This window comes from Bos taurus, chromosome 5 (genome assembly GCF_002263795.3).
Source record: "Bos taurus isolate L1 Dominette 01449 registration number 42190680 breed Hereford chromosome 5, ARS-UCD2.0, whole genome shotgun sequence".
In the NCBI taxonomy this organism is placed as follows: domain Eukaryota; kingdom Metazoa; phylum Chordata; class Mammalia; order Artiodactyla; family Bovidae; genus Bos; species Bos taurus.
This window is the reverse complement of record NC_037332.1, coordinates 54,790,173-54,934,351: the sequence shown is the minus strand read 5'-3', so window position 1 is coordinate 54,934,351 and position 144,179 is coordinate 54,790,173. Positions and strand designations below refer to the sequence as shown.

The following is a 144,179-nucleotide window of genomic DNA, read 5'->3' as shown; positions in this document are numbered from 1 at the left end:
CCCTACCTTCCAGCCATGATCCAGGCAAATGATCATGTACCGAAGACTCAGTGCTGATTCCAGAAAGGAGGCAGGGCCACTTTGCCCTTTAAGTGAGAGTCAGGGGATATTTGGCTTTGTAGGGCCTGCAACAAATACAATTCTGAGTGTCCCCTCTTTTTTAAGAGAAAGAAGACAACAGTATAAACCAAATAAGTAGATAAATGATAGAACAGGCAAAGAATTCACAGCTAACTATCAGAACCTTGGAGCTCCAGCATGTTAAAAGATCTTTTAAGGCAATTTACCAGAAATGCTTAGGATCAAAATGCTTCCTGGTTGCAGCCTGGCTTTTTCTAACCACCTAAAACCCTGCATCTCTGAGCAGCTCTCAGCACTCATGGGGACCTGAAGTTGAAGCTTCCTTAGCTTCAGGGTGAAGTGGTCCAATCCGATCCTCATCTTTTCTTCTGCCAGAGCTGAAAAGCTGATTTGCATTGGTATATTTATGAGACAGGGCTCCTTGCTGAAGCAAGCATTATTAGCTTTTGTTAGAGACAAACACAGTTACCTTCCATATAAAAGACTTGCTCCTTTTAACAGAACTCTAATCTTACCACTGCTTAATTCTTGTTCTGGTATAATGGTGTTCCTTCCTGCTTCTGGCTTAGATCGCAGAACCTTGTATTCACTCTAAGTGACTTCCATTGCCACACAGATGGGAAACATCAACTCTTGGCTCCAAACTTTCTCCCTAAAAGGATGTTTCAGTTTTTCCTGCCACATGTGTGACCCTGCCTGAAGGACAAGCGTGTGTGAAAAGAGACTGTGGCCACAGAGATACTCTGTGTGGTCAGTGTACCCTAAATACATGCTGGTAAGAAGCACCAGCAAGCATGTTCCATAGTTGCCATCCAAGTGGTCAGCATCAAGAATCTTGGTGATGGATTCCAGGATTCAAGAACAGCCCCAAACCGCTATATATTCAGTGTGTGCGTGCATGAGTGTGTGCTCAGTCGTTCTGACACTTTGCGACCCCACGGACTATAGTCTGCCAGACTCCTCTGTCCATGGGATTCTCCAGGCAAGAATACTGGAGTGGGTTGCCACTTCCTACTCCAGGAGATATTTCTGACCCAGGGATCGAAACTGCATCTCCTCAGTCTCCTGCATTGGCAGGCGGCTTCTTTATCACTGAGCCTCCTGGTATTGCATGTGGAAAGCATTTATCCTGGCCAAGTGAAGCCTGGATACACTTAATGGTTGGAAAGACACTCATGAAAATTTTTTAAAACTAGAATCACTGCTGCATCATGATAAACCTGGAGTCGGTCCTATTTAAATGAGGCAAAAGCATACCATCCAGGGTTCATTCCATGCCAAACTTCTCTGGAGCAAGAGTGATGGTGAAAAAGCCTCTTTAGGTTAACAAGAACATCAAATGGTTAGAATAATTCCATATTTCTCTCTCTCACTGTAGGTTCTGTCTGCTTAAGTCGAATAATTACTTGGTGCTGCTCTGAATTGCATCTGAACATGTGTTGTTATGTTAGCTTTGTCCTGTCTCTTTAAGCTTTCACTAGCTTCTCTGGATTATTGGAGGGAAAAGGAGAAAATAGGGTCCTACTCCCAGTCTCTAGAAGCAATAAGAAAAGAATGAGAGGGGGATGGGGGGGGAGGGTAAATGGAATTCCAAGGAAGGCCCAGGGCAAACAAACTTAAAAGAGCTGTTGAGTCCCAGAGCAGGTGCTTCTGGCCTCCAGCCAGCATCTGCAAACAAATCCTGTCTCTGTCCCAAACTTTGACCTCCGCCTGCTTTCCCACCACGAGTGTCAAATAATTGGGACAGTTCCTTGTCTTTTGTAGAAAAGCCAGCTGCTTAATATATGTAGACCAACTGACCAATACAATATCTTGGTCAATTTTGGGGAAACAGTGAAAAGTATTTAAGGTGCATCAAGAAAGCTTGCTTTAAAGAGAAGCATGCAGAAATAAAAATGAAAAACAATTCAGTTTGGGCTCCTGATAAAATAATCATTGCTGTGGACAAGGCTATGAGAAGTAGAGGAAGGCATGGTTGAATTTTAAGTTTGTGCTCAGTATGTGCCATGGAGAGTCCTGCCTATTGTCACACAGCTGTCTCCAGTGTGAGCTACTATTATTCCAGTTCCACACATTATATTGGGTTGAATAATACCTTGTGCCCCCAAATTTATATCTGCTGGTGTCTCAGAATGTGACTTTATTTGGTAATGAATCTTTGTGGACAAAATCAAGTGAAAATGAGATCACACTAAATTAGGCTGGATCCCAATCCAGTGACTGGTGTCCTTCTAAGAAGAGAGATATTTGGACAGAGAAGACACCATGTGAAGACAGAGACACAGGGGGAAGTCCACGTGAAGATGGAGGCAGAGATTAGAATGCTGCATTTCCAAGCCGGGGAACAATAAGCACGCTAGCAGCATCAGAAGCTAGAAGAGTCAAATAAGAGCCTGGTGGCTCAGATGGTAAAAAATCTGCCTGCAATGCAGAAGACCCGGGTTAGATCCCCGGATCAGAAAGATCCCCTGGAGAAAGAAATTGCAACCCACTCCAATATTCTTGGCTGGAGAATTCCATGGACAGAAGAGCCTGGTGAGCTACAGTGCATGGGATCTCAGAGAGTCAGACACAACTATGTGACTAACCTTTTCACTTCTTCTAGAGGCTTCAGAGAGAGCATGGCCCTGGGGATATCTTGATTTGAGACGTCTGTCCTCCAGAACTAGGAGAGAATACTTTTCTGTTACTATGGGGCAGCTGGTTTGGGGTCATTTGTTTTGGCAGTCCCAGGAAAGTAATTCACAGATGAAAGACTCCTGGTTCCTAAAGTCCTGCTAGAGTTTCTTGCACAGTTTTGCTTGGGTAAGGGATGCTGCGCATTGAACCACACAGGGTCAGTGCTGGGAAGTGACTGGCTTCATAATTGACATGCTTGGTTTTGTCCACTTGAACAGATCCATTCAATTTCAGAGAGAGATGTAAAGTCTGAGGACCGTCATAAATTGCAGCCACAAAATTCATATACCTATTTATTTTTCTTCTCATTGTATCCTAGAAAAGATTCAGAGTGTCTTTCAAAGAGGCTAACAATAGAGCAAGATAAAGTCAATTAAAAAAATAAGAAAGATGACACAGAGGGAAGAAGAACAGTGATAGGAAACAGCAGCTATAAACCCACATGACACACTGGCCTTCTTCTCCTTCCTCACCCCTGTCAGGCTGATAAGGTGGACCCTCTTGGTAGGAGTGAGAAACTTCAAAGTGAGATAATACCAACTTTGATTTTTTTTTCCCTCTAATTTGCCTAAATTCAATGAAAATTTCAGGCTGTTGCTTCAAATAGAAATGAGCTCTAATTATCCTTCTGCTTTTCATATCATTTTCAATAAGTCAGCATTACTGTTCCAGTTATCCACCAGAAAGCAGTGAAAAACCTCACATTTTCTGGGGCCTCTGCATCCTTTTAAACGTGCACTTCTGAAATGTTTAAAAACAAGTCTGCCTTTGGAGCATTTGTGTGGAGAAAAAAAGGAGAGAGTCTGGAATGGTTTAACATGCTGTTGTTTGTGGTTTATCAAATCAGGCACGCACACTTCTATTAAAGCACAGACAAAGCAGCCTGGCAGTTATCGTTTCATCTGATACTGAGCCTTTTCTGGGTTTTTTTGGTCATCTTCAGCTACGTATGAAAAATTTATCCTGCTCTGTCTAAGGGAGCAACCGTATAAATAAAGAAGGACATACCTTTGTAGGAGGCTCAACTCTAGAACAATTCTATATTGTTCTCTGTGGGGCTTCCCCTGCTGAACAGACCCCAAACCATCATCTGGGGACCCAGGCTTCATAGACTGCCTTGGGTTAAGTTGAACTGCACAGATAGGAACCTCTAATCATGTTTTAAATACCTAATATACAAATGTGCTTTTTTTTTTTTTAAGGGCATCCTATTTACATGACTCTGGATGTAAATGAACTCTATTTGGAGAATATTTTAAAAGGAAGGTCAAGGAAAATGGTCTACTCCTGGCTCAGTGCTTGTTGATTGTACAGTCATACTTTGACAGCGAAGAACAACAGTACAGTAGATGCATTACTGATTTATTCATTTTTCAAAAGGAAGTGTTTTAGATTTAAAAACAGCTCCCCTGCAACAAGGCAAAGTACCCCTGAAGGTTATTTAGTCTGTTGATTGCTGGTGTTAAGTCAATGACGATCTGGGCTTTTCACAGAGTGATTACTCTTAATGAAAAATGAAGTGTAGTCTTCTAGTAAAGACAGCACACAAAAGCAGACACACCGGGTGGTATGACCTGACCCCAGATGTGGTGCTCGGCTGAGACAGTTCCTGTAGATGGCAGTGTAGCACTTCAGCAGTGGATCTTACTGGGTGTTCCTGGGATGTGGATGAGATGCAAAGGATAAAAGCTGCTGCGAGAGCAGGCTTTGCCCTCCAGCCAGCAATTTAACTAAGTTGCTGGTTTGCTACTCGATTTCATAGTTGCCCTCTAAATGAATCTTTTCTGAACTCAGCAAAAGTACAAATTGTTCCTTCATACACCCCAAATTGTCCTTTTGGTGAAGTGGGTTTTTATTTTTTTATGCCTTCTATTTTTTGAATTTCAGTTATTTTGAAAGGGTTATAGGACTTCAACATTCCTTTTCTTGAATTGTAAATGCAATTAGCTTAGCTGCGGAGCACTCTTTGAGAATGAAACTCTCCTCCATTGAGATGATTATAAACTGCATTTCATACAATCCACCAGAGCACAATCCAAAATGCAGATCTTTCTATATTAACCCTATGGCCAGATTTCCAGGATGATTTTTCTTTTGTTCTGATTATTTTCCTTCCTTCACTTTTTCTAAAGCCTTTTTAAAAAATTGTCCTCCCCTCTGCTCAGAGAACATGGATGACTGGGAATTGAAAAACAATCTAGAAATTACAGACTTAGGTAATTTATAATAAAATAAAAGTATGATGTCAATTATTTTCTTAATTGTTTTAACCTTTAAAGCCAGATCAGGGTCATATTCTACTGTGGAGTAAGTGAGTGATGGCAGTCATGAAAGAATTTGTGGAGTTGTGCTAGTCATTCCAGGTTAAGTTTTCCTCTCCCGCCTCCCCAAACATTCCTCATTGCTTCAGCAAGCAGCTGTGCAGCAGCAGCGTTAATAGCACACATTCATGATGTATTTGCTCCTCTAATGGAGCTATGTTCCCATGAACTGGAATATCTGTTGTAACCGAGAAGAGTTTTCATCCTCTAACTTTTGCCATTTAGCCACAAAATGTATGTATATTAAGAAGTGGCAAGTTTAGATATGAATGATGCATTGGAATCTGTTGTTGATATAATTGGCATGGAAATTTTATAGGCAGGATCTGGTATGTAACAGGCAATCAATGCCTTCTGTTGAATAAATGAATTCTTAAATGGAAGTAAAAATGATGAGTATACTAAGGAATGAAGAGACATTGACTAGCTATCTAAAAGCCCAGAAAAACATCAGAAAGGCTTAAGAGCAATGGGAATTCAGAGATGAGGAAGCCAAAGTAGGGGGGAAAGGAGGTAACCAATGGTGCTGGGCTTATGCCCTTAGATATAGGAAGAGGGCTACAGCGGAGATCAAAGAATCTGGAAGGATGAAGGAAAGGCATGTCAAGATGCATCAGAGGAGATTAACAAAAAACTGATGATACAACATTGAGTGGTCAAAGAAAGATTAAGGAATCTGGAAATTTGGAAACACCATCAATGGGAGGCAATTGCGCAGGTGACAAATGGGGCCGAGAGGAGAGAAAGGCCGAAGGATGTTAGGAAACAGTATGTAACTCAGTTAGGTGCAGAAGCAGTGTTAGTATCACAACTAAGTGTTAGCAGGCCTTCCATGGCAAAGTTGATGTTTTCTTTTCAAGACTGGACATGAGGGGATATTTGTGTGGAATGCTCCCATGAGGGAGCTTTCTTTCTTCCAGGATAAAGGAAAAAGAAAAACAGACAAATAATCCTCCATTTTTCTGATATGCTAAAGTAAGAAATTACTATGAAGAGGTGGCAAGAATACACAGAAGAACTATACAAAACAGATCTTCATGACCCAGATAACCACGATGGTGTGATCACTCACATACAGCCAGACATCCTGGAATGTGAGCCTTAGGAAGCATCCCTATGAACAAAACTAGTGGAGGTGATGGAATTCCAGTTGAGCTATTTAAAATCCTAAAAGATGATGCTGTGAAAGTGCTGCACTCAATATGCCAGCAAATTTAGAAAACTCAGCAGTGGCCACAGGACTGGAAAAGGTCAGTTTTCATTCCAATCCCAAAGAAAGGCAATGCTAAAGAATACTCAAACTACCACACAATTGCACTCATCTCACATGGTAGCAAAGTAATGCTCAAGATTCTCCAAGCCAGGCTTCAACAGTACGTGAACTGTGAACTTCCAGATGTTCAAGCTGGTTTTAGAAAAGGCAGAGGAACCAGAGATCAAATTGCCAACATCTGTTGGATCATTGAAAAAGCAAGAGGGTTCCAGAAAAACATCTACTTCTACTTTATTGACTACACCAAAACCTTTGACTGTATGGACCACAACAAATTGTGGAAAATTCTTAAAGAGATGGGAATACTAGATCACCTGACCTGCTTCCTGAGAAATCTGTGTGCAGTATAGAGAAAACTGAGCACTGAAGAATTGATGCTTTTGAACTGTGGTGTTGGAGAAGACTCTTGAGAGTCCCTTGGACTGCAAGGAGATCCAACCAGTCCATCCTAAAGGAAATCAGTCCTGAATATTCACTGAAGGACTGATGCTGAAGCTGAAACTTCAATGCTTTGGCCACCTGATGCAAAGAACTGACTCACTGGGAAAGACCCTGATTCTGGGAAAGATTGAAGACAGAAGAAGAGGATGACAGAGGATGAGTTGGTTGGATGACATCACTGAATCAATGGACATGAGTTTGAACAAGCTTTGGGAGTTGGTGATGGGCAGGGAAGCCTGGTGTGCTGCAGTCCATGGGGTTGCAAAATGTTGGACGTGTCTGAGTGACTGAACTGAACTGTACTGATTATGCAGGGTTCTGGGCTATGCCATGGAGACATGAAGACAAACCAGATTATCCCTTCTATAAGTTTCGAGTCTAATTGGGAGGAGGTGGATTATTAGAGAATAAGCAAATAAATGCTTTCATTCATTCATATGTGGACTAGAGTCGACTTTGATGGGCTGCTTCATAATAACTTTCATGTTGGGGGGCCATTCTCCATGGACCACTCTGCATGTCTCATTAGTAGAGGCACTGACAGTCTTTTTGTTCTGGATTCTTTTCAGAGATGTTTGTATAGAAAATGGCCTGGAAACATTAGAATTATGTTTGTGTGGAACAGAGAGTATATTTATTTACCTGTCTGTACAGTTCAGTCACTTAGTCGTGTCCAACACTTTGAAACCCATGGACTGCAGCACGCCAGGCTTCCCTGTCCATCACCAGCTTGCTCAAACTCATGTCCATCAAGTCAGTGATGCCATCCAATCATCTCATCATCTGTCATCCCCTTCTCCTCCTGCCTTCAATCTTTCCCAGTATCAGGGTCTTTCCAATGAGTTAGTTATTTGCATCAGGTGGCCAAATCATTCAGCCAATTCATTCATCTAATGAATATTCAGGACTGATTTCCTTTAGGATGGATTGGTTTGATCTCCTTACAGTCCAAGGAACTCTCAAGAGTCTTGTCCAACACCACAGTTCAAAAGCATCAATTCTTCACCTCTCAGCTTTCTTTATATTCCAACTCTCACATCCATACATGACTGTTGTATGTACTTTTCTGTATAGTAAAGATAATTTGCTCTTCTGAGGCAAAGGTTGAGGTAGGTTTGCTCATAGCACTTTATAGAAGACTTGGGATCCCTAAGTCTGGTAGTCCTCAGCTCTGATGTAAACCCACTGCATGCTCAGCACCCACCATGGCTGTTTCACATTGTTTCAACATTTATCTATTTACTTGGCTACACCAGGAATCAGTTGCAGCACACAGGATCTTCGATCTTCATGGCAGCGTGGGAGATCTTTAAGTAGCAGCATGCAAACTCTTAGTTGCAGCATGTGAAATCTAGTTCCCTGACCAGAGATGGACCCTGGGTCACCTGCATTGGGAGCTCAGAGTCTTAACCACTGGACCACCAGGAAGTCTCCCACATTGTCTCTAGGTGATGTGGGCTTGGGAAGGAGAGGGCACTGCGTGAACACAAAGCTCATGCTGCTTGTCATGATATGAGTTCTTTGTCTCTGACCCAGGAGAAGATGTCTTCTGCCGGCAAGTACCAAAATGTGATTGGGTAACTTGTTATGTTGCGAACAGGGGAAAAAAATCTCAGACTTTTCACAGTTCTGGACAGTTCAATCCCTGACTTTGTAATACATTTGAATACTGTAATATTTGAAAAAAAGAACCTGTTAGGGGGAACATACCTTCCAATCTTCCATTTATATTTCATTTTTGGTCTTGAGTGACTGTATCTTCATCTTTGTTGATATAAAATGAAAGTCTGGGCTGCTGAACTTATCCAAATGGCCTCTGTGCCCTTTTCCTGAAGAGTTGGGCTGTAAAACAAACATTTGGAAAGGAAAATTGCATCTCATTATAATGAAATAACTGCAATGTTCTCATTTGCTAATGCTCCCATTCATTTGTAATTCAGCCCACAGTACCATGAGAGATATTCTACTTGGAGGTGTATGATGACAAATTAAATAAATACAATATGTGTTTGTTAAAATAAACAAGCAAACAAAACAACGAAATGTTACTTTCATTCTTTACTATCAATGTATAATTCAGGAAAGTAAAATTGACTTCTTAAAAGCAAAGATTACAGTCTAGTGCCAGATTCTAGAAATCAGGGGTCAATGACCTCTAAGCTTTAATTCTTAATTTACAATTCCCAAGGAATAGTGGTCCTTGTATGCATTTGTGTGTGCTTTCCTGTTTTTTGTTTGTTTTCTTTTAATCATTACTAAATGATGTGTGCAGTTTCAGATACGTTGGTATAGAACATAGGGGAAGATATAGAGAATATTTCATTTTAATGAAAATTGCAGAGTTTCTAGGTATTTAGGTAAAAATTGGAGCTCAAACTATTGCTTAGAAAAGGTAGTCTGACCAGGACAGGCAGATAAGGGCAGTCATAACATTTATTTGATGTAGCAATCAAAGCAAAATGATGCATGAGGCTTAGTAAATCATGTGACTCTATATGAGAAAGGAGAGGAGATAAGGAAGTAAGGGTGAGAGCAGAGGGCACCAGCATTAATTGCTAATTGTTGTATATTCCATAGTAAGAAATAGAAATGGCCAGTATAAAGAAAGCTGAGCACCGAAGAATTGATGCTTTTGAACTGTGGTGCTGGAGAAGACTCTTGAGAGTCCCTTGGACTGCAAGGAGATCCAACCAGTCCATCCTAAAGGAGATCAGTCCTGAATATTCATTGGCAGGACTGATGTTGAAGCTGAAACTTCAATATTTTGGCCACCTGATGTGAAGAGCTGACTCACTGGAAAAGACCCTGATGCTGGGAAAGATTGAGGGCAGGAGGAGAAAGGGATGACAGAGGATGAGATGACTGGATGGTATCATTGACTCGATGGACATGGGTTCGGGTGGACTTCGGGAGTTGGTGATGGACAGGGAGGCCTGGCACGCTGTGGTTCATGGGGTCGCAAAGAGTCGGACATGACTGAGCAAATGAACTGAAGAGTCAAATCTCTATATCTTCAGCACTGCTGATATTGCAGTTTTTCAGAAGATCTATCATCATTTGAGCTGGGGATTTCCCCTCATTTCTTCTGTAGTTCCTATCATGGAGCTCTTGTTTCTAAACACAGTGGGCTGGAATAGAGAAAATGAGAGCCTCCGTGGTCCCATTTGTGCATCTGTTCCAAGACCCTTTGCCAAGAGCAGGCCAATGGGCATTCTTGGCTCCTTTCCTCACGGCCACACCTTTTCTTAACTGGAGTTTTATCATCTTTTGGGTGACAAAAAGATGGATCCAAGAGAAAGAAGGTTCTCATTTCAGCAGAGTAGACTTAGGTCACCCATTCTGTTTCTTTTACTCCCTTCCCTTTTATTAAGGGCTTCCTAGATAGCTCAGATGGTAAAAAATCTGCCTGCAGTGTGGTGTTTTGATCCCAGAGTTGGAAAGATCTCTTAGAGTAGGAAATGGCAACCTGCTCCATTATTCTTGCCTGGAAAATTCCACAGACAGAAGAGCCTGGCAGGCTATATGGTCCATGGGATTGCAAAGAGTCAGACACAACTGACCACAGAAACATACACCTTTGAGAAATTATTGCTCCAATCAATCATCAGTTTTACCATTTAGGCCAAGGAAGTGTGCAGTTTCTATTCCCCAAAACTTCATAAATATATTTTGCTTATTTTCTCCAGAAACCGCCCTAAAGCGTCAAGATATCATTTAATTAAGTTTACACTGGAACAAGATGTCACATTTCTTATATAACCTCTCAAAGTCCCCAGTTCCCCATGCTCTACTCTTAAGTTCATCTTTTATTGTCATGAAGAAATGGAAGTCTTTCTTCCCACCAAATGAGTCTCTTCTTCCTGTTACCCCAAATAAATTAGTCACTCAAGGTATATAAGAAACAGTTTCCTCTTTCATTTTTCTTTTTTCTTCCTAATGTCAGCCAAAGGGACTTCTTCCTGCAGCCTGTTAGAATCTAACTCACCTTTGGCAGCTTCTGCTCAGGGCCTCTGTGGGAGCTTATGTAGTTCTTTCTAAAACTCCAAAACAGATTAATTTTCCTCTTTAATATGCTCCACTTCTCCACAGTTCCACAGGGTTAACAGGATACATAGGAATGAATCAATGTAAGACTCATACCCACAACATATAAGAAACTTAAGTATATTTCTTTAAAACATGTGACCAGGAAGCAGTTTATAACATAAACATTAATTCCCATAAACCATAGCATTTCCCAAGCAAAGTTAGTTTTTCTAAGTTCCATTACAAATTGCATTCTAGACTCTGGCCACACATTAAAATTACTCAAGGAGAGTCTTAAAATCTCCTTATTTTCCAGATCCTACTCCAAGCCAACTAAATATCTAGGGGTGGGACCCAGGTATTGATCATTTTTTTTGAAAAGGTTTAAGAAATCACTGATGGAAATCCAAATTAAAAATTTTTTTCCAGCTGTAAATGATAACACAGATTAAATTGTCTAGAGGAAGAGGATAGAATGACAAATCCAGGTTCGATGCACGATACTGGATGATTGGGGCTGATGCACTGGGACGACCCAGAGGGATTGTACGGGGAGGGAGGAGGAAGGAGGGTTCAGGATGGGGAACACATGTATACCTGTGGCAGATTCATTTCGATATTTGGCAAAACTAATACAATTTTGTAAAGTTTAAAAATAAAATAAAATTAAAAAAAGAGAGAGAGAGAAGCAGATAGAGGACTCATGATTTCTACACTTTTAGGGTCTCATAAGGGCTTCTTTTGGAGAAGGCAATGACACCCCACTCCAGTACTCTTGCCTGGAAAATCCCATGGATGGAGGAGCCTATTAGGCTGCAGTCCATGGGGTCGCTAAGAGTCAGACACGACTGAGTGGCTTCACTTTCACTTTTCATTTTCATGCATTGGAGAAGGAACTGGCAACCCACTCCAGTGTTCTTGCCTGGAGAATCCCAGGGACGGGGGAGCCTGATGGGCTGCCATCTATGGGGTCGTACAGAATCGGACACGACTGAAGTGACTTAGCAGCAAGGGCTTCTCTGGTGGCTCAGATGGTAAAGAATCCTGCAATGTAAATCCTGCAGGTAAAGATATCCTGCAATGAGGGAGACCTTGGTTTGATCCCTGGGTTGGGAACATCCCCTGAAGGAAGTCATGGCAACCCACTCCAGTGTTCTTGCTTGGAGAATCCCCATGGACAGAGGAGCCTGGTGGGCTGTAGTCCATGGGGTAGCAAAAGGTCAGACACTGCTGAGCGACTAAGCACAGCACAGGGTCTCATAAACACCTTGCATTACCCAGAATTTACCACCTGATACCTTAGAAATGAAAACTCACTTGGGATAACTTTCCTAAGAAGAAGTTCTTTGTGCATTAAGCTTTTCATATTCCAGAAAGGAAACAAACCTTTAAGAGCCCCGTGTACCTAATTAACTACAGCGAAGGCCAAGTCTGCCTAAGCATTCAGATCTCTCCTTTTCTCTCCTCACCTGATTCTCTTTCAGAGAAGGGGGAAATCAATGAAAAAGTAAACCCAAATGAGGTAGGATTCAATAGTAAATGAAATGTGTTAATGAGGGGTATTTTTTTAGAGGAACAAAATTATTACAGTTCTTCCTTATTTAAAAGCTTGCATTTAAGTTGAAATAGTGTCCATGCTTAATGAAAACTGTCTTAGTGTCCTGCATGTCACAGTGAATATATACAAACATACAAAGATATTCACCTTGGAACCTTATGTGTTTTCTAAGAGTAGTGACATTATCAATTCTTTTATGTAGGTTCAGAAACAGGGCCTTGTGCTTTTTCTTACCCACAAAGGAATATGCTGATGCGGTTCATTTTCCTGATGTGCTAGGAGGAAAAAACAGATGAAGCCTCTCTTAGGCTGTCTCAGGTCTTCTGTGCCAGGGCCATGTCCTTCACAACGTTTACACATGGATTCCATGTATCTTATTGTGAATTGTCAACATAACCTTTCCATCAGTTGGAAACTCCTTATGCTTACAGAAAAGGTGAGGTATAACAATCATTTCTCACCCTTTCCTTTCAAAAGAAATAGCCCCACAGCTGCAAAATTCATTCCTGCACAACTATAAGCCCATAATATTCTTGATTGGTTTGGTAGATTGATCTGCTGACAGACCATAATAGAGGGAAACATTGATTAATTGATCTGTTACTGGCTTGTAAGGCTCTATATGGCAATAAGAATATGTGGTATGCAGATTAGCTTTTAATTATTTTTATTTAGGGGCCCATCAGATGAAATAGGTGACGAGGCAGTATCATCATTGATTTGTGGCACAGAAAGAAACAATTGACATTACATGCTGCAGACTTAGAATAGTTTACAATGTGTATTCGAGAAGTCTAGAATGCCTCTTTGGCCTGGAAGGCTGTGACCTGTGTACAATGCAAATTATGATAACTCGCATTTGTGCAAAGCATTGCAGTTTACAAATAATTTTTTCGTGCATTATCCCATTTGACCCTCACAACAAATCTGACTGATATGCTGGACAGATGTTATAATTCCCCTATTAGAAGCAAAGCAATTAAGGCCAAGAGATTCCACCCCCTGCCAAGTAATTTACCCTAGTTTGGTCTCCAGAGTACAGACAGCAAAGGAGAGTTGGAAATTATTTAGTGGATTCTGGTTGGTCCAACATATTTAAGGCATTAATCACCACACCAAGCAATATCATACTATCAACACTATTTCTTAGTATGAAATGTGCTGAAATAGAACCTGCCATTGTAATGTGAAGTATATTACATGGATTTGAGTGTGCTAAAAGGAGAGTGATCCTTCAATTTGATTACTAAGTACAGAAAAAGCTCAAGATAAAATCCATTAACCAGCATTATTAAAGATTTTGCCACTATATTTACAAAACCCATGAAAAAAAGACATTACTGTAACATAGAATCAGGACAAAATTAGAGCGGATTTTTGACACTCAGGGAAACAGAGATTGAGTATGTAATATTAACATTGGACAACAACTTGTGAGCTATATGATCAAACGAGATTTACTGAGTCTTCCCAGGTGGCACTAGTGGTAAAGAATCTGCTTGCCAGTGCAGGAGGCATAAGAGATACGAGTTCAATAGCTGGGTCAGGAAGATTCCTGGAGGAGGGTGCGGCAATCCACTTCAGTATTCTGGCCTGGAAAATCTCCACAGATAGGGGAGCCTGGCAGGCTACAGTCCATAGGGTCGCAAAGAGTGAGACACAACTAAAGAGACTTAGCAATATAATACAGTCTCATGTGTCCAGAAGTAAGCCAAGTGCTGTGGGAGTTTGAAAAAAGCTCCCTGCCCACAGAATTCACAATCTAGTTTGGCATCAATTAATTTATGTATATCCCATTCCTTAGTAAGTAGTGACAAGTTGGGAGCATATGGAATGATAGCTGCTCTAATAATATTAAAGGTGATAACAAGCAGAAGTAGAGACAGTTTTTCCTGCTCCACTTTTTTGGGCTAATTTGTCAGAGCATCATAGCTTGAACAAAAGACATGTCATTAGGAGGCTGTACTAAGAAAGCAATATTCTCATCCTTCTTAAAAAGCAATATTTTCATCCTTTTTAATGTCAGTCTGCAAGCCAAAGTGACAACTGATAACTGTTCAATGAAAGGTCAGAAAACAAGCATACCACTGGATTTGTTTAGGACTTACCTTATCTTTCTCCGATAAACCTTAAGTCTCATAACCTGAGGCTCTTCACGTTTTACTCAACTGCAGTTGAAGATGATTATAATGATTTTTTTCCTTCATGCCTTTCCCACTGAAATGGCTACATGGTTTTCAAAGACAAGGACAATTTCCAAAGGTGGATGAATTTCCTTTTCACTAGAAAATACGTAGTTTTTCTTTTTATAGGAACTGAAAAAGATTAATAATAGGGGTGGTTCAGAAATAAGAATGCCTTTGAAAGTGAAAGAGACAAAAGAAGCCATGGCAGGGAAGGGAGATTTGACAGGACTGTGATATCCAGGCTGTCCAGGGAATCAAGTGTAGCTGGAAGTGTAATTATAGTTTTGCTTCCCCAGGGGAATAATTAAGGGATTAGTGGTCCCAGGGAGGACAAAGACAGTCTCAATAGAGTAATAAAACTCTTTCTTCAATACCAACAGACATTGATAAATAGCTCCCACAAAAGATAAGACTTTGTTCTAAATCCTAGTATCCCTGGCCCCAGTACCTCCTCTCTATACCTCCGCTCACCTTTAGATGTGGCTGAGGTTCCTGCTCTCCTTTCCCTCCACCCCAGGGCTCTTCCATCTTTCCTCTGGTTGTGTCCAGATGATTCTTCCTGGTTTTGCTTGTGTCCCCATTTGTCCTGAAGGAAGTTTGGAACTATGACTCACAGAGGGACTAGATGGCCAGCTAGGAGCACAGCAATGCCGTGATGAGATTGTTTGAGAGTGGAGAGACCTGGTCAGAGCCACTGAGGAAACGAAAAGCTTCAGGGACAACAGAGCATGGTTTCTAGCTCACCCATTTGGTAGGAATCTTTGGGTAGGGCTGATGGGTTAGGTTAGTCACTCAGTCTTGTCCGACTCTTTTCGATCCCATGTATTGTGGCTCACCAGGCTCCTCTGTCTGTGGAATTCTCCAGGCAAGAATACTGGAGTGGGTTGCCATTTCCTTCTCCAGGGGACATTTCTGACCCAGGGATCAAACCCGGGCCTCCTGCATTGCAGGCAGATTCTTTACCATCTGAGCTACCAGGGATCCTTACCAGGGCTGATGGGAGCTATCAGCAAAGGCCTGAAATTCAGTATAGAAAACCAGTGGAAAGGTTATGTCTCCCAGTAATGGCCAAATAGCATGTATTAATCTAATTCTTCTTTTGACCACTGTAATAGACTTTCTCTATATATTTATATATATCTCCAAAAACTAGCAAGAACTGCAGGGGATTTAATCCTTGAAAGAAGGAAACTGCTGCACCAGGTGGAATCCACATACATAAGGCTCTTCTCCAGAAGTCACTCTTCTGGTCCTCATGAGGCCTATGGGAGACGCACAGAGGTATTGACCTGAAAAATTAGAAGGCCAAGTTTGGGATGCTGAGGTGGATGGAAATTGAGGCAAAATATCTCTGAAAGGAAGGAAACTAACAGTCTTGAAAATTTACCTAATTAGATTTCAGAAATTTCTATAAAGCCTACAACTTTCAAAACATGGCAGAATTACCAAGAGAAAACAAGAGGAAAAGAATGGAACAGAATAGAATCTAGAAATAGAACCAGTGAGCTTCCCTGGTAACTCAACGGTAAAGAATCCACCTGCCATGCAGGAGGAGTTGAAGGAGATGTGGGTTCGATCCCTTGGTTGGAAAGATCCCCTGGAGGAGGAAATGGCAACCCACTCCAATATTCTTGCCTGGGAAATCCCATGGACAGAAGAACCTGGCAGGCTACAGTCCATTGGGTCATAAAGAGTTGAATACAACTTAACAACTAAACAGCAACAAATATATGGTCAATAGATTTTTTTTTTTTTTTTTAACCAAGGAACAAATTAGGTTAAGATAGAGATTTTTCTTTTTCAGTGAGAGTACTGGAACAACTGGGTAAACATATGAAAAAAAAATTAACCTTGATCTCTACTTCATATTCTACACAAAAATGAATCAGAGATAAACTGCAGGTCTAAATATAACTTCTAAAACTATAAGGCTTCTAGAAGAAATCATATGAAAATATCTTTGTGACCTAGGAAGAGGCAAAGATAGATAATTTATTTATCAATATAGACTTGTGGATTTTTATCTTACTCAATTATTTATAATTTATTAAACCAATATTTAATTTGATGCTCAGTTGTCAGATTTGACCAGAGGGAGCCCCTCACACTGAATCCTATGTCCTTTTGATAGGTCATCATTATTTTTGAGCACATCTGACACAGAACAATGTCTATCTAGGCTTATTTTGTTCTTTCCTCCCCAAGCTCTAGAATCAGCTATTTCTCCAAGGAGATTTTATTCTTTTTTATTGGGAATGCTATAGATCTAGGCCGTTACTTTGCCCACATGAACAGATGTACTTGATTTTGTAGTCAGTGGGACAATGGATATCAATATCCATTGGAAGATAGACATGAAGGATGCTTACCATCCTCCAAGTTCACTTGGAATGTGAATCTCTCCCTGGAAGGAGTTCTTAGTTTCACTTGAGACAAGGCAAGCCTATCTAAAATAAGAGAGAACTCTAAGAGGAATATGTTTTCATGCTCGATGTGTAACCATGGGATTCCAGAAGACAGGCATTGTAGGGCTTGCCAAAGAGTATCAACTTTGGGATTGGAGAGCATGGTATGATCAAAGGCTATAGAGAATATAGTGCCCTCTGGAGGCAGCCAGGAGATTAGACTGGTGGATAAATAATGGAGAAGGTTGAACAAAGTGCAGGGAATAATTTTAACAGAGAGATGTGAGAATTTTGTTAGAGAGCCAACTGGACTTAACCCCATCCAGCTTCCCTCCACCCAAGTATAAGTCTTGATCAGAGAGGAGATAATGGGTTATTCTAGCAAAATCAATTGTTTAGCTAGAGATCTGAGGCACACAAAGAAGAAAATAGAGAAACTCCCTACTTGCTATCCTTCCAAAGACAGCTCTTTCCAGGTTAGGAGCTGAATGCTTAATACTGGACATAGCAATTATTAGGCATAAATATGCTAAAGGGGAAACTGAGGGTAGAGAATCAGTCTTCTTCAACTACTTAAATCTTACTTCTTATTTTTTTCTAACCTAGGAGAGAAATCAACAGGTTAGGCAAGGCATTGTCTATATTCAGTGAAGCAAAAATCAGGAGTTAGCTTATATGTGGCCCATTGATCTCAGCTTTATGATTAACATCTGAGGAAAAGAGAGATGCACAGACAGAAAAGGGGGCAAATAATCTGCTTACACCTGGACCTGTATATCTGACCTACTGGAACACACCACACCACCTGGTGGTTATTTTGTTTGTTTTTGTTGTCATTTTTTAAAAATTGCAGTATAATTGCTTCACAATGTTGTGTTAGTTTGTGCTGTACAGCTATGTGAATCAGTTATAAGTATACATATATTCCCTCCCTCTCGTGTCTCCCTCCGTCCCCCTTGCCCACTCCATCCCTCTAAGACATCACAGAGCACTGCTGCCTGTGGCCTAGGGAACTCAGCTTGGTGGTTGTTATTTGAAGGTGCATGCTGCATCCTGGAGAACACTCACTAGTCTCACAGCATCATCTCCAAGGTGGTGCCCCAGCAGCACTTTCAAAAGGTCATTCCATTGCTCTATCAGGCCTGCAGCCACTGTCAGGTGGGTCCCTTGTTATGAAATGACGTTATGGAGAATAAACGCTGTGTAAGCCCTGGATGGTGGTGCTTGGGAAAGTCCTTTGGGCAGGAAAGGCAAATCATTCTCTGAAATTGGGCACTCTCTCTAGGAGCATAAAGGGAATTTTACTCACTCAGTGAAGGCAGTGCAAGTTGTGATTTGAGAAAGGCTGAGCCCCAACAACCCCAGTAATAAATTTTGAGGGTGGATGTAGCAGGAGCAGGAGCATGCCAGGGACTGCATCAGTCAGATCACTGGATGGCAGACAGCAAGACCCCTGCAGCAAGTGCCGGTGAGGGCTCCACAGAGAACGGGTGATACGGAGCAGGAATTTCCCTGCCGGAGGAAGAAAGACCCACCATTCTCCTGTGGTCAAAGGCAAGGCTATTCTTAGTATTGTTATTGTTTTTCTTTGTCATGTGCTTTGATTGTTCTCTTCTGTAAGGTTTTTTTGGGGGGATGAATTAGAAACATGGGCTTCCCTGGTAGTTCAGATGGTAAAGAATCCACCTGCAATGAGGGAGACCTGAGTTTGATCTCTGGTTTGGGAAGATGCCTTGGAGAAGGGAATGGCTACCCATGCCAGAATTCTTGCCTGGAGAATTCCATGGACAGAGGAGCCTAGTGGGCTATGGTCCATGGGATGGCAAAGAGTCAGACACAATTGAATGACTTTCACTCACCCACTCAGAAACGTGGGTGACACAAGGGGCTCTTACATTCAAGTTCAGCTTTGGTGGTGTTGGTGGTTGGGGTATGGGTGATGTTGGTGTGGCTTCAGGGGTGGTGTGTAGATTCAGAGACAGCTGGCCCATCTTACTTGTACTTTAGTTTCCAGAGTTTGCAAAATCACATGGAAATTGAACAGATGTTATTTGGTGATGTTGAAAGGTCTGATTATAACACAAATATTTTCAGAAGGAACATGGGAAATGTCAAAAATTGTCAGTTCAGTGAATATCTCCTGGTGATAATGTTTTCCAGCAGTAAATTTCCACTGGTTCTCTCTCTCATTGTCAGTTGAACAAAGCACTTGCATGCTTTGCTGGTTTCTAACTAATGAGTTGGTTTTGCTCCTTTAAAACAGTCATATATAATAGAGAGTATCTATTGAGTCAATAAACCTTTAATCAGAACTGTCCTAATAACAAACTGCACAGCATCACATGAAATAAGGTTAAAGGTTCCAAACTTGAATCATATTTCTGGCTTTGAATTTTTCCACAGGCAAATAAGAATGATAAAAGGGATTATGTCATATTTATTGTGCCCAAGGAAGTACAAAGATATTTGTTCACAGTTCCTTCTTCTTAGAATTTGAAAGTAAAATAGTCCCCAAATAATTTTTTCAGTTCAGTTCAGTTCAGCCACTCAGTCGTGTCTGACTCTTTGCGACCCCATGAATCGCAGCACGCCAGGTGTCCATCACCAACTCCCGGAGTTCACTCAGACTCACGTCCATCGAGTCAGTGATGCCATCCAGCCATCTCATCCTCTGTTGTCCCCTTCTCCTCCTGCCCCCAATCCCTCCCAGCATCAGAGTCTTTTCCAATGAGTCAACTCTTTGCATGAGGTGGCCAAAGTACTGGAGTTTCAGCTTTATCATCATTCCTTCCAAAGAAATCCCAGGGCTGATTTTTAATGATATTTAAATGTGGAATTTTCAGTACTGGGAATGGTAGGGTCCAAGTCCTACTCTTTTTCAAATTCTGGTCAGTAAATTAATTCCTCATGACTTCTATGGTTTCTGATTATTATAGTAATATTTTTATAATGAGCACACTGGTATCTTGTTAAAGAATTTTCTTTAGGAAATGAATATTTTTCTATTTTCTCAAGCATTGGTATTTGTTAAGCAAAGTTGTCTGCCTTCTGCAGTCTGTCTTTATGACATGAAGGATTTGAAAAGTTTGTTGGCTCTGATGGTATTCTACTCTTACAAGCTACCTAGAGATTTTCTATTTCACATGTTGCTTTGTTTAAGCATCAGTATCAAAGTTTGTGTTATCATCTTCCTGCTACTGGCACTCCACTCAGTCTCTTTTAGACAGATGTTCTTTTTTATTTTTATTTTTTAGCTTTGTTGGGTCTTAGCTGTGGCATGTGGGATATAGTTCTCTGACCAGGAATCGAACCCAGGCCCCTGCCTTGGAAGCATGAGGTCTTCACCAGCGGACCATCAGGGGAAGTCCCGGGCAGATGTTCTTCTAATAGTCCTTATGTGTTTAAACCAGCTCAATGACACAGTCGTTGACAAGAGGGAAAGTGGGTCAGGTCAGAATAGCCCTAACAGAGGTCCCGTGGCTGTTTCCTCCTCTCTGGTCCTCCCCTAGCTCCCAAATTTCTTCCAGTCTTGAAATGACCTACTGTACATAATCATTCTCCTCTCTAGTCTCTTTCCTCTCCTTTATTCCCTGTACTTGCTACAAGAACTAGCTTTTCCAAGTCCAATTCTAACCAGAAATCTCTAATGCCTCTGAGAAATGTATCTTAATATTTCTGTATTTTCAAATGTATTTTGATATTGTCTGAATGATGCTTTCCTGGGAGAAGGCTGACTGGAAGAGCAAAAATGAGCCAAGGGTGTTACCTGAACATTCCTTAGCTTGGCGCATTGGTCTTTCTGTTCTTTGAATGAGATGGAATTCCAGAAATTCAAGGCCATGTTTAACAGTACATAAGCTCTTAAAAGATGATGGAAGCCCACCTCTGATAAGCTAGTTAGAGAAGATCCACATAGGAGGCACCACAAAAAAACCAAGTCCAAGTGCTGTCCTAGAGCTACACGTGAAAAAGTTGAACCTCTTTGAAGGGTGGAACCAGTTGTAGAATCTCTGTGTGAATGCACTTCAAATAAATTTCACGAATAAAAAGAAATGGTTTAAGAGCTGGAGGTCAGCTTTCCTGGGCTAAGATCAGAGAAATCTCTAGTAGTGGTAAAGGAGAAAACCGTAGGGTAAGTAGAGGGGTAATCTGGTGGCAAAGAACTGCCTGTCTTTGGAGCCAGAATAGAAGTGCCTCACCCACAGGAGCAGAGGTACGAGGACTGAGTGGCCGGGGTCATTTCAGAGCTGAAGTATAGCTTTGAACCTGGGTCTTAGAGTAAAGCCTGAAAGAAGTTGAGCTGAGTTCTGGCAGGGGAAACAGGGGAAACAGTGGCTGATTTTATTTTTCTGGGCTCCAAAATCACTGCAGATGGTGATTGCAGCCATGAAATTAAAAGATGCTTACTCCTTGGAAGGAAAGTTATGACCAACCTAGACAGCATATTAAAAAGCAGAGACATTACTTTGCCAACAAAGGTCCATCTACTCAAGGCTATGGTTTTCCAGTAGTCATGTATGGATGTGAGAGTTAGACTATGAAGAAAGCTGAGCACTGAAGAATTGATGCTTTTGAACTGTGGTGTTGGAGAAGACTCTTGAGAGTCCCTTGGACTGCAAGGAGATCCAGTCCATCCTAAAGGAGATCAGTCCTGGGTGTTCATTGGAAGGACTGATGTTGAAGGTAAAATTCCAATACTTTGGCCACCTGATGAGAAGAGCTGACTCATTTGAAAAGACCCTGATGCTGGGAAAGATTGAGGGCAGGAGGAGAAGGGGACAACAGAGGATGAGATGGTTGGATGGTATCACCAACTCAATGGACATGGGTTTGGGTGGACTCCGGGAGTTGGTGATAGACAGGGAGGCCTGGCGTGCTGTGGTTCATGGGGTCACAAAGAGTCAGACACGACTGAGTGACTGAACTGAACTGAACTGGGATCTAGAAATATGACCTTATTTACAAGTAGGGTCTTTGCAGATGTGACTAATTTTTTAAAGTCTTTATTGAATTTGTTACAATATTGTTTGTATTTCATGTTTTGGTTTTTTTGGCTGCGAGGCATATGGGATCTTAGCTCTCCAAACAAGGATTGAACTGGCATCCCCTGAATTGGAAGGAGAAGTCCTTTTTAAAAACAAATTATGTATTTATTTGGCTGCCTTGGGTCTTAGTTGTGGCGTGCGGGATCTCTGTTGCCTCATGAGGGATCTTTCGTTGTGGAACTCTGTAGCTGTGGTGCTCTGCCCCCAGAGCTCGAGGGCTCAGGATTGCGGGGTGCAGGCTCTTGCTGTGAGGCATGTGGGATCTTAGTTCCCCAACCACGGATAAACCTCGCATCTCCTGTATTGCAAGACAGATTCCCAATCACTGGACCACCAGGGAGGTCCCACAGATGCAATTAATTAAGATGAGGTCATACTAGATTGGGCTTCCCAGGTGGTGCTCATAGTAACGAACCTGCCTGCCAATGCAGGAGACGTAAGAGACGCCGGTTTAATCCCTGGATCTGGAATATCCCCTGGAAGAGGGCATGGCAACTCACTTAAGTATTCTTGCCTGGAGAATCTCGTGGAACGAGCAGGCTACCATCCTAGGGTCGCAAAGGGTCAGACACGACTGAAGCAACTTAGCACGCATACTAGATTAGGGTGGGCCCTGAGTTCCAATGACTGGTGTTTTTATAGAAGGCCATGTGAACACACAGGGACATAGATACATAGAGAAGAAAGTCACACGATGACAGAAACAGAGATTAAAGTGATGTGTCAGTAAGTCAAGAAATGCCAAAGAGAGTCAGAAACTGGCAGAAGTTAGGAGGAAGCAAGGAGGCTCAAGCTTCTCTAGAACTTTCAGAGAGAGCAGGGCCCTGCTGACCCCTTGACTCTGCACTTGTGGCCTCTTGAATCGTGAATGAATAAACCTCTTTTCTCAAAAATATTTTGAAAAAATTGTGGTAAAACACATGAGATCCACCCTCTTAACAAATTTTTAAGTGTATAATGTATATCAGATCTGTGGAGCTTTTTCATTTTGCATGACTGAAACTCTATATGATTTGAATAGAAACTTTCTGTTTTCCCTTCCTTCCAGTCCCTGGTAGCTATAATTCTACTTTGTGTTTCTATGAATTTAAATATTTTAGATACCTCATGTTTGTGGAATCAAGGCAGTATTTGTTCTTCTGTAGCTGGTTTTTATTACACTTAACACAATGTCCTCAAGATTCATGTTTTACTCTGGAACAGGGTTTCCTTCTTTTTTTATGGCTGGATATTATTCTGTTTTATGTATGCACCAATCTCTCTTTATCTATTCATCCATAGATGGATATTTAAATTATTTCTACCTCTTGGCTATTGTGAACAATGATGCCGTGAGCATAAAAGTGCAAATAACATCTTTGAGATTTTTATTTCAATTATTTTGAATATATACCCAGAGGTGGGATTGCTGGATGATTTGTTCGTTCTATTTTTAACTTCTTGAGAAAGCTCCATATTGTTTTCCATAGTGGTTGCACCATTTTACATTCCCACTGAGAGTGCACAAAGGTTCCAACTTTTCCACATCTTCAGGCCAACACTTCTATCTCTTGTCATGTTGGTACCTGCCATTTTAATAGCTGTGAGGTAATATCTCATTGGGATTTTGATTTGCATTTCCCTAATGGATAGTGATGATGAGCATTTCTTCATCAGCCATTTTATGTCTTTGGAGAAATGTCTATTCAGATCTTCTGCCCATTTGTTAAATTGGATTATTTGTGTTTTGCTGAGTTGTAAGAATTCTTTATGCGTTTTGGATATTAACCCCTTATCAGATATATGGTTTGCAAATACTTTCTCCCAGTCTGTAAGCTGCTTATCTCTGTTATTTTAAGCCCTCTAGTTTGTAGCCATTTGTAACAGCACATTGTAATTTTCAACCCTGGGAAACTAATACAGTATGGAAAATAATTTCAATTATGTAAAATGACTCTATGTTCTATAGGAAAAAAATACATAAGGGAAATAGATCAAACTGTTCTTAGTTCTTATTCCTGAATGTGGAAATAAAGGTGATTTCCATTTTCTCCTTTGCAACCTTTTGTATCTTCCAAGTTATTTGAAATGAGAATCCATTGCTTTCTTTTAGAAAATAAACAATATCTGTTTTAACCTAAACTTCATAAAAATCTTCAAAGATATTTTGAAAGTCCGTCATATAGTAAATACTTACTGAATATCTATGATTTTCTTGGCATTGTTCCAAATGCTGGATTGAGACAGAGTTCCTATCCTCAAACTGTCTACATTCACGTATGAGGAAATAGACCAAATGTAGTATAAATCAATAAAATAATTGTAGAATAGACCAAATGTAGACTAAATCAATAAAATAATTTTTGGACATGTGAGAACTAAGTAGAAGATAAAATGAGAGAACGTAATAGAGAGGGTCTAGAGTGGTAAAGGAACTGAAACTGATTATTTTATTGAGATCTCAGTGAAGTGAGGGCAGGAGCTATGGTGAGGTTCTGGAAGCAGAAGAAATAGTGAGTACAAAGGCCCTGAGATGGGAAGGAGCTGGTATGTCTAAGGAACAGAAAGAATCCATTGCAGCTGGAGTGGAGTGATTGAGGAGGGAGGGGGGAGGGAGACATGTAGGGCAGGTCTCATGGGCATGTAGGCTGCAGCAGAGGTCTCCACGGTCAAGGTGTGGCCCAGTCCTGGTGAGGAGTCTGGGCTGTAGTGTGGTGGCAATGGGAAGTCCATTGGAGGCTTTTGATCAGGGAAGTGTAATGTATTGATAATTGCATAGAGATTCACTCTGGCCATTGTGTGGAGGACGTACTTTGTGTGTGTCTCTGTGTGAGGGTGTTCAAAAAGTAAAGGTCAGTCTAGGCAGTTTAAACAGAAAGGAATGAATCAAAGAAGCCTCTGGAGCTCACAGAAACTCTGAGAGGGCCAGAGAATTTAATTTGGAGACTGCACAAGCATACCATTCTTCAGTGACATGCTGGCTACTCCAGTGGGGACCCTACTGGGCCTCAGGGACACAGGCTCTACAGCTTGCATTTGAATTCTAGACCCAGGATTTAGGAAAAGACATCCAGCTTTTCCTAAGCTAACGTGGATTCTAATCTGAAGCAAACCACTGATCCAGTTTAGGATTTCTTTAGCTAAGAAACTCAGGAATCCAGTTATTTTTTTCTCCTTCTTTGAAAAGGATTGCTTTAATGAAAAATTTCCAGTTGCTTCCAGTTTTCCTAAACCATTTTAGATTCTTTCATTTATATCAATTTTATTTTTGAAATATTTGGTCTTTTTCAGACTGCCTGCTTTTTACTGAGTAACATTTAGGGAGAAACGTATATGTTTTTTCCTTCTGAATTTGTTCTCTTTAATAAAAGTTTCATACAAAACTTAGAGGTTAAGAAACCTCTAAGAATAATCTGACATAATCTACTGATGGTTAGATAAGCTGATCCAGCTTTCCAAAGTGGGTCAAGTGCTATATTTCTAAAAATTCAGAGCTGAGATCAACTCATACAATTACATACTCCAGAAACAAGAGTAAGAAAGTGGAGGGTTTCTACAGCCTATATAGAAGCCTGTTTCTTTCTCTCTTACACACACACACACACACATACATGCATATATCTCACCTAGAATTCTTTGCTTGGTGTAGTGGAAAGACTGTAGGACTTAGAGGCTAGTTCCAACTTTCTTCTACCTACAAACCTTTAGAATGGCCTTGAGTAGGTCATTTCTCTTTTGTTCCTTTTTATTCTCAACCACAATGGATTGTTGAAAGCTACCTTAACCCTAAAGGAGATTAGTCCTGTGTGTTCAATGGAAGGACTGATGTTGAAACTGAAACTCCAATACTTTGGCCACCTGGTGCAAAGAGCTGACTCATTTGAAAAGACCCTGATGCTGGGAAAGGTTGAAGGCAGGAGAAGGGGACGACAGAGGATGAGATGGTTGGATGGCATCACTGACTCAATGGACATGGGTTTGGGTGGACTCCGGGAGTTGGTGACTCAGGGAGGCCTGGTGTGCTGCAGTTCATGGGGTCGCAAATAGTTGGACACGACTGAGTGAGTGAACTGAACTGACTGAAGAGAGATCATGGATTTTGAAGAGCTTGTTAGCTCTAATTTCTCTTCCTATTAAGCTATGGGTTCTTGGTAGGCATATTCTCAGCATTTCTAGCATCTACATACAAGGGTAGGAGTCATGTTCAAGCCAAATCAACTGTAGTGCTGTTGCCTGTCTGCATGGAGTTACCTTTCCTGTGGGTCCTGGAACCGACTGTTGGAGACGCCTTAATGTGCAATGAAGCTCTTTCGTCATGTCAATGTACCCATGTTACATCTGTTTCGTGGACTCTGTTGATCATAAAACTGGTTTTTCTTATTTGGGATGATAACTGGTAACTGACTCTTCACTCCCTTTCCCCTGTTTCTCTAATCTGATGGGCTGGTGAGACATCATTTATTTGCAAGTTTCCATTAGAAGCAGTCTAGGAGGCCAGACTTGTGAATCACAACAGAGTGGAAGGTGCCCAGGGACTTCTGATGGGAAACTGAAAAGAACAAATTTGAAAGCCATAGTGTTTTTTGCTCTTCACTCTGAAGTTATCCAAATTAGCTGAGTGGGTGAATATTTAATGTTACCACAGCACATATGTAATTTGTCCTGTCTGCTTTTAATCTTTATACCAATTTTATAATCTTAATAACATTTTAATTAAAAATAAATGAGCTGAATACTCCAATGGAACATTTTAAATGGAGACTATCAGGTTGGAAGCCCAAGCTCAGCTGGAGAGACAAACAAAATGAAAATATTTAAAAAATATATGTAGCTGAGATATCTCTCCCCATCTGCTCACAGATCATAGTATTTCAATGACCAAGGCATCCTAAAAGTATTAAAGGCAGGTCCAAACTCACAAAGAGAGGGAGATCCAGACCACCTTTCATTTTGGAGACTGTTCCTTGAATGTACATATTCCCTTCTCCCTTTGGTCATTAATCTCCCAGGGCTTATTGGCTTAGAGAACTTTCATTTTTCAAAAAAACATTTATTTTGGGGAGCATTTGGGTCTTTAGTTGTGGTGTGTGTTCTCTCAAGTTGTGGCACACAGGCTCTAGACCGTGCAGGGTCAGTAGTTACGGCTCAAGGGCTTAGTTGCCCCATGGCATGCGGGATCTTTTTTCCTTGATCAGGGATTGAACCCACGTCCCCTGCTTTGGAAGGTGGATTCTTAACCACTGGACCACCAGGGAAGTCCTTAAGACGCTTTCTGTCCTAGGCAGAAATTTGAGGTGGCTCACTCAGACTCAGACCTTTCCCTGTTATCTAGTAAGTACGAAAGTCATATGCCTTTCACCAAATTCATAATATATATATATATATATATATATATATGACTGTATATAAATGAATAATGCCCTGTACTTTCTAGAGAAGTTTACTTTCAAAAAAATGCCATTGGTTTCAACACATGTCTAAAGAAATTTCAAATAGTCTCAGAAAAAAAGTACACAATGGAAGGAGTGTGAGTGGAGATGCTTTTGAACTCAAGACCTCAGTGTCCTAGAATTTCTGGGGCAGTTCTGGTTTCAAATAGGTCATGTCATTGTCCATAGAATGTTTTAATATTTGTTTGAAATACATGACCAATCAGCCACAATGTATGTGCCTCAGTCCCTAATCACTGCATTTTAAAATTACACCATTATAGGGAATCTCTGGTGGTCCAGTGGTTAGGACTCTGCATTTTCACTCTCAGGACCCTTAGATTCTATATGCTCTGCATCACACCCCTCCCCTCCCTGCTGCCAAAAAAAAAGCTCAGTTATTAAAAAAATTACACTATTGTTAAAGTTTTGGACTATAGTTTTGCAGAAAACAATATTTATACTTTTAGAATCTCATTGACAGTGGGGTTGGGTTTTTATTCATAGTCTACTTCTTCATTATATCTTAGGATTCTACTAGAATTGTTAAGCACAAAGGAAAAATGACCATCAAATTAAGAACTGAAACAAAGCTGAATTATTGATTGCTTGGCAAAATCCCATCAGTCAGCTACGAGGACAGTGAGTCTCTCCAAGTGGAAACTAACAGGGCACCAAAGGAGGAATCACATTGAATATGTCAGGCAGGATTCTGAGTTCAGGGCTCTCACTGCCTCCCATGCAGAGACACCATTTCTTTATAAATGATTACTTTCAGGTTTCAGGGGACTTGATGCTGTTGCTGTTCAGTCAGGTCTGACTCTATGTGACCTCATGGACTGCAAAACACCAGACTTCCTTGTCATTCACTATCTCCCGGAGTTCGCTCAAACTCATATCCTTTGAGTTAGTGATGCCATCCAACCATATTCCGGGAGATCAGATTTCCAGCCAGTTTGAGGTGAGTTCTGTAAGATATCAGTTGTCTAAAGTCGTGCATCAGACATGCTTGTTGTGTTGCCCATGTCTGAGGCTTAGGACGGTTGCTTTTGGTTTCTCTTCTTGATGAAATAGGTGTTGAAACAAGAAGTCATTATGACAGTGGACATTAAAAAAAGTTTTAAGGCTTTGAATTAAACAGTAATAGGGACTGTTTATTTGCACTCATTTATTTACTTATTCATTCTTTTTCATAAGTATTTGTCAAGTTCCTACCACATGCCTGCTATTGCTGAATGATAAAAAGTGAAGTTGCTTAGTCGTGTCTGACTCTTTGCGACCCCATGGACTGTAACCTATGAGGCTCCTCCAACCATGGGATTTTCCAGGCAAGAATGCTGGAGTGGGTTGCCTTTTCCTTCTTCAGGGGATCTTCCCGACCCAGGGATTGAACCTGGGTCTCCTGCATGGCAGGCAGACGCTTTACCGTCTGAGCCACCAGGGAAGCTAGTGATAGGGATGAAGGATAGGGATGACAGATATAAGCCAGATGTCACATGAGACCAATTTTCTATCCTAAGGACTCTGAGAAATCTAATGTCTTCTGCAGGGTTTGTATTTACTGGTTACTCAGAACTGAAACCTGCAGCTTACTGTCAACCTGAGCATGACTTTACTACTCAACACTCTTCATTAATCAGACTTTATTTTTTCTGGGAAATTCTTATCCAGGAAGATGTCTGTCTCATGGACTTTCTGAAATCCATTTATTTCAATAATGAACTACCCAAGTAGCCTTCATCAAGGTAAACAGCTTCCTCACTAGAACAATGGATTTATTCAACTGGGTTTATCAAAGGACTGTTTATTCTTCAAGATTTCCTTTAAAACCTTGTTCTCTCTGTGTCTGCCGATTCTAAACTATTACATCACAAATTTCACTCAATTCTCCATTTACATTAAAGGACTCATCTTAAATCAGACGCTTATCTTTCCTTTGTACTCTCTTTAAAGATGTTGTTAAGAGTCTGTCAAGGTAATGACCTCCTTTATTGGGAGGAGCAATAAACTTGGCTTTGCTTAATCTATAAAATTTTTGTGGGCTTTTTGGGTAGTTGGAAATCAGAAGCTCAGCTGTTAAAGAATCTATCTGCAATGCAGGAGATCCTGGTTCAATTCCTGGGTTGGGAAATTCCCCTGGAGAAGGGATAGGCTACCCACTCTAGCATTCTTGGGCTTTCCTGGTGGCTCAGACCATAAAGAATCTGCCTGCTATGTGGGAGATCTGGGTTCAGTCCCTGGGTTGGGAAGATCCCCTGGAGGAGGGCATGGCAACCCACGCCAGTATTATTGCCTGGAGAATCCCAATGGACAGAGGAGCCTGGCTGGCTACAGTCCATAGGGTCACAAAGAGTCAGACACAACTGAGCGACTAAGCAGACACACACACAAGGATTATATCCTCAAGGTGGATCTGGGTTTAGTTTTTAATCTCATTGAAATTTTATGTATCACCATCTATTCTCATCTCTCATCTGCTCTATGCTGACAAGACATAAAATTGTCTCCCTTTCTCACTTTCCAAAATCCCTCAATCCCCAAGTTTGACCAACACAAAATCCATTTGTGCAAAGCATTTACTATTCTGGTGACATAAATGGCACATGAAAAGTGAAAGTGAAGTGAAAGTGTTAGTTGCTCAGTCATAGTTGACTCTCTGTGACGCCATGGACCGTAGTCCACCAGGCTCCTCTGTCTATGGAATTCTGCAGGCAAGAATACTGGAGTGGATAGCCATTTCCTTCTCCAGGGGATCTCCTTGATCCAGGGATTGGACTTGCATCTCCTGCATTGCTGGCAGATTCTTTGCCATCTGAGCCACCAGGGAAGCCCTAAAGGGGTACATATATATCAGCAATGACAACTTAAAATTGAACATTAGACAATATTGTCTTTGAGAGTCCTTCAACCTCCTCACCTTCTAGACCAATGCTACTCAAAGTGGTGGACTCATCAATTCACCATGAGGTAAATCTTGGAATTGAGAGTCAGCATTTACAACAATTGAGCAGGGATGATGGAAAACTATCTTCCTCCAAAAAATACCACACTCCAACAAGAAAAAACTTAAAAAAAAAACCCAAACCCTGTCCCTCACCACAGAGAGTTTGAGAAATATCCTCCAGAATCTCCAGCTTTTGATTTAGTGGGATAACCCCACCACCCTTATGCAATCCTGGGAAACTCAGTTCTCCTTACTGTGTTATGTAGAGTGATTTACAGTATTTCCTGTTCCTCTGCTTTGGATTTACTTCTGAATATGTGGAGATGCATCTAAGGCATTCTACTAAACAATGGTTGTGTACTCTAGTTCCCACCATGAAAGAGCACAAAAGAATTGGATGCAGTCTTGGAATTTTAGTCTTGTCTTTTCTCTCTCTACAAGAATCTCTGAGAAAGAGAATTCTATTTATTTCTCCAAGGGATCTTCCTGACCCAAAGATCAAACCCAAGTTTCCTGCTTGGCAGGTGAATTTTTTACCACTGAGCCACCAGGGAAGCCTGAGAAAAAGAATAGAGCACATCATAAGTCCTTTCTATCTAATAGAACTATGGCATTTTTCCTAATGGATACAAGTTGGTATAGTCAGCTTTGGTTTAAATGTTTTTTGTCCCATTATGTCATAGTAAATTAAATGAAGGTGAAAGAGGAGAGTGAAAAAGTTGGCTTAAAACTCAACATTCAGAAAACTAAGATCATGGCATCTGGTCCCATCACTTCATGGGAAATAGATGGGGAAACAGTGGAAACAGTGTCAGGCTTTATTTTTGGGGGGTCCAAAATCATTGTAGATGGTGACTGCAGCCATGAAATTAAAAGATGCTTACTCCTTGGAAGAAAAGTTATGACCAACCTAGATAGCATATTGAAAAGCAGAGACATTACTTTGCCAACAAAGGTTTGTCTAGTCAAGGCTATGGCTTTTCCAGTGGTCATATATGGATGTAAGAGTTGGACTGTGAAGAAAGCTGAGCGCCAAAGAATTGATGCTTTTGAACTGTGGTGTTGGAGAAGACTCTTGAGAGTCCCTTGGACTGCAAGGAGATCCAACCAGGCCATTCTGAAGGAGATCAGCTCTGGGATTTCTTTGGAAGGAATGATGCTAAAGCTGAAACTCCAGTACTTTGGCCACCTCATGCGAAGAGTTGACTCATTGGGAAAGACTCTGATGTTGGGAGGGATTGGGGGCAGGAGGAGAAGGGGATGACAGAGGATGAGATGGCTGGATGGCATCACTGACTCGATGGACGTGAGTCTGAGTGAACTCTGGGAGTTGGTGATGGACAGGGAGGCCTGGTGTGCTGCGATTCATGGGGTCGCAAAGAGCCGGACACGACTGAGCAACTGAACTGAACTGAACTGAAATTAGATATTGTCTCTGACTTTAAATCACAATGGTATGCTCACTCACCTAGAGCCAGAAATCCTGGAATGTGAAGTCAAGTGGGCCTTAGAAAGCATCACTATGAACAAAGCTAGTGGAGTTGATGGAATTCCAGTTGAGCTATTTCAAATCCTGAAAGATGATGCTGTGAAAGTGCTGCACTCAATATGCCAGCAAATCTGGAAAACTCAGCAGTGGCCACAGGACTGGAAAAGGTCAGTTTTCATTCCAATCCCAAAGAAAGGCAATGCTAAAGAATGCTCAAACTACTGCACAATTACACTCATCTCACACGCTAGTAAAGTGATGCTTAAAATTCTCCAATCCAGGCTTCAGCAATACGTGAACCGTGAACTTCTTGATGTTCAAGCTGGTTTTAGAAAAGGCAGAGGGACCAGAGATCAAATTGCCAACATCTGCTGGATCATTGAAAAAGCAAGAGAGTTCCAGAAAAACATCTATTTCTGCTTTGTTGACTATGCCAAAGCCTTTGTGTGGATCACAATAAACTATGGAAAATTCTGAAAGAGATGGGATTACCAGACCATCTGACCTGCCTCTTGAGAAATTTGTATGCAGGTCAGGAAGCAACAGTTAGAACTGGACATGGAACAACAGACTGCTTCCAAATAGGAAAAGGAGTAAATCAAGGCTGTATATTGTCACCCTGCTTATTTAACTTATATGCAGAGTACATCACGAGAAGTGCTGGGCTGGATGAAGCACAAGCTGGAATCAAGATTGCTGGGAGAAATATCAATAACCTCAGATATGCAGATGACATCACCTGTATGGCAGAAAGTGAAGAAGAACTAAAGAGCCTCTTGATGAAAGTGAAAGAGGAGAGTGAAAAAGTTGGCTTAAAGCTCAACATTCAGAAAACTAAGATCATGGCATCCTGTCCCATCACTTCATGGCAAATAGATGGGAACCAGTGGTTGACTTTATTTTTCTGGGCTCCAAAATCACTGCAGATGGTGACTGCAGCCATGAAATTAAAAGACACTTACTCCTTGGAAGGAAAGTTATGACCAACCTAGACAGCATATTAAAAAGCAGAGACATTATTTTGTCAACAAAGTTCCATCTAGTCAAGGCTATGGTTTTTCCAGTGGTCATGTATGGATGTCAGAATTGGACTATAAAGACAGCTGAGCACTGAAGAATTGATGCTTTTGAACTGTGGTGTTGGAGAAGACTCTTGAGAGTCCATTGGACTGCAAGGAGATACATCCAGTCCATTCTGAAGGAGATCAGTCCTGGGTGTTCATTGGCAGGACTGATGTTGAAGCTGAAACTCCAATACTTTGGACACCTGATGGGAAGAGCTGACTCATTTGAAAAGATCCTGATGCTGGGAAAGATTGAGGTCAGGAGGAGAAGGGGATGAGAGAGGATGAAATGTTTGGATGGCTTTACCGACTCAATGGACATGCGTTTGGGTGGACTCCAGGAGTTGGTGATGAACAGGGAGGCCTGGCGTGCTGTGGTTCATGTGGTTGCAAAGAGTCGGACATGACTGAGCAACTGAACTGAACTGAACTCACTTTAAAGAACTCATCATTTTGTGAAGAAGTAGGCAGGTAAGCACATCATGGTAGCATTGCAAGGAAAGTACAGAGAGAGCTCCCAAGTGTCAGAGGGATCCTGAGGGTGGAGGCCCAAGTGTGCCTAGAGATTCAGGGGACACACTGCTTTATATCACTGATAAGATGAATGAATGAAACATGGTGGATGAAATGTTGCTATGCCATGGATATAAAATAGGATTCACGCTATTTCCCTTCTCCAGATGACTGTAGTTTACCCTCTAGTGGCACCAATATGCAGTCGAGATAATACTGAGAGTGGAGGGATGGCAGGAGTTTCATGGTTACAGAAACTAAAAGGCATTTAATTGAATTTCCAACAGATGGGGAATAATGAAATCATTTATTATCATTTCACAATGAGTTAATTCATAGGTAAACCTCCAATGATCAAATGGTTTTATCCAGCCTCCTGCTAAAGATTTAATATTTTCGTCTGATTCAACTCTGTTATTTCCTGGCTCAATTTAGTGATTAACGTGGCATAAAAGTAACAATTTCTTGATTATTAAAATCCTATTTGCTGTACATTATAAATAGAATCTATTTTAAAGCCATTACTAAATAAATAGTCTGTAATAATAAACGAACATGGAACAATCATCTTCTAAAACCTTAATGACAAGTTTATCAGAGAATTTTAATTCAAAACAGTATCACAAAAATAAACTCAGCTGCTAATTTTTTCACAACTTTTTGATGTTGAATAATACATCAAATAGCTCACTTTGCCAATAGCAGTCTATGGCATTTCCTCCTAAATTTCATGAGCAAAACAGGGCACTTGCACATAGAATGATTAGGAGTTCTAACTATGGTGATCCTGAAGTGGTTTAGCCAGGAGCTCAGTTAAAACCATCAATAGCTTCCCAATGTCCAAATTCAGGGCTAACTCTTACCTTGTATTTCTGACCTTGTGAAATGCTCATTTATGAGAGTAAGTATGAAACATTTGATCATGAATCAGCATCCTCAAACTAGTCCCATGGAACTGGCCTTTCCCCTGGAAGAAACATATGGGGGTGTTATCCAATGGCACACATTTTCACAGGTTCACATTATTTATTTCTAAAATTATCTATTTCATTTGAGACAAAGAACACATAGAGTTAAAAAATGTTAATCATATCACCATTCAGAGGTGGTCACAGTCAACAGTTTGATGTACATTCTTTTTGATCTATGTCTGTTTATCACATACTGTATATCTAAATGTCAAGGAAGAAATGCAAATATTTAGATATACTTTTCTGAATGTGCTCCTTTGTCTTTTACTTTTATTAACTTATTTTGGGTGACTTCAAGTGTTCTATATTCCTGGTGGGATTAGATCAGAAAACATAGCTTGATCCTATGATAATCAAAGTTTCCTACCTAATTTTCTTTTCCAGAAATACTTGCACACAAGGTACAGACCACATATCACATAGAGCAGACAAAAAAACTTATCATGAACTTGTCATTTAATCAGTATGCTTCAGTATCACAATTTTATGTCCTTACACACTATTTCATTTGGGGTCATTTTAGGGAGAACCATCTTGGTTTCAAGAAATACCCTTGCTCAAGGCTCCTCAATGAAAAAGTGCTTCATTGCAGTGATACATGTGGGCTGGTGCCGGACCCTTAAATGGCTGTGGCCATTTAAGGCAGCCCTAGGACAGTTGCTTCTCTCTGCACATCTGTTGCATTCTCTTCTTTTTACTACCAGCGTCCTTCCTAATAACTTTTGTCTCTGTTATGTGATGACCGTCTCTGCCTAGATTAATGCACTGTGGGAACGCTTAACCCATCGTTTTGGTTCTGTCTCTGTAACCAACAGCTCTAGTCTCTTGATTTGCTGTTGTCTGTGCTCATCACTTTATGCCTGACCATTCAGTCTGTTCACCTCTGGCAGGGTGAGGTCAGGTTCACATGGTGTAAAAGTTGGCCTCACTGCTCAGCAAGAACTATAGGTGAGGCAGATACTTTAGAAGGGCATATGGTCAAGCATGCAGTAATCAACAATTCTAATGCAAATATCTCTGCAGTTGGCTAATAAATTCCCAAAAGTCAAATCCTTGACCCAGACTATACACATTTAAAGAGCTTTTGGTGTATATTGCCAAATCCCTCTCTAAAAATGTATTCATTTATGTTCTTACGTGCAGAATTACTTACCTTCCCCTGCCCCTGCTTCAGTGTCGTGTATTGTACTATCACTATTTCATTTTGATATTTTTCATTTTTGAATCTTTAAGAGAGAAATTTAGTAGATAAATAATTATGAGACATAAATTTTGTTTTACCAATATCATTGTTGAGTACAGGCTCAAAGTGTCCAACCCTTTGCGACCCCATGGACTGTGGCCCACCAGGCTCCTCTGTCCATGGGATTATCCAGGCAAGAATACTGGAGTAGGTTTCCATTTCCTCCTCCAGGGAATCTTCCTGACCCAGGGATCGAACCTGTGTCTCTTGTATCTCCTACACTGGCAGGCAGATTCTTTACCACTAGCACCATCTGGGAAGCCTGTGTATAAGTAGGGGACAATTAAATCAACCCCACTAGCTAGAGTTGTGATGTGGATTCCATGCACCGCAACACATAAAACCAACATCATCAACCCACTTTAAAATGACAAAGAAGTGTCCTGGGTTCCTTAAGAAATGCATTCCCTTATTTACTAATGAACTGGAAACCCATAAAAAGCATATAAGCATTTTATATGCTTATGGGCCTTTTTTTTCCTTTTGTGATATATATGTTTATATTTTTCCTAATAAGTTTTTTATCTTTTTTCTCATTGATTCATAATTCTTCATCTACTATTTTACTCCTAAGTATATTTTCCAGAGAAATTCTTGTATTTGTGCAACTGTTCATATAAATGTATATGGTGGTTTTAGTCCCTAAGTAGTGTCCAACTCTTGTGACCCCATGGGCTATAGGCTGCCAGGCTCCTCTGTCCATGGGATTGCCTAGCCAAGAATACTGGAGTAGGTTGCAATTTCCTTCTCCAGGGGATCTTCTCAACCCAGGAATCGAACCCAGGTCTCCTGCATTGCAGGCAGATTCTTTATCAACTGAACTATGAGGGAACCCCATAAATGTATATAGATGTTCATAAGTGGCATTTTCTTAACAGTGATAAACTGAGAACCAATACATGGAAGCAACCTAAATGTCCATCCACAGATGAATGGATAAAGAAAAAGTGGTATATATACACAATGGAATATTTCTCAGCCATGAAAGAGGGTAATAATGCTATTTGCAGCAACATAGATGTACCTAGAGATTATCCTAATAAGTGAAGTAAGTCAGAAAGAGACATCATATGATATCACTCACATGTGGAACCTAAAATATGACACCAATGAACTTATCTACAAAAAAGACACAGATTCACAGACATAGAGAACAGACTTGCAGTTGCCAAGGGGGAGGGATGTATTGTGAGTTTGGGATTCGTAGATGCAAACTAATACATATATAATGGAGAAACAACAATGTCCTGCTGTATAGCACAGGGAACTATAGTCAGTATCCTGTAATAAACCATAGTGAAAAAATATGAAAAAATATATACATATATATATGTAACTGAATCACTTTGCTGTATACCAGACTAACATAATATTGTAAACCAAGTACACTTCAATAAAATAAGGAAAAAAGAGAAATGAATTTTTTTAAATTGTGAAGTTATTCAACTAGACAGCCGTAAAAATAAATGAATTGCAGTTATGTTTTAGTTATCTACAGTTGTACAACAAACTACCTTGATACTTAGTGGCTGAGAGCAACAGAACCTTTTTATACTAGAATTATTACTTTTTATAATTCTTTGTGTTGACTTGTTTATTGCTAGTTTTTGCCTGGGCTCATTCATGAGGCCACATGTAGCTGGCAGGTCAGTGCGGACTGGACTCAGCAGCCACAGCTGGGACAATATGACCTCTCTTTCCACATGCCTGGATTTCTTTGCAGCATGGTGGTCTCAGAGCAGTGTAAAGAGAATGAAAGCAGGAGATGCAATCCCTGGAAGTTGTATAGCATCAGTTCTGCAGTGTTCTGTTGGTCAAAAGAGTTACTAGATAATCCCAGGTTTAAGGAGTGAGGAAATGGGCTCCACCATTGGATGGAAGGCATAGTAAAATGACATAACAAATGAGACTGAACAAAAGGAGGAATGACTCATGGAGGCCATTATTTTAACACTCTACTATAATAATGTTTGCATGTTTTGTGATCATACTGTTCTTACTCTCTCAATTCTGTCCAGTTTTCTATAACTCTCCTGAAATTCAAGGGATTGTTTATTTTTTAATATGGACTTTCTGAGTTTTAGGAGGGTGCCTCCCAATAATTTCCTGGATCCTGACATGCTGGAAAGAAAAATCACTAATATCTGCATTTCATATCTGCCTGGCTATATTTTTTAAGATCTCAGTAGTCCCTGTAATGGTTTGTTTTAATGTGTCAGCTTGTCTAGGCTACAGTACCTAAATGTATGGTCAAACATATCTGGATGTTGCTGTGCAGGTGTTTTTTAGATGAGATTAATATTTAAATTGCTTCCCTGGTGGCTCAGTGGTAAGGAATCCACATGCTAACAGAAGACATGGGTTTGATCCCTGGACTGGGACGATCCCTGGGAAGGAAATGGCAACTCACTCCCATATTCTTGCCTGGGAAATTCCACAGACAGAGGAGCCTAGTGGGTTATAATCCATGGGGTCACAAAAGGGTCAGGCATAACTTAGCAACTAAACAATAACATTTAAATCGGTGGGCATACAGTAAAGCAGGTTATCCTCCATAGTGTGGTGGGCCTAATCCCATTAGTAGAAGACCTTAACAGAGTGAAGTAAGCCAGAAAGAAAAACACCAATACAGTATACTAACACATATATATGGAATTTAGAAAGATGGTAACGATAACCCTGTATGTGAGACAGCAAAAGAGACACAGATGTATAGAACAGTCTTTTGGACTCTGTGGGAGAGGGAGAGGGTGGGATGATTTGGGAGAATGGCATTGAAACATGCATAATACCATATGAAAAATGAATCACCAGTCCAGGTTCAATGCAGGATACAGGATGCTTGGGGCTGGTGCACTGGGATGACCCAGAGAGATGGTACAGGGAGGGAGGTGGGAGGGGGGTTCAGGATGGGGAGCACGTGTACACCTGTGGCAGATTCATGCTGATGTATGGCAAAACCAATACAATATTGTAAAGTAAAAAAAAAAAAAATAATAAAGTTGGTAGAGTGTCTGACCCTTTCAATTTAAGGTCACTCTGCTGATTTTTCTGATGTGGAAGAAAAAAAAAGAAAGAAGACCTTAAGAAAAAAATCTGACATCCCTTGAGGAGGAATTCTACCAGCTGCTGATCTTTGAACTCGAGTTATAGCATCAACTCTTTCTTGGATTACAACTGGTTCTGTTTCTCTGAAGAACCCTGACTAACATATTCTCCTCAAAGAAACTGCTTTTCTCCTCTAGTTTAATCTCCTTATCTTTATGTTATTTTATTCTTTCCCTGCTCCTGCTCTGATCGTGTGAGTAATGAAGCCCTCCAGTTCCACCTTATTTCTGTGAGTGAATTTGGTTCCAGGCACATATCCATTTAATTTCCTTTTAATGTTAATTTTCCTTTTAATTTCCCTTTTAACCTTTGGGTATGCAATGTAAATGTGAATTATGAGTGTGATATGAATAAAGGATCTCTTTCTTTTTGTTTATTAATAAATTGACCTTTTTTTCCTGTGGTGGAATTTATAATTTGTATCTTGAATTCTAAATATATCTGGAAAGAGCTTCTTTTCCTGAAGTATCTGACAAAACTTCAGAAATATGTCTGCCTGGAATGTAGATGCAATGCCAGAGGTGATGCAGCCATTGTACGATCATGAAGAAGAAAACCAAACTCTGAGTTTGGAATGGCAAGAAGATAGAGTTAACATGGTCCCTAATAGAAATATTGAGCCTTAGACTACCTACTCCCATATTTTTTGTTATTTGGCAAAAATAAGTATTTTCCAGTTAAATCAGTTTAGTTTGGCTTTTCTCTGGAAAGCAGACTAATAGAATCTTAGCTGACATAAAAGATGTTTCAGAATCTAGAAAACAAATAAATGAACAATACAAACATTGAAGCCAAGAATTTCAGTGCTATTCTTAGCATTCATATTTTTGAAATTTTTAATTATTCACAAGGATTAATGTTTATTGTCTCTTTTCATCTTCATTGTAGTCCTGGAGAGAAAAACAATTTTTATTATCCCCAGAATACAGACAAGGAATACGAGGCTCAGAAAAATCATGATGTGTGATTCTTTTTAAAACCAGGCATGTTATTATGCAGAGATCAGACTCTGGCTTCTCAGTGATTTATTTGTCTATAATTCCTGGCACATGGTAGGTACTCATTAAATGAATGAATGAATGGTATACAAAAAAAAATTAGTTCAGAACCTGGCATATACTGTGTGTTAAATAAATAGATGTTAATAACAATAGTAATAACATTATGTTAACTTCTTGCCTCTTAACTTACAGAAGCCCATGAATTTTTCTTTTTATTCCTTTAATTTTTGAATGCATTGGGTCTTAGTTGCAGCACAAGGGATCTTTTGTTGTGGTACGTGGTCTTCTATCTAGCTGTAGCTCATGGACTCAGTAGTTGCCAGCTCAGGCTTAGTTGGCTGTGGCATGTGGGGTCTTAATTCCCCAACGGGGGATCGAATTATATCCCTTTGCAAGGCAAGGTGGATTCTTAACCTCTGGACCACCAGGGAAATCCTAGGCCTATGAATTTTATCTCTTTTAAGTACAGACTGCAAGCTTGCCTCTTGTGCATAAACAGCGCCAACAAAGGCTTCCTTTGCCAAGTGATAAGAGAAATTAATTTATTCATTCTCCAAAGAAAGCTGTAACAAACACACAAAGCTTAGATAAGAAATTTCAAAGTTAGGTCCCTTTGGATTAAGAATTGCTGTTGTTTAGTTACTAAGTCATGTTGGATTCTTTGTCGATCCCCTGGACTATAGCCCACCAGGCTTCTCTGTTCATGGGATTTCCCAGGCAGGAATACTGGAGTGGGTTGTCATTTCCTTCTCTGGGGGATCTTTCCAACCCAAGGATTGAACCTATCTCCTGCATTAGGCCACCAGGGAAGCCCTTGATTTAAGAATATTTCTTAGTAAAAGTGTTTATTTAATTAGCTAACCTCTCCTCCCCCCAACTCCCTTTAAGTGTCTGACTGTCAGAATATAAAATGTAAATAACTATGACTCGATTCTTGACTAAGCTTCTTCTATGCTTAAAGGCAAAGATCTGGGTGTGACTTCCTTGTAATGTCTCTATTAAAATAATTATTATTTTGTAAACCACTCTGCACACACTATTTTATAAATTCTCACACCAACGCCACGAAGTAGCCGCTGTTACACTGTTTGACAGTTGTTGTTCAGATGCCTGGTCATGTCTGACTCTCTGCGATGCTATGGAGTGTAGCACACCGGGCTCTGATAGTTAAATGAACTTAAAGAGATTGATTGTGGGATCAACTCCTACCCTGAGCAAGTGGTCACCAGGGTGATAAAAAAGAGGAAATTATTTCAGTGAAATTTCACCCCTGCCCCTGGAGGCATAGTTCACAGCTCATGCCCTAGTCTGCTGATTACTCAATGGTGGTATCTTCGGATAGGAAAGGTGAGGACTTTGCAATATCTGCTGGAGAAAGTATTGATCACAGAGCAAATCAGGAGTGGGCTCAGTCCATACACTGAGAGCATTAAGCAGACATTACACCAATTTCAGTCACAGAACATGTAATCTGAATCTTTCAGACAAATTCGTTTACCAGCTGGCTTCTAAAGCTGTGACTTTCCCCTGGGTTTGCTATCAACTTCAGCTACATCTATAATGGTAAAAAAGTAGGAAATAATGTAATTACTTAGGAAAACCTGACCAAAAAAATAACCTAGGAAATTACAAATGCATAGACTTCCTTCCAGAGCTTTCTATAATATTAACAATGGTGTCTTACATTTGTAATATGCTTTACAATAAACCCTGCAACTTTTTTACAAGGACAAAGATCTAGGTTAATAAAGCTATTCCCTTGATTAGCTGAGTTACTTCAAGTTAATCAGTTAAGTTTTAAGTCTCCTCATCTATACAGTAATAATAGTACAAGTAATAAAACATCTCATTCAGCTGTTAGGATGCCAAAACAGATGTTATATGGGCAAGCCCTTTATAAATTTTTGTTGACCAAAAAATACAGTCGCAACCTGAAAGTAGAGAGTTATTTGGTGGGAACGTTAGGACATCTAGCCCAGGAGACAGGATCTCAGTAACTCTGAGAACTGTTCTAAGGAGGCTGGAGGGGGAGTCAGGCTATATACAAGTCTGCAATAAAAGTGAAAGTGAAAGTCGCTCAGTTGTGTCCAACTCTTTGTGACCCCATGGACTGTATGGTCCATGGAATTCTCCAGCCTAGAATGAGTAGGTAGCTTTTCCCTTCTCCAGGGGATCTTTCCAACCCAGGGATTGAACCCAGGTCTGCCCACATTGCAGGTAGATTCTTTATCAGCTGAGCCACAGGGAGCAGGCAATCTGCACATCAAAGGTCAGATATCAAGTTAAGGAATTTAGTGTTCTCTGTGTGGGAAGATGCAAGCTTCTGGGCTCCCTGAATTCATTCCTTTCATATGCACCTAGCTTTGGGAGCCCTCATTCACATTTGGAGGCTAGAAATTGCTGATGGTTGTGACATTTCTTGTTTATTGATATGGCAGGATATATTTTCATTTCACGATTTTAAAATGCTATAGAAATGTGGCACATTGTTCCTGCTCATCATTTTATTTCATCCTCACAACACCTCTGTAAGGCAGTTAAGGCGGACATCTCATACAAGCCTGGCAGCACTCAGCCACACTGCTGTGATAAATCCAGTCTACCCACCCAAGGCAATAAGGACAGGACAAGGGCCACGGACATTCCCATGACACAGAAACTCTCGGTCATGGTGGCACAGACCCAGACTCGTGTAATTACCATACTATGACAAGGCCAGTTAAACACAGGGACATGACAAATGGAAGGTACAGTTCGGGCCGAGGCAGAAAAGGAGAGATAACCTCAACAGAGGTAGATTACCTTTATTCAGGCAAGGAGGGGTGACAGTCAGCCTAACGGGAGAGGGACCAGGGAGGCTTCATATTTAAAGGGAGGTTTGTGGAAGCGATAAGGGGAAACGTTAGTCAGGCGGGACGTTTTGGGTATTCTTTAGTTGAGATGGCATTTGTAGTTGAATAGGTGGTGGGAGGTTTTGGGCAGGGGGTGATAAGCCCTCTGGGCAGAGGGTGATAAGTCCCAGGTAGATGCAACAGGCCCGGATCATTAGGGTGGGACCTAAAGTTCGGTTTTGTTTTCCCTGAAGTTAAATGATTCAGCAAGGGCCTTTGAGACCATTGTTTTCTTTTCCAGGCCCAAAGACTCCTTCAGTGTGTCTCAAAATTGACACAGCCACCCCATACACAATATCACAGACAAGAAACACAAATACACATATATACTTGTACAAATGAGGGAAACTGAGGTTAGATAATTTAGATGATTTGCCTAAGGCCATCATAAATAATAGATCCAAGACGTGAGATAAGGAGTTATACTCCAAAGAACCGAGCCTTTATTGCAACACCAGCCTAATTTCAAAAAGTATCATATACCCCAATACCAACCACTATTCTCATGTATCATGTGAATCAGCCTGCTCTTTGCTGAGGTGTGGGAAGATCTGCTGGAGAAGGGATAGGCTACCCACTCCAGTATTCTTGGGCTTCCCTTGTGGCTCCGCTGGTGAAGAATCCACCTGCAATGTGTTAGAACTAGCTTTGATCCCTGGGTTGGGAAGATCTCCTGGAGAAGGGAAAGGCTATCCACTCCAGTATTCTGGCCTGGAGAATTCCATGGACTGTATAGTACTTGGGGTCACAAAGAGTCGGACAGGACTGAGCGACTTTCACTTTCACTTGTTGATCAGAGTTTACAGTGTAAGCTTCTTGCCATAGATATTCTATTCTCTTTCTAAAATACTTTGGCCAGAGAAGTCTAATGATCATGAAACTAAGAGTAATCATCAGTTAGATCCATTAAATTACAACTTGCTTAATAAGTAATGAACTGTAGACTGCCTTCACTGACCAAGTTTGCTATGATGGTTTTTACAAAGACTTGTATGTCTTTCAAGCATCATAAACCTGGTTTGGTAACTATCACAGAATTTCAAAACTAAGAGATGATCTTTATAACTCCCTTATATTAGAGAAGAATTCAGAGGAGTTAACTGACTTCTCCTAGGTTGCATAGCTGATCTGTGACAGAGCTAGAGCAGAACTAGGTCTTCGATAGTCATCTGAGATACCTTTCACTCCCTCTCAACTGTGCACCCTCTTTAGAATTCAGCTAATGTGCCAATGAGGGGCCATGTCCTTGATGGGTGTGACAGGGAAGGTAAGCCTCTATAGCACAGTATACACTTTGAATGATAGGTGGAAACAAAGGAATATTACTTAGACCCTGAGAACATAACAGAACTGTCCATTGTGAAGCATTGGTTTGGTTTTTCTGTAGTATTAAGAGAAGGAATAAAAAGAGCCAAGAGGAAAAACCATTTGTTGCCAAGTCAGTAACTCACATCATGTGACATTTAAGCGATGAATGCCATATTTAAAAGAGAAGTTATAGCCTTGCATGAGGTGATCTATTGGCTAAGTAGGCTCTATGACATTTTGAAGAAGCAAAGAGTAGTAATTATCGTACAATAGGTTTTTAATGGGGGCCCAGAAGGTAGCAGCTAAAAACATACAGGAAAGCAGCATTAGCAAACTCACTGCCTGTAACCATAGCTAGATAAACCAGGAAACTTTAGCTTGGAGGGCATGGCAAACCACTCCAAGTAATTCTTGCATGAACAGTTCCATAGACAGAGGAGCCTGGTGAGCTATGGTCCATGGGGTTGCAAAGAGTTGGATGCGACTGAAGTGTACCCACCCCCCACCACCTCTGAAAGAAGATGTTGTGGGTCCATCCCAGCTGAACCACGTTAGGACACTCATCCTTACGAGAAGAACTTGCATTTCCAGTTGGTCTGTTTGACTTAGAGTTGCATGACATGCTACATACCTGGACAAAATCCAACTGGCTATCTTTCCTGTCGTTAAAGAGAAAGGCAAGGATATGACCAAAAAAATAAAGTAGTATTTATCAAGTTACAGAATCAGGGCTCAAAGGATTATCCTCAAGCCTGATGTTTTTAATGAGGAACATAGGAGAGAGAAAGGTGAGTTGAGCTTCTTCCATGAGGATGACTATGTGTGAGCAAAAGAGAATTAAGAAAAATAAATGACCACTTTTATTTAGAGCATTCTAGAACTTTCAACTGAAATGAACCACCAATCTTGCATTGCAGGAAATTAAGGATCAGGGAAGAGAAATAACTTGCCCAGATTCTGCAAGGTTAGTAGCTGACTGTGGGAACCCAGGTGTCCTACCTCCCAGCTTAGGGCTTTTCTGTAACTCTACAAAAAGTTTCAAAGCTTACTAAGGGAAGATACTTTGTCCTTCCTTCTTCCCTGGTCCCGTTTCTCTCTACTTTCTATTTACTCAGCATTTATTGAGAACTTACTGTGTACTGGGCACTATTCTAAGTTCTGGAGACACTGTGCTTGATGCACAGTTCCTTTCTTTCTCTCTCTGTTTCCCTAGTATGTGATAACTACCAAAACATTTTTTACATGAAATAATTATTTTATTGAAGAATTAATTTGCAATTTAATGATTGCTAATATATGTAGATTTTCCATGTTTTATTGGTCATTCTGATTTTCTTTTCTTTGAATACTTTTTGCATATCTCTTTTACTCTTGGTTCCTATGCCTTTTTAAAAAATTGCCGTATAGTGAATTTACAATGTTGTGATAGTTTCAGGTATACACAAAGTGATTCAGTTATCAGTTCAGTTCAGTTCAGTCTCTCAGTCATGTCCAACTCTTTGCGACCCCATGGACTGCAGCAAGCCAGGCTTCCCTGTCCATCACCAACCCTCAGAGATTTCTCAAACTCATGTGCATTGAGTCGGTGATGCCATACAATCATCTCATCCTCTGTTGTCCTCTTCTTCTCTTGCCTTCAATCTTTCCCAGCATTAGTGTCTTTTTGTTTTGTTTTGTTTTATTTTTTTCTTTTTTTTTCTTTTTTTTTTTTATTCTTAAATTTAATAATTTTAAAACATGTGTTCCCCATCCTGAACCCTCCTCCCTCCTCCCTCCCCATACCATCCCTCTGGGTCGTCCCAGTGCACCAGCCCCAAGCATCCAGCATCGTGCATTGAACATGGACTGGCATCTCATTTCATACATGACATTTCACATGTTTCAATGCCATTCTCTCTCTTTTCAAATGAGTCAGTTCTTTGTATCAGATGGCCTAAGTATTGGAGTTTCACCTTCAGTATCAGTCCTTCAATGAATATTCAGGACTGATTTCCTTTAGGATGGACTGGTTGGATCTCCTTGCAGTCCAAGGGACTCTCAAGAGTCTTCTCCAACACCACAGTTCAAAGGCATCAATTCTTCAGCACTCAGCTTTCTTTATAGTCCAACTCTCACATCCATACATGACTACTGGGAAAACCATAGCTTTGACTAGACAAATCTTTGTTGGCAAAGTAATGTCTCCACTTTTTATATGCTCTCTAGGTTGGTCATGGGAGAAGGCAATGGCACCCCACTCCAGTACTCTTGCCTGGAAAATCCCATGGATGGAGGAGCCTCGTAGGCTGCAGTCCATGGGGTCGCTAAGTTGGACATGACTGAGCGACTTCACTTTCACCTTTCACACTGGAGAAGGAAATGGCAACCCACTCCAGTGTTCTTGCCTGGTGAATCCCAGGGATGGGGGAGCCTGGTGGGCTGCCGTCTATGGGGTCACACAGAGTCGGACACGACTGAAGTGACTTAGCTTAACTTAGCTTAGATTGGTCATAGCTTTTCTTCCGAGGAGCAAACGTCTTTTACTTTCATGGTTGCAGTCACAATCTGCAGTGGTTTTGGAGTCCCCCAGAATAAAGTCTCTCACTATTTCCAATGTTTCTCCATCTATTTGCTATGACATGATGGGACTGGATGCCATGATCTTAGTTTTCTGAATGTTGAGCTTTAAGCCAACTTTTTCACTCTCCTCTTTCACTTTCATCAAGAAGCTCTTTAGTTCTTCTTCACTTTCTGCCATAAGGGTGGTGTCATCTGCATATCTGAGGTTATTGATATTTCTCCCAGCAATATTGATTCCAGCTTGTGCTTCATCCATCCTGGCTTTTCACATGATGTATTCCACATATAAGTTAAATAAGCAGGGTGATAATATCCATGTCCAGTTCTAACTGTTGCTTCTTGCCCTGCATACAGATTTCTCAGGAAGCAGGTCAGGTGGTCTGGTATTCCCATGTCTTGAAGAATTTTTCACAGTTTGTTGTGATCCACAGTCAAAGGCTTTGGTGTAGTCAATAAAGCAGAAGTAGATGTTTTTCTGGAACTCTCTTGCTTTTTCTATGATCCACCGGATGTTGGCAATTTGATCTCTGGTTCCTCTGCCTTTTCTAAATCCAGCTTGAACATCTTGGAGTTCACAGTTCATGTAGTGTTGAAGCCTGGCTTGGAGAATTTTGAGCATTACTTTGCTAGCGTGTGAGATGAGTGTAATTGTGCGGTAGTTTGAGCATTCTTTGGCATTGCCTTTCTTTGGGATTGGAATGAAAACTGATCTTTTCTGGTCCTGTGGCTAGTGCTGAGTTTTCCAAATTTGCTGGCATATTGAGTGCAGCACTTTCACAGCATCATTTTTTAGAATTTAAAGGAGCTGAACTGGAATTCCATCACCTTCACTACCTTTGTTTGTAGTGATGTTTCCTAAGGCCCACTTGACTTTGCATTCCAGGAATTCTGGTTCTAGGTGAGTGACCACACCATTGTGGCTCTCTGGGTCATGAAGATCTTTTTTGTATTGTATTGTATTTTTGTGTTCTTCTGCGTATTCTTGCCACCTTTTCTTAGTATCTTCTGCTTCTATTAGATACATTCGATACCATTTCTGTCCTTTATTGTGCCCATCTTTGCATGAAATGTTCCCTTGGTATCTCTAATTTTCTTGAAGAGATCTCTAGTCTTTCCCGTTCTATTGTTTTCTCTATTTCTTTGCACTGATCACTGAGGAAGGCTTTCTTGTCTCTCCTTGCTATTCTTTGGAACTCTGCATTCAAATGGGTGTATCTTCCCTTTTCTCCTTTGCCTTTCACTTCTTTTCTCAGCTATTTGTAAGGCCTCCTCAGACAACCATTTTGCCTTTTTGTATTTCTGTTTCTTGGGGATGGTCTTGGTCACTGCCTCCTGTACAACGTCATTAACCTCTGTCCATAGTGCTTCAGGCACTCTGTCTATCAGATCTAATCCCTTGAATCTATTTGTCACTTCCACTGTATAATCGTAGGGGATTTGATTTAGGTCATCCCTGAATGGTCTAGTGGTTTTCCATACTTCCTTCAATTTAAGTCTGAATTTTGTAATAAGGAATTCATGATCTGAGCCACAGTTAGCTCCTGGTTTTGTTTTTGCTGACTGTATAGAGCTTCTCCAACTTTCACTGCAAAGAATATAATCAATCTGATTTCGATATTGACCATCTGGTGATGTCCAAGTGTAGAGTCTTCTCTTGTGTTGTTGGAAGAGGGTGTTTGCTATGACCAGTGCATTCTCTTGGCAATAGATAATTCTGCTATCCTTTGCCCTGCTTCATTTTGTACTCCAAGACCAAATTTGCCTGTTACTCCAGGTATCTCTTGATCCCACTTTTGCATTCCAGTCCCCTATGATGAAAAGGATATCTTTTGGGGGCGTTACTTCCAGAAGGTCTTGTAGATCTTCATAGAGCTATTCAGCTTCAGCTTCTTCAGCATTATTCATTGGGGGCATAGACTTGGATTACTGTGATATTGAATGGTTTGCCTTGGAAATGAAGAGAGATCATTCTGTCATTTTTGAGATTGCACCCAAAATCTGCATTTCGGACTCTTTTGTTGACTATGATGGCTACTCCATTTCTTCTATGGGATTCTTACCTGCATCAGTAGATATAATGGTCATCTGAATTAAATTCATCCATTCCAGTCCATTTTACTTCACTGATTCCTAAAATGTTGATGCTCACTCTTGCCATATCCTGTTTGACCACTTCCAATTTACCTTGATTCATGGACATAATATTCCAGATTCCTATTCAATATTGTTCTTTACAGCATCAGACTTTACTCCCATCATCAGTTATATAAATATGTTATATAAATATATATTAGATTATATATAGTTATATTCAGTTATATATATATATAATTATCACTTTTTAAAGACTTTGATACATTTAGAGGAAATAAGTTACTTTCCAAAATTTTTTGAAGATGTAGTGTCACATGTTGAAAGTATCAAGAATTTCTAATAGGACTTAAAGGGGGTATTAGTTTGTTGGACTCATTGTAACTACCCTAGTGTCACAACAAGAAAGGCAGCTAGTAACAATTTAGAAATAATTTTAATCCATGACAGCAGTTATACTTCCTGCATTTATCCTGTAGCTTCACCAGTACAGAAAATTTTAACAGGGAACAAGGTAGAGTGTCTGCTTAAAATTTCAGGACAAATGACTCATGAAGATCAATTCATAATTTGGATTAGGGCAATATTATCTCTGCCAGCATTCACAGCCAAGGTGAATGACTTTGTATTGGAAATATCTCCTTGAAGAGTGTGATATAAACCCAAGATATGACTGCCAGCACTATTTTCATATTTCAGATTAATATGATCTTGGCATATTCAGAACAATAATGCTATTTGATTCTTCCAGTTAACTAATCCATTATATTCTCTCTACTGCTTCCCAATGCCATCACACTCTGCTTTTTCATCTTGTGTCTTGATTTAGAAAGTTTTTTTCCCTTCTCATCAGAGGCACATTACTCAGTACTAATTTTAACTTTGATGAAAAACCATGTGATGAAATGAATAAGCAAAGAGCTTCATTATTGAACCAGGCTTGATTTAAATTATTTAGTTAAAGCTATTTAATTCAGAAAAATGACCCAAATAAAAACTGGCAAAGAGAACAGGTCTAAAAATAAATATTCTAAGTGGTATATTGATTCTTGCCCTCACTTATTGACAGTATTAATTTCTTATGGTTGAGATTTTCAGACACTTTGTGCTTTTTAAAGCAATTTTACATGTGTTTAAATTTTAAAATTGTTTTCATATTTTGCTGCTAATTCATTTCCTAGGAATCATGCCTACTCTGCAATATTCCCTCAAAGATGGAAATAACCTAAATGTAAAACAATAGAGAACTGGTTAAACAAAATTATTTTTGAGAAATATATATCAATTTCAGAAATATATATCTGTGAGGTGTTGTTAGGCTTAAAAAGCAGGTTAAAATGTAGTTTTTACAGTATGACTCTATTGAGAATAATCTAACAAGTACAATAAAACCTAGAAAAGAGTCTAAAAAATTCTACATTTGTTCAAACCTGTAGAATGTACAATACCTAGAATGAACTATAATATAAACTCTAGACTTTAGGTGAATATGATGTGTTAATGTAGGCTTATTAATTGTTACAAATATACCACTCTGGTGGGGAGTGTTGATATGTGGGAGGATACACACATATGGGACAAGGGATAAATGAGAAATCTATATTCCTTCCCTTAATTTTGCTGTGACTGATCTTAAAAAAGTCTTAATACAAAACAAACCCCAAAAACCTACTGCAAACATGCTACTTTTTCCTCAGGGCAGAGACTTGATCCCAAGTATAGAGTCTCAAGCCCCAGAGGTTTATTCTCAGACTTTGAAACCAAATGAAATTTGCTTGGCTAAATTTCAAAATTTCTTGGGAGTGGTGACTTATTTTCCTATTTTCTCCCTCTTTGAACCAGAATGTCTATAATGGATATCCTATTCATTGTATTATGGGAGCAGATAACTTGTTTCTTGAGTTCTACAGGCTCAAACAGGGAGGGAAATTGTGGCCCTGAATGGATAATATCCACAACTTTACCCAACTATACCTGATTTAATAAACGAAGTGCCTTGTTCAGTTCCTGGCTCATAGCAAGTGCTTGGTAATCTTACCTGGTGTTAATGTTGCTCTTGTGAAATCACACTGGCAGGCTACAATCCCATGCAAAGAATTGGACACGACCATGCGACTCAATTTCAGCATTGGGGTGAGTAGTTATGGAGTCCTCTGATGTTAAGAAAGTGCATCTGATTCAACGTTTACTAGTAATAAGTATCAAAAGTCACAAAAACCAAATATTTCCACATGAGTAAGTACCTCCCGATATTGTTGGATTTTTACAGGCAACTGAGAACCCCAGGGAACCCTCAGGCTTCCCTGCCATTTTGGCTAGAAATGTACTCTGGGGTTGTTATTGTAGAGTGTCATTGTTTATTCCCTAAACTAGTATGGTTGAGCATTACCATCCCTCTATCATTATCCCTTAATCGTCATCGTTATCCTCATAGTTGCTTTGTGAGAAAAGCAAATTTCCATTATTTTACTGAGACATTATTGGATATTGACATTTTAAGGACTTTCAACAGTGAAGACCATAATGTAATATCTTATGATAATGAATTGGTCCTTTATGTTGCTCCTTGTAATATTTCATATTCCAGTTTTAAAGTTATGTTTCTATGTTGTTTCAGGAGGTTTGAGAACTCTATTATCATAATTTCTTTAACTCCCTTTGGAATCATAGCTTCAGGTCATAGCTACCATCTCACTTGATGTTCTTCCTGGCAGGCTAGTCTTTTTCCTATACTGAATGACAGCAGGCACCAGCCATGTACAGTCCATAGCAATAGAGGCTACTACAGCTGTTTGGTTTTATATTCATTTCCCTTCCATCACATAAGCAAGCATAAATATCCCCTATAATCATTTAATTCTGTCTGTTATCAGAGTTATCCAGTGATGAAATAATGAGCCTTTCCAATGTTTTAAGCCTATTTCTTTTATTGCACTCTGATCCTGGGCTGAAACTAAGTTTCCAAGTTGATTTCTCAGGCATCTATGGTATGTGTTGGAGACTCTTAGAACAAAGAGCCCCAGAAGGAGGCCGTTGTGGGAGATTTTGTGGGTTTATATCAGTTTTTCTGAATTTGGTTTGATATCCTTCTCTCTTAACCATGCTCTGAAGCAAAGTGACGGTGCCTTGTACATGGCTGAAAAGGACACCTGGAGAAGGGGGAGGAATAAGCCCCCAGAAAGCCAGTGGATACATGTCATGCTTCAGATAAGAGAAATGGTGATAACAGCTGAGAAATTATAACAACAATATTGATGGTGTGATAAAACAATTAATCTTGAATTTATTGAGTGGCTTCTAAGTACTTTACATGTGCAATAACCTTCCATGAACCTGGTAATTAAGTGTTCGTATGAATCCAAATTTGAAGATGAGGATTGAGTCCCAGGGAAATTATGGAACTTGCACCAGATCACCCAGTGAGTAATGTTGGAGGCTCTTAGCTATTGTTCATATAGCCTCCCTTTTGCTTGATAGTACTGTGTCACACCTACTGATGACAACTCATTCTATTTATGCGTGCGAGCGTGAGTCACTTCAGTCATGTTTGACTCTTTGTGACGCTATGGACTATAGTCTGCCAGGTTCCTCTGTCCATGGGATTCTCCAGACAAGAATACTGGAGTGGGTTGCCATGTCTTCTTCCAGGGAATCTTCCCGATCCAGAGATCAAACCCAAGTCTCTTGTGTCTCCTGAACTGGCAGGCGGGTTCTTTACTGCTAACACCACCTGGGAAGCCTTGATGACAATTTGTTCTATTTACAAGAGTTGAGTCATTTGGAGTTGCAGAAAGATCAGCTGCTTTTTACTCTGATAATTTCCAAAGAGTCTGTAGACACAAACCAGAGTGAGAAGCCTTGAGGAGTGCAGTGCACAAGGGGATGAGGACACCATTCCACAGCAAGCAACCTGAGTCAGACCAAGAATCGTTTCTAATACTTGGGGAGAAAGAAGAAATCGTTTTTTTTTTTTTTACTAGCTGATGGTGTTCCTTGTGTGAAGAGAGTGACACACAGTTTCCACAGGATTAAAGCAATGGTACCAATATTTTGGTGGGAGTAAGAAGATCCTGACTGGGTTGTTGTTTTTCAGTCACTCAGTCATGTCTGACTCTTTGCATTTCCACAGACTGCAACACGCCAGGCTTCCCTGTCCTTCACTATCTTCCAGAGTTTGCTCAAATGAGTCAGGGATGCCATCTCATCCTTTGTCATCCCCGTCTCCTCCTGCCTTCAATCTTTCCTAGCATCAGGGTCTTTTTCAATAAGTCAGCTCTTCGCATCAGGTGGCCCAAGTATTAAAGCTTCAGCTTCAGCATCTTGTTCCTGTGAATATTCAGGGTTCTTTTCTTTAGGATTGACTGGTTTGATCTCTTTGCTGTCCAAGGGACTCTCAAGAGTCTTCTCCAACATCACAGTTCAAAAGAATCAATTCTTCGGTGCTCAGCTTTCTTTATAGTCCAACTCTCACATCCATACATGACTACTGGAAACACCACAGCTTTCACTAGATGGACCTTTGTTGGCAAAGTAATGTCTCTGCTTTTCCATCTAACTTCTCCACTCAGGAGCTTTCATTCTTACTGGCACTGGGGATGCACCTACCTCCCCTCTCCTCACCTTTCCCTAGGTGAGGTGCTCTATCAAAGGAAGAAATGAACTTCCTTTCCACTCCAGTCACATTTCACAGACTCTGTCATAGAGACCAGAAGCGGGCATGACCACAGCCCACAAAGCAAAGTCAAGAAGGGGGAGCACTTTTGTTTTTCTTTTCAAGGGGTGCTTTTTGTAACAGATGGAAAAGATCTCTCCTGATGGAAAAATTTTGAAAGATATTTTACCCTCTACTCCATTTTTTTTTCTGTATCAAATTTAGTAAAAAATTAGGACCAATAATTAAAATAATAAATTTATCATGTGATCTTGAGATGGTGACCCCTACTCTTGCAAGGAGCCTGTGATGCAAGCAGGTAGGTTGCACAGAAATGCTAAGTCCTTAATCCATACAATGAAGTGTTTTTGGACCCCCAAGCCTGATAAAATTGAATGATCAGTTGCTTTGTAATATAGGTCTGGTATGGACTTCCCCAGTGGTGCAGTGGTAAAGAATTTGCCTGCAATGCAGGAGACGCAGGAGACTTGGGTTAGATCCCTGGGTCAGGAAGAACCCCTGGAGGAGGGGATTACTGGCAACCAAGTCCAGTATTCCTGCCTGGGAGAATTCCATGAACAGAGGAGCCTGGCAGGCTATAGTCCATTGGATCACAAAAGAGTCAGACATGACTTAGCAATTGAGTACATCTGCACAAAGAGGATTAAAGAATTTATATTTAAAAGTCCTACCTCTTGATTAACCATTGCTGAACATTCTTAGAATCAAGCCTTCTCTCTTTCCTCAACTGTTGAATCCACTAATCACATTCCACAAGGGCAAGAGAGCTTCCAAGTATAAAAAGGAAAATTATCTGCCATGTGCAAAGGCAAAAAATAAAGCCACCTCTGTTGCTAATTCCATTCCTAACAGTCCCAAGCTGCTGCTCATATAGAAATTTATGCTCTAAAAACTCCAGAATGAATTTGAAAACATCTCATGCTCCAGAAATCTGCCTCTAGAATTATTACAGAATTCTGCATTCTACAAACAAAGCCCCATTAATCCCCCTGTTGACTTGCTTCTTGCTGCACTTCTCTGGAGCTGTTTTGAGTGTACACACACACACACACACACAAAAGCACTGTAATATTTTATATAAATAAAGCAGGACTGGCTACCAAGTAGTGTCAAAGATCTTTACTCTTTGGCTGTGCTAAATGCCTATGACAACTTGGTTAGCCACTGAAAAATCACTCTAATGATATATTTGCAAGAAATGTCCCCAGTTGCCTTAGAAAAAAAGATCCAACCAGAAAAACACTTGATATTTCAGCCCCATCATGAAAGTAGATAGAATCCGCAGCTGAAAGATGCTTGTAAGACTACATGAGAAAGTCTGCAGAAAAAGTTCAGACAGAGATGAGGAAAGTGTTCTGAGCAGAAAGGAATATAGAGGTAAAGAGACCCAAAGACACTGCTCATAGAAAAAGCAGAAATCTGAGTGCTTATTTATTTCTTCATTCAACAAGTCAAATACTTGTTCTTTACCAGGCACTGTCCTAGGATAAAGGTTACAAGATGAATAAAACACAGCCCTTGGAACATATTCACTGAAATGTTACAGAAAACCCCAGATCGGATTAAGACAAATAAAATGGAAAAAAACCTAAATGAGAAATTGGGTCTGGACAAAGGAACATATTGAGGGCCATTTTTGCACAGGTCTCACTGTGGGACAAATCTTAAAAGCTGTACAGTCTATAGAAAGATGAAACACAAAACACCAGGTCTTATACCACTTAATTGGGACATTTTGTCCTAGAAGAGTGTACAAGAAGTTGATTGGGTGGAGCTTGATGGTGAGAAAAGACCAGCAGGGCTATGCACAGGCAGGATGGTGAGGAGCATTAAAGGGTGGTACCATGAGCTTTCCTATAGCTTCTAGGTCTCCATGGAGATAAAGTTTTGTCAAGATCTGACTCTCTGGTTCTCATACACCGGACTGTGATGGCTCAGCCATGGATGGCTACCACTTAAATGAAGTCACTTAAATATCCATTCAAACCACTTATGTAATCAGGTTGAATCTATTTCTAATGAAGAGAGGAAGGCTTCTAGCTGTTTGACAGCTCTTGAACCCTGATAGCACACTTATCACAAAGATTCCCCAGAAGCTGGCTCTGAGCAACTCTTCGTATTTGCCATTTGATTAATTAAAGGCAAATGGCATAGAAGATTCACCCTAGCTGGGTTAATTTAAGAGTTTTTGGCTAATTTTGATTGGATTCTTTAGTAGGATAGGGAAGAGGAGAGGAAATAAAGGGACTGGAAGCAAGAGGAAGAGAGAAGAAATGTAATGTAAGAGTGGAGAACAAAAAGAGATCATTGGGTAGCAGATTTATCTCCTGTTTATTTGAATATGTGATTATTAGATCCTCAAGCTTCAGATGACTTTGATTTGATTTCATATCATCCTTATCCCATCCTCACTCCAAATAAGAAATTTCATTCAACAGTTGATGGGATTCTTTTGTTTTCTTAAAATCTGGTTTCTCTTGATAAACTCTGGGCAAATCTCAACAGGCTACCTCATATGTACAATACAATATTAAATGTAATTAGATTAGGTCAGTGGCATGACTTTAAAGAGTTTGAATACTAATAAAAGAATTGTGAGACCTTGGTTGGGAAGCTTCTTTACCTGTCTGAGCCTCAGTTTCCTAAGAGGGCTGGCTTGGATGATGGCTCACAGCTCTATTAACCCAACTGTATGATGTTCATTTCTGGGACAACTGAGTGCAACTGATACCTGTCTTTTTTTTTTTTTATCAATTATGAGTCTTTGTTTTGGTACAGTAATTTTTGCAGGTCCTAACAGCCTATTTTGTTGCCATAATACAATGCTGAAGAAAAAAATAAGCAACCATAATTCTAGGGAGATTTAGAATATTTATTTATCATGAAGCTAATTTTGAGTTATTATCTGGTTTAGGCCTGTAAGTTTTACCTGGCCAAAATGAATTTAGGAGGTTGTGGGAAAATAATTTTCTGACTGCTTGCACAGGTATCCTTTGATATGACCCATCATTCTCCCCTGCTTTGTTTAAAATTTGCACCACTTGTAGTCTAAGATGCTAAGCCTCCAAACAAAAGCAGAGATGGAAAGCATGCTCAGGCAAAGAACTTGAGATGGTGTGAACAGGACTGTGAGAAACAGCATGCCAAGGACAAATTCAAATGTAAGCATTCGGAGGATTAGCACCCCAGGGACAAGCTTTTTCATCGTCTCCATTTTTGACTAATTAAAAGAAATCTTTAAAATGACACTGTAACTGGAAATTCATTTTCTCTCCCTTTGGAGAAAAATAGAAAGAAAAATCAGAAGCACCCAGAGGCAAACTACAGCAACAGAGACAGATATGAATCGGCAGTATACAGGATCCTTCAGGGTGGATTCCAGGAACTGAGTACAGGTCAAGAAGATCCTGAACTTGCAATTAATTATGTAGAAAGTACTCTCCTTGCTGCTAAGTAAATACATAATGGCCTCTGGCAAGGGAATTTGAATTCTCAGCTCTGAAGTGGTCAGGCCGGGCTGCCACATACATTTCAAACTGCGAAATGAAGAGTTTCCTAAGAGAGGTGCCCCTGTTTTGCATAAGGACTCTGCTCTAAGGATCTTAGCCTAAGGAAGGGGAACATGTTGGATCTTTGAGGCTGATGGGAAAAGTGGTGATTAGAAAGAATTGATTTGCAACCTTAAGTGAAAGGGAAAAGGGAGATGTAAACATGACCAGTTAACTGAAATTTCTTGCCCTTTCTCAAAGGAGAGTCCTTATTAGGGTGAGCAGTGCTGGGCTAAGTTGCCAAAGGGAGCCAAGCTTGTCAAAAGGGGATGATGGAGACTCATTGAGCCTGGTGACTGGGTAATAACAAAGTAATAGGAGACTCATGGAGGATATTCTAGGTCAATACAATGAACAGTAGTGGGGAGGGAGGCCTGTGGCCACATGACGGATTATCTCTACAACGTGTGCACTTACAACTATACTGTAAGACAGGGTGATGGAGGGATGAGAAAAGAGCAGATGAAGTACTCACAGAGCACAGAAGCAAAATCTGTGATCTTACTTTGGGAGAACCAAGAGAAACATCCCGAAGGAGGACCTGGAAGGCAGAGGGAAAGGACTTGGTAGGAAGAAGAGAGGCCATGCATTCCAGGTGGGAAGTACCATAGAGGCAACAATAGCATTAAAGCAGCAAGTCTGAATAATAGGAGTGACTTGGTACAGCTGAGAGATAGCACGTGAGATGGGAAAGATCGGAAATTGAGAATGGGTATTTGAGGTCAGAGTGTTATGATTTTTAGATGCAAAATTCATTTGCATCTATTTATTTGCATTTATTTAGATGCTTTATTTTGGCACCAAAAGAAGGAGCATACAATTAGCATTGAAGGACATACGGAGACTGAGAACTGCTAGAGACAATAGTAGAGGTACAAGTTGACGTTGACCACAGAACAAGTTAAACAAGAGGGATGGATGTGAGAAACATCAGGAACCCGAGTGTACTGGATCTGATGGCTCATCCCACATGGGGACTAGGGGACAGGAGTTAAGAGATGGAGTTTTAAGTCTGGGTAAGCCGATGGCCCGCCATGCCATGAGCAGAGGTAGAGAATACAGAAAGGGGAGGAGGGTGGTCTGAGGATAGAGTTGCATTCTGGGTGGGCTATGCATATAAGAACAGAGATATATACCCAAGAAACTGTTTTGGTTACATAAATGCAGACTTAGGAGCCATCCCAGAAGAACAACCTGGAAATGGAATTGGAGGCACCCCTCATAAAGCTGATAATTGAAGTCAAGATGGAAACAACAAGCACAGGTTAATGGAGGGAGAAGGGAAGAGGAATGTGCCAACATCCTGGGGATGACAACTATAGGGAGCAGGAAGAGGAAGGCATATGTGCTGAAAGATGGGGAAGAGGGACTGGAGAGGATGAATAACCAGAAGTCCAGACTTCAGGAAGCTGAGGGAAGGGACATTTTGAGGAGGGCTGAAGATGTTCACCAGGGCTCCACTGGGAAGCCAAGCGGACTGAATTCAGGTCCTAAAGAGGCATTAGTGATCTTCTAAAGAGTGGTGTCTGTTATATGGCAAGAGTGAGTATGGAGCTTAGACATGGAAGCAGTATGTGCTGTAATTAAAATATGAAGCTTTTTTCTTTATTTGTGGAGACAGTAGGTTGGGGATTGATATGCCATGGTGATAAATAAGGGCTTGGAAAGAGTAAATATTTATTCAAAATGGTACCTTTTTGTTTTCTTATTTCAAGCCTGAAAATCCACTTATGCTCATATAATCCAAAGTAAACTGAGCCAACAAACAAAACATTAATTGGGTTATACACGTGTTCATGTCTCATTCTGCACAGAGAACAAAACCAAATACACCTACAGAGGTGCAGCATTTCCACGGCTCAGATTTGCTGAATTCTATGTGTTGCATTTAGAAATGAGGGTAGTAAGTAGTGTGGAAAATTCTGAAAGAGATGGGAATATCAGACCATCTGACCTGCCTCTTGAGAAACCTGTATGCAGGCCAGGAAGCAACAGTTAGAACTGGACATGGAGCAACAGACTGGTTCCAAATAGGAATAGCAGTACGTCAAGGCTGTATATTGTCACCCTGCTTATTTAACTTATATGCAGTGTACATCATGAGAAACGCTGGGCTGGAGGAAGCACAAGCTGGAATCAAGATTGCCGGGAGAAATATCAATAACCTCAGATATGCAGATGACACCACCCTTATGGCAGAAAGTGAAGAAGAACTAAAGAGCCTCTTGATGAAAGTGAAAGAGGAGAGTGAAAAAGTTGGCTTAAAGCTCAACATTCAGAAAACTAAGATCATGGCATCTGGTCCCATCACTTCATGGCAAATAGATGGGGAAACATAGGAAACAGTGGCTGACTTTATTTTTCTGGGCTCTAAAATCACTGAGGATGGTGATTGCAGCCATGAAATTTAAAGATGCTTCCTCCTTGGAAGGAAAGTTATGACCAACCTAGATAGCATATTCAAAAGCAGAGACATTACTTTGCCAACAAAGGTCCATCTAGTCAAGGCTATGGTTTTTCCAGTGGTCATGTATGGATGTAAGAGTTGTACTGTGAAGAAAGCTGAGCACCGAAGAATTGGTGCTTTTGAACTTTGGTGTTGGAGAAGACTCTTGAGATTCCCTTGGACTGCAAGGAGATCCAACCAGTCCGTCCTAAAGGAGATCAGTCCTGGGTGTTCATTGGAAGGACTGATGTTGAAGCTGAAACTCCAATACTTTGGCCACCTGATGGGAAGAGCTGAGTCATTTGAAAAGACCCTGATGCTGGGAAAGATTGAGGGCAGGAGGAGAAGGGGACGACAGAGGATCAGATGGCTGGATGGCATCCCCGACTCAATGGACATGAGTTTGGGTGGACTCCAGGAGTTGGTGATGGACAGGGAGGCCTGGCGTGCTGTGGTTCATGGGGTCGCAAAGAGTTGGACAAGACTGATCAACTGAACTGAACTGAACTGAACTGGATTACTGTGGGTAGCAGACTGCCCCTCTCTGCTTTTGTTGACCTAACATTTTGTCTCAGGTGTGGTGTGACTGGCATAACCTAAAATGCTCAGAACCAGTCTTCAAATTCAATTCTGCAGGGCTGAGATGGGAAGGAGCAGGCACCATGAAATCTGAAGGTCTGTGTTTAGGTTCCAGCTCTGCTATTGACCTGCCACTGACTCCAGGTTAGTTCAGTCTCCCCTGTTCTTTCTTTCTTTGTCTACTAATTGAGCCCCTTAGTACCTTCCAGGCACTTAATCAAGGATTATACAAAATTTCACTTAACTCTGTCAACAAACCTGGAGAGGAAGGGAAACAACCTTCGTTTCACAAATAGAAACTTAAGTTAATTTGATCTAAAGCCAAATAAAATATGTGGGATTATCTTTCTCTCTGGTTCCCTACCCAATTCTTACTTTTCCTGCAATATTTTTCTATTTATTTTTCTCTTACTTGTTTATAGTCTGTCTTCACTAGACTGAAAGCTCTCATAGGGAAGGAAATTTCCTGTTTTTTATATGCTATATCCTCAGTATGTGAAACACTTACTGAGTGCTTGATGAATATGTGTTAAATGAAAAGCTGCACTGAACATACAAATACACTTACATTGACATGTAACCAATATGAATATATGTATTGGAATAGATACAAAGGTATATGTTAGATATAGCATTCACATCAAATGAGACAAGATCCTCAAGCTTATTTTGTTCTATTCCTTGCAAAGCATAGAATTGCAAATGCAAAAATGGAACCATAAATATTCTGATATGTCCCATTGGAATTCTTCCATGGTTGTACTGTTTTATCAACTATCTCAGGAATTCTTTCCTTATTATGTTCCTACTAAGTCCATGAAGGGTTAACATTTGGGAAATCCTGTTCTGTTGACCTGGGAAGCCAAAATAATCCCATTTGAGCCACTGAAAATTATAAACCTTTACAAATGGAAGATAGTTTTTGTTGTTGTTGTTGTTGTTCAAGTGAAAGAAGAGGGAAAGAGAGAGAAGAGGCTGAAGACATTTTATGGAGGAGGATACTCAAATCCATGGGCTAGATAAATTGTTCAAGGTCACTGAGCAAATGAGTGTGGAGTAGAGACTAGCATCAGTTCTCAGTCTTAAACTCCTTGAGTGTGATATCAGTGCTCCTCAATCTGTTGCCTAAGAGCACAGCCTGGAGCTTTGATAAAATGAGTGACTCCACATTCATGTGTTATGAGTTAATTGGTCTGCAACGGGACCTTAGCATTTGTATGTTTTCAAAGTCGGGTATGCATCCGGGGTTGAGAACCACTTAATCATATGTTGCCCTTCTCAGTACATTACCCAGATATTGCCATGTCTGGATCTTTGAGAATATTCAACTTGCTTATCCATACTGTTGCAAGAAAAGCATAATTGGTTCATGCTGATCATACAGACCAGGAGAAATGTTGGGTTTATTGTCAACTGGAGGAGCACTGGATTGTCATTCCCATAGCTACTGGGTTTTACTTTTTTCTCTTGGAGCTTTTGGGGGGAAATTTAAGGGAAGAAAAATGGTGAGAAAAGAGAAACAAGATTAGGGTAGCAGTCAAGTATTTGTGGGAGGCTGGTATGGAGGGACAGTAATAGTTGGGAAAAAAGCTAGAAAAAAGTTCCATTGAAATATATTGTAAGGGCTCTTTCCTACCTTTCTTCTCCAAGATGGATAATGTTTTATGTGACGTTATTATGTGAGCAAAAGTTATTTTGTGGAACAGAGACAGCCTCCAAGCACAGTAAAGGAAAAGTCTGAAGGTAATATTAACAAGCATATAATTACCTTATTTCTAAATTCCATATATATGCGTTAGTATACTGTATTGGTGTTTTTCTTTCTGGCTTACTTCACTCTGTATAATAGGCTCCAGTTTCATCCACCTCATTAGAACTGATTCAAATGTATTCTTTTTAATGGCTGAGTAATATTCCATTGTGTATATGTACCAAAGCTTTCTTATCCTTTCATCTGCTGATGGACATCTAGGTTGCTTCCATGTCCTGGCTATTATAAACAGTGCTGTGATGAACATTGGGGTACACGTGTCTCTTTCAATTCTGGTTTCCTTGGTGTGTATGCCCAGCAGTGGGATTGCTGGGTCGTATGGCAGTTCTATTTCCAGTTTTTTAAGGAATCTCCACACTGTTCTCCATAGTGGCTGTACTAGTTTGCATTCCCACCAACAGTGTAAGAGATACAATATTGTAAAGTTAAAAAAAAAATAATAATTTAAAACAACAACAACAACAAAAATATAACTAGTACCTGATTTTCTAGGATGAAAAATGCAGGTTAAAAAAGATACAATATTGTAAAGTTAAAAAAAAAATAATAATTTAAAACAACAACAACAACAAAAATATAACTAGTACCTGATTTTCTAGGATGAAAAATGCAGGTTAAAAAATCCTCAAGGATTTTAAAACAATTTTTATAAATGGTAGAGAATACACAGAGAAAATACTAGTTTGTACATAGAAATAAGTCAGTTTATGAATATTTTAGAATTGAATGTGGAACATTTAGAGATTTTGAATGATCTATTTTCTATCACAATCTGTAAGAAAAATGATTAAAGACTACTTATTTGCTGAAAACAAACAAACAAACAACAACAACAACAAACAGGAGTATCAGACAAGGTGGAGAGAAGGAAGGCTTTAGACCAGAATTAGAAAACAATTCCCATCCCCAAGGCTTCCAGATCAAGACCCAGATTAAGAGAAATGATGCTTAAATACTGAGCTTCCCCAAGAATTCTGTGTTTGGATGTAGCTTATAGAGACCATTTAGCATTTCCTTAATTAACAGACCAGATACAATTTCTAAATGTGCTGAATTAACCTACTGTGTTCCTTGTTTTCTCTGGACTAACCAGTTACTAACCAGTTACCTCATAGGGCTGACTTTTGTTTTGTCCTGGCCTAAACCCTTCAGTGTATCTAGCTTTTTGCTTCATCATCCTTCCTTGTCATATTTTCACCTCTTCTCCTGGGGAATCTTATTAAAAATTCCCTGAGTTACCTCATTTCTTGAGGCACGCTTCACTTTCTCATATACTGACCCTTTTGAGGAATGCCAATCCAAGGCAGAAACTGGACAATCGGGCAGTACAGGATGATATCTGCAATTTAAAACAGTGCTAATGAGAGACATACTGTAAACTGAATTCAGATCTGATAGGAAAGTATTTAAGTTAAATTCAAGAGTCTTTCTACTCTTCTTGAGTAAATAAGCAGACTTTTGGAGGTTGATTTCTCACCCGTTAAGTCTCTAGAGTACCAATGAGTATACTAAGCCAGGCATGTGTATCTATCAAATGCCCCCTGCCCCCACCAGGGCTAGTTATGAGGCTTTCCAAGCTCTCATCTTATTCCCAAGGACTAGCCAAATCCTAGGAGGCTGTGGGTCAATGTGTCACTCTGCCAGCTTGAGGCGGCAAGAATCTGCTATCAGAAGGCATTTTCTGTGAGTCAACATCACCCCTCCCTGGAGGGTTCAATACTGACAGGTGCTCCCAGAAGAGGTCCTTAGGAAAAGGTAATTTGATGACACCACTGAAACTTGGTAACTGGAGGCCTAAGGTGGAAATGCAAATTTATTAACATAGCCTAAAAGCCCGCAAAACAATGTCAGGCTAAAAAAAAAGCTGAAATTTACCTCGTTGCTTGTTATCTTGGGTCTTGAATACTACCTTCATTGATCTTCTTCCTCTCACGAAACTGTTGTCTTCACTTTAACGGCCAGATTCTCAGAGAATTGACCTGGCTGTGCTTTCTCTTTCTCCAGAGCCCTGTATCTCATACTCATTTCATTTGACCTCTGTTGCCATTATTCTTTGAAAATTCCACCTTAGGGGATAAGAACTGCTCTTAATGCTGATTTGAGCCTCGGTCAGTATTTTGTACATGGTAGGGATTTAATGAATGTTTTAATTTTAACAAATGTGTTGGCTATTCATTATGTTATCAGAGGCCACTGATGACTTCCTAATTAATACATTTTTTTTCTTCACTGACTCTCTAAGAGATGCTATTGCCTCACCTGTCATTCTTGAAACTGCCCCTATCTCCACAGGGTGTGCAGTAAAATGACCAGGAGGTTGTGAAACCAAATGACCTTTGTGGAATCCTTAATACAGTGCTTACAATCTGTGTGTGACTTTGGTGAAGTCATAATCATTCTTTTATTATTATTAATTTTATTGGAATATAGTTGTTTTACAGTGCTGTGTTCATTTCTACTGTACAGCAAAGTGAATCAGCTATATGTTTACATATATTCCCCTCTTTTTTGGATTTCTTTCCCATTTAGGTCATCACAGAGCATAGAGTTCCCTGTGCTATACAGTAGGTTTTCATTAGTTATTTTATAGATAGCAGTGTATATACGTCAATTCTAATCTCCCAGTTCATCCCACTTGCTCCCTTTCCACCTTGGTATCTATATGTTCATTCTCGGTGTTATTTGACTCTATTTCTGCTTTGCAAATAAGATCATCTATAGCATTTTTCTAGATTCCACACATACGCATTAATATACAATATTCGTTTTTCTCTTTCTGTGAAGTCACGGCTAAGTCACTTTAGTCGTGTCTGACTCTGTGCGACCCTATAGACAGCAGCCCACCAGGCTCCCCCATCCCTGGGATTCTCCAGGCAAGAATACTGGAGTGGGTTGCCATTTCCTTCTCCAATGCATGAAAGTGAAAAGTGAAAGTGAAGTCGCTCAGTCGTGTCCAACTCTAGCGACCCCATGGACTGCAGCCTACCAGGCTCTTCCGCCCATGGGATTTTCCAGGCAAGAGTACTGGAGTGGGGTGCCATTGCCTTCTCCACTGTGAAGTCACAGTCTTTTCAATCTCACTTCTTTCTTCTATAAATTCCTTTTTACCTGACAGAATTGGGATGAGGATCAAATGGGTGGGGGGGGGGTAAAATTAATGATAAGCGTATATGCAAGTACCCAGCAAGGGGCAGCTTGGATGAGGAGAAGGGATGGGTCATGCATCTGTGGAGAGAAACACTCCCAAGCACAGACACAGCTAGTGCAACAACACTATGGAGAGAAATGATCTGCTTACACAAGGTGAGACAATGGACTGATGTGGTTTGAGTAGGGGTGCGAGGGCAAGAGTGATATGAGTCTGAAAAAATAAACAAGGGACAGATTATATAGAAACGGTAGAAATTTAATTTTTATTCTAAGTGCAGTGGTGTATCATTTGAAACTTTTGAGTAAGGGAAACCATTTAAAAAACAATTTAAATTTTTAAAATATCACAGTTGCCACTTTGTCAGGAGAGACAATAGTGGGGCCAGCACAAAAGCAGTGAGATGATTTAGGAGGTGTTGCAGTCACCCCAAGGTTGACTGAAGAGGGCTTCCCTTAGGGAGGCAATCATGGAGATGAAAACAGTGGACACATAAGGATATGCTGTTGAGGAGGAACCAACAGTCAAATATAAGTGCTTTTACTGACATGTAGGGCTTCCCTGGTGGCTCAGCAGTAAAGGAATCCCCTCAATGCAGGAGACATGGGTTTGATTCCTGGGTTGGGAAGATCCCCTAGAGAAAGAAATGGCAACCCATTCCATTGTTCTTAACTGGGAAATTCCATGGACAGAGGAGCCTGGTGGGCTACAGTGGGGCTGCAAGAGTCAGACACGACTTATCAACAAAGCCGCCACCACCACCAGACATTTAATACTCCTCACAATTTGGCTACAACTGTCTATTGTAACTTTTACTTACACTCCACTCCTTACATGGCCCTTGGTGCCACCCAAGCTACGGTTCAATTAATCCCCTTAGTCATTCCTGCACCCAGGCCTCCTTAACATCTCCTCATTAAAATGCCCTCGCTATATAAGTACTCTTTAAACTTTCTAATTATGAACATAATATGTGCATGTTTATTTTATAAATTGTATGCATGCATATTATTAGTTCATATGGTAAATATTAGTTAAGCTTTATTTTTAAAAAGTGTAAAATAAACAGTGAGTGCACACGAAAGTTCTAATAATTTCTTCCTCCTCTCCAAGGGGTGTCCGGTGAAACTCACCCCACCCTGCCTCTGGCTAAGCACTTCTCACTTGGTGAACACATCTCTAGGCTATCAATCCCTACTGACTCTTTAAGATTTAACTCAAGCTGCCTTTCCTATGGAAGTAACCACTCATGCTTTCACTCTGAAGTGCTATAAACACTTGAATTCTACCACCTTCATTAAACCGAGCATTTATCACTCACCGTTTGCAGTACTGTGCCCTGTCACGTCCTGTCTTTCCTCACCTGGACTACAGGCTCCTTGAGACCACTGACTAATGTCTTAGACTCCTTTTAAGTTATGATATTTGTTGACTGGAGGACGAACCTAATAATAAAAAGCAAACTATTTTAGTCATGGACATCAAAGATCATTCATTAATTCAATAAAAATGACCACTGAGTGTCTAATACAGAACAAGCATCCAAGTTGCTGGGTATCAAGAAACGACATGAGTGGCAAGGTCTCTTTTCTCATAAGAGAGAAAGGAGGGAGACATTTGAGAGGGAGGATGACAGCAGATAAACAAACAAGCAAATAGATAATAGTCTAAGATAATTTAAGATGAGTGATTAGTTCTACAGAGAATATCATGTAGTAGGAACAGTGATTGCGGTTAATGTGATGTGATGACTGGAGTTCTATGAGAAGGTACCGTTGCATCTCTTTGTCCTACACAATGGGCAGATCCTGAAGAGTTCAGCTTACCTGAGGTGAGTTAAAATGCTTGCCCTTGCAGGTATACAGTTTACTTTCACCATCTGTTTAGTTCTATTCCTACTTCCATTAAGATTATTAAAAAAGTTTCTTTGCCATAGTGACCAATTCTACTTTTGAAAGGCTAGGCAGTAACTTAAACATCAATATCATAAATCAGTAAGGTTAAAGCTGACTGCCATCACAAGCTAATCCCCCAAATCTCAGTGGCTAAACATAATAGGATCTAATTTCTTGTTTATGTAACAGTTCAATGTGGGTGTTCTTTGCATGTCACTTTTTGAGATTTAGTCTTCTTCTGGCTCCCTCCTCCTCTAGGACCTCAGAGTTCTCCAGAGGACGGGAAAAGAATGAAAAGATCACATGTGGGGGGATTTTGAGCACCTGCAATACAAGTGGTGATGTGCACATTCTAGCATGAGGCCAAGCCTCAGTGCAAAAGTGACTGGGAAAGGTAGCCTCCTGTGATCCTGGAAGAAGAGGAAATTAATTTTGCAAAAGGCTGGTTAGTTTCTGCCACAGTCAGCTTTTCCAAAGCTCTTTTTTACTAAGGTCTGAAAAATAACCAAATTTACCCATCATCGTAAAGCCAGAAAAAAGCATAAATGATAAAATGGGCCTTTGACAATGAATTTATCTCTAATGATTATTTCTCCCCTCACTCATTTTAGATACTGTTAATATTGCACATACTATTTATCCCCACAAACTGGCCCATTTTCCCAATCTTAACAATGAATCATGATTCAATCTTGAATTCTAAATGTAAATGTAACACTGATGGAAAACTTGTCACAAGTAAAAATTCACTGCATAAACTCTCCAGCTTATTACACTCAATGCCTCAAAATGACCCAGAGCAACACCTGTTCTTCAGATAAGGAAACAGTTGGCTACATTAGCTGCTAGAATGACTAACAGTAAAATGTGTACATTTATTCAGTCATAAGTTCTTTGCTTTTATGGTGCTAAAATCATCTTTGTTGCTCTCTTTACTTGTTACATGTAATTTGAAAAATCAGTGGATTACTTTGACTTCTGAATGCACATAGGGGCTTTCCTGGTGCCTCAGTGGCAAAAAATCTGCCTGACAATGCAGGAGATATAGGTTCCATCCCTGGGTCAGAACCCCTGGAAGAGGGCATGACAACCCACTCCAGTATTCTTGCCTGGAGAATCCCATGGATAGAGGAGCCTGGTGGGCTATAATCCACAGGGTTGCAAAGAGTCCAACAGGACTTAGTGACAAAACAACAATGCACATAGACTTTTATTCATCACTTCTTTTAACTTGGAGATGGGGAGGGGCAAGTGTCTAGTAGCTCAGGAAGCCTTGGTGCTTTGACATTTTATTTACTCTATCTTTTTTGCTCATAGCTACATGACTCTTGCATACATTAGGTACAATTTATACTTCTTGAATGCTCTGAAAATAAATGATGATGCATTAAACTTACCATTAGCCCTGGACTGAAGGAAAGAGGGAATTATAATACTAATTTTGTTAGGGTTAAGTTAGGTTAAGCCAAAATGTGTACGAATGTGTCCAGTTCTGACTTCTGCAGCTGGGAGGAAAGAGGTTGTGGCCCAGGTCGGAAGGGCAGCAGCAGGATTTCTGAGGATTGAATTTAGCCAGATGTGAGTCAGGGAAGCCGGGATAGGAAACCAGAGGGTAGCCAGAGAAATGAAGCTGAATGTGAATTCAGGAACGAGGAGACCTGATCAAGAGTGTGGAAGGCATGAGACGGGAATGAAATCTCTCCAAAAGACAGGGTGAGGAGAGCAGTTGAGAATCAATTATCCCTCAGCTCCTCACCCTCCCTTCACCCCAGCCACTCTAGGCACCTTTGTCTGAGCTCCCATAAAATTCTGTGTTCTTTACAAAGCCTCCCCCTCTGCATAGCACAGTGGAAGTGCACTGGCAACAGTAGAACTTTCCTCTCCTATCATTCTGCAGCAAGTTCAAGAGACGACTGGTTTCTATGGCTTAGTTATGCACACTGAATGTAATAAAATACCTTTTTACAGCCATTCTACCTAATTTAATCAATTATGCATTAAGTAACCTCTATTTTGTGGATTCTATGTGTCCGGGGCAGGTATATAAAAATGAAGTAATACAGAGATCTTGGCATCAAGGGGCTTGTAATCTAATGGGAAAGACAGGCATAGAAATGAACAATTGAAATGTAATTCAACACTCACAGACATAGGAAACAAACATGGTTAAAAATATGGATGGGGAGACAAATTAGGAGTTTGGGATTAAAATATATATACTACTACATATAAAATAAACAACACGAATGTACTGTAGAGCACAGGGAACTATTTTCAATATCTTATAATAACCTATAATGAAAAAGAATATTAAAAACTATATAAATATGTATGTATATATATAAAACTAAATGACTGTTGCATATCTGAAACAACATTGTAAATTCACTATACTTCGATATTAAAAAATAGTTATAAAAAAAGAAAAAAATCTTAATTCAACAACTCCTGTTAAAGATGTCTGATTAAGAAAATCCATTTTCTTTCTCTGTGATACTACTTAAATGATAGGAAAAAATATAAAAATAAGGATAAACCCATTGTGAAACTAGAAACCAAAAAAGGGCAGAGCCACTGCATACCACTGAGAAGTAAAAAAAAAAAAAAAAAAAATGCATTTTTGGAAGCCCTTGGAAAATGCACTATCAATAGACCAAAAACACTAAGGAATTTCTAGGAGGCACATAGCAGATGGACTTGGATTGATAGAGGGCTGCCTGTGGCCCATAAAAACAAAAGCGAGCATCATTCAAGAATGAATTGTCCCAACTGCATTCAGGAAAAATCCCTAGATCAGAAATTCAAGACTTGCAAATAGAAATAAGCCAAGGGCTGCTTATGTGGTGATTACTAAAAGACCTGTGGGACCAACTGCTCAAGTCTCCACTGTTAAGTGCCTGAATCAGCATTTGCTACAGTTTAGAGATGCAGGAAGAGTTCTTTAAACAAATGGGGCCATTGATTTATGGGAAAATCCAGCATGAGTATTGATTCCAAGGGAAGTGGTGGAATAAAGCAGTGGACACGGAGCTCGAAGGCTCAGGAGTCAAGCTCTCTCTTTGTTCACTTTCCCTCACTCACTGTGGTCAAATTTTCTGTGATTAGCAAGTCTTCACTGCTGAGGGAGAAAAAGGTTATCCCTTTTGCTGAGATGTGGAAGATCTAAGATAGTCAATATTTGTCTTATAATACTATAAGAAGTAAAGAACATAGAGGATAAATGAGCAAGGTAGATAAATATAAGTAAAATTTCCTGATATGAATAAAAACTTGACAGGGAAGGAGAAAACTAAAACAAACATAAAAAGAAACACTGATAGGAACATGTTTATGAAACCTATGAACGAAAGTAAAAAGAAAATCCTGTGAGTTAAGGGAGAGAAAAGTTGCTTATAAAAAGCAAGAATTGGGCTAATAGCAGAATGCTCTGTTGCCTCATGGTATGTTTAAAAATAACAAGACAGTGTGTACAAAGTTCTGGAGGAGAATGGTTTTGAGATATCCTGTATCTGCCAATTTATCATTAAGTACTAAGCCAAAAAGAAAGCCTTCAAAATTCATTGCTTGGGTCTTTCTTTAACTTCCTTCCTCCCTTTCTTCCTTCCTTCCAGATGATCGTCCTTTCTCCTGTGTTCCTTTATTTCAACCATCCTTCGTCACTTCTTTCTCTCCCTCTCTCTTTCTTTTCTAGTCATTCTTCTATCCATCCATCCAAAGTGAAAGTGTTAGTCACTCAGTCCTGTCCAACTCTTTGTGATCCCATGAACTGTAGCCTACCAGGCTCCTCTGTCCATGGAATTCTCCAGGTAAGAATCTGGAGTAGGGTGCTATTCCCTTCTCCAGTGGATCTTCCTGACCCGGGGATTGAACCCAGGTCTCCTGCATTGCAGGTGGATTCTTTACTGTATGAGCCACCAGGGAAGTCCAAAGAAACATGAAAAATATAAAACGTTTTTCTCTGGCTAGAAACATTATAGTATATTTGAAATTTTCTTCTACTATCCTGTATTTTATTTTTTCTTACCCTCTTTTTTCTAACAATTTCTAGCAATTACTATTACTGTCACTATATTACTAGCACTGCTGCTGCTGCTGCTGCTAAGTCGCTTCAGTTGTGTCCGACTCTGTGTGACCCCATAGACGGCAGCCCACCAGTCTCCCCCGTCCCTGGGATTCTCCTGGCAAGAACACTGGAGTGGGTTGCCATTTCCTTCTCCAATGCAGGAAAGTAAAAAGTGAAAGTGAAGTCACTCAGTCGTGTCCCAACTCTTAGCAATCTCATGGACTGCAGCCTACCAGGCTCCTCTGTCCATGGGGTTTTCCAGGCAATAGTACTGCACAATCACCAGCTATTAAATATATTTTATATGAAAGCTCTGGTCTGTACTATTGATATTGATCTCAAATGATCCTTACAATGAAAATGAAACTCAGATATTTTATTTGTGACATTAAAATAGTAATAATTTGTCAGTTAACCCCCTACCCCGCAAAGATCCTTTCTCCAATCCTCTTCTTGCTTCATCAGTCTCTTAAGCACGGGAACACAAAGCTTCATCAGGCAACTCATTCCTTTGACAGGATTTTTAAGATACTCTCTCATAATATGCCGTAGTTTGAAGTACGTTCTGTACACTGTACTGTGCTGTGCTGTGCTTAGTCGTTCAGTCATGTCTGACTCTTTGTGACCCCATGGATTGTAGCCTGTCAGGCTCCTCTGTCCTTGGGGATTCTCCAGCCAAGAATACTAGAGTGGATTACCATGCCCTCCTCCAGGAGATCTTCCCAACCCAAGGATCAAACCCAGGTCTCCCTAATTACAGGCGGATTCTTTACCATCTGAGACACCAGGGAAGCCCATCATTGGTCATACTCCTATTGATTTTTCAGGTCTCATGTTAGTTGTCTCTTCTTCCAGGAAGCCTCTCTCATTTCCTCTGCCTCTGGGTTAGTGCCCTTCCTCTGGGCGTCTACAGTATCTTGTACTTCCCTCCATCAGGGCACATACACTACAACTGTCCTTTCTGGAACTCTGTTCCCCAACGGTGGATGTGAGTAGCTATAAAGGCAGGATGGAGTTGGCATTGCTTCTTGCTGAACCCTTGGTGCCTGACACACTATTCAGCAGAGCTGGTCATGCAAAACGTGTGAATATGTTAATGAATGCATGTCTTCCTAACTAGGTTAGCTCATCCAGCTAATAGCTAGAAATGAGGAAAGGAGAGCCTAAAATCCTGGGCAATGAGCCATTTAAAATTCTAAATGTGACATTAAAAAAAAAAAAAAAATCCCTCTGTCTGTCACTAGCACCAGAGCCCTACAGCAGTATTTGTCCTTCTGTCTCCTGGTCCCCAACACTCAGAACTAAGCCCAAAAGGAATTTATTTTAAAAAGAAGAATTTGAGGTGTAAGCTATTGCCTTTACCATCTTAGAAAGAAAATGGAATTAAAGCTGCTTGTTTTGATGCTCCTTGGTTATCACCACTGTCCATTGCTGATAAGAGATAGGTATCAGATATTGTTGAGAGTTTGATTTCACCTCCAGATACCCTTTTCTGAAAGTATTTAAGTCATTCTCTTCTCTTCCCCCTTTAGCTTTGTGTTTTTAGTTTCCAGTGACTTAAATTCACTCTTACGTAAAAGCAGAAAAAAAGAGCAAGAATTCAAAGCAATGTGTCCCTTGTGTGCGATTGATTCTCAGCAGTTTGTTATTAAATCTTTAAATAATTAAATACAAGAGAAAACATTAAAGCAACATTATAAAGCCAACCATATGTTGAAAATATAAATGGAGAGGAGGGGTGTGAAGAATTAAAACTGGTCCTTGTTAACCTTGCTCCATGGTGCCCATGCTGATCATTCCAATGCATGGCCCACACACAGTATCCCTCTGCTGGGTGGGCTGAGTTGAAAGAGAAGGTGAGCACTTTGTCTGGAGCAGTTTGCCAAGAAGAAAGGTCAGTGAGTAAGGAGAAACGTGCAAAGACAATAGTAGGGTAGGAATGATGAGTGAGTCATCAAAAGGTCCTTCAAACAATTTGTCCTGTTTGTTCTTTATAATCTGGAGGGCTCCCAAGATAGCAAATCTCCTTCCCTTCAGAGCACAAGGCCTGAATTATAAGGTGCAACGTCAGCAAAGAATACAGAGCATACAGAGCAGTGTTGTAGGTGACTCCTGGGTGTGGGCTTATGAGACACTAGTTTTCAGCAGACCGTAGAAAACAAGGAAGAGGAAGGCAGCAAGGAGCCAAGGTCCTGAACAAGGAGAGCATGAAGGACGATGTGGAGCATGACTGTGCTATGGGTTTAATTGTGTTCCCCCAAATTCATATGTTGAAGTCCTAACTCCCCAGGACCTCAGGGTGTGTGGCTTTATTTGGAAATCAGGTTATTTCCATATTAATTAGTTAAGATGAGGTCACACTTGAGTGACAAAGGTCCGTCTAGTCAAAACTATGGTTTTTTCCAGCAGTCATGTCTGGATGAGAGAGTTGGACCATAAAGAAGGCTGAGTGCCAAAGCATTGATGCTTTTGAAATGGGGTGTTGGAGAAGACTCTTGAGAGTCCCTTGGACTGCAAGATCAAACCAGTCAATCCTAAAGGAAATAAGTCCTGAATATTCATTGGAAGGACTTATGCTAAAGCTGGAGCTCCAATGCTTTGGCCACCTGATGCAAAGAACTGCCTCAGTGGAAAAGACCCTGATGGCTGGGAAAGATTGAAGATAGGAGGAGAAGGGGACAACAGAGGATGAGATGGTTTTATGGCATCATCGACTCAATGGACATGAGTTTGAGCAAACACTGGAAGATCGTGAAGGACAGGGAAGCCTGGTATGGCATCACAAAGAGTCATACAAGACTGAGTGACTGAATAGCAACAACACACTTGGATAGGAATGCTCACTCCAGTATGACTGGTGCCCTTATAAAGATGGCAACTTGGACACAGCTCCGCTGGGGAGATCACTGTGTGAAGACGAAAGCAGAGACTGGGGTGATGCTTACAAGGTAAAGAATGCCAAGGATGGTCAGAAAATTCTTCACCGCCCTCAGAAGGAGTCAGCCCTGCTGCCATTTTGATCTTGAACGTCTAGCCTCCAGAACTGGGATAATACATTTCTGTCATTTAACCCACTCAAGTCTATGATACTCTGTTTGGCATCCCTTCCAAATGAATAAACTGAGAAACACCCAAGTTGTGAGGTTCACGTTGTTTTTTCTCGCTTGTACAATTTAGGGAGTACTTCACCTGCTACTGCTTTGCAACTGGTCAATCAGCAAACCCTCCCATATCACCCTGCTTCATGCCAATGAGCAAATATTTTCATATGACTTTGTTGCATGTCAAATAGCAAACACATCTTCCACTCTGTCTAGCACTCAGCACAGGGCCAGGCACTCAGGGAATGTGAAGAGTATAAAAATGATTCTTGCCATTTGTGACACAGACCAGCAGTCTCTGTGAGAGTACCCTGCATAATAGGCATCTGAATGAGTGAGGCTGGCTTGCAGAGCATGTGAGAAGCCCTGCAGAGCAAGTGTTGATAGCAATGGCAATAGCACCAACTAGTTTTTTTGTTTGTTTGTTTTGTTTTTTTTTGATGTACCACATGGCATGCTAGATCTTAGTTCCCTGACCAGGGATTGGACCTGTGCCCCTTTCAGTAGAAGCATAGAGTTCTAATCACTGGACACCAGGGAATTCCAGAACCAGCTAGTTATTGAGAGCTATGCATCAAATATCACATCACATCATCATCTTCAATGACAGTCCATTGAGTTACCCAGTATTATTACTCAGAGTACACAGAGGAGGGAACTAGGTTAGGAGCACAAAATGAACTTGCCCAAGGTCACACTGCTAATAAGTAATGGAACTACTGTTTGAATCCAGATCTATCAAACTGAATCTGAATCTGATTAGGAAAAAGTAAACATTTGTATTGGGCTTCCCAGGTGGCATTAGTGGTAAAGAACCTGCTTGCCAATGCTGGAGACGTTAAGAGACGTGGGTTTGATCCCTGGGTCAGGAAGATCCCCTGGAGGAAGCATGGCAACCCACTCCAGTATTCCTACCTGGATAATCCACATGGACAGAGGAGCCTGGTGGGCTACAGTCCATAGCGTCTCAAAGGGTCAGACACGACTGAAGGGACTAGCATATATTTGTATTATATTGTTGTGGCTACTCTGGCTAATTGGCTCCGAATTGCACAATTTACAGCAGCATTGAGATTTCAATCTTGGCCTCAATGAGCCAGCCAGAGATAATTTCACTGGATGATGCACGGCTTATTTTTTTCCATTTAAAAAGTCACATATTTTAAAAACTGTGTGATTTGTAATTGATTATCTTTAAAACATTGTTTAATTTTTATCACTCCTCATTTGAATCTGGCTTCCCCAAATGGTTTGTTCCTTTGAGGTCAGAAATCATGTCATATATATTGGGAGTTCAATAAATCATTTTTTAGGAAAATTAATACTGTTTTATCTCCTTGATTCTTCCCCTCCCAATTCCTTAGCCTTCAAAAGAAAAGTCAAATCATTTCTTACTCTACATCTCACACCCAATACATCAGCAATCCTGTTGGCTCTATCTTAAAATTATGTCTAGAATCACTATTTTCATCACTTCCCTAATCCAAATCCTCATGAATTCTTGGTGCTTTACTGGAAGATGCTTCTAACTGGTCTCTCTGCCTCCATCACTGCTCTCAAGATCTACCATCCAGTCTGAGATTTCCTCTTAAAGAGAAAGACAGGTCTTGTCTCGATCCTCTCCAAAGCTCTCCAGTACCCTTCATCAGACCCAAAAGAGAAAGACAGGTCTTGTCTCGATCCTCTCCAAAGCTCTCCAGTACCCTTCATCAGACCCATGACAATAGTGAGTCATATTTTGACTACATTTCCTGGCCCCTTACCACCAGACTATTTCTGCAACCACTCTGATCCTTGCTCACTGGGCTCCACCAATCTCCTTCCTGTTCCTGAGAGCACTGAGTATGTTTCCTTCTCAGGGCATTTGCTCTTAATGTCCTTTCTGTCAGAGAAGGCAATGGCACCCCACTCCAGTACTCTTGCCTGGAAAATCCCATGGACAGAAGAGCCTGGTAGGCTGCAGGGTCGGACACAACTGAGCGACTTCCCTTTCACTTTTCACTTTGATGCATTGGAGAAGGAAATGGCAACCCACTCCAGTATTCTTGCCTGGAGAATCCCAGGGATGGTGGAGCCTGGTGGGCTGCTGTCTATGGGGTCGCACAGAGTCAGACATGATTGAAGTGACTTAGCAGTCCTTTCTGTGCGGAATACTGCTTCTCCAGATAGTCTCATGGCTTTGTCCCTGGTTTTCTTCTGGGATCTGCCCAATTGTCACTGCATCAGAGAAGCCTTCCCTTCCTACCCTATATGTAATATAAAGTGAAAGTGAAAGTGAAGTCGCTCAGTCATGTCTGACTCTTTGCGACCCCATGGATGGTAGCCTACCAGGCTCCGCTGTCCATGGGATTTTCCAGGCAAGAATACTGGAGTGGGCTGCCATTATGTAATATATTCTCCCACAAAAACCGATTCTATCCACAACACTGTTTCATTTTGGTTCATAGCACTTATCTTCAAATTTATTTTTAATTGGAGGATAATTGCTTTACAATGTTGCATTGGTTTCTGCTGTAGGACAATGTGAATCAGCCATGAGTATACAGATATCCCTTCCCTCTTAAGCCTCCCTCCCACCTCACCCCCATCCCACCGCTCTACATTATCACAGAGCTCCAAGCTGAGTTCCTTGCATTACACTTATCATTTGGCTGTCTCCACTAGCATGTAAGCTTCATGAAGGCAAACATTTTGCTTTGTTTACTTCTATATCTCGAACTCGTAGAACACTGCCTGGCACATAGGAATTCAATGCTTATCTGTTGATAGATTAAATGAACCAATGAATGAAGAAAGAGAGTCCCAGTGGTTACAGGACTGTTGCCTCATCTCTGTACATATCAGAGTAGAGCCATTGCCTTGCATGTAGGTAACATTTCACAGTTGTTTATTTTTCTTTTTTCTGTACATTAACTCACCAAATCCTTAGAAGATCTATGAGAGTTTGCAGAACACATGTTCGCTCTGAAGAAAGAGGATTATACACAGGTGAAGTGACTGGCCCTAGGACACACAGTTAATAAGTGACTTGTCAGGTCTGAAAGCAAGAGTCTTTAATCCAAGAGTCTTTTCACAAACCAAGTTACCCTTGTCAGTCCTGACAAAGCTGGGGAATTACTTCACTCCTTGATACACTATACTTGTTTAGTATATCCTCTGGCTGATGTCAGAGTTGAGGGACTGGGTGTGGGCTGAGGAAATAGCTCATGTTGAGGATTCCGCTTGAGACACCTGTTTCAAGTAGAGTGGCCTTCAGGCTTGACTGAAGGGTTTACATGCCTGCTGACAATTCCAGTAGAATGGACCTGGGACTATTCTTATAGAGGCACTGTTCTCAGAAAGGTTAATGTGACTTTGAATGCTTTCAAGTGTGCCAACTCTGAAGGGATCATTTGAATCTCTTCAAATTTAGACTTTGGCAGTGACATGAAGTTTTTGGGTGAAAAAAAAAAAAACAACTTTCCCCGGTAGATATTTCAAAGAGTGTAGGGGGCAATAACATGGTGAAAGGTGGACTCCTATGCTTTCAAGAAACTTCCATGGAGCCAGCCAGAAAGATAGACTCACTATGCAGGAAAGGGACCCAGTAGGTGGAAGAAAAGTTTGGCTTACTGTGATGAGTGAGGGAAGAATACTAATGTGTGCTTTATTTCTATTCTTCATCAGTTCCTCCACCTCAGCAGTGACAAGTAGAGGAGAGGCTGGGACAGAGAGGAGGGGATGGAAACAGTGGAAGCAGCTGGGTCTCAAAGCCCCACTGGGGACCAAGCCATATTTTCTCTTCGGCTTTGTGGGTTTGACATGTGTGTTGACACCAAAGTTCCCTCTTGCCCATTTGCTTCCCATTCTTAATTAGCTAATAAACACGCATCAAGCATGTTCCGAAGTTTATGGGAGCTAAGGAGAATACATAGATATATGATCTGTATAGCCTGCTCTTGAGAAGCTTATCATTGCTAGTGTAAGAAGCTATTTCTAAACAGATTGGAGGAGGGAAGTTAGGAATATATATTGAATTATGTTTCTCTGGACTGTTCTGAAGTTCAGTCACGTGGACACTGCCATGGAGAAGGTCCATAGGTTTATCACGTGTTCTTTCAGTGTCTGAACCAACCTCTGTGCACACCAGTATTGAGAAGCTAGGATTCATTTGGCATTTGCCAGTGAACAACAAGGATGTCTTGCCCCTTCACGGATCGCTACCTTGTCCTGGCAAAGGGGCTTGGGTCATTTAATGAAACTATGAGCCATGCCGTGTAAGGCCACCCAAGACGGAAGGGTCATAGCCGAGAGTTCTGACAGAATGTGATCCACTGGAGGAGGGAATGGCAAACCACCCGGTACACTTGCCGAGAGAACCTGATGAGCTGTATAAAAGGACAAAACGATGACACTGACAGATGTGTCCCTCAGGTTTGAAGGGGTCCAAAATGCTGCTGGGGAGGAGCGGAGGAGTACTACTAATAGCCCCAGAAAGAATGAAGCACCTGGGCCAAAGCAGAAACGACTCTCAGTTGTCAAACTGTCTGGTGATGAAAGTAAAATCCGATGCTTGAAAGAACAGTCAAACTTTGGGAGATGGTGAGGGACAGGGAAGCCTGGTGTGCTGCAGTTGAAGGGGTTGAAAAGTGTTGGACACGACCAGGCAACAAACAACAACAGCAAAGGATGCCTTTCGTGTCTACTGCTTGCCTTACACGATGCTGGGCACAGAAGCACTGTGTAGCCAGATCCATTTTCTGAACAGAGGCATTTCCCCAGGTTTTCCTTGCCCTTCACTTCTGCTTGCCACTGGTACCTCTACCTTTTAGCCTTTTAGTAAACACAGGAGACACATTACCATATACCCATGGGACCACATTTCATGTTCCTCAAAGGTAGAACCACTTGACACCCAACCTGGGGGCTGGGAAACAGACCTGGCCAGCAGCCTGCACACAGTAGAAAAATTTATTACTATTTCCTATTTCCTCTACAGGAAAAAAAAAAAAAAAAGAGCTCTAGCCTGTATTTTGACATTTTAAGAAGACTTACAGGAGTTATGCCACATCAAATAAGCTGACGTTATGACATGCTGACACTAATGTTCAACAAAGTGCATTTATTGCAGAATTTAGAGGCTGGTCACATACCTTCAAGCTGTTTTTATTACTATTATTTCTTCTTGAGCCTGCCTACCTTGGTATTTTCAAGAAAGGAAACTCTTCAGTTTTATTCCTGAGAATGAAGCTGATGTGGGCACCTTGTGCATATTCTCTTATCTCAATTCACCAATGTGGTTGATAAATCATACGTGGGCTTATAATTATTTCAGTACTTTCCTCTGAAGGGTAATTCAAAGTATTCTAGCTTCAGATGCTAATATTAAGGGCATTTTGAGAAAAACACACTTACCTTTAAAAGTTGAGCAACATTTTGCCTGTTTTGCAGCTTTGCGTATTTTCTATTGCAGACAACGATCCTCAGTAGTTGACATGTCTCATGTCAATCAATGTTGAGCACCTACTTTGTGCTCATCTCCGTAGAGGAATTCTACTCCAAGTCCAATAGCACTTAGAAGAGCACCAGCCATGTGTACAACCCCTCGGCAGATGCTGCAGGGCACAACAGATGGATTTACAATTTAAGAGAGAACACAGGACATACACAGAAATAACCTAGACAAGGCCAGTGTCAGGAAAAAGGCACAGGTCAAGTGATGCAAGGGTTCAAAGACATAAATCTGCTAGACTGTAAGCTCCATGAAGGCTGTGTTCCTTGGGGCCCAGTATCACCAGTGTTTTCCCTACTACCAGGCACATGGTTGCTTCTCAGTAAATATCTGCTAATTGAGTGAATGAAAATTCCATATGGGGATGAAGGTGGTGAAGGAAGGTTAAGTGAGGCTCTGATGTAGAATTTGAGTTGAGTCTTACAAGATGGTAAGAGAAGCTAATTGAGGTAGGAAAAGGGTGCTCTAGGTAGGGGGTAAGGCATTTGTTAAATCATGGAGGCTGGAAACCCATGGCAGAGAAAATGATGCGTACATGGGAGCAATGGAAAGAAAAGTAGATAATTGTTGAAGTTAAATTTTGGGGATCTTGGGACTTCTCTGGTGGTCCAGTGGCTAAGACTCTGTGCTCCCAATGTAGGGGGCCTGGGTTCAATACCTGGTTAGGGAACTAGATCCCACATGCTACAACTAAGAGTTCAAATGCCTCAACTTAAAAAAAAAGATCCCACATGCCACAACTAAGGATTCACGTGCCTCCACTGAAAAGAAAAAAGATCTGGCATGCCTCAACTAAATAGCCCACTAAGACCTGCCTGGAGCAGCCAAATAAACAAACAAATAAATATTAACAAATTATGGTGATTTTATGTATCAGGTTAGAGATTCTGAATTTAATTTGTAGGCATTGGAGCAACATTAAGGTATTTTGAACAGGAACTTGGCATGATCTGAACCATGATTTAGGAAAACTGAGGTGGTAGTGATTATGTAAGATGTAGCTGCCAAACTTAGATATACTTCAGGATTATCTGGGAAGCTTTTAAATCATACAGATCTATACACCAAGACCGGAGAAGGCATTGGCACCCCACTCCAGTACTCTTGCCTGGAAAATCCGATGGACAGAGCAGCCTGGAAGGCTGCAGTCCATGGGGTCACTGAGGGTCGGACACAACTGAGCGCCTTCACTTGCATTGGAGAAGGAAATGGCAACCCACTCAAGTGTTCTTGCCTGGAGAATTCCAGGGACGGGCAGAGCCTGGTGGGCTGCCATCTATGGGGTCGCACAGAGTCGGACACGACTGAAGTGACTTAGCAGCAGCATACACCAAGACCAAATGAACTGGGAAATCCATAATCTGTATTTATCCCAAGTTATCCAGGTGACAATCAACGAAGTAGTTCATAGAATTCCAGATGGCCTGTGTCTGGGGGCAGTTATTCTGGGAGCAGGACCTGGGAAGAGGGATGTGAAGAGAGGTGGGGGGCCAGACGGAAGCCTTCACCAGTTAACCTGCAAGAAGAGCTCAAAAGAAGGAATGTTCAGAGATCATGGGAGACTACAGAGCCCTGTAGTAGAAGGATGGGGCCACGTTTGAGTCAGGAGTCAAGGAAATAATTCATGAGGGAAGAATCAGAACCTAAGAGGATTCACAGATGGGGATTTAGCAACATAAGCAGGTGCCAGGACCGACAAGCAGAGGCGTGTTGCATGGCTGCCAGGAGCACGGACATACCACTGTTCCCACCTTCACCTGTCAGACGAGTCCTAGGGAAGAGCTCCCAAAAAGCAATCTAGTGCATCAATCATTATTTCTCCACATCAGAACTTTCTTTAGTATCTGGTACCTGAGTCAAATTTTCATGTGATAAAACATCATATATACTCAGATATAGTATCAATAAAAGATGGTGGTAAGGGGCCTTCAATGCACTGAGTTTTTTTTCTATCTTGAGAATCCTGCAATAATAGCAATGTGAAGGCTTGATCTTATTTCAAGGGCAACTGAGGACTGCAGAATGAACAGCAGCATTGTTCTGAAGTCATAGCATGATCTTTCTACATGTAATGAAAGAAACTTGAAACACAGCTAGAAAAATAAAAGGCTTTGAAGATTTATTAACTCTTAGAAATGGTATTCTAAGCACTACATTTAGAAGTCTATTGTAGGGGGAGTTATTAAAATTGGGGAGGATTATGTATAAATTTTTTATTTTATTTTCATTTTACTTCCTTTAAAAGAACAAAGATTTATTTAGGTACCAACAGCCAAATAGCTTAGTTTTGAAAAGAGGGACCTGAGTCATATAAAATAATGGAAAGAATAATGCACAGGAAATCAAAAGAACTGAATGCTTTTATAAATAATAACACTAGTAGCAATAAAGCTACACTGAATTTAGTGATGTCTATGTACTAGCTACAGTGCCTAAGTGCTTTACATGCATCATCTTTTGTGATACTCATAATTACATAAGTTGGTATGATTAACATCTTCATTTTTAATTGTCGAGAGGTGGTAGGTAGTGTTGAGTGGCAGCGCAACTTGAATTTAAATGCACACCTCTACCAAGCACTTTCTGTCTCTACCAGTCACCAGCTATCTTATCTTGTACCACATGAAACACTCACTGAATCCTCATAAAGACACTAGGAGTCAAGTGCTATTATTATTTTATTCCCATTTGAATTCCTGTTTTACAGATGAGACCACTGAGGCATAGAAACTTGACTAACTTCCCCCAAAGTTATGCCATTAGTAAGTGGAGAAGCTATAACTGGAACCAGATAACTCTCATTCAGAGACTGATTCTCAGTCTAGTAACACATACAAAAGGAAGATGAAGAGGAGGAGGAGGAAGAGGAAGATGAGGAAGAAAGAGGGAAGGAAGGAAAAAAGAAAAAAGTATTTTCCAGTAGGATGCCACCAGTTTCTCTTCTCATTTCTATTCTATTCAATAATTTTTACTAATGTTGTGTTAAAATGTTGAGGTCACAGTTCTGTATAATTGTAGCAATTTCACTGGGTGAGAGATTTGGGATTCAAGTTAAATCTAAGGGGCAGGACAGATTAACTAGCAGAAAGATATATGAGTGAGATAAATACCAGATTTGACTCATGAATCAGGAAGCGCCGGGACTTGGTGAGATGGTGCCAAGAAAGAGAAGGGGGTCCTTTTGTACATGATGATAGGGGACTTTTAGGTGACAAGAAGCGCCATAAAAATGAGTCAATAGGGGCTAATAGCACTTTGCTCCCAACCTTTCTGTGACAACATAAACAAACTCTGCCAGCTTAGGGCAGTAACAGGAGCCCTCTGCTTGATGTGGCTGATCAGAAGAAATCAGGAGGGCTGCATTTTGTTCTAGGTGCCAAAGCTCAGTGGGGGCTTCCTAGTGGTAAAGAACGCATCCTCCCATGCAGGAGACGTAAGACAGACAGGTTCAAACCCTGGGTCCAGAAGCTCTCCTGGAGGAGAGCCTGGCAACCCACTCCAGTATTATTGCCTGGAGAATCCCATGGATAGAGAATCCTGGCAGGCTACACAGTCCATAGAGTTGGACACAACTGAAGCTACTGAAGCACACATGCATGAGACGGTATGGCAAGAAAGATGGCTGCCAGGAGCAGCAGATTCTTCCACCACTAGTCTCACTAGAACGGATAGAGAGATCTTTCCATTGTAAGCAGCAGCTGAGTCATGTGCTCATACTTAAACCAATCACTGTGTCCAGGGGAGATGGAGACCAGGATTGACTCAGAGGGGATCACATTCTTTAAAACAGAATTTTTTAAAAAATTTAGGAGTGAGGATAAATTGAATAAGAAAATCTCAAACTCAAAAGTCATAAAAAAGAAAAGATTGAAAACTCAAAATTCTTTACAGAGAAAAATACTATAAGCAAAACATCAAAAAGAAACTGGGATAAATATATATAAATTAAACTCCTTCAAATAATATTCTTAACACATTACAAATCATTTTGAGAAACAAAAATGACCAAATTTTAATATGTACAAAAAGAACAGGCTATTCATACAGATAATACAAATGCCAATTATAATGAAAAACACAGAAAGATCAATATAATTTTGTGATGATTAAGTGCTGAAGAGAACTCTGTTATTGTTGGGGGAAGTGGACTTTGGTACAATTCTTTGGGAATAATTGAGCAATATCTCAACATTTAAAATGCACTTACTCTTTGATCTAGCAATACCATTTTAGGAATTTTAACTTGTATGTGTAGGTGTAAAAAGAAGGTGTTTGTAGCATAATTTGTTAGATCAAACATTTAGAGAAAATGTGAATACCCATTAACACGAACTAGAGAAAAGCAATTATGGTGCTTCTGAAACCAAGCAGGATCCTGCAGGGTCCTTCTGGGTACAAAACCCCTCCTTGATGCTTTCTTGTTTGTAGAAAAAAGGATTTAGTCTCCTAGGCCTTCCCTGAGTCCCAAAGAGCAGAATCAAGCAGTTAATAGCATAAGACATTCACAAGACTTTTAGTTCCTCCTGAAGGGATTTAGATAACCATCTGGTGCCCGTCTTTGAGTTGTTCTACAGGACTTCCCATGTGGCTCAGTGGTAAAGAATCCTGCCAATGTAGGGGACAGAGACTCCATCCCTGGGTTGGGAAGATCCTCTAGAGAAGGAAACGGCAACCTACTCCAGTATTCTTTCCTGGGAAATCCCAGGAGTTGGACATGACCACATGACTAACAACAACAGGAACTAGGATCCCTCATGGGGTGGAAGATGGTGACTGCAGGCTGACCACAAGGATCTGGACCCCAGACTGGTTGGAACCAGAAGTTGATCTAGACTCCAGAAATATCACCCTCTTACCCATCAATCAACCAGAAGAAAGTCACATACCCTGTAGCCCTCATCCCAAATTTTGCCTTTAAAAACTCTTTCCTGAAAACCATCCTTGAGTTTGGGTCTTTTGAGCATGAGCCATCTGTTCTTTTTGCTTGAAACCCTGAAGTAAACCTTTGTCTGTTCCAAACCCTGATGTTTGTGTTTGTTTGGCCTCACTATGCCTCGAACATATGAACCTGGATTTGGCAACACTTCTGTATTATTCAGGGCTTCCCAGGTGGCTCAGTGATAAAGGATCTGCCTGCCAAGGCAGGAGCTGCAGGAGACCTGGTTTCGATCCCTGGATCTGAAAGATCCTCTGGAGGAGGAAATGGCAACCTGCTCCAGTATTTTTGCTTGAAACATTTCATTGATAGAGGAGCCTGGAAGGTTGCATTCTATGAAGTCACAAAGAGGTGGACACGACAGAGCATTCACGCACACCGTATTATGCGCTACTATCAATGAAGATTTTTTTCTTTTAAGGGAATAAAGCTGATGTTATAGTCTATTTTCTCAATGTACATGAAAATATTTAAATTTTTTTCTCAAGAGTTTTACAAATACAATTAATTTCAAGTGTCATTTGGCTACTTTCTTTGATATTTATAACAATGTTTTAAATCGATTATTGAAAATTTGGAGGTAGTATCTTCACATGTATTAACAAATAGTGATATCAAGATATGTCCTTTGCATACAGATGGCTAACAAACACATGAAAAAATGGTCAACATCATTCATTATCAGAGAAATGCAAATCAAAACCACAATGAGGTACCATCTCACGCTGGTCAGAATGGCTGCTATCAAAAAGTCTACAAAAAATAAATGCTGGAGAGGGTGTGGAGAAAAGGGAACCCTCTTACACTGTTGGTGGGAATGCAAACTAGTACAGCCACTATGGAGAACAGTGTGGAGATTCCTTAAAAAACTGGAAATAGAACTGCCTTATGACCCAGCAATCCCACTGCTGGGCATACACACTGAGGAAACCAGAATTGAAAGAGACACGTGTACCCCAATGTTCATCGCAGCACTGTTTATAATAGCCAGGACATGGAAGCAACCCAGATGTCCATCAGCAGATGAGTGGATAAGAAAGCTGTGGTACATATACACAATGGAGTATTATTCAGCCATTAAAAAGAATACATTTGAATCAGTTCTAATGAGGTGGATGAAACTGGAGCCTATTATACAGAGTGAAGTAGGCCAGAAAGAAAAACACCAATACAGTATGCTGCTAAGTCGCTTCAGTCGTGTCCAACTCTGTGGGACCCCAGAGACAGCAGCCCACCAGGCTCTGCCGCCCCTGGGATTCTCCAGGGAAGAACACTGAAGTGGGTTGCCATTTCCTTCTCCAATGCATGAAAGTGAAATGTGAAAGTGAAGTCATTCAGTCGTGTCTGACTCTTAGCGACTCCATGGACTGCAGCCCACCAGACTTCTCCATCCATGGGATTTTCCAGGCAAGAGTACTGGAGTGGGGTGCCATTGCCTTCTCCGCCAATACAGTATACTAACGCATATATCGGAGAAGGCAATGGCACCCCACTCCAGTACTCTTGCCTGGAAAATCCCATGGACCGAGGAGCCTGGTAGGCTGCAGTTTGTGGGGTCGCTAAGTCGGACAAGACTGAGCGACTTCCCTTTCACTTTTCACTTTCATACATTGGAGAAGGAAATGGCAACCCACTCCAGTGTTCTTGCCTGGAGAATCCCAGGGACGGCGGAGCCTGATGGGCTGCCGTCTATGGGGTCGCACAGAGTTGGACAGGACTGAAGTGACTTAGCAGCAGCAGCAACACATATATATGGAATTTAGAAAGAAGGTAACGATAACCCTGTATGCGAGACAGCAAAAGAGACACAGATGTATAGAACAGTCTTTTGGACCCTGTGGGAGAAGGTGAGAGTGGGATGATCTGAGAGAATCGCATTGAAACATGTAAACTATCATATCTGAAAAAGATCACCAGTCCAGGTTTGATACATGAGACAGGGCGCTCAGGGCTGGTGCACTGGGATGACCCCGAAGGATGAGATAAGAAGGGAGGTGGGAGAGGGGCTCAGGATGGGCAACACAGGTACACCCATGGCTGATTCATGTCAATGTATGGCAAAACAATATTGTAAAGTAATTAGCCTCCAAGTAAAATAAACAAATTAAAAAAAAAGATATGTCCTTTGAAGATATAGCAGAAAGAAAAGATTTGAGGCACAGAATTTTATCAGAAGTAAAATAAAAAATTCTTCTTTTTAAAATCTCATTGAAGCTGGTAGAAATATTTAGCTCCTTGGGCAGAAAGGAATTCATGGAACCATTCAATTCTAGCCTGCTCTATTCACTAGAGACTGTCATGTAAATGCCTGACAGAACTCGGAGTATGAGAAGTTACACAACATCAGTATTCATTAAGATGGGTCATTCAGTACAAAGTGAGCTCATTTTACCAATATAAATTTGCACGGATTGAATGAAGGGAAATCAAAGATGAAGGAAAATCCAAAGTGTGACCTTGAGTCATTGCCTGTGGGTATAGTCTTGTTTCATCAGTGTCAAGGAAAGAAGGGGTAACTTTTAAGCTATCTTGGAGCATCAGAGCATGCAAATTACCTTCCAGTTCTCTCCTCCGAAGAGAAATCAAACTAATACATACCTGCCTATTTCATACAGAAGCATAATCTCTCACCTCACACTAATGACAGGGGGACCCAATGTGGGTTACAAAGTTTTGAGCTCAGAAAGCACGAAAAAGAGAACGACAAGCAAGAGTCAACCACCACACACATGACAGGATTGTGCTGATCGACTTGGACAGAATTTCTTTAGAATAAGTTACATACAGACGCTAAAGTGCCACAGACGTATCCAAAGGGAGGATAGCGGGTGGCATGTAAATAAAGTGGAGTGGTTTGTTCTCATTCTTGCCCCAACTAAGTACTTTCACATTCCTGAATGCTGGGACTAATGGGTTAATAATAAAGTTTCCCCAGGGGGCAGGTAAGACTGGTAAGGAAAATTAAAATAGGTATCAGATTTTACATCTAGCATTTTCCTAGGTTATTCTCAAGTTAGCCTGTATCAGGGCTCCATGTAGATCTCTTGCATTCCTTCCATTTTCAATGTTATTTTCTTTTCCCCTCCCCCCGGTCCCTTTTTTCTTGTCTTCTCCTCTTCTTTTCCCTCCATCCCTCTCTCTCCCTTTCTCTCCATTCCTTTCACTTTTTGCTTTTTTCTCTGTCTTTAAAATACTCCTTGGTAATTCCCTGCTTGTCCAGTGCTTAAGACTCCACTGTAGGGGGCACAGGTTCGATCCCTGGTTGCAGGGCTAAGATCCTATATGACTCCCAAAGGACCCTCCTAAAAAATACTCCTTCTTTTCCAATAGCCAGTATCTGTCTTTTTTTTTTTTTTTTGTAGCCCATCTTCAGGCTATCATAGGACACTGTCTGTATACCCTGAGAGATACAAGTACCTAGCAAGTTCCATGTGCCTCTAGGTGGCCTAATTCATTGGGTATAACAATGAATAACAAGGTATGAAAATCCACCTTCCTTGTTACTTTTCAGGATAATTTTGAGGCATAGCTCACGCTCCACAGGTCTCCTGCAGCAGCCCTGACTAAGGCAGTCTGAGATGGCACCTTCCTGCCTTCTCTTCATTTTTCTTTTTCTATTCCCTTCCATAGTTTTCCCAGGCACTTCCTTAGTCACTTGACCACACTTTTTTGTCTTGGGGCTGCTTCTCTTAGAACAGTTTCTTCTGTCACAAAAGTTAAGCTGACAAAGAGATAATGAAATGTGACTTTTAAGATTTTTAAAAGAAATTCCACTTAAATTTGTTTTCCAGTCTTCAAAAATTCCTTTGCCAAGTGACTTACCTAGTTGAGAAATAGAGAGCCATCATCACAGCTATGTGCACATATGCTAAGTCTTTTCAGTCATGCCACCTGTGCAACACTATGGACTATAGCCTGCCAGGCTCCTCTGTCCATGGGATTCTCCAGGCAAGGATACTGAAGTGAGTTGTCACACCCTCCTCCAGGAGATCTTCCTGACCCAGGGATAGAACTCGCATCGTTCCTGCATTGGTAGGCAGGTTCTTAAACACTACTGCCACCTGGAAAGCCTTATCATAGCTACAGGTAACACCTAAAATAATTACCTGTGACAGGTAATAATTAGAATCTGATGAGGATGAAGCTTAATGAAGGAAATGCTTGTATTACTCCAACCCCGACATTAAGTTAGCAGAAACCCAGTTTTCCATATTGCATTTTTCCCATTCACTTAGTTTTTACACACACACAGTAGGATTTTGTTTGTGATTTCCTCATGAACTCAGTTTATTTTGTTGAGGTTACTAACCATTAATTCCAGTCTTTACTTTATAGACTTTGGTACCATCCAGGAGTGAGCAAAATTACTAACATGAGGTAAGATCTCTACACATTTACAAAAGACTTAGGAATAGTTAGTATACTTCATTCTAAAAGAGAGGAAATAAACTTTCCAACTGAAGGTGGTGAAACAAAGAACTTTCTACATGGGCAATCCACGCAGTTCTGCTTAACTAAGATGTCTTTTTATATAAAAGTATGTGCAACTTTGGGTTTCCCAAGTGGTGCAGTGGTAAAGAATCCGCCTGCCAATGCAGGAGCCACAGGAGACGCAGGTTTGATCTCTGGGTGGGGAAGATCCCCTGGAGAAAAAAATGGAAACCCATTGCAGTATTCTTGCCTGGAAAATTCCATGGACATAGGAGCCTTGTGAACTACAGTCCACTGGGTTGCAAACAGTCAGACACCCCTGAGCGACTGAGCATGCACACACGTGTGCATCTTTACAAAAAAGGGCAATATCTAGCCCTGACAACTACAGCATATGCTTTTCCAGAGGGCCAGATTTTATAATTGTATGCCAGGAGCATTAGATTGATCAATTCGTTCTTTCTGTACCCTCCCAATAAAGGTATTCTGTCACAACAGGGTGTCTTACTCAGAAGTGAAGTGAAGTGAAAGTCGCTCAGTTGTGTCTGACTTTTTGTGATCCCATGAACTATACAGTCCATGGGATTCCCTAGGCCAGAATGCTGGAGTGGATAGCATTTCCCTTCTCCAGGGGATCTTCCCAAGCCAGGTATTGAACCCAGGTCTCCTGCGTTGTAGGCGGATATTTTTACCGCTGAGCCACAAAGGAAGCCCAGGGCATTTAATTACTCTGATAATTGAAAGATTATCTAGTTCCCTCGAAGGATCCTTTCCAAATAGGGACTTGTGTGACCGTGTTTCCATTCAAGTATGAACAGAGAAAGCCTCCATGCTCAGAAGAAAGTGGCCACTGGGAAATGATGTATCCAGGCTGAGAGTTGAAATACCAGGGAAAATGTATCCACTTTTCTGAACTTCCTTGCCATTTTATAATTTCTTCATATCCTTTGGTCTGGAATGATCTCTTTCTCACCTAGCAAACTATCAAGATCCAATCCTGGAAGTCCCAGTCCCAGTGTCTTTTCCTCTGTGATGCTTTCTTTTACTCCTCTTAACAGAGGTAGGTTTTCTGACTTCTGGTCCTGTTTTTATATTATATAGCAATTACTATTATGTAATTTAATATCCCAGATTTCAGCACAATGATGGATATATTGAATGTACTCAGGACACATTTATTAAAGATTGAATTGATGAATGAGGAGGTGAATAATTACAAATGAGCAGATAATTAAGTCATTAATTAGGTGATGGAAAATAAAAGATAAAAATCAAGTGCATGGGCAGAAAATGTGTACTCTAAGACATTAGATGTCTTTCAGTCTGGAGTCTTTTAGAGACAGTTCTGTAGAGGAGATTAGATTTGAATTGGACCTTAAATGATGTTAGTCTAGGGATCAATACTATTATTCATAAAAATGCTTTCAGAAGCATAGAAAGTGCTGTAAGTTGCAAAAACTGCATTAGTACTTATTATAGTACATTGAGTGTACTGATCTATTTGTAACTGATACTCTAGAGAATATTTACAATTTAAGAAAAAGAAAAAGAAAGCCTTAAAACAGTTGAAGTAAAGCATCTTTGTAATAATAATAAACTTACATACTAACAGATATTTTCAGAAGTGAAAAAGAAGCCCTAAAAAGTTTTTTTTTTTTAATTTTAGTTTTTGACAAGGTAATTATTTGATTTTGCAATTTTTATCTGTAGCAATATTTGCATTATAGTCCATTCAGGGACTGAAATTAACTTTAAGCTATATGGTTGGAATCTAAAAAATATAATACCTTCATATACGACATGGTCCTCTTCCATCATTTTTTCCAGTTTCTTCATTTGCAAAATGCATTCATAACTCTTCGTTTCTAAAAATCAGAATTATACCTGAGAGGAAAGAAAGACACATCACTTGCACTAGTGCCGATATATTCTAATTATTATTTCTAAGCACATACTTAGAAAAATGCCAGAAACAGACACAGAATCAGACATAAAGGCTAGGTTCAGATTAGAGCAATTGTCCAGTTACTTTCATATTTATCTAGAGGACTGGCTCCCAAATCTCAAAGCTGTCAGATTTAACTAACAGCCGTTTTATTAACATTTTCACAAACATTCATCTGCCTGTATGATAGAGCTGCTGTGTGGCTTGCTTGGAGTAAGCTGATCTGAGGAAGCGGAGTTGACGTGGTATGAATGGCAGCCTCTTCCCAGTCAGTCTTTAAGTGTCATGACTAAATTTCAGAACACTGTTTGCCTGACCTCAGCTAGGTAGTTCATCATATGATTTCCATGACTGATGCAAGCAGTCCAGAAGGACAGCTTCTAACACATTGAAATAATTTTGCTAGTGATAATTTTGTAGTGAGCCTTAGGACAGAACTGACTACCCCATTAAATGGGCAGAAACTGGGTTGGCTGATCCAATCTCTAATTTTGGGCTTCATGTTTGAAATGCCATTCAGAAAGGACACCTTGCATTTTACTATGTCATCTAAAATTTAGTAGACATGTCAAGGGGGAATTGAGGGACCTTTGAAAAACTGGAACTTTTACCTTAAATGTACTCTGCTACAGATGTGGATTTGTTTCTCAAAGCAAAGCAGTCAATCATTTTGGCTTCAGTATGGCAGAGGGAGACATTAAGAGGATTGTTTTTGAACACTGCCAATCAATTATCTGAGTCATGGCTTTTTTAAAAAAGGTATGAATTGTTACTCATTTACTGTGTTCTAAGTGCCATATTAAGTGCTTTACATAGATTATCTCATTTAATCATTTCTATAATGTTATGAGGCAGATCCAAATAGAATCTCCATTTTATAGGTGAGTAAATTCAGGCTTAAGTAACCAGTCCAAGGCCACACAGCTGGTAAGTGGGGATACAAGCCCAGGAAGTTTGGCTCTAGAATTTGTGCTTATTTATACCATATATTTATTTATTTTTAGGAATGTTATCAAAATTAACTACTGTAATGGTGCAGTTGAACTGCCAGAATAATGGCTTAGAATAAAGTATGAGTGGGTCATTTTGGGGCACTTATCACATTGGAACCACTGGCATTCAAAGATCTGTTCCTACCTATATAGTTTAGCAACTGCAACTAATTCATCTCAACAGAACTGAGTTTACTACCCAGAAGGACCATTTAATCGTTTTCAGTGGGTGGTTATTTCTTTCCAGTGGCAAGAATGATCAGAGGTTAATAGCGTGGGTATTAGGATCAATCAATCTTGAACTTAAATTAAGATCCACTACTTACTAGTTGTATGCTGCTGCTGCTAAGTCGCTTCATTCGTGCGACCCCATAGACGGCAGCCCACCAGGCTCCCCTGTCCCTGGGATTCTCCAGGCAAGAACACTGGAGTGGGTTGCCATTTCCTTCTCCAATGCATGAAAAGGGAAAAGTGAAAGAGAAGTCACTCAGTCGTGTCCAACTCTTAGCAACCCCATGGACTGCAGCCTACCAGGCTGCTCCGTCCATGGAATTTTCCAGGCAAGAGTACTGGAGTGGGGTGCCATCGCCTTCTCCTATAAATATACATAATTCCATAAGTCTTGGTTTCCCCACCTATTCAATATGAAATGAAGATAATTGTCCCATTCCATGAAATTGTCATGACAATTTATATAAAGTGCATTTTATGCAAGTAGAGTCAGTCAATAAGCAGTAGATATTATTAATGAAGTTCATGTGAGCATGATCTGTTTCCGTTGTCCTAGTATCTAGAAAATCATATGAATAATTAGTAGGTAGTCGGATGAACATCAAATATGATAAAAGAAAGTTGCTAATTATTTTTGATTTTTCTATTATTATAGACTATTTTAATCAAACTTGAAAAATATTTGCCCATTACTGTGTTTACTATAACAGGCACTGAAATACTCATGTCTGTCAGAGTATGCTGTTACTGCTACTGCTAAGTCGCTTCAGTTGTGTCTGAATCTGTGCAATCCCATAGATGGAAGCCAATCAGGCTCCCCCATCCCTGGGATTCTCCAGGCAAGAGTACTGGAGTGGGTTGCCATTTCCTTCTCCAATGCATGAAATGAAAAGTGAAAGTGAAGTCGCTCAGCCGTGTCCGACTCTTAGCAACCCCATGGACTGCAGCCGCCCATGGGATTTTCCAGGCAAGAGTACTGGAGTGGGGTGCCATTGCCTTCTCCCTGTCAGAGTATACTCTCTTTTAAACAGAACTGGATAAACCCAAATACATCCCTAAGCTTTAATTCTACTTTTACACAATTTCTGTTGAAACAAACTTACTCATGAAAGGAATACTATGTTTCCTCAATTCTTGCTGCTGCTGCTGCTAAGTCACTTCAGTTGTGTCCGACTCTGTGTGACTCCATAGAGGGCAGCCCACAAGGCTCCTCTGTCCCTGGGATTCTCCAGGCAAGAATACTGGAGTGGGTTGCCAGTTCCTTCTCCTCAATTCTTAGATGCCATCTGTAGTAAAACAATACCATAGATTATATAATAGTTTTAAGAGAAAAAAAAAGGCTTCCCAAGTGGTGCTAGTGGTAAAGAACCCGCCTGCCACTGTAGGAGACATAAGAAACTCCATTCTGTCTCTGGGTTGGGAAGATCCCCTGTAGGTGAGCATGGCAACCCTTCCCAGTATTCTTGCCTGGAGAATCCCATGGATAGAGGAGCCTGGCTGGGCTACAGTCCACAGGATCACACAGAGTCAAACACGACTGAGTGACTGAGCATGCATGCATGTTTATGATCCCCACCTTGTTAGTACTTTTGGGATTTACAGTATAATCTCAAGCCATATTTAGAGCATATAAGGATTTATGGTATATTTTCACTTTGGTTTAACTCACAGTTTGCTTTCTTTTTCTTCATTTAACTGTCCTTAAAGTTCAACAGAAGGCTTCCCAATGGCTCAGCAGTAAAGAATATGCCTGCCAATGCAGGAGATGCCAGTTTGATTCCTGGGTGGGGAAGATCCCCTGGAGAAGGAAATGGCAACCCACTCTAGTATTCTTGCCTGGGAAATCCCATGCACAGAAGAGCCTTGGTGGGCTACAGTCCACGGGGTCTCAAAGAGCTGGACATGACTTAGTGACTAAACAGCAGCAACAGAAGTTAAACAGCTCCTTCTGGAAGTCAGCCAAAAACTTCTGGCAAAAAAGTATTTGATCCTTTGGTGATGTTTAGTGGCTAAGTCATGTCTGACTCTTTAATGACACCATGGACTGTAGCCCAACCAGACTCCTCTGTCCTTGGGATTCCCCAGGCAAGAATACTGGAGTGGGTTACTATTTCCTTGTTCAGGGGATCTTCCTGATACAGGGATTGAATTGGTGTCTCCTGCATGGGCAGGTGGGTTCTTTACCACTGAGCCACTGGGGAACCCATTTGATCTTTTAGGTTGTGTAGTTTGTTACATAAAGTCTCCTAGATTTGGAAATCCTATGATCCAGTCAAGGGGTTGGCAAACTACAATTCACAGGCCAAACCTAACCCACCTAATGGTCTTGTAAATAAAGTTTTATTGGAACATAACCATGTCCATTATTTTTTATATTGCCATGGATACTTCTACATTTGTTGTTATTGTTGTTGAGTTGTGTCTGACTCTTTGAGACCCCTTTGACTGCATCACACCAGGCTTCCCTTCCTTCACCATTTCTAGGAGTTTGCTCAAACTCATGTCCATTGAGTCTGTGATGCCATCCAACCATCTTATCCCCTGTCATCCCCTTCTCCTGCCTTCAAGCTTTCCCAGCATTAGGATCAGAACTGAGTAGTTAAAATACTAGGCATTGTTTCAGGCAAAATCAAGCTTACTGGAGTAACACAAGAACATAAACCTGAAAATAAACTATTTTTCATATGGGAAAGTCCCTAGCTTCATTCCACTTTCTTGTTACATTATTATACATCTCTATTAAAATGTAAGCTCCATGAGCACTGGACTTCCTTTTTTTACTGTTTTATCCTCTGTGCCTGGAATAGTAGATACTATTCCAGTAATACTATACTCAGTAAACAAGTGCAGAATAAATGAATGAATATGTCATTGACTTTGGAAACTGTGGGGAAAGGGACAAGGCAAAGACATTATCTCTGATGAAACTCCCTTTGACTATTTTCATATATCGACAACTGAAATTTACCAAATAAATAACAAGAGTGAAGAGTTGAGGAAGTCATACATTGAGGTTCCCACAGTGTCAACTTTTTATTGTAATCCTTCGTTTAAGACCACTTGCTCAGTTTTTTCTGCTTGTATTATTCAAGGACACTTTATTGCAAATGAAAATAGAAAAAAAAAAAAACTGCAAAGAGGAATTTGCTAGTAGCATTTGAACAAGGATTACTCACTTCTGTTTCTTTCTGAATATTGGTGTCATTATCTTCTAGTGTAGACTGGCCTCTTCTTAGGTTAGAGGACAAAGTTGCCAGGAATCTCAGATTCACATCTCAGTCCTCCACAGCCAGAGAACATGTTTCTCTCAGTCCATAGGAGAGACGTTCATCTAATCCAGCCTCCCCTTATCATCACTGGAATTACCATTTCCTTTACTTCATTTCTCACATGGATTCTATCTGTGGCCTTCCTCATCCATTCCCTGCTCCCCTTTCAATTCATTTCCCCAAGCTTACAAGGTCACTATTTTGCTTAAAATCTGCAAGGACTCTTCTCATTCCTTTCATACCAGCACCCAAGCTACTTTCATAGCACACGCAGCCCTCTTTAATTTCATCCAACTTGGTTATCCAAGTTCATTTTTCAAAATCTCCACCTTATTGCCCTCACTAAACCCTGAACTCTAGCCATACTGAGTTATTTACTTGAAATTCCCCACTAATGGCCCTATCTGGAATGGCTTTCCCACCTTCGCTTGATTCATTGACAGTTCATTTCAGTTGCTCAGTCATGTCTGACTTTTTGTGACCCCATGGACTGCAGCACGCCAGGCTTCCCTGCCCATCACCAACTTCCGGAGCTTGCTCGAACTCATATCCATCAAGTTGGTAATGCCATCCAATCATCTCATCCTCTGTCATCCCTTTTTCCTCCCTTCAACTTTCCCCAGTATCAGGGTCTTTTCCAATGAGTCAGTTCTTCGCATTAGGTGGCCAAAATATTGGTTTCAGCTTCAGCAGCAGTCCTTCCAATGAATTTTCAGGACTGATTTCATTGATGTCTAAGCATCCTTAAAGATCAGCTCAGCCATCACTCCTGGGAAGTCTTTTATTTTCCCATCTGTGAGATATCCTTCTTATCTGTTCCCACAGAATTTTGTTTCAGTCTATCATACCAATTAGAGTATTTTTATTATCTGGACTCAATTGTCTCACAGATGAGACTGTGAACTTGAGGGCAAGAAGTGTGTTTTCTATTTTACCAGTACCTAGCATATATTCTTATCAAGATTTATTAGGCAGGCAAATAATTGCAAGCGTGAATGACTTAGCAGAGTTACATTAACAAATGAAAGAGAATTTTATCTCATAGACTATAAATATCAGCATTCCCCATGATTAGACAGATGTGGATATATTCGTATGTCTCAGAAGTCTCATTTAAAACAAAAAAGTATGAGAAACAGTTGGGTATGGGCATTAAATGCAAACTGTATGGGCATTGAAACCTGACCAACTAGGTTGAGAGGGCTTCTCTGGTGGCTCAGATGGTAAAGAATCTGCCTGAAAGGCAGGAGACCTGAGTTCAATTCCTACATCAGGAAGATCCCCTGGAGAAGAAATGACAACCCACTCCAATATTCTTTCCTGGAGAATTCTATGGATAGAGAAGCCTGGCAGGCTACAGTCCACGGGCTCCCAAAGAGTCAGACACAACTGAACGACTAACACACACACACCCCTAGGTTAAGAACTCACCATTTTTGCCTACTGCTGCTGCTCAGTCACTTCAACTGTGTTCAATTCCTTGTGACCCCATCGACTGTAGCTCACCAGGATCCTCTGGCCATGGGAGTTTCCAGGCAAGAATACTGGAGTGGGTTGCCATGCCCTCCTCCAGGAGATCTTCCTGACCCAGGGATGGAACACATATCTCTTACGTCTCCTGCATTGGCAGGTAGGTTCTTTACCACTAGTTCCACTTGGGAAGCTCTTCTGACTACTACTTACATGATTTGGGGCAGCTTACTTACCTCTCTGTGCCTTAGTTTCCTCATTTATTCAATATTTTGTTAATAGTAGTAGCTAGTTTATAGGGTTGTGTGTGCATTAAACCAGATAGATTGTGCAAGGAACTTAAAGTGTTGTGTGTTACATAGTAAGTTGCTGAATAAATGTGAACTTTAATAATATTGTTTGTTATTGTCTAACTAAATTTTATGCCATGGCCAGAGTCTATGCTAGTAAGAACTATCTTCTATAAATATAGACATGTTCAAAAAGTCAAACAAATAAACAAATGAACAAAACTTCACAGAATTACTACCTCAAAGTTATGTGACATATATGCTGATGTGGCAGAAGAAAATTAATTCTTAGATTGGCACAAAATTCAATTAACCTAACTGTCCTAGTTAGTATGCAGATCGCCTCCAGCTGGCAAAATGTATTACTGCAGCAATTTTGAGTGGGGTTATTGCTTTTTTAGTTATAGTTTTAAAGTGAGTTTAAAATATATCAAAATTTATACCAAAAGTTTGCAGAGTGTTCCAGAATGTTTGAATAAGTTGGGGATTTTAAAGATCCTGGTCAAAACTATTGGTCTAGATGAGCATTATCTTTCAATCAAATGCTTTTGTTTAACCTCTTAGTATTGTGTGTATGTGTATGTGTGTGCTTGTGTGCATTTTGTATGTACATTTAGTCATAATTATCCACTGGTAACACTCTCTGGCTTTTAGTGCTCTTTAGTGGCATCATATTCAAACTGCAGGAGCAGGTATAGAGGAGAAAATATTACCTTTAATGTACTGAAGACAGAATAAAGAAGTTTTGAAATCAGTGATTTAATACACTAGGTCTAGTAAAATTCTTTGCATACCTGGTGATGGAACTGGAGTGGGTTGCCATGCCCTCCTCCAAGGAATCGAACTGGCGTCTCTTATGTCTCCTACATTGCAGGTGGATTCTTTACCCACTGATCCACCTGGGAAAGCCAGTATTCTTGTCTGGAGAATCCCATGGACAAAGGAGCCTGAAAAGCTACAGTCCAGAGGGTTGCAAAGAGTTGGACATGACTGAAGTGACCAAGCATACACGCAAAATCAAAATGGGACTTTTCACATTAATGAAACTGAGTTTATAAAAATCATGTAAAATCCTGCCTATAAACCATATTATAAAGTCCTCTAACCCAGTCATTTGTTAAGAAAAGTGTAGATATTTGCTTCTGGGTAAGTGATTAAGAAATCTACTTAAAGTGTTGTCAATAAGGAGTTAAATTTGAAGCTGTTTTGTTTTAAATGAATGAAGCTGATTATTAACTTTAGAGCTTTGTCTTCACTTTGCATTGTAGCACGTGCATTAGAAAACAAACATAACCCTGGTGGTTAAGGATATAGGTATTTATATTTTCAAAGGAAAAGAAAATGCTTTTTAAAATCAGATATATACACACAAACATTATATAAATAAAATGCTTACTATGTGAAAAGATTGAGCACTTATTTAATAAGTCTGAAAATGCACAATGGGTGATATAAAATGCATATAAAATTAAACCAAGCAGGTACATTAATCACTGCCACCAGGACAAATGAATTCAAGCAGCAAACATTTATTTAAATGACCTGCGGCAGGATGGAGGAGAATAGCAGAAGATAAAAAGCATTAGGAAAAGTTTATAGGTTTTTCACTCACCAAATACCTTAGGGGTTAGGGGAAATATAGTGGGAAATGAGCAGACCTATTTGGCCTTCTTTCTGACAGAGATGGAGAAAAGGGGTTAGAAGGGTGGCCATCTTCTTAATGACCTAATTGTAAATCCATTTGTTTTAGAAGGCTAATCTGTTTTTATTGTGTCAGTATAGATGACTTGGATAATTGCTGGCCCCGTGGCTCCGAAGTGATCAGATGGCACATTATAAATTGGAAGGTAGCCAGGTCTTGCCCAATATAGAGTTGGTTAAAACCCTTGATGACATAAAGTGTCTGATAAATAAAATATACCTTGTCAATGAAAGCTTAGCTTGATAATTAGATTGGAGAGCAGGTTGTTTCATGTTTGAAATCTTCCAAGCTGTGAAATACTCGGAGTTGAATCCAACTCAAGAACAAATTCTAGTAAGTTTGGGTAAAGTCTATTTTTTTCACTTTCAAGAATTACCTCTTAAACTGGCTTAATAAAGAAGCCTGTCATCCGTCTGTTATGTTAGAATTATCTGAAAAATGTGGCTTTGATAAATTAAGTGTAAATGAGACATAAATGCATCATAAATTGTGGGATTAGTTTTCTCATGAAAGATATAGAGATTCCAGAGTTGAAGATGAAAAAAACATTTTTTTTTGGCAATCACCGTTCTTGCATTGGGGTTTCTATAATACCTTTATGATGGTCTGTTTCCCTCTCACCCTTTCTTCTCATGGGATTTGTGTACCTAAGAAGTGTTAGGGGCCTCTTGTAGGGCTGTGGAATGACACTGACCCTATTTAAATCAGCATTAAAAGGGGAACAAGAGAGCAGCTTTCACCTTCTTTAAAATAGTATGTGAAATTCTCATACATTAATCCTCCACCCATTTTACACTGTCCCTTAGTGGGGTGATTAGGAGAGAAAAAAGAAAACAACCCTAAAAGTAATCTACAAATTTTATCAATACAAATGGTGCTCTTCATAACCAGAAGCATATAGCCTCAGCAACCGACCATGTCTTTAGGGAGTTCACCTCCATGCAGTAAGTAGTCTTCAAACCCCTCCCCCTCCAACTCACAATTCAACATCACAAAACCCTCACATAGTTGATTCACCAATATATTTATGGGTGTCTGGGTGAAGTTAGAAGCAGCAGTATGCACATTTCTGAAAAGCACTGTTCACCTAGGCTCTCATTTGTGTCACACTGATTCCATACCAAGGACTATCTGTCTCACCAGGATCTGAGAGAGAAGATAAAAGAATCTATAACAGAACCCTGCTCTGTCCTGCCACTTGGTCCTCAGATTCATGAAGAGCACTTGTGCCTTACTAAATGCCTCTGCATCACTATTGCCCATCGGAAATGCTACTTTTCTAATGTCTTAATCCACTTCCACAACTTTCCTTCTCAATAGATCAACTCCTCCTACTTACCTATTCCTATCTTCTCACTATTCCCTTTCCTTCCCTCACTTTTTTTGCCCATCTCCTTACATCATTTGTTCCATCATTGTTACCTTCCTTCTCTCCATTTTTAGTGACACATATCGATGGGAGGAACTTTATGACTATTACTTTGGGAAGAGACTTTTGGAGAAAAAGACCAAGTATATCTTCTTAATGAACTTGAAGGTTTCCCGTCACAGTCCCCATGGCCCTTACCTGATCATAAGGAGCCAAATGGGCACTTGTAGCTCTAATATTGGACCCTCGTGGTCTCAGAAGATCTCATCAACCCAACCCACTCTAACCATCTCTTCTCTCAGATGAAGGAAACACAATAAAGTCTAACCATCTCTGTTACCATGGAAACAGAAGTTTGCTCCCCTGTCCAAGAGTAACAGAATGAAAAGAGATAATGCCATTGACATAAGAATGGATTGTCATTGGCAAGAAAATAAGTAGCAAAAGAAGTGATTTTCAGGGAAGCCGTATTTTAACAAATCCAAGGGAGAATCCCTGAGACATGGAAGGTCAGGTAAGTGGTCTGAGAGCTACCACCTGATATAACTTCAATTGCAGAAGCAATGACTAACCTTTGTAACCTGGTTATATTCACTCTTCTCATTAGGAAAAAACCCTGAGGGAAACTGTACAGTCCTACTTACATGGTGGTTTCATATTTAGGTGGACTTCCTGAATTCTGGTGCTTCTTGTCTGCCAGTAGATATTCCCAAACAGGCAGGGGCTTCCTATAGGGAGAGAACAAGATTGGTGGTCAATCTTGACTCCTCTTCTGACCTCCTGTACCTTCCATCAGTCAACAGATCTTTTAAATTCTACTTCTGCCAGCCCCTCCCATCCAGCCTAATGCAATATCTTTCTGCCTCGTCCCTGTGACTCTGTTGACTGCACACCACCCCCAGATTGTCTTTCTTTAATTTGTGGGTCATATCTGTCCATTATGTGCCTGACCAGACAACTTGGTCATTTTACATTTTCTGCCTTGATTTCTACTTCTTCAGTATTTAGACACTCTGCTCTGAAAATTTTTGAATTTTTCTATCTTTGAACATCCTTATATAATATGAGACTGTGGGACACTTGAAAGCACAAAACATATTTTACCCATTTACCCAATGTTTTTCAGCATTACCTTTACATCTCTAACAGCAGTTCTTGGCAAATGTGTTGTAATATTTGTTTAAGATATATAGAAAACCTCTGTTTATTTGATGAAGGAATTAAAGTTGTGGGAAATGGATTATCCCACTCTTCCCTAACCTGCATAAACCAGTGGAATAAAGTGTTCTTAGCACTTAAATAAAGAAAAGAGGATGGGAAAAGGAGAAAAAAAATGAACCTCCCAGCTAGTGGATCTCTCCTACCTCTGGATGCCAAACTTGATGCTTTCAAGATTAAGGCATTTACCTTTGGCATGGAAAAGAATTAATGACTTCTCCAGACAATGACTTGAATACTGCTGGGTATAGCTCATTTGAAGAAGAAATTCAGAAGGACCACATTGAATCTCAGGGCATTTACTGAAAAAATTAGATGTATACCACCGCAATTCCATTCCTTGTCTTGAAACTGAGCAGGATTCTGCAGGGCCTTCCTAGGGACAGGGCCACCTCTCCCTGTGTCCTCTGCCTCTTGTTTGCAAAAAAAAATTTGGCCTCCTGGGCCTTTCCCAAGTTCCAAAGGATAAATTTAACCAGAGAAGTGAGAAAATGCAGAAACAAAGAAAAGCAGTCAAGAAAGACACAATGCTGATAACCTAGTCATAAAACAAAGTCAGAGCCTTCTAATTCCTCCTCAAGGACTGTAGATAGTATCCTGAGACATATCCTTGGCTTGTTTGGCAGAGATTAAACCCCTTACCAGGTGGAGGAAGTTAACTGCATGCTGATCACCAGAATGTAGACCCCAGACTGGTTGGAACCAGAAGGTTGATGATTGAGTTTCTTGAAACATCACCCGGTCACCTCACCATCAACCAATTAGAGAAGAGCAAGAGCTGATCACATACCTCACAACCCTCTTTCTCCCTTACACTGTCTTAAAAAACCCTTTCCTGCAAGTCATTGGAGAATTCGGGTCTTTTAAGCATGAGCTTCCTCTTCTCCTTGCTTTGACTTGCAATAGATACTTACTTTGCTTCACCTCAACCTGATGTTAGTAGACTGGCTTTCCTCCATGTCAGGTGAGTAGACCCAAGTTCAATTTGGAAACAGTATGTGGATTTTCCCTGTTATTTTTTCTTCCCCTTCCCCTGCTTCTGGCTAAACTATAGATTTCACTATTTGAACCTGGATCTGAAGTCTGATTGACTTAGTTATCATTCTATTGAGCGTTTTATCTGTTTACTATGATAGACTGTATAAATATTTGGTGCCTCCCCAGGCAAAAGGATGATACTGGGTTGGCCAAGAAATTCATTCGGATTTTTCTGTAAGATGTTATGGAAAAACCCAGGTGAATTTTTGGCCAACCCAATACATCCCCATTCTGTTGTGCTTGGGCAGTGATCTAACTTGTTTTAGCCAATGAAAAGAGAGCTGCAGTGAGATGCATCACCTCCTGGCAGAAGCTTTGAGAGTCAGCAGGTTTGTCCATTATATCCTCTTTTCCCTGATCTTTAATCAGGGAAGCCTGTGTCAAGATGAAGCCTTCATCAGCCCCAATCCCTGAGTAACTACCACAAAGGGCCCTTTTGGTCAAATATAATTCACATAAAGCATGAACAAAAATAAACTTGTTTTTAAACCACAAAGATTTTGGAGTTGTTTGTTAGTGCAGAATAATAGCCTATTCTGCTTGATATAATTATGTAACAAAGATGATTAATAACAAAATCTGAAATATTTGTGTTCTAGTCTCAATGATAAGTATGAAATTTTACCTAATCTGATACATTTGAACTATAAAAACATATTCCATATGATATATACTTCTACTAAGGTAAAATAGTCATTAACCATATTCTTTAAGAGATTCCCACAGACAAGCTTCTTTCTACTCTTTCCAAGGTGAGATACTTCTGAGCAAGGGCTTCCATGATGGCTCAGCAGTAAAGAATCTGCCTGAAATGCAGGAGACACAGGAGACTTTGGTTTGGTCCCTGGGTTCCGAAGATCCCCTGGAGAAGGAAATGGCAACCTACTTCAGAATTCTTGCCTGGAAGTCCCATGGAGAAAGGAGCCTGGCAGGCTATAGTCCATGGAGTCTCAAGGAGTTGGACACGACTGAGTGACTGAGCACACACACATGCACACACATACTTCTAAGAAAAACTGTAACTCCACAATGTTCCTTCACTGGTTTTCCTTGATAAATGAGTCCATATCTTATTACATCGCTGTTCTCCCAATGCAACCCCTGACACACAATAGAAAATTAATAAATGTACATTCAGTTAATTATTCTAGCAATGATGTAATATTTGTCCATGCTGCTGTTGCTTCTGCTCAGTCACTTCAGTCGTGTCCGACTCTGTGAGACCCCATAGACGGCAGGCCACCAGGCTCCCCCATCCCTGGGATTCTCCAGGCAAGAACACTGGAGTGGGGTGCCATTTCCTTCTTCAATGCATGAAAGAGAAAAGTGAAAGTGAATTTGCTCAGTCATGTCCAACTCTTAGTGACCCCATAGACTGCAGCCAACCAGGCTCCTCCATCCATGGGAGTTTCCAGTCAAGAGTACTGGAGTCGGGTGCCATTGCCTTCTCCAATATTTATCCATAGCAGATGCTAAATAAATGTTTGTTGAACTTAGTTGAACTACATTGGAATATAATTCTAAAATATTTTGGAAATGTAAGCATTTTGTATTTTTGTGATCAATCTAACACATATCAGATAAATCTTTTCTTCTCCATCAAAATGTATAAGTGCATTTTTCAATGTTTAGACCCTATTTGTATGGTTTTATTGAAAAGCAATTTAAATTCCATAATTAGATAAAACTCCCTCATTTATAGGCAGCGTGGCAAAAATTTTCAAATGTTAGATAGTATATGTCTCACCTGACAGGCTTTTTATAACTGGATATTCCTGGGTTTGATACTTAGAAATTATGATTTTATAGGTCTTGGCTGAACCTGCATTTTTAACTAGTGCCCCATGGTGATCTAATGCAGGTCATTTGTGGACTCCTTTGAAAAATAATCTACCAGACCAGTGCTTCAAAAGCTTTACCATGCATTGAAAGGTTGTTGCTGAACCACAAAAGACGCCAGGATTCTTGGCCTCTGGAGGTGAGTTCAATCTGGGGCCAGAGACAAGGCTTGATCTCTCAGAGCCTTTGTGTAATAAAGTTTTATTAAAGTATAAAAGAGATAGAGAAACCTTCTGACATAGACATCAGAAGGGGGCAGAAAGAGTACCCTCTTGCTAGTGTTAGCAGTGGAGTTATATACTTTTTAATTATTTATTACAATGAATCAAAAGAATGTCTGGAGGTTGTAAAGATCTTACTAGACCCACTCCCATAATTTACATGTTAAGATTACAGGATTAGTCAGAAGGTTTTTTCCAGAAAATGTCCTCAAGCAGGATACATTATTGTTATATAATCCTAAGGAATGTAGAGGAAAAAAAAGTTTGTCCTTTCCTCCTCCTTGAGAATTCCAGACCCCTCTCTCCTTGGGGACCCCTGGACTTCTTATCAACCTGCCTAGGAATTGATTCTCTCAGCATCCTGATGACCTGGGGGCCCAGTTAAAATGCAGATTCTGATTCAGTAGTTCCAGGACCAGGCCTGAGAATTTGAATTTATTAATTTTTTTCAATAATAATTTTATTATGAATATATGCAGAAATTATAATACTCTAAATAATTTATATAAGGAAAATATGTAATTGAATTTCATTTTCCTTGTTTTATTTCAACTTTTATTGGTACTACTAGAAAATTTTAAGTTCCTAATTTGGGTCCATCATATTTCTTCTTTTTTTTTCTATTGGAGTGTAATTTCTATGAGAATCTGTATTCTAAACAAACTTCTCGTGGTTGCTGGTGCTGTGGATTCTCAAGCCACACTTGGAGCAGGAAAGAAGTAAAGAAAAATACATTTCATTTTTCCCTAAGCTTGTGGATAGATATTTGCACCTGTTCTATAATTATTTTGAATTTTAAAATCAGTTTGTGCTTGTCAGTCAATTGCTTAACTAGATTACACACTGCCTGAGGCCAGGAAGCAGATTAATTATACTTTTTCTCTCTTCCCCCCTTAGCTCCCATCTTAGTGCTGAGCAATCCCCTAGCAGGCACTCAATAAGTGTGGTTGATTGATTGATGAAAGTACCAGAGAACAGCTGTAGAGCAACATGAAGTACATAATTATATGCAGTAAAATACCATTTTTACAGAATGGGTTTGGATCAATGTCAAAATGGATTTTCAGGGAAAATTAAAATTGACAGCATGCATTAAAATTTTTGAAAAACATCTTATTTGATTTGGGTATTGTATCAAACATGCCAATAAATCTGTTTCCCCTTTATGAATGATATGGATTATACAGAAACTCAATTTAAGGTTATAATTAAAAGTACACTAAGACTTTAACGTCACTTGAGGTTGGTATTTTTGTTACAATAGCACTGCATAAAAACTAGAAACCCCATTATTGTGTAAACAATATATACTTGTTAAGGAGATTTAGTATAAGAAAGCGATCTTAGCTATAGATCCTAGCTTTAGACATAATTTGTTAGTCATTCAGTCATGTCTGACTGTCTGACCCCATGGACTGTAGTCCACCAGGCTCCTCTCTCCATGGAATTCTCCAGGCAAGAATATTGGAGTGGGTTGCCATTTCTTTCTCCAGGGGATCTTTCTGACTCAGGGATTGAAGCCCGGTCTCCCACATTGCAGGAAGATTCTTTTACCATCTGAGCACCAGAGACAGACCCCAGACATAATTTAGTTGAGATGAAAATAGTCTTGGAGAAATGAAACAGAATGGGGTTAATATTCTTGTAGCTACGTGATGCACTTTGCAGCTCTGGGTAGACTCTTCAACTATATACTCACTCATTCATCCACTCACATAATATTTATCGTGCGCTTGCTATGCTGGTGCTGTGTCAGCAACATATGCTGCCACCCTTGAGCTAACAGCTTAGTACAAAATACAAGAGGACAGGCATCATAATACTGCACAGTAACGGCTAAGAATGGAGAAATTCAAGTTCATAAAGAGTCACATAACAATGACCTGAAGCCATCAGGGAAGGTTCCTGGAGGATGTGACTGTAAACTGAAATATGCCCGTTGGGATATCCCATATAGACTTTGGGACTGAGGCAGAAACTAGACAAATGAGGAGGAGCTGGGGGGAAATGAAGGAGGGAACACTGGGGGAAATGTTTTTCTGGCTAAGGGAATACCTTGTGCTAGGGAGGTGACAGAGAGCTCAGTGGATTTGGTAAACTGGAACTGAATGATAAGGGTCACTTGACTGTTAGGTGTGAGGTGAGAGAAGGTCAAGATGGTGCTGGATGCTAACCAGGGGCCAGATTATGAAGTTCACTTAAACCATATTAAGGTTTGTACTTTATCCTGAAGACCATGGTTTAGATGGGAGGAGCATGTTCTTGTTTTTGTTGTTTAGTCTCTCAGTTGTGTCCAACTCTTTTGCGACTCCATGGACTGTAGCCCTCCAAGCTCCTCTGTCCATGGGATTTCCCAGGCAAGAATACTGGAGTGGGTTGCTATTTGCTTCTCCAGGAAATTTTCCTGACTCAGGGATTGAATCTGGGTCTTCTGCAATGCAGGCAGATTTTTCACACCTGAGTCATGGGGGAAGCCTGGGAAGAGCATGGCTGTGTTTTTATTTTTAAAGAATTTTTAAAAAAAATTTAACATAGTTGTTGTATAATATTATATAATTTACAGATATACAATATGGTTATTTGGAATTTTTTAAGTTTATATGCCATTTATAGTTATGCAGGTCAGGAAGCAACAGTTAGAACTGGACATGGAGCAACAGACTGATTCCAAATAGGAAAAGGAGTATGTCAAGGCTGTATACTTCTATGCAGAGTACATCATGAGAAACGCTGGGCTGGAGGAAGCACAAACTGGAATCAAGATTGCCGGGAGAAATGTCAATAACCTCAGATATGCAGATGACACCACCCTTATGGCAGAAAGTGAAGAGGAACTAAAGAGCCTCTTGATGAAGGTAAAAGAGGAGAGCGAAAAAGTTGGCTTAAAAAAAAAAAAAAGTTGGCTTAAAGCTCAACATTCAGAAAACAAAGATCATGGCATCTTGTCCCATCACTTCATGGGAAATAGATGGGGAAACAGTGGAAACAGTGTCAGACTTTATTTTTTGAGGCTCCAAAATCACTGCAGATGGTGACTGCAGCCATGAAATTAAAAGACGCTTACTCCTTGGAAGGAAAGTTATGACCAACCTAGATACCGTATTCAAAAGCAGAGACATTACTTTGCCAACAAAGGTCCATCTAGTCAAGGCTATGGTTTTGCCAGTGGTCATGTATGGATGTGAGAGTTGGACTGTGAAGAGAACTGATCGCTGAAGAATTGATGCTTTTGAACTGTGGTGTTGGAGAAGACTCTTGGGAGTCCCTTGGACTACAAGGAGGTCCAATCAGTCCATCCTAAAGGAGATCAATCCTGGATGTTCATTGGAAGGACTAATGCTGAGGCTGAAACTCCAATACTTTGGCCACCTCATGCGAAGAGTTGACTCATTTACAACACACTAGCAAATCTAAAATAAAAGAAGGAGACTCTTCATAGAGGAAAAATCTAGTGCTATCAATAGGGAGAGAGAAGTGGGCAGAGGCAACATAGAGGGGGGCTTCAGAGATACAAATAATTATGTATAAAATAAGCTACAAGGATATATTGTACAATAAGGGGAACATAGCCAATTTTATAACTATCAGTTCAGTTCAGTTCAGTCGCTCAGTCGTGTCCGACTCTTTGCGACCCCATGAATCACAGCACTCCAGGCATCCGTGTCCATCAGCAACTCCTGGAGTTTACCCAAACTCATGTCCATCGAGTCAGTGATGCCATCCAGCCATCTCATCCTCTGTCGTCCCCTTCTCCTCCTGCCCCCAATCCCTCCCAGCATCAGGGTCTTTCCCAAGGGCTGCCTTTCTTACTACATGCAATTTATTCCCTCTCCTGGGTTAGAGCGTGTCTTTATTTTAGGAAGTTCATGCTTGGAAGATGTTTGTGTTTAGGTGATACCACTCATGCATCCCTTGCATTCTCACTGTTTGTGTATGGGTCCAGCTACCCAGCTAGACTGTGACTTCCCATAAAGCATGGTTGTATTTTTTTTTTCAACTTGGTGTCAATCTTAGGGCATGTGTGGGTGCATGTGTACTCAGTTTCTAACTCATGTCCGACTCTTTGCAATCTCATGGACTATAGCCTGCCAAGCTCCTCTGTCCATGGGATTTTCCAAGCAAGAATACTGGAGTGGGTTGCCATTCCCTTCTCCAGGGGATCTTTACTGACCTAGGGATCAAACCTGGGTCTCCTGCATTTCAGACAATTCTTTACCCAGAGCCTCCACCAGGGAGGCCCTTTTTGGGGGCATAACACTTACCAGCAATAGACTGAATAGAGAAGCTTGTTTAACAAAGTGAAGGTTTTCCATCTCTCATTACATATATTCAGTATGTGGGTACTGAATAAATTCTCACTGACCGTAAAACAGAGGATGGTGTCAAATAAAATCTGGGGTTAGGAAAAAGTATTAGATCTTTTCCATAGTCAAAGGATGAAAGAATGCAATTTAATTTAAATCCTTCTTGTCTTCAGGGGAAAAATCACTCTGGCAAGTACTATAAGCAATCTGAAGTCACCATGGCACAGCTGACTCAAAACAGTCATATCCATCCTACAAATCCAATTCAATTTCTCCTTTTGTCTGACTTAGCAAGGAAATTAACCAGACAAGCCACTGGGGTTTGTTATAATAATACTTCTTAGCATCTATATGGTTCTTTCTGGTTTCAATGAACTTGACTCACATTAATTACTTAATCACATAGACCACCATGAGGTGGAGAACCAAGGCTAGTTATCCCCATTTCTTGATAAGGGAATTGAAAATGCAAAGGGGTCTCTAGCTGCAGATTGTTCTGCCAGTCTGCCAGTTAAACTCAAGATTAACTCCCAGAAGGCTACTACACAGTTCATTAGCCCAAAAATGTCTCAAGCTGAAAACTGTTCCAGAAGTTCAGGAAGAGAAAGGGCTCTGCATAACTGTAAGGGAGAACAGACAGAGTAGCCAGAATCATTGCCTCATTTCTCCTTTTTCCCTCTGAGCATGGAAACAATTTCATGGAGCCTTGAGGTGGCGTATTAACCTTGGGGCCAGATCCTGTGCCTGAGTACACTGTTCCCCAGGAACTTCTTTTTGCAGGTGCCTTCATTTCCCGAGGATACCAGAGCTTAATTTAGCAGATTCTTGCTTCTGAGCACTCAACTGTACCCTGGTGGGTTGGAAACTTGGCCATGGATAGGATCTTGCTCCAGGGATCATTTCTCTAATCCAGCTGGATTCCTGGGTATTCAAAATTAGAAGTCACCCACTCTCTCCTTTGATTGACAGGCCATCTGTGGATTGAGAATACCTTGCTGCATGATTGGGCAGTGTTTATTTCATAATGGGCTTTGGAAGAAAAACTCACTTGGGATTCAGCTTATTTGGAAAACTTGGAGAAACTAGTTGAATAAATTGGTATATGTCACATCTACAGCTACAGCATCCAAGCATTTGGAAAACCAGCAGGAATTAAAAAGCAATCCCAAGGGTTGCTGCAGTGCGCATTCTACATACACGATAGGCAAGATGGGAATATTAGCTGCATATTAGCTGTTCTAAGCCCTGGAGTGAGGTCTAATTATGCATAGAGAACCCTCAGAGTTGTATCAGGCCTTCCCTGGGTGTCCCTGGGCACTGTTAACTGAATACTTAATGTTTTCTATCCCTTGGGTGATTGGAAGTTACTTGGAAATCCCCAGAAGTTCTTTTGACCTCTTTAATTAATCTGAGTAGTCGACTATTAAAAGACTTATCTTTAAGTATTTTCTTTTTTGCTATTTATTATGAGATTTCTTTCCATTTCTAACACTTTCTCAGTCTCACCCCTCCCAATGCCTCCACAGCTCCGTGGCTTCCTTTGTTCAAGCCTCTCCTGTCTGGTTTGCATTTTCAGTTTGGAGAACATGACTAGGGAGTGAGGTGAGCCCAAGTCCTGTCAGAATTAGCAGAGAAGACTTTTTGGCAAAGGAGTGAACATATTCCTGCTTCCTCAGGAAAAAATGAGAACATTAAGAGCTACTGTGTATGGAGTATTAGGCATTTTTAGGTCTTCACACTCAATATCACACTGAACAATGAAACCAATCATTCAAGAAGGATTAGAAGATAAAATATAGAATTCTACATTTTTCAAAAATAAATGTGTATTCTTTAAATTAAAAATATGCAACTTTCTGTCTAGAACACATTGAATGTTAATACTGGAAAGGACGTCTGGTCTAACCACCATTGTTTCAGGGGTGGGGAAACTGAGTCCCAGAAAGGTCATAGGGTTGGTGGAAAGTTAAAGACCACGTTCTGACTCCCAGTCCAGGTTGTGGGGCAGAGAGAACAGATAATGGATGTAGAAACTGAGGACTGGGTCAGCTGATGGCTGTTGCTCAGGGATATTGTTTAACCTTGCAAGGCTGCTTCTGTGCACCAAGGAATTCAACTATGTGCTTTCTGAGGTCACTTGCAGCTATGAAACTTTGTCATCTCTACTAGATTATCCTGTCTCTTATAATAGCAATAATTATATTTAAAAAATGTGCTCAACACTAGAAAAACATTGGATTATGCAATTACCTGCACACATTTTTATTCTCTCCATCCCCACCAGTGCTTTTAGATTCTTATTAGAAATGAAAAGACTAAGAAAAAAATCCTACAAAAAACATATTACCCCAGAAGCTGAAACTGCAGGATCTCATAAAATGAAAGCTACCTGGTTATGTACCTTTGATGTTCAGCTCATGTAAAGTAAAAAGTTTTAGAGTATGAGGAACTTCTGATTTTTGGCTTTAAAAATAAATATCAGGAATTCCTGTTGAAACAGGAAACTCTGGTTCTGAAACTCTGGTGCACAGAGCTTGAAACTGTAGTCCAAAGAGGTACAATTAGGTCTTTTTGAGAAAGTCTCAGGGCTGATTTGGAAAGAGGAGGGTCAGCAGGGGAAGCTTGGGTGCAGACCATCAGGGCTTGCTGGTTGCTGTTGCAGGCTGCCTCCACGTCACTGTACTGCTGTAGGATGTCAGGAGGTGTGAAGACAGGGACAAAGTCTGAGCTTCAACAAACAGCTGGCCACTGCAGACAAACCCACCTACAGAATTTTAGTAAATATATGGAAGCTGGTTGTCTTCATTGCCTCTTACATTTTCATACGTTGATAAAGTATGCCTCTGTCTTCTATTTTTTTCTTTTTTGCTAGTAAGTGCTAACATTCAGTCTATTTATTTGACACTACATTAAATGAATAATTTACACTCAGATGCCACACTGAATAGACCACTTGATTAGTGGTTAAACTTCTCTGACATAAAAATTGTAGAATTTTTTTCAGAAAGTATAGTTTGTATTAAGAGACACAAGATAAACATACCATATCAGAGAAAATGGTTCATTGGTGAATATATATATATGTATATAGTAATGGGAATATATAATACATACTTATTATATTGGGAATGTTGTGTTCTTTGTTAATTTTCACTAAGAAGTATTTCAGGTGGTTTAAATGGTGGCACTAAAAATAAAGCAGTGGGCACTGAACAGATGGGTTGAATTAAGAATGGGTTTAATGCCAAGTTCACTAATGTCTGAACGGTGAAAAGAGGTATTCATTTAAAAGTCTTCTTATTACCTTTTCTTGAAAAAAAAAAAACCCTCAGTGTTTTTTCCTCCTCCTTTCCTTTTTGATGACAAATCCATTTTAATAACTATAATATACATATTCTAAAGGATTCTGAGAAAATGTAAAATAGAATCACTGTCTGAATAGCACATTAAGAGTTGGAAAAGATTTTAAATGGAGAATAAGTTTGCCTTAGTAAAAATGAGAAATGTTTGTTAAGTTTGGAATCTAAATATTTCATAAAATATTATGAAAACTAGTTTTGAGACACACACAATGATTTTTTAGAGGTAATTTATTTAATATTAATGAACTATGATTTCAACTTTTAGGAGAAACTATTTTGAAGCCACAATGAAGTATCTAAGCATCAAATGACTATTGAAAAATAAAAGGTTGAGTTAATTGTAAATAAATCAGAAGCATATGTTTTAATTCTTCCTTAAAATATATATATAAATTAAAATAAAATGTTCTTCATAAATATGACTTATATCAAGCCAAACCTCAAATATGTGAAAAGTAGTTCAAGCTATTTGACAAGTTTGGAATTGAACTAGACTAACTGAAAATTAAATGTGTATTAAAAAGTAAAAGAAGCACTGGCATATCTATTTGCTCAGGAAGAGTGAATGTAGTCTGTGCATTGCTCTTGGGTCAAAGGATTTTGGTTCTAATATTAATTGTCTAAGCAAGTCAGTCTCATCTTTGTTCATTTATACCCCAGTGGAGGAGATGATCTCTGGATCTCTTTCAGCTGGAAATCTGTGAAATGCTGAGAAACAAATGAGATAGCGCCTGGAAAGAATCTGCAAAACACGTAGCATCAGACTGCTGCTTGAAAGTATATATTGTGTGTTTCTCAGCAACATTTTAATTTCCTTAAACATAGAAGTCATTTAATTATGTACCTAGCATGCTGCTGCTGCTGCTGCTAAGTCGCTTCAGTCGTGTCCGACTCTGTGTGACCCCATAGACGGCAGCCCACCAGGCTCCCCCGTCCCTTGGATTCTCCAGGCAAGAACACTGGAGTGGGTTGCCATTTCCTCCTCCAATGCATGTGAAAAGTGAAAGTGAAGTTGCTCAGTTGTGTCTGACTCTTTTCGACCCCATGGACTGCAGCCTACCAGGCTCCTCCGTCCATGGGATTTTCCAGGCAAGAGTACTGGAGTGGGGTGCCATCACCTTCTCCGGTATCTAGCATAAGGAGATCTAAAAATAGCTAATCAATGAATGATTATTTAATGAATAAATACGTTCCCTTCAAAATAAAAATAATTACATAGCTATAAAGTCATATATAAGCATATATATACATAGCAGTTTTTGATTCTGAAATGACTTCTGAGGGTATTATTTATATAGATAAGTTGAAACCAAGCAGGAACATGTAGGGGCTTTCCTGGCTACAGATCCGTCTGCATCCCTGCTTATTGTTGACTGAGAAAAGAGGTTTTAGAGATACACTGTACTGCAGATGGTGATTGCAGCCATGAAATTAAAAGAAGTTTACTCCTTGGAAGAAAAGTTATGACCAACCTAGATAGCATATTCAAAAGCAGAAACATTACTTTGCCAACAAAGGTCCGTCTAGTCAAGGCTATGGTTTTTCCAGTGGTCATGTATGGATGTGAGAGTTGGACTGTGAAGAAAGCTGAGTGCCAAAAAATTGATACTTTTGAACTGTGGTGTTGCAGAAGACTCTTGAGAGTCCCTTGGACTGCAAGGAGGTCCAACCAGTCCATCTTAAAGGAGATCCGTCCTGGGTGTTCACTGGAAGGACTGATGCTGAGGCTGAGACTCCAATACTTTGGCCACCTCATGCAAAGAGTTGACTGATTGGAAAAGACCCTGATTGGAACCCCCCTTCTGGGAGGGATTGGGGGCAGGAGGAGAAGGGGACGACAGAGGATGAGATGGTTGGATGGCATCACCGACTCGATGGACATGAGTTTGGGTAAACTCCGGGAATTGGTGATGGACAGGGAGGCCTGGCGTGCTGTGATTCATGCGGTTGCAAAGAGTCGGACACGACTGAGTGACTGAACTGAACTGAACTGTAACCCTCCTAGGTTCTGCATGTGGAGCAAAGAACAGGGCCTAGCAGTCAATATTTGGGGAAGTAAAACTGCAGGAACAGAGGACAGTCATATAGGAAAGTAGCCATAACTTAATAAATCAGTCAAAAGGACCCTCAGTTCTGTTTCAAAGGTAAAACTATGTCTGACATATATTCTTAAGTTGTTTTGTAGATACTAAATCCCCTACCTGGGCTTCCTAGGTGGTTCAATGGTAAAGAATTCACCTGCCAGGCAGGAGACACGGGTTCGATTCCTGGGTCAGGGAGATCCCCTGGAGAAGGAAATGACAACCCACTCCAATATTTTTGCTTGGGGAATCCCACGGACAGAGGAGCCTGGTGGTCTGTAGTCCATGGGGTCACCAATAGTTGGACACAACTGAGTGACTAAACAACAAAACCCCCAGCAGGTGGAGGAAACAGCATGCTCACTAGCAGCACAGAGCACCCAGATTGACTGCGACCAGAAAGTTGATAATGTTGACTCCTGAAATACCACCGTGTTGCCTCACCACCAGCCAATTAGAAACATGTCCACGAGTGGATCACACACCCTGTAACAATTCTTGCCTCCACAAATCAGCCTTTAAAAACTCTTCCCCATTTTGGTGGTGCCATCCTGGCTGCCCAGAGTATGTGCTGCCTCTATAATGACTCTGCTGCAAAACAAATGCTGAATGCTATTTTCATTTCTCACCTTTTTTTTGTAAATAGGAAATTTCTTTTTTTTTTTTTAAGTTTTTGTTTTTGTCATTTCTTTTATTTATTTATTTTTAAATTTTCTTTTATTTTTAAACTTTACAATATTGTATTAGTTTTGCCAAATATCGAAATGAATCCGCCACAGGTATACCTCTGTTCCCCATCCTGAACCCTCCTCCCTCCTCCCTCCCCATACCCTCCCTCTGGGTCGTCCCAGTGCACCAGCCTCAAGCATCCAGTATCATGCATCGAACCTGGACTGGTGACTCGTTTCATACATGATATTATACATGTTTCAATGCCATTCTCCCAAATCTCCCCACCCTCTCCCTCTCCAACAGAGTCCATAAGACTGATCTATACATCAGTGTCTCTTTTGCTGTCTTGTACACAGGGTTATTGTTACCATCTTTCTAAATTCCATATATATGCGTTAGTATACTGTATTGGTGTGTTTCTTTCTGGCTTACTTCACTCTGTATAATAGGTTCCAGTTTCATCCACCTCATTAGAACTGATTCAAATGTATTCTTTTTAATGGCTGAGTAATACTCCATTGTGTATACGTACCACAGCTTTCTTATCCATCCCTCTGCTGATGGGCATCTAGGTTGCTTCCATGTCCTGGCTATTATAAACAGTGCTGTGATGAAAATTCTCTTTAGATTTCTTTTGGTTAGTGAAAACAGGTACTAATGTAGGTCTTTCATAAAAGCAAAGTGATGTGAAGTGAGCTTTTGAAAAGTGGGGGATACCTATATACATTATCTATATTTCAGTATGCTGTGCTTAGTTGCTCAGTTGTGTCCGACTCTTTGTGACCCAGTGGACTGTAACCCACCAGGCTCTTCTGACTGTGGGGATTCCCCAGGCAAGATTACTGAGTGGGTTTGCCATGCCCTCCTCCAGGGTATCTTCCCTTCACCGGGATCAAATCCAGGTCTCCCACATTGCAGGGAGATTCTTTACCTCTGAGCCACCAGGGAAGCCCAAGAATACTGTACTGGGTAGCCTGTTCCTTCTCCAGGGAATCTTCCTAACCCAGGAATTGAACTGGGGTCTCCTGCATTGCAGGTGGATTCTTTAGCAGTTGAGCCACCAGGAAAGCCCATATATAAGTGTGTGTGTGTGTGTATATATATATATATATATATACACATACATACATACACACATAACATGATGTATGTTGTTATGGACTAAATGTTTGTGTCCTCTCCAAATTCAAATATTGAAGTCCCAATACCCAATATGATGGTATTTGGAGGAAGGGTCTTTGGGAGATAACTAGGTTTAAATGAAGTCATGACAGTGGGACCCCCACAATGGGATTAGTATGCTTATAAGAAGAAAGACCAAGAGCCACTCTCTATGCCATGAAAAGATGCAGTGAAAAGACAACTATCTTCAAATCATTAAGAGGGTGCTTGCCAGGAACCAAATCAGCTAGCACCTAGATCTTGAACTTCTCAGCCACCAGAGTTGTTTAAGAAATAAATATGTTGTTTAAGCCAAAACAAACAAACAAACAAACAAAAAGCCCCTTTTCCCCAAAACCTCTGGGGAGCTCGGATCTTTTGAGCATGAGCCTCCTATTCTCCTTGCTGGGCCCTACAGTAAATGCTATACTTTTCTTCACCACAGTTGGCTTTGCTGTGCCTTCAGTGAGAAGACTCAAATTTTGTTTGGTAACAAAGCCACTGTATTGGGGACCACCAGTGTCCTAGAAAACAAGTACGGCTTCTTCATCTTCTTCCTTTTGTTGGATAGAAAACTAAGGATTGAGCCTGGGATGCCCTGAAAATACCACTATGACTCCATATTGATTCATTCATTCTCTGCTTCAGAATGGAAGAGAAATTAATTTTCTGAAAGTTTTTCCTCATATCATCATGTTAGACTTCCTCACTCCAGAGTATGCCATGTGCTCATAGGCCCGGAGTCCTTAAAAACTTTACCAGACCAACAAACACCATTTCTAAGCATAATTAGCTGTCCATCCACACACTATTTGTGTCAGAGATGTTCTACTCTGCCTCTGCATCTTCATGCCATCAAAAACAGAACCTTTTACTAACCTATAATTTTGAGCTCAGGAATACCCTCTGTTTGGGAGTATGACCTGGTTTTGGCAGGAAAAAGAGAAAGACTTCCCATTTTGTATGAAATTTGCCATATAATAAGCTACTTTCTTCCTTGATGATGCTTTTTCCTAATATCAATACCCATGAATTAGATTTCAACTTTTGTTGTCTTAAGCTTTTGATCCCTGCTGCCTGACTCACTCTCCCATCCTACACTTGTTAGTCTGAACTCTTTTGAGAACCAATGAGAACTTACTCCAGGTTTTTCTGGATCTCAAGTTCAAATCCTGCCTCAATCTGACTGATAATACTCCACATAAGAAAAGGGAACCCTCTTACACTGTTGGTGGGAATGCAAACTAGTACAGCCACTATGGAGAACAGTGTGGAGATTCCTTAAAAAATTGAAAATAGAACTGCTATACAACCCAGCAATCCCAGTGCTGGGCATACACACCGAGGAAACCAGAATTTAAAGAGACACATGTACCCCAATGTTCACCGCAGCACTGTTTATAATAGCCAGGACATGGAAGCAACCTAGATGTCCATCAGCAGATGAATGGATAAGAAAGCTGTGGTACATATACACAATGGAGTATTACTCAGCCATTCAAAAGAATACATTTGAATCAGTTCTAATAAGGTGGATGAAACTGGAGCCTATTATACAGAGTGAAGTATAATCCGGTGTACGAGACAGCAAAAGAGACACTGATGTATAGAACAGTCTTATGGACTCTGTGGGAGAGGGAGAGGGTGGGAAGATTTGGGAGAATGGCATTGAAACATGTAAAATATCATGTATTTGGCAAAACTAATACAATTATGTAAAGTTTAAAAATAAAATAAAATTAAAAAAAAAAAAGAAAAAAAAGAAAAAGAAAAATACTGAGTCTCAGCAAAAAAAAAAAAAAAAGAAACGAGTTGCCAGTCCAGGTTTGATGCACGATACTGGATGCTTGGGGCTAGTGCACTGGGACGACCCAGAGGGATGGTATGGGGAGGGAGGAGGGAGGAGGGTTCAGGATGGGGAACACATGTATACCTGTGGCGGATTCATTTTGATATTTGGCAAAACTAATACAATTATGTAAAGTTTAAAAATAAAACAAAAAAAAGAAAAACACCAATATAGTATACTAATGCATATATATGGAATTTAGAAAGATGGTAACGACAACCCTGTATGTGAGACAGCAAAAGAGACACAGATGTATAGAACAGTCTTTTGGACTCTGTGGTAGAGGGAGGGGGGAATGATTTGGGAGAATGGCATTAAAACATGTATAATATCATATAAGAAACGAATCGCCAGTCCAGGTTCGATGCAGGATACAGGCAGCTTGGGGCTGGTGCACTGGGATGACCCAGAGGGATGGTATGGGGAGGGAGGTGGGAGGGGGTTCAGGATGGGGAACACGTGTACACCCATGGCAGATGCATGTTGTTGTATGGCAAAACCAATACAATATTGTAAAGCAAAAAATAATAATAATAAAAGATAATACTCCACATATACTCTACAATTGTTGCATTCTTTGTCAATAGATGCATCACTGAACAGAATATAGCAACATTTAAATCAAGAAACTGGCTTCTACAGATATAATCCTTTCCAAGTTTTGCAGAAATTTGGATTCCTAGAACTAGAAATGTTCTTAAGGACAGTCTGGTGCTCTAGTTTTCAATCTTCTTCCCACAAAAACCGTAAAGTTACAGAGATAGTTCAAGAACTCTAATTGTTTGATTCAAAACAATTTTTTGGACTATACTTTATAAATTTGTAAATTACTAAAAATAAAGCTCTCTTCAAATAATGCCAGATACTAAGTTTTAAATATATTGGGGACCACCAGTTTTCAAATTTTCTCATGAATGGCTTCACAATAAGTAAGTGACAAAAGCTGAGTGTACTAAATCACATTTATGCTAATAAAATGCTGCTACTGTTTATACAGCGTTCACACAAATTTGCAGGTAAGCTTCCACCTGAAAAACAAAAAGCTTGAAAAAGTTTAATCTAATCTATTCCCCAGCCAAAATAAGAATCTCTTCTAAAACACCTTGGACATGATCTTAGTTCCCTGGCCAAGAAACGAACCTGGGTAGCCTGGACAAAAATGGAATCCTAGACACCAGACCACCAGGGACTAGAGGTTAGAAGCAACGTGACCCTGGTTCTTTCCCTCATTTGAAAGCAAGAATGCTTCAGAGGGCAAAAACGGTAAAAACAGGTACAAAGTTTGTTATTAGAGACATAGCATAACATGTGGGAGAGCATACAGAGAAATAGTTTATTTAAGACAGAAGCAAGGCAGAAATATGTACCCAGAGAGAAAGGGTATGAGCAGCCTCTCTAATGAAGAAGAGCACAATAAATCAGATGGTAGGCAGAGATACACATCCAGAGAGCAGTGCTTGAGTACTGCATGAGGAACTCAGTAAAGAGGTGATTTAAATCATTATAAAGGATAGTCCTTCCTGGTCTTTGTTCACAATTGGCCAATTATCTTTTTTTTTTTTTTCCACACCTGATTGGACATAGGAGCCTCCCCAAGATGTGTGCTCAACTTTTTGCTAAGATGGATCCCACAGCAGAGGCCTGTGGGGTATGTGCTGTGCTTAGTTGCTCAGTCATGTCCGACTCTTTGCAACCTCATGGACTGTAGCCCCGACCCCAGGCTCCTCTGTCTCTGGGGATTCTCCAGGCAAGACTACTACAGTAGGTTGCCATGCTCTCCTCCAGGGGATCTTCCCAACCCAGGGATTGAGCCCAGATCTCCCACACTGCGGGTGGATTCTTTACTGTCTGAACTGTGGGGGTATGTCCATAATCATTATGGAGTGGAACCCCCTCCCTTTTTGACTGCCAAGAAGCCTTCCTGCACATGTGCAGACAGGGAAATCTTCCTTGACCTCAGGAGTGGTCATCTTATCTCTTTACTTCAGTAGAGCTCAGTTTTTCCTTGGAGTGTCTGGGTGAGAACAAACCTTCAATTTTACTCCTCTTGACAAACACCAGCTGTCCGAACCAGGGGCCCATCTATCTCTTACCTCAGACAGATATCTTTCCAGCCTCTGCTTGAATCCTAGGGCCGTGAACTCCTCACTCTACAGCTTTGCCTATTCCACTGTTTCAAAGTTTGCATGTTGAGTGGACAGACATCTGTTGCCCTGTAATTTCTCACCATTGGTCCAGGTTCTGTTCTAGAAAAAACATTGAACCATTATAAATCATCTTCTACATGGCAGCTCTTTGACTATCTCCTGTCAATTTGTGTTAAGACTTCAGTACAGTTCCAGATGAAAAATGAAAACTAGATGTTTGGCAAATAGGGAGGTGCATAGATAATTTAAAATGGATGCAAGGGCAGAAAAGATGCTTGGAAATGTTAAAACTGGACCCAATTTCAAGGACCATGCCTCTTAATGTTCATTACAGCATTGCTTGTAGTAACAAAACAGTTGGATGTAACATAAATGCATGAGGTTAAGTAAATTACAGTAGCATTGTATTGGAATATCATGTGCCATTAAGAATTAAGCAATGGAAGACTAATGTCATGGAAAGATTTAAAACTTTAAAAAAATAAAAGCATGTTGTATATTTTTATACTTTATACTTTGTGTTATTAATATATATATATTTAAAATTAATGACATACATGTATATTGAAAAGACACTAGAAGGATATTAACCAAACTATTTACAGAGTCTATTCGAATGATAAGATGGAAAGTGGTTTTTATATCCTTCTTTTTGCATTTTTGATTTTTAACAAAGGTGTATTTCTTTATAATAATGAAAAGGAATAAAGGAATACTCTTTCCTCTTTTTCTAAGGGTGATAAGAGAGACTTAATTTCCTTCATTGTCAGAAAATACCAGTCTGCACAATTCTGATATGTTTATTCAACAACCAGTCAAATAAAGAAATATTGGGCTTGATACAAAACTATGAAACTCTTGAGTTGGGTGCTAACTGCGGATCCAAGTTTTATATTAAGCTGGGTACACCTGTTGAGGTCAAGCTCCCTTCCCCTGAAACTCATGGATTGCTCTCCAATTCTCCAATTCAGATACCTGGCTGTATTCTTTCTGCTGAGCTTTGCATGTATTTGGTGCACTTAATCCATAAACCATTCTCAGCTTCCAAATGTGTCTGTTTCTGTTTGTAAGCTTTGACACTCCAAGGAGGTCTCCATTGAGATGGTCTATATCTCTGAGTATTGGTCACTCATTAATTCAACTCCTGTTATTTGCTACAGTTGTGAATACAGAGCAGACGTTCTGTAAATGTCAAGTGTGTTCATTGCCTTGACAATGGTGGTCCGGTGGACCTAAAGTACCAACTGGAAGTCCAGCCCTCTGTGCCAGACTCTGGCTGTGAGAGGGAGGACAAGAAAGAAAGTTGAGACAGGGAAGTGCCGTTGTGTGTCTGGCAGGCACATGCTCCTCTAGGAATAACTTAACAATCAATCTGCTATTGGGCACCAGTGTTGACAGCCTAAGTGGGGCTACACTGGGTGACATATAAGCTTCTGTCTGCTATACGGATACAAATGAGCACTAAAATACCATACCATATAATCTATCCAGTTTGTTAACAATCCTCTGCCTCCCCAACCCTGAAACCCACAAAGGGCAAATGTGCCCAACTGACTGTGATGTCCGAGTCATTTAGTAAGCTGAAAGGGAACACAATGCAGCATCTCAGAAGATGAATATAAAATTACTATGAAAGCTCTGAAAGGGAAAACAATCATGAAACTTGCTGCAGCACAGAGTAGTTAAGCCAAATATGCAAGGGACATAAATATCATGAACATTTTAACATTTAAATATGACTTAAATAACGATGGTCCTGAAAAGGATTATATGTGACAAAATATATTTGTGTGTGTCTTAGTTAAAAATCATTAATCATTAAATCTTTAAGCCTATTGAATTACCAGATTTTTGTTGTTGTTTGCTTGCTTGTTTTAATCACTCAGTGATTACCTATCAGAATTCCCAGGTGTGTCGTGCTAGTGGTAAAGAACCTGCCTTTCAGTGCAGGAAATATAACAGATGCAGGCTCAATCCCTTGATGGGGTAGATCCTCTGGAGGATGGCATAGCAACCCACTCCAGTATTTTTGCCTGGAGAATCCCATGGACAGAGGAGCCTGGCAGGCTACAATCCATAGTTTTGCAAAGAGTTTGACAAGAATGAAACAACAGCATGCACGCATGAAGTCTTTACACGAATTAATTTTGATCAAGGTGTAAAATTTACTTTGGTTACCAGTGATTATACACTCTACCACAGTATGGCCTGTTGAATGAATGTGGGATTGAGACGTTCATGCCTACATCTGTAGAAGAGTGTACATCTCAGTAGGGTTACAAGTAGGAGGCTCAGCATGCAGGCTAGCCAGGGCCAAATCTGGGGGACTTGTTTATTGGAATATGCAAGAGGAGAACTCAGCCTCTTGAGTATATACGAGTGAGATCAAGGCAAAAGAAACAGTTCTAGTCACATGAGACCTCAGTGCAGTGCTTGCTTATGGTCCACTACGTGTGTGTTAGTCACCAGGCTCCTCTGTCTGTGGAATTCTCCATGCAAGAATACTGGAGTGAATTGCCATTTCCTTCTCCAGGGAATCTTCCCAACCCAGGGATCGGACTCAGGTCTCCCTCATTGCAGGCAGATGCTTTACCATCTCAACTACTACTAGGAAAGTCAATGAAGTGAGTGATAGGGTAACTCACAGATGCTTTCACAGACAACAGGAGACACCGTTAGACTGTAACAACTGTCTTGTCATTGCTGATAAATTTTTGAAAGCTGTCTTGAGTTTCTAAACCTTTTTGAATGTGTTTCTAGAAATTCAAGCTTTGTAAGTGTGCTGCAAAGCCCAACAGGCTGGCATCAGTAGAAGGTGGACAATGAAACTTACCTGCCATGGCCCCTGTACTTCCATAAGCAGATTGTCCTTCAATCTTGGGCACTACCAGGCCTTGCAGAGGCTACTGGAGTGATAGGTATGCTGTTTAAACATAGTTCTTCTACCCGGATAAAAATATGAATGACCCCTTCCTGCTATTTGTCACTTCTTTGCACAACCCCCTCCACACACACATTCCAAACTAAGGAATCACTAATAAAAAAGCATTATAAATCCATTTGTAAGAAGTCATTTACTGGACTCCATAAATGACAAAACCCAAAGGCTAGTTTTTGAATTTGATTTCTCTCCTCTTCATTTTAAATGGGTTTGAACAGAAGTGAGAAAACTCTTGAAATAGCACCTGAGAAATATAATCTTCAATATGTCACTGATCAAAGGGGCCCATGAACATGCCCTCAAAGGTTTCTTTACAATGTTTAGGGCCAAATACCTGTGTTTACTACAGTCATTCTTTACTCAAGGATGGAATTTGAGGAATGTCTCTCACAAACCAAAATTCAATACTTTTAATCCTGTTCTCTTGAAATAGGATTAAAATTAAAGACCTTTCACAATGTATCAAGGAGAGTTTGAAATTTTATTTTATGTTATTGAAATTAAAACATCCACATTTTCATATGATTTTCAATTCCCAAATCTTGTCATTCTCCTCCCCCGCCTTCTTCACACGACGAACAGCCTTTAATCTTTGTTCCCAAATTTAGTCCTTGGATGTCTTTCCCCCCCTTTTTATTGAAGCTATTGCTTTGAAAACATTGAATAAATCTGGCATTTAAACTTCTCCAGTATACTGTCATATATTTCCTCTGCCAAGAGCCTAGAGGTTCATGTTAAAATATAGCTTGAGGTGTAGAAATTATTGCTAAGAAAAGTAAGTCATTTCTTTTTCTTTGCAAGAAACCCCTCGCCAGCAGTAGATCTAAAAGGACTATGCAAGCTCTTTTTTTTTTTCTTCTTCTCTACAATTTTTGAACCTGTTTGATATAAAGGAACTTCAGGCGGGATGACCCATTAACCCCTTTCTCTAAGACAAAGGCCGTTGCTTCTGTAGGCCAGACAGTTGATAGTCGCAGGCTGAATTCTCTTTGAATAGACTCCTTTTGGGCAAGTTTTAAGGGTCCTTTACAGTCAGTTCAGGGTTATATAGCATCTTAAAAATCCTACAGCTATTATCTAGTGTGCCTGATTTTAGAGGTGAGAAGAGGAAAGTAGAGCAGAGTTAAAGGGATAGTTTAATGTCATGAAGCTGTTTGGGGCAGAGCCAGGACTAGAATTAAGGCAATTCCACTTGTAGAGTTCATTTCATTATATAATGTTTTTCATGGGACACAAATAGAAGCCCTTAGTGTCCTCATCCTCATCCAGAGTCAAATGGACATGGGCAGTTAAGTAGCTGTGGGCAGCCTTGTAGAGCGAAGCTAGCAGAGAGGGCACCGTGGGACTCCTGGAAACTGCTTGGGGAGAAGAAATTCAGATTTCCTTCTCCATCCAGCTTGGCTACAGCATCCATAAGCGACTCTAGCTTCTAGGAGACACTTCCCTATAAAGGGTTGAAGATGGAAAGCTTCATGGGAGGCCACAGTTTCTGGCTTTGTGTAAAGGGACAGCAAGGTCAACCTGATTTGGGAGTCTGTTCTGACAGCAAACACACAGGTGGCTATTCCTTGGGACTCTTATTTTAGTATAGCAGAGATGAAGGCAGAGAGTGGCCAAAACAGCAACAGTAGAGCAGAAAGGGAGCAGTTGCCACAGGGACACAACTTTAGCACAGAGGATTTGAGCAGGTTTGCCAAGGTTGCAGAGCAGTAGGAATCTGAGCCTCACCAGTCTGGGTCCCCTGGTGGCTCAGACTATAAAGAATTTTGCATGCAATGTGAGACCCAGGTTCGATTCCTGGGTTGGGAAGATCTCTTAGAGAAGAGAATGGCTACCCACTCCAGTATTCTTGCCTGGACAATTCCATGGACAGAAGAGCCTGATGGGCTACAGTTCATGAGGTCACAGAGACATGGACACGACTCAGCGACTAACACTTTCACTTTCAGTCAGGGTCTGAAGTCTGCACCCTCCAGAAGAGAGTGTCAGGACCCATGGGGACTGGAGAAACACAAATGGAGTGGAACTTCCAGACAGCTGGAAAGGAAGAAACAAGAGTTGCTGAATTCCTCTGCAGACTGCAGTCAAGGGTTGACTGACCTTCCTCAGTTGCCAGGTAGTGAACACTTTTGGCTCTGTGGATCCCCCAGTCTCCATTACAACTGCTTTTCAATGCAAAAGCAGCAGTAGACAGTACAGAAATGAATGGGCGTGGCTCTTTGCCAATAACTATTTATAGAAACAGGCAACAAACAGGAGTTACCAACCTCAGAAACAGATCCTTGTAGCTTCAGTGATGAGAGATGGTGAAAAGGAATTGAAAGACTTCCAAAGAAATCAAGTTGTGTTTACCTTGCAGGGCTGTTCTGAGGATTAAAGAAGTTCCTACATGGAAAACACTCAAAAAAGCCCCTGGCATCTAGTAAATGCTAAATAAAATGACTGAGGCTTGTTTTGTTGCTACCGTTGATCACGTATAAATACACATATACATATACATATACAAATGGCAACCCACTCCAGTATTCTTGCCTAGAGAATTCTGTGGATGGAGGAGCCTGGTGGGCTGCTGTCCATAGGGTCGCACAGAGTCGGACATGACTGAAGCGACTTAGCATGCATAGCATACATATCTCAGTTCAGTTCAGTCGCTCAGTCATGTCTGACTCTGCAACCCCATGCATCAACGCACGCCAAGCCTCCCTGTCCATCACCAACTCCCAGAGTTCACTCAGACTCACATCCATCGAGTCGGTGATGCCATCCAGCCATCTCATCCTCTGTCGTCCCCTTCTCCTCCTGCCCCCAATCCCTCCCAGCATCAGAGTCTTTTCCAATGAGTCAACTCTTCGCATGAGGTGGCCAAAGTATTGGAGTTTCAGCTTTAGCATCATTCCTTCCAATGAACACCCAGGGCTGATCTCCTTCAGAATGGACTGGCTGGATCTCCTTGCAGTCCAAGGGACTTTCAAGAGTCTTCTCCAACACCACAGTTCAAAAGCATCAATTCTTCAGCGCTCAGCTTTCTTCACAGTCCAACTCTCACATCCATACATGACCACTGGAAAAACCATAGTCTTGACTAGACGGACCTTTGTTGGCAAAGTAATGTCTCTGCTTTTGAATATGCTATCTAGGTTGGTTGTAACTTTCCTTCCAAGGAGTAAGCATCTTTTAATTTCATGGCTGCAGTCACCATCTGCAGTGATTTTGGAACCCCCCAAAATAGAGTCTGACACTGTTTCCACTGTTTCCCCATCTATTTCCCATGAAGTGATGGGACCAGATGCCATGATCTTCTCTCAATGAAACTAAGTCATGCCCGTGGGGCCACCCAAGACGGGCGGGTCATGGTGGAGAGGGCTGACAGAACGTGGTCCACTGGAGAAGGGAATAGCAAACCACTTCAGTGTTCTTGCCTTGAGAACCCTATGAACAGTATGAAAAGGCAAAATGATAGGATACTGAAAGAGAGGAACTCCCCAGGTCAGTAGATGCCCAGTATGCTACTGGAGATCAGTGGAGAAATAACTCCAGAAAGAATGAAGGGATGGAGCCAAGCAAAAATAATACCCAGTTTTGGATCTGACTGGTGATACAAGCAAGGTCCTATGCTGTAAAGAGCAATATTGCATAGGAACCTGGAATGTCAGGTCCATGAATCAAGGCAAATTGGAAGTGGTCAAACAAGAGATGTCAAGAGTGAATGTCAACGTTCTAGGAATCAGCGAACTGAAATGGACTGGAATGGGTGAATTTAACTTAGATGACCATTATATCTACTACTGAGGGCAGCAATCCCTTAGAAGAAATGGAGAAGCCATCGTGGTCAACAAGAGTCCAAAATGCAGTGCCTGGATGCAATCTCAAAAATGACAGAATGATCTCTATTCGTGTCCAAGGCAAACCATTCAATATCACAGTAATCCAAGTCTATGCCCCAACCAGTAACGTTGAAGAAGTTGAAGTTGAACGGTTCTATGAAGACCTCCAAGACCTTTTGAAACTAACACCCCAAAAAGATGTCCTTTTTATTATAGGGGACTGGAATGCAAAAGTAGGAAGTCAAGAAACACCTGGAGTAACAGGCAAATTTGGCCTTGGAATACGGAATGAAGCAGGGCAAAGACTTTTGCCAAGAAAATGCACTGGTCATAGCAAACACCCTCTTCCAACAACATATACATATACATATACATGTACATATTTATATATATTTGGATGGTAGTAGCTACACTCACACAAGTACCTACAGAACAACCTGATCTTTTCTAGGATAAAGTAATAAAGGGCAAAAGATAACACAGCCCATATTTACTCTCTCTTTGGACCTGTGACTAGAAGTATTTCACAGTCAAAATTATCACATTCCTCACCCAATTCTATTTAATTTGGGCATCATGAAAAAGTTTCCTGTTGGCAGAGATAATAAATAAAGAATTTCTGAGAGGAGATAGGAACTAGTCAGTACACAGACTCAGTTCAGTTCAGTTCAGTTCAGTTGCTCAGTTGTGTCCAACTCTTTGCTACCCCATGAACTGCAGCACGCCAGGCTTCCCTGTCCATCACCAACTCCAAGAGTTCACTCAAACTCATGTCCGTCGAGTCAGTGATGCCATCCAGCCATCTCATCTTCTGTCGTCCCATGTTCCTCCTGCCCCCAATCCCTCCCAGCATCAGAGTCTTTTCCAATGAGTCAACTCTTCGCATGAGGTAGCCAAAGTACTGGAGTTTCAGCTTTAGCATCATTCCTTCCAAAGAAATCCCAGGGCTGATCTCCTTTAGAATGGACTGGTTGGATCTCCTTGCAGTCCAAGGGACTCTCAAGAGTCTTCTCCAACACCACAGTTCAAAAGCATCAATTCTTCAGCGCTCAGCTTTCTTCACAGTCCAACTGTCACATCCATACATGACTACTGGAAAAACCATAGCCTTGACTAGACAGACTTTTTTGGCAAAGTAATGTCTCTGCTTTTGAATATGCTATCTAGGTTGGTCATAACTTTCCCTCCAAGGAGTAAAGCGTCTTTTAATTTCATGGCTGTAGTCACCATCTGCAGTGATTTTGGAGCCCCCCAAAATAAAGTCTGACACTGTTTCCACTGTTTCCCCATTTCCCATGAAATGATGGGACCAGATGCCATGATACTAGTTTTCTTTTCTTTTCTTTCTTTTTTTTTAGTTTTCTGAATGTTGAGTTTTAAGCCAACTTTTTCACTCTCCTCTTTCACTTTCATCAAGAGGCTTTTTAGTTCCTCTTCACTTTCTGCCATAAGGGTGGTGTCATCTGCATATCTGAGGTTATTGATATTTCTCCTGGTAATCTTGATTCCAGCTTGTGCTTCCTCCAGCTCAGCGTTTCTCATGATGTACTCTGCATAGAAGTTAAATAAGCAGGGTGACAATATACAGCCTTAACGTACTCCTTTTCCTATTTGGAACCAGTCTGTTGTTTCATGTCCAGTTCTAACTGTTGCTTCCTGACCTGCATGTAGGTTTCTCAAGAGGTAGGTCAGGTGGTCTGGTATTCCCATCTGTTGAAGAATTTTCCACAGTTTATTGTGATCCACACAGTCAAAGGCTTTGGCATAGTCAATAAAGCAGAAATAAGTGTTTTTCTGGAACTCTCTTGCGTTTTCGATGATCCAGCGAATGTTGGCAATTTGATCTCTGGTTCCTCTGCCTTTTCTAAAACCAGCTTGAACATCTGGAAGTTCACAGTTCACGTATTGCTGAAGCCTGGCTTGGAGAATTTTGAGCATTACTTTACTAGCGGGTGAGATGAGTGCAATTGTGCGGTAGTTTGAGCATTCTTTGGCATTGCCTTTCTTTGGGATTGGAATGAAAACTGACCTTTTCCATTGCTGTGGCCACTGCTGAGTTTTCCAAATTTGTGGCATATTGAGTCAACTGACACCAATTTGATAATTTACTGTGTGCCTGAAATATCTCACAACTGGCATGTTAGATATTAAATTGAAATGCATTTGCTCAGAAAAGTTCATTCTATCCTCAGAGAGTTATTCTCTCTATTGCTGTTATTCAGTGTTAGTCCTGGACTTATATTGAGTCCTGGACTTCCCTGTAGCTCAAATGGTAAAGAATCTGCCTGTGATACCAGAGACCAGGGTTCAATCCCTGTGTTGGGAAGTTCCTCTGGAGAAGGGAATGGCGATCCACTCCAGTATTCTTGCCTGGAGAATTCCAAGGCTGAGAAGCTTGGAGGGCTACAGTCACTGGGGTCGCAAAGAGTCAAACATGACTGAGTGACTAGCACACACACATTCAATATGAGAAATAGATTAATTGCCTAACTATCACTCAATGCACTTGAAGGTTTGGTTTGAAAATTCACTCATCAAACATAATGTATGTCCTCTACATGCCTATGATGTTCTAGATGCTGGAGACAAAACAGCAAAGAAAGCAAAAAAAGAAAAAGAAATTTCTGACCTGACATATTTAACATTCTGAGCATAGCAAAAATAATGATATGGTCCATAAAATACCTTAGGGAGTAGTTGTTCAATAGAAGTTAAAGATTGATGGAAGGAAAGGAATAAAAGCAAATGAGCAGCTCTTCATTTTTAAATGTCTCTTTTATTCTCCCTTCGTTTTTCTCTTTTCTTCTTTACTTCTTGCTGCTGCTCATCTGCTTCATCTCCTTCTCCTCCCTTTTCTTATTCCTCCCCCTTTTCCTCTTTTTCATTTCTTTGTTCCATTTTTTTTCTTGAACTATTAATGTGTCTTTCAGAGTTGGCAGTCACAGGAGCTTGAACATCTTTTTTAATGAACATTTTCTAATTCCCTATTGAGGAAATATTTTTATTTTTATCAAAAAAGCTTCAGAACAGTTCCCTTTGTTTATATGCTGCTTTAAAGGAAGTGTAGCAAGTTTTATTTTTTTTTTGCCACCCCATGCAGCACAGGGGATCTTAGATCCCCAACCAGGGATTGAATCTGTGCCCCCTGCATTGAGAGTGCAGAGTCCTAATTACTGGACCATCAGGGAAGTCACAAAAGTAACAAGTTTATCCTAAGAACTTCCATCTTATTTTCTAACAGACTTTTTTTTTCCCAAAAAAAATGTCCTTTCTTCTTTCTGAATGAAATTGCTCAGATCCAAGTTCATTCTGTCTTTTAGCTCAATTGAATCGTCTTCCCTTGTATGTGTGTGTGTGTGCGTGCACGCTAAGTCACTTCAGTCCTGTCAGACTCTTTGTGACTCTATGGAGCATAGCCTGCCAGGCTCCTCTATCTATGGGATTCTCCAGGCAAGAATACTGAATTGGGTTGCCGTGCCCAGGAATAGAACTGGCATCTCTTATGTCTCCTGCACTGGCAGGCAAGTTCTTTATCACTAGTGCCACGTACCCTCTGTATGTGTGATCCTGCTTAAAATTGTCAGAATCTCAGACTTGAAATTCTAAGTGTTAGATGAGAGGTAGGGGAGGGCTGATATGCAAATATAGCAGGAATTATCTAACGTTTTCAACCACCTTAATGAGGATTGAGTAGTTTGATTGGGTGATCTTTAAATTAAGGTCATTGTAGGATAAAATACTTTACTAGTGGAATTTGTGACATCTGGTTTCTTTAGAGGGCTGTCTACCAAGTCTTAGAAGCTGGGTTCAAATCCCAGATCTACCTTTTGCAAAGTAGATGAGTGTGATTTGAGGAATTCATTACAGTTCTTGGAAACTCAATTTCCTCATCTGTAGACAGTCATGACAATATCTATCCATGGATTTGTAGGGAAACAATGCACATTTTATAGGGAAACAAAACTTCCCAGATGGTGCATTGGTAAGGAATCTGCCTGCCAATGCAGGAGACACAAGAGAGGCAAGTCTGATCCTGGAGTCAGGAAGATCCCCTGGAGGAGGAAATGGCCACCCACTCCAGTAATCTTGCCTGGAAAATTCCATGGACAGAGGGGCCTGGTGGGCTTATAGTCCGTGGGGTCGCAAAGAGTGGGACACGACTGAGTGATTGAGTGCACACATAGTGTGTGTGTGATGCTTTGTTCTATACAGGGTGTAGATGCTCAGTAAATGAAAACTGTGATAACAGTAGTATTTACAGTCTGTTCCATTCACAATGCCTAAAATAATCTCACCATGTAAGTGTCTCATAAGACCAAAACAGATATGCTTTAATAAACTGGTTCAAGAATGCCAGCACTGTCTTTAGGTCTTTTTCTTCATTATTCTGTTTTTTCTTTTGCAGTCTGATTAAAATAAAATATTTGCTTAGGAGAACAATGGCAATAAGGATGTATATTTGCAAGAAGCAGGAGTTAAAAATCTCTTATTATGTTCACTCTGGAGGAATTATCTGTTTATTTTGGTATGTATTTCAGAGACTGATTCCCAAATAACAAGACTATTTGGTAATCCAAGTAGTGGTTGCATATTTTTACTGGAAACATCATGTCTCCCAAAACATACTTTAGTTGAATAGTCAAATTTCCACTTCACAATGACTTCTTCATCCAATCTTACTGTAAAGAACTGACAGGCTAGACAGCACAGATGAGTTAAATTTCACAGTCTACCACATGGAACAAATGTTTGAGCTGCCACAGAATTAATATAAACACACTCTAATAAACCTTGAAGGCTTTCCCGGTATGTCTATAGATTTCTAAGACCTTAGTAACAATGCACTGGTTTCATAGACAGCTGAGTGACAATCTGGAAGAAAAGGTAATTCTATTTTTTTTTTTCCTTACTTTTCCAGATGCATAGGCTACAACACAAAGCCCAGTTTTAAGCAGGACTAAAGACATTACTTTGCCAACAAAGGTCAGTCTAGTCACGGCTATGGTTTTTCCAGTGGTCATGTATGGATGTGACAGTTGGACTGTGAAGAAAGATGAGTCCCAAAGAATTGATGCTTTTGAACTGTGATATTGGAGAAGACTCTTGAGAGTCCCTTGGACTGCAAGGAGATCCAACCAGTCCATCCTAAAGGAAATCAGCCCTGGGTGTTTTTTGGAAGGAATGATGCTAAAGCTGAAACTCCAGTACTTTGGCCACCTCATGCAAAGAGTTGACTCATTGGAAAAGACCCTGATGCTGGGAGGGATTGGAGGCAGGAGGAGAAGGGGACGACAGAGGATAAGATGGCTGGATGGCATCACCGACTTGATGGACATGAGTCTGAGTGAACTCCGGGAGTTGGTGATGGACAGGGAGGCCTGGCGTGCTGCAATTCATGGGGTCACAAAGAGTCGGACATGACTGAGTGACTGAACTGAACTGAACTGAAAAAAATCACAAGTTTTTTTATAAACAAGAAACAAATCATGGCCAAAAGAAATTAATTACCATGTCTATATTGGCTGAGAAGAAAATGTTTGGGAAATTGGATCAATATTGCAGTGGAAGCTGGTTTACCATGCCTCAGAAAATTTCAACATTTATGATAATATATCTATAATTACCAACACCAACCTAAACCACATTTCAGTTTGTTTAAACATCCCTATGACTATTTTGAATTTTAGGTGATGAGAGACAATGTGGAAATATTTTTACATCTGGAGCAGAGTAGTATTGATCTGGAAGATAAAACAAATATTGGCTCCTGGTCGTATGCAACCCTCATTGACACATATTTTATTTGGTATAGTGTCTTGGACCAACCGCTTCACTTAGTGATGGGAACTGAAGCTAGAGAGGGAATGCAACCTGTCAGAGGTCATTATAGTTAGTAACTCCAGGATAGAATTCTGAGTTCTTATTACTTACTATTACTTTTCTTAATTTATTTTTTAAAAAGCTTCTTTCTTAAGAAAAACTTAAGACGTATATTTAACATTTTGTTATTTTCTTCTCAGAGAACCATCTTCAAGGCTCACCTTTTGGTTTTTTCATTTTTAAATTGTGGTAAGAACACTTAACGCGAGATCTGGCCTCTTAACAAACTTTTGTGAACAATACGGTATTATCAGCTGTAGGCATTATGTTTTACAGCAGATCTCTACAGTGTATTTGTTTTGCCTAACTGAGATTTCATACCAAATGAACAGCAACTTTCTGTTTTCCCTTTCCCAAACCCCCCATATCATCATGCTACCCTCTGCTTCTGTGAGTCTGACTATTTTAGATTCATTATATAAGTGGCATCTTGTAGTATATGTCCTTCAATGACTGGCTTATTTCACTTAGCATTAAGTTCATCCATGTTGCCACAGATGACAAGATTTCCTTTTTTTAAGGCTGGATACTACCTGTGTGTGTATGTGTGTGTATTTCACATCTTTGTTTATTCATCCATTGATGGAAATGTAAGCTGTTTCCATATCTTGGCTGCTGTGAATAATACTACAGTGAATATGGGAGTACAGATACCTCGTCAAGATTCTTTCTTCTGATATACACTCAAAAGTGGGATTGCTGGATCATACAGTAGTTCTATTTTTAATTTTTTGAGAAACCTCCATACTGTTTTGCCATAGTGTTTGTGTCACTTTAGAGTCCCACCAAAGTGCATTTTCTCCCTTTTGCACACATCTTTGCCATTGCTTATTACTTAAAAAAAAAAAATAGTCATCCTATCAGATGTGAGGTGATACCTTGTGGTTTTGATTGCATTTTCCTGATGATTAGTGACATTGATGCCGCTGGTAGCATTTTCTTTGGAAAAATGTCTATTTTAGTTCTTAGCCCATTTGAGAAAACATCTAGTTATTTGTTGTTTTTATTTTTTATGTTTTGCTATTGAGTTGTATGAGTTCTTTATATATTTTGGAAATTAACCTTGTCAGATATAGGGTTTGCAAATATTTTCTCCCATTCTGTAGGCTGCCTTTTCATTTTGTTATTTCCTTTGCTGTGCAGAAATGTTTCCCTACTCAGTGAAGAATTCAGTGAATAAAAAGGAAATAGGAAAAAAGCACTAAATTAGAATTTCCATAAGGCAAGAAGTTTCATTTTCTTTCTATTTTTTTTGTAAACTAGATTATAATGAGAGAAAAATATGAAAAGCCAGAGGTGGTCAGTGTATGCTTTCTCTGGGTGAAAAACCCACATGGAAAGATGAACCATTACCAAGAGGTTGTTTGCTAATCATGGAGTCAGAACAAGAAAGGTTAGCTGGAAGCCCTCAGGGCTGGGGTCAGGAAACAATGATAACCTGAAATATCTCTTCGGATGGGCTAGATATTCACATTTTCCCCTCTGAACAACACAAAAGAAATCTCTGCAAGGAAGATAACTTGCTTTAACCAAACCAACAGATATGGAGTGCTCATTCCTTTGTTGGGTATTACTACAGTTATTGCTCTCCAGGTGGCTCAGTGGTAAAGAATCTGCCTGCCAAAGCAGGAGATGCAATTTCCTGGGTTGGGAAGGTACCCTGGAGAAGGAAATGGCAACCCACTCCAGTATTCTTGCCTGGAGAATTTCATGGACAGAGGAGCCTGGTGGGCTACAGTCCATAGCGTCACAAAGATTCGGACATGATCAAGCGATTGGGCATACACACACCACTGTTCGCTATCAGTTACAACCACTACTGTTACTATATACAATTACTGTCAATTATATAATTACTACTGTCAATTATTATAAGCATGTAGTGCAGTAGACACTGTAAACTATTATTACATTTAATCAACACAATTGTGGGGAAGGGTATTATTTTCCTGTGGTTAAGTAAAACCATGGAAATTTGGAGGAATGGGATAGCATAGTCCTGGATTTACCATTGGGCTTCCCTGGTGGCTCAGATGGTAAAGAATCTGCCTGCAATGCAGGAGACCTGGGTTTGAGCCCTGGTCAGGAAGATTCCCTGGAGAAGGGAATGGCAACCCACTCCAGTATTCTTGCCTGGAGAATCCCCATGGACAGAGGAAGGAACCTGGTGGGCTACAGTCCATGGGGTCGCAAAGAGTTGGACACGACTGAGTGACTAAAATTGACAGAGGAGACCAAATTGATTCCATTACAAAAAACACAAGCCTCTTTAACTCAAGACTCATGCACAAAGTTTAAGTACAAGGATTCAGGGGAGGTGGAAAGAATAAAAACAATTACCTTGGAAGTTGAGTTTTAACAGTGTCATACTATCATTAGCAGTAAAGGAGCAATTATCACAGTTAATAAAATCACATTAAAACATGACAGATAAAGAAAGCACAATGGTAGAAGTTTAATGGACTAGATTCGCTGCCAGATTTTATATTGAGTGTTAGATTATTTATAGGACATATGTTCTAAGAAAACAACTGTTTCAACCGGAAATTAGCAAAGCTGAAGACGTTTTCCTCTTTGTAGCAATGAGGTTGTACATTATTCTGGTAATTTATATGCCCTAGAAACTACGCTAAGTCTCTTTCATTAAAGCGTATGTGGCTTTCTAAATAATATTTATATAGCACTATTTTTTTGTAAATAGAAATTTCCATTTGAATTTAAAATAAACCAATTTTATAATATTAGCAGTAAGCGCTCCATGCTCCATCCTTCCAAGGAACCCTCTGTCTGCCCACCTCACCCTTTACTGACCTTGTGCAACCAATCCTTACTCTCTGGGCTATGCCCTTCCCTGAAACACTCTGTAATCTGCTCCCCCAAACCACTTTAGTGGTTGCTTTCTCTATTTTGCTTCTGTTATTGATTCACCTTAACCCTTCGCTCCTACCATTCCCTTCTCATACACTGTCACAGAGAATCCAAGTGGTACAGTGATTCAAAGTGAGCTTTGAAGTTGAGCTTAGCCAGATGAAAGGTCCAGATTGGAAACCCTGCTCGATTACTAATCAGGTCTATGACATTGAGCAGTTAACTTCTCTAGACCTCGGTTCCTCATATATAAAGTGAGGATAATAACAGCTGTTTTGCAGGACAGTTGTGAGAATACAATTAGAGAAAGTCTGCAATGCTCCAAGTATCATGTCTCATACACAGCAGATGCTCCACAAAAGGCAATTAATAAAACTGCTGAAGGAAAAGTCCTTCTACCTGGAAGGCAGGGAAGGTCCTGGGAACCCCTGATGATCCAGACTATTCTAGCTGCCAGCTTGATCTGTACTCCTTCCTGGGTTTTTCTTTGCATCCCATGTCTCCAGCCCAGTGTTTCTCTTATTGCACATACCTCACCTGAGAAGATGAGAAATATAGAATCCTGGGCCCTCCAAGAAGAGATTCTGATTCCATTGGTTTTGTGTGATGGTGGGAGTGGGAGGTCCAGAAAACTTGTATTTTTACCACAAATTTTTCTGGTTCCAGACCAGGATGAAGCCCCCCGCCCCCCGCCCCGGCTGTGATCATAGACTCACTGATTTTTTTTCTGGCGACATGATCTGGTCTTGTTGACCAATATAGCACCACACTGATACTTCCACATTTCTAGTCTTGAGGCTAAAACAGGTCTAGCCCTAAGATTGGTTTCTCTCCAATCTGTTTCTTTTCTTTTGCTTCTGTACTTAGTACCCTTGAAGGATTATTTATATTGACATTTTGGTTTGTGACAAGAGGAAAGAGTTTCTGGTTAGGATGCCTCCTGTGGGTTTTGCTCTGGTGACAAAAATCCCTCTTTCTCTAGGGTGTTGTTGTTGTTAAGCTGCTAAGTTGTGTCCAACTCTTTTGTGACCCCATGGACTGTAGCCCACCAGGCTCCTCTGTTCATGGGATTTTCCAAGCAGCAATACTGGAGTGGGTTGCCATTTCTTCCTCCAGGGGAGCATCCCCACTCAGGAATTGAACACATTTTTCCTGTGTCTCCTACATTAGCAGGCAAATTTTTTTTTTTTTCCACCACTGAGCCACCAGGGGAGACCATTTTCTCTAGGATACATGGTACATACATACACATACATATATGGTGGTAGTTCAGTCATATCTAACTCTTTGCAACCCTATAGCTTATAGCCCTCCAGGCTTCTCTGTCCATGGGATTTCCTAGTCAAGAATACTAGCGTGGGTTGCTATTTCCTTCTCCAGAGGGTCTTTCCAACCCAGGGATCGAACCCAGGTCTCCTGCATTTTAGGTGCATTCTTTATCGACTGAGGCACCTAGGATAGTAGTTCTCAAAGGGTGGTCCTGACCATCAGTACTGGGAAAATTTTTAAAAATGCAGATTATCAGCCATTACCCTGGACTCACTAAATCAAAAACTCTGCAATCTGCATGCTTTTACACTTTTTATTTGGAGATAATCATATATTCACATGTCCTTGCAAGAGGCAATAGAGAGACCCCTTGTACCTTTGATTCAGTTTTCACCAATGATAATACCTTGCAAAACTGTAATACACTAATATCATGGCCAGAACATCAACAGTGACACAGACCGTTTCTAATTCCTTTGTTGCCCTAGTGTTGCCACATTCACTTCTTCTCTGTCCTCACCCCCTCCTTAACCCCTGGCAACCACTAATCTGCCCTCCATTTCTATAATTTGTCATTTCAAGAATGCAATATATATGGAGTCATAGAGTGTGTAACCTTTTGTGATTGTTTTTTTTTCCACTCAGTATAATTCTCTGGAGATTCATCCAGGCTGTTGCATCAATAGTTCATTTCTTTTTATTGCTGAATAAAAGTACATGTATAGATGAATCACAGTTTATTTAACCATTCACCCATTAAGGACATCTGGGTTTTCTTTTTTTACTATTACAAATAAAGCTATTATAAACATTTGTGGACAGGTTTCTGTGTGAACATAAGTCTTCATTTTCTTAGATAAACACCGAGGGAACAATTACTGCCTTGCATGGTAGTTGCATATTACATTTTTAAAGGAATTTCCAAACTATTTTCCAGAGTGACTGTATCATTTTACATTCCTATTATATATACATAACTTATCAAATTTATTGGCATCATTTTTGCAGTTTAAGTGAAATATAGAAAACTTACCTCTCTTTATGTCCTTTTATCTCCTTTATTTATAATTGCCTTGAGTATTTCTTCTAAATATTCTTAGAATCACATCTATAAAACAGTCTTATAATTTTTGCTTCAAACATAAACATAATTTAGAGAATTCTTTTTTTTTAAGCTTTTTTCTAAAGAAAGAGAATTCTAGATGATAAGAAAAGCCTATTGTGTTTGTCTAGAATTTTGTTTCCTGTATTCTTTCTCCTTTCTGATGTTTCAGAATATTTTCTTTGATCAGTTTCTTTTAGAGAACTTTCTTTAGCCATTCTATGTATGTCTGCTCAAAACAAACTGTCTTAATTTTCCTTCACCTGAAAATGTCTTGCTTTTCATTCCTAAAGAATGTTCTTTCTGGACATAGGATCTCATATTGAATTTCTTTCATTCATTCATTCTCTCTCTCTCTCTCTTTTTTTTTTTTTTTGTCAGCACCTGAAAAATATTGTGCTACTTCCCTCTGGCTCCATGGCTTCTATGAGAAATCTGCAGTCATTGGTTTGTTTTATGACCACAAGAGTTGTTTTTCTGTAGCTGCTATCAAGATATTTTGTCTCTTATTTTCAGAAGCTTAATTATGATATGTCTCAGAATGAATTTCTTTGGGTTTGTTTTGTTTGGGGATCTTGCCAAATTTGGGAACTTTCCAGCTATTATTTATTTGAGTTTTTTTCATTCTTAATTTTATCTTTAATTGATTTTGTAAGGTATAATTTACATTTAATAAAAGGCACCCATTTTAAGGGTTCAGTTTGATGAGTTTGGACAAATGTATACACTCATGTAACTAACACCACAATAAAGACAACTAGCACTTCTATCTTCCCCCAAAGTTCCCTTGCCCCATATTATTTGCCCTTGCTTCAAAAATATTTGAGTATTTTTTTAAGCTCTTTCATGTTTCTCCTTTCCTCTGGAATTCCAATGACAGAAAAGCTAGATCTTTTTCAATATTAATAGTTCTGTGATTCCTGAGACTCTATATTTTGTTTGTTTGTTTTTTGTTTCTTTCTGTTGTTCAGATTCAGTTTCCATCTCTATTTCTCAGTTCACTGATTCTTTTCTCTGTCTTCTCTATTCCACTATTAATTCTATCCAATGAACTTTTAAATTTAAGTTATTATATTTTCCACTTCTAAAGTTCCATTTGGTTCTTCTTTATATTTTGTATTATTTTGAAAAGACTTTTTATTTCTTTGCTGAGGCTTTTGATTTTTCCCTTTATTGTTGTCTCAAGCACATTCTTCACTGCTCGTTGAAGCAGTATGATGGTTGCTCTAAAATCACCGTCCAATAATTATAACGTGGCCATAATCTTGATGTTGATTGTCTTTTTTCTTTTTTTCATTCAGTTGGAGATATTCCTGATTTGGGGTCTGATGAGTAACTTTCAATTGAAATTTGAACTGTGTGTGTGTTTTGGGAGATTCTGGATCTTATTTAAAGCTGGCTGGCTTTGCCTGACACTGCTCTAGAAGGGGAATGAGGGGCAATGTGTTACCTTGTTACTACCAGGTGGGAGTAGATATCTAGTTTCCCTACCCAGCTTCACTGATGCTCAAGAAGGGGGCTCCATAGTGCTGAGTTGGGTGGGAGTTCAAGCTCCTTAAGTGGTGTCCATTGACTTTATGGGGAGGATGGCCTCTTCGTTCCTGGATAATAGGTGAATGCCTGGATTCTCTGTTTGGCCTTCTCTGATATCAGAGGCAAGGGCACCTCATTACTGCAGGTGGTGATGAAGATCCAGGAGCCTTAAGTGGTCTCCACTGACATGGTGAGAGCTCATCACTGGCTGGAGGGGAAGAAAGTCTTGGCCCCTTGCTTGGCATCTTTAATACCACCCAGAAGAGAGCTTGGGGCATTTCATTCCAGTCTTACTAGGGTGAAAGTCTAGGTCTTTGCTGGCCTGGGCGAAGGTGTGGCTGGTTGTTTTTCTGTGGTGTTTTGCTGGAACGGAACTATTGTTTTCAGAATGTTTCTGTCTTGGTAGGCTGCCTCTTTCTGAATCCTTTTGTTGAGTTTTTTTTTTTTTGGTCTGAGACCATTGGCATTTCCTGGTTGGTGGTTTCTTCTGCTCCAAGCCTGGGATAATGTGAGGCAAAAAGAAAACTCAGGAAACTCTCCACATTGTCCCTCCTTAGGTCTCAAGGTCCTAGTCAGGCTGTTTCTTCAGAGTCTTCTTAGGTTTATTACACATATGAAATGTTTGGATTTGAATTGTATTTAGTCAGAGGAGTAGGGAAAATACGCCTCTCCCTTTTCTTGGAAGAAAAGTCATCCAGCCTACATTTCAACAAGCCCTCGAGGTGATCATGATGCCTGCTAAGGTTCTCAAGAATCTGTGCCTTTTTGTTTTCTTACCCCTTTTCCTTCTACCACAGCTGTGGGGCAAAGCACTGGGCATCTGTGTTTAACAGAGAAGCTTGGGGTCACTGCTACTCTCTTCACAGAAAAGCCCTTCCCTCACCCGTGACTCCTTTTTCAGTTTCCTGCCATGTGTGTGCCTTACATCACTTTAAAGGGTTTGGGATAGCTTCAGAAGGTGTGTAGCGGGGACCAGCATGGACTTCAGGACAGGTTAGACAGACAACACGGTCCAGAACGGCCCTTGAGTGCAGAGTTTGTGGCTCACACTGAACCACTTCTGGGCTGGAGTTTGTGGCTCACACTGAACACAAGAAAACAGGCAGAAAATGTGGTTCTGATTTGGAAATTATTCAGAAATGTGGCTAAAGCTTCTCAAAAACAAAGTGCAGATGAGACAGTCGTTCTCTAGAGATGGTCTCTAGTTGTCTGGTATCTGGTCCTGAGATGCTTTAGGGTGGGGGAAATATGAGGCTGTGTGAGAGGTAGACAAGGTGGGTATAGACCCCGTATTGGCTGATTAGCATATGAAAGACCTGGTCCCAAGTAGGATGTTTAGTACCTTTAGGAACTAACTAGCCCAGGGAGAAGCAGTCGGTAAGGTCTTCCAAGATGTCAAAACCTGAGATACAGAAAAGTTTTGAAAATTATTAATACAAATGTGGACATGGAGCCATAGAGAGTTTATAGGACTGGTGGGAAGTTTATAGCACTTCTCACACAGCTGGGAAGTGGCAGAGTCTGAATGCGGAGAGCTCCATGAGTGCATGCTAAGTCACTTCAGTTGTGTCCAACTCTTTGTGACCCCAGGGAGCCTTCCCCCGTGGGAGTCCCCCCATGGAACTCCCCCGATACCATGAGACTCCAGTCCCCCTGGAGTCCCGCCAAGCTCCTCTGTCCATGGAATTCTCCAGGCAAGAATACTGGAGTGGGTTGCCATTTCCTCCTCCAGGGGATCTTCCCGACTCAGAGATCAAATCCACTTCTCCTGTGTCCCCTGCACTACAGGTGTGTTCTTTACCACTGAGCCACAAGGGAAAAGAATGGATGAGCTCCAGCTGCCTCTGAAGATCCCACAGAGCTTCAGTTTGGGGCTGTTCCCTGGTTCTTGTCATTATGCTCCCCTGCCCTTAATGATCTCAAGTACAAATGGCTGATGGAATATGAAAACAGAAGTGCTTTTAAAGAGTGTAAAGAAAAGAATGAAACCTTTGAAGCTAGACATTGGGAGGTGTCTAATAGAATCTTGAGCCTGGTGAAGAGAAAGGCAAACCATCTTGGTTTGTGAAGAACAGTGATACACTAGATTATGCCCAACCTAGACAGTGTATTAAAAATCAGAGGCATCATTTTGTGACAAAGGTCCATATAGTCAAAGCTATGGTATTTCCAGTAGTCATGTACAGATGTGAGAGTTGGACCAAAAGAAGGCTGAGTGCCAAAGAATTGATGCTTTCGAACTGTGGTGTTGGAGAAGACTCTTGAGAGTCCTTTGGATAGAAAGGAGATCAAACAAGTCAATGTAAAGGAAATTAACCCTGAATATTCATTGGAAAGACTGATGATGAAGCTGAAGCTCCACCACTTTGGCCAACTGATACAAAGAGCCAGTTCACTGGAAAAGACCCTGATGCTGGGAAAGAATGAAGGCAAGAGGAGAAGGGAATGACAGAGGATGAGATTGTTGGATGGCATCACTGACTCAATGGACATGAATTTGAGGAAACTCAGGGAGATAGTGAAGGACAGGGAAGCCTGTCATGCTGCAATACATGGGGTCCCAAAGAGTCAGACGTGACTTAGCAACTGAACAACAACAGCAAGAAGACTATGAAGAGTTGGAGTTTATCCCCATCTCTACATGAAGGACTCAGAACAGAAACACAAGGGACACTGTGTTCTTAGGGACACTGGGAAAGCAGTGGTGGAATGCTGGTTCAGGACATGAATCTACTTCTCAGGAAATGAGAAAATCTACTTCACCCCCACCATTGTGCTTGTACAATATTCATATTTTTCATTATTTTTATAATAATTAAAACACAGTGTGATCTGGAATCATAGCTTCAAAACCCTTTCTTTTATATTGTTCTACCTTAAATAATGGTCTTTCCACATTTGTGAAAATTTCAAACATTCTTCTACTATACTCTAATGCAAGAAATATCAAAAAGAATACATTTGAATCAGTTCTAATGAGGTGGATGAAACTGGAGCTGATTATACAGAGTGAAGTAAGCCAAAAAGAAAAATACCAATACAATATACTAACGCATATATATGGAATTTAGAAAGATGGTAACGATAACCCTGTATGCAAGACAGCAAAAGAGACACAGATGTATAGAACAGTCTTTTGGACTCTGTGGGAGAGGGAGATGGGGGATGATTTGGGAGAATGGCATTGAAACATGCATAATATCATATAAGAAATGAATCGCTAGTCCAGGTTCGATGCACAATACAGGAAGCTTGGGGCTAGTGCACTGGGATGACCCAGAGGGATGGTACAGGGAGGGAGGTGGGAGGGGGGTTCAGGATTGGGAACACGTGTACACCCATGGTGGATTCATGTTGATGTATGGCAAAGCCAATACAATATTGTAAAGTAATTAGCCTCTAATTAAAATAAATAAATTTAAATTAAAAAAATAAATATCACACTATCTTTAGAGTATTTTTAACCAGATTCTAAATATCTAATCAGCAAGATGGTGAGAAATTCATTTCCAGTGATAAGGGAATGGGACTGGGTGGGAGTGATCCTGGTCTTGCACTTACAAGGTCATACAAGAGAATCAGGGTCTAAACAGTTTATGAAAGATTAGGGTTTTTTGTCTTCCATATGATGATTACAAAAATATTTATTATTTAAGCTTCCACGATCATTCCAAAAGCAGAAGACTCCGTTTCTCTATGTCTCTTTAATGTGATGGCCCTGCCTCACTTTCACCAAGCCTAGGGACAGAAGCGGTGATCTTGGTACCCAGTGTACAGCCTCTGAAGATTAACAACCTTGCTGGTGAAGGAGTCAGGGCCGATCCTACTTTTCCATCAGGCACTGATTTCTCCCTTTCAGGCTTGCAGAATGTCCTCTGTCAAAGATATGAAATTGTTCTTCCAGCTTTCCAACCCCAAAGACCTTCTTTTCCCTTTTCCCCCTCTCATTCATTTCCTTAGTCGATTCAGATTTTCAGAGCAAAAGGTTAAGAAGGGTTGTGGTTGAGTGACTTCCACCTTTGATCTTGAAACTCAGCCAAAGTGAATCCAAAGCCTTCCCCACTTTAATGAAGTAAGGAAAAAAAAAAGAACAACAATGTAAATGAGTTTCTTAATAAACTACCCTACCATCACTCTCATAGACCAGGGAAAGGTTGTATATCCCACATCAAAAAGGTGATGCAAATCTATTCGGAGTGAGACTTGAACCTAAAATTGCCATCTACCATCAACCTGCTGCCTGCAATAAAGGACTTTGTAACAGACTAGCCGGTCATTTTTCTCATTATTCAATGCAAATATGTTACACAAAGAGAGTATAACAAGAAATAACATTTCAAGAATATCATACCACATTAGAAAAAAATTCCTAAATACCAGAAGAATGCATTTTTTTGGCTGTGGGACTAAAAACAGCTTGTTGGAACTCATCTTGTTTGTTAGAACTAAGCCGCTCTGGAATGATTTCTTCTTTTCCAATATGTAATGGTTCATTTCATGCATGGAACAACTGTAATGAAAACAGCTCTTTACTAAGTCTTTGCCTTTTGGCTTTAAATTGCAATTAAAATAACATTACTCAGATCTCAGTTGTCCCCATCTTTACCTCTGGTGCTTAGGTTGTGGTATCTATTGAAAATTTTATGCCTCAAACAGAAATATTTGAGAAGCTGAGAAAATCAATTTTAATGAAAGCATGGATGGGAGAGAAACAGATAGTATTCCCCAAACTCAAAGATTGCAAAATGCTTTTATTTTTATTTTTTTATTTTTTGCAAAATGCTTTTAAACAGAAGAAATAACCATCACAAAATGCATCAATAAAGGAATTAAAGACTTGGGAGGTGGCCAAAATATATAGTTTCAGGCAAGTGTCTAAAGGGTGTTAATAAATTTACATCTCATTATGGAGGACA

At 40.4% G+C, this 144,179-nt stretch overlaps 2 long non-coding RNA genes and 1 other non-coding gene across 5 annotated transcripts; 1 reads left to right on the top strand and 2 right to left on the bottom strand.

The window, feature by feature from the left end:
• Positions 1 to 28,795: 28,795 nt before the first annotated feature.
• TRNAG-GCC (transfer RNA glycine (anticodon GCC)) lies at positions 28,796 to 28,867 on the bottom strand. Its single transcript has one exon. It is a non-coding gene; the product is annotated as a tRNA-Gly (tRNA).
• A 34,360-nt stretch (positions 28,868 to 63,227) lies between these two features.
• LOC132345295 (uncharacterized) lies at positions 63,228 to 100,314 on the bottom strand. 3 transcript variants are annotated; one of them, XR_009494529.1, is made up of 5 exons: positions 100,153 to 100,314; positions 90,474 to 90,570; positions 79,223 to 79,422; positions 66,091 to 66,214; positions 63,228 to 63,687 (listed from the first exon to the last, which is right to left on the bottom strand). It is a non-coding gene; the product is annotated as an uncharacterized lncRNA (long non-coding RNA). The 3 variants fall into 3 exon arrangements; XR_009494528.1 differs by lacking the exon at positions 63,228 to 63,687 and adding an exon at positions 64,990 to 65,272; XR_009494530.1 differs by lacking the exons at positions 63,228 to 63,687; positions 100,153 to 100,314 and adding exons at positions 64,990 to 65,272; positions 92,958 to 93,128.
• Positions 100,296 to 105,547, top strand: LOC132345294 (uncharacterized). Its single transcript, XR_009494527.1, has 3 exons — positions 100,296 to 100,468; positions 104,072 to 104,188; positions 105,168 to 105,547. It is a non-coding gene; the product is annotated as an uncharacterized lncRNA (long non-coding RNA).
• The last annotated feature ends 38,632 nt before the right edge of the window (positions 105,548 to 144,179 follow it).